Source organism: Pinus tabuliformis, chromosome 1_2, assembly GCF_031772625.1.
Source record: "Pinus tabuliformis cultivar Carrire ecotype Pingquan chromosome 1_2, CPIR1, whole genome shotgun sequence".
In the NCBI taxonomy this organism is placed as follows: domain Eukaryota; kingdom Viridiplantae; phylum Streptophyta; class Pinopsida; order Pinales; family Pinaceae; genus Pinus; species Pinus tabuliformis.
Genome location: NC_142298.1, coordinates 506521561 through 506665739, shown reverse-complemented (window position 1 = coordinate 506665739; position 144179 = coordinate 506521561). Strand labels below are relative to the sequence as shown.

The following is a 144179-nucleotide window of genomic DNA, read 5'->3' as shown; positions in this document are numbered from 1 at the left end:
GTTGCTTTTTTTATTTCTAGAAAAGCATCCCATGCATGCAAATTATATTTGTTGGGTCCCAGAGGGAACCAGTTAACCTGAAGGCACATACAACAGCCTGCAAGACTGAGAGAGGGATTTGTGCAGTTTCTGAGCTGAGCTAGGATGGTTGTCCCAGAGGGATTGCGCAATTTCTGTGGTCAGAAGGTGAATGTTGCCCAGAATTGCGCAATTTATGGGCTCAGTTGCAGTGTTGGGCTAGATTGTGTAGTTTTCTCAAGTAAGCTTGTCTGACTATTCTACGCAATTTTGGAGCTCAACAGGTTGCCCAGCATATTTGCACAATTTCTAGAGGGAAGGTTGGTTCCCCTCCAGAATTGCGCAATTTTATGATAAAGGTGCTCAACCATAAATTATCTTAAGTCCGGAAGGGCATCCTGTGAAGGGAGTGAATCAAACTTACATGCACAGGTTGGCAAGACATTGAAAAATAAATGAAGCTTATGTACCTGACAGTGCAAGACATGTTGCTAAGGATGGTTGGCAGGGAGGCTCCAAAACGAATCTAAGGCAAAATTTTGGAGGGTGGTTGTAGCCAATACAACACTTGGCGACACACTGGTAGAACTCCAGCTCTCTAAATGGACGTTTTTTGTGAAAAATAAGTCTAACACCTCTGGCAGTATTGTTCAGTTCTTTTTTCATCTTGGCTTCCACACTTGCTTGATTGTAAGATGTAGCATCTTCCACCCTCTTGGTCGGTCAACACAAATTCCAAGCCAATCCAGCACAGTTGTTTCGATTGGGGATGAGGGGTGTATTGGTGCACAAGTGATATGCTCATCAAAGTTTTAGTTTCATATCTAGTGTTACTCCACTACCAGTAGGCCTAGATAGTACCTTGATGGAGTCACGCAGAAACAAAAGAATTGCTCCGCTTCCAGCGAGCCTGTTCAATACCCCATCGGAGTTACTTGCATCACCTCTCTTCACACGAAGCCTTTCTCTTCTTTCGCCTTATTCATTTTTCATTTTTTGAAATTTTTCACATCTTCATTTTTTCATTTTCATTTTCATAATTGTGCATAGCACTTATTCATTTCAAAGGCTGAATAGGGATCCCTACTTATTGAGAGCAGAAGAGGTTGTTCCTTCAAAGAAGTAGTTTATATATACCTATGACGTGCTTGTTAAATTTTTCCCCCTCACCTTACTCTACTTGACTTAGCTGAAAAGGATTAACCAAAAAACAACCGGCTAGAGTAGGTGATACTATTTAGCGCACAAACGTTGTGTTTTCACCAAGCTTCACTACAAACAACACGTATTTTCCATTGATGTATCATGGACTAAAGACAACAAGTTCTTCACACAGAGGCAGGATGACAGATAACCAAGTATTGATAACTACACAAGTCCTCTTGTACTTTACCCAGCTTGTTTCAAGTGTCGCACACGGTCCATGCAAAACTATCCTACGAACATAAACAAGCAAACAACGACAAAACAAAGCAAAAGCAAAAGTAAATGCATAAGAAAAGAGAGCAAGAAAACAAGCAGGAAAACAATTAAACATGAAATGTAAGAAGCAAGCATGCATGCAAACAAACAAACAACAAGCAAACACTACTCCTGCTCCTAAGCTAACGGTGCATAGGTCTGCTTATGTAAAGTGATACTTCCAATGCAGCCACCAGTGCATTGGTCGACCCATGTTGGTGAAGGTGTGGTTCGTAAATAGCACAACAGTGCAAACCAGCAAACATAGAAGATATAACAATGAAGACAAACACACTTCAGGTTTAAGTGTGTCCACAGGAGAGAAGTGAGTGACATGCACCCTGTGGACTTGCCATGGTACTATTTTATACTACGTGTAGATGTTAAGTGTATGAATTCTCTTGACTGTGACATACAATCAAATGTGAGAAAGGTAGACCACTTACGTTGGGCAAGTTCTTGTTGTGTAATATTCCTCCAATGCAAGAACGATGGGATCATGTAATTCGAGTGGAGGAAGTGAAATTTGTGTGTGAGATTGATATTCAATGAATACAGATGAGTGATGAGGAGCCTTGGGTGATGAGGAGCCTTGGGTGTTTGAACAATTTCCTAATCGGAAGTGAAACCAATCTCAGGACAGCGAGGGCCTGACATAACCATCACCTCGGGTTGAAGTGCCTCGACAGTCTGCAGGGTTTTGACTTCGTCGATAGATAGATCATCATAGACCAGTGTCTTAGATAGATTAACAACGATTGAATCAACATCGTGATTAGATGAAGAAGTAGAGAGATCACAACAACCAAGCTCTAAAATTTAGGATGTTTGTTGGCATCCTCATGATTTGATGAATCACACAGAGGGGTAGATGAGAAGAAAGAATGTTCACCCTCTGTGTTTCCAGAAAAAATAGATGAAGAATCAAGTGGACGTTCAATGAATGATTTGTTCTCTCCGTTTTCAAACAATGGATTGACATCTGGTGTGTTTTGTGACTAATCAAAAATAGGTGCATCCGTAGACAGAGATAGACCTGCGAAATCAGGGATGGCAGAATCACCAAGGGTGTTAGGGAAAAAGGGAGGAGGCGCGTGCAGAAGGGAATCGTCCTTTGTCGCAGGTTGATGCTCAGGCTTCCATCCATACTCCTCATGAATGACAGCGCAGGTTTGTTGTACAACGTCAACTCCATCGATAGCTTGATCTTCATTCACAACAAGTGTAGAGTCCGGAATGGAAGAACACAAGTCAGTGCAATCTGAAGGATCAATAGAACATGATGACGGAGGTTGAGGTAAGACATGCATGTGAAAACCCATGGTCTTCACAACCAAATTTGCACGAAAATTTAGAGAAGTGATGTTGGGAGGATGTGGCAATTGAACGGATGTGTGTGCATGTTCTCCCACATCACTCTGTGATGGTGGAGCTGTTTGATGAGGGGACGGCAGACAGTTACTTGTGACAGTGACCATGTTCGTCTGTGATCGTGTAGATCCATCACCAATATATGTTGAGCAGGGTTTGAGCTTGAACTTCTTCTTGGGATTAACAGATTCGGTAAGACAATATTCAAATTTGTCCATGAGATACTGGAATTTCTTCTGACTTTTCGAAACTTAAAACTGCAATACATGGAAGTAGTCCCAAAAATCCATAGGCGATTCTTTCTGGGTCTTTCGTTGTTTTAACAGTTTTTTGTCAAGAGGTTCTGGATCAAAATGATGGAAAGTAGATTCAATGAGATCACAGAACTGCTCAAGTGAGTGCATGCTGTCAAGTGGCAGACTCCAGCACCATCGTTGTGGGGATTCGTGAAGTGTGTATGCAAGCAGCACACTGGCCTCTTTTGCATAGAACTCATCTGCAAGGAATGCATAGAAGTCTTCTAAGTACTCAGGCCATGCTACTTCACCTTCACCATCATACGTGAAATCAGACAAGAGATCAGAAAACTCCCTCGTGATGTCGAGAGGTTCGGCATGCGAAAAGCATCGTGGAGGGACGAGTCTGATAGTATCCATGATAGATGTACAAAGATTCAAAATAGGTTGTAAGGGCTTATCTTGTCATCTTTCCCTCTTTCTAGCACCAAAATGTTGACAGTGTTGGACCCGCCAACTTGTCAGGGGATCTCCCCGGTAAGAAGTCCCAACTAGACCTCACACCATTTGGTGTAGGAGTCCCAGCAGTGGGTCGTACAGTATCGCCTTGACCATAGTTGCGTTCAGAGGTAAGTAATATGTCCTTGCTGGTAGCAAGGGTGTGACATGCGCAGCAAGCCAAGGAAGGTGCATGAATGGTTCTGACACACAGAAGGTGGAATGAATGCAACCCTTGGAAACCTGTATAAACACACAGCTTGGAATGGAACACACGAGAAAAGATGCATCACAAAATGGAAGGAAGGTGAACCAACAATCCAAAGTGATGGTTAAACCAACAACACATCTCAGTAAGATTCATACATACATATACATAAAGAGTCTATACATACATGTGTAAGCAAACAGATACATATATCATTAGAGTAACCAAGTTAACTGAAATACAATAACAACATATGCATGAAACATGTTGGCTCTGTTATATTAAGAAGTGAAAGTTCCAATCATACAGTATGACCATGACCAACCACTAGTCTTAATAACGGAACGTTACAGTCACTGCCACCTGCTCCTCCAAAGATATGTACTAGCTCTGCACTCTGGAGAAGCCACGGTTCGTTAAAATATAATCCAATATTTCTCTAAGATACTCCTATTGGAAGCTTGGTTGACCAAAATCCTCTACAATGAGTTATGAAGTGCTATAAATAGCAAAGGGTGGGGTGACCCTTGACATTCCCCTTTGTGACTCTTCACCTACCCTCATGACTCTTCAACTACTACATGACTATTACATTCAACTATCAACACTTGGACTTTCACTTTATAAGATGTTACATACAATCTACACATGTACCCGTGTGAGACAAAATAGGCTTGACAAATCCTTGCAGCTATCACTAACACTCGAACAGTTGTGGTAAGACCAACTCTTTGACATCCTTGCGATGATCGACGATGACAAATTGATGCCAAGTTTGGTCGTCTATGATGGCTTCCGTGCACTCAATGGTGACATCCTGCTGAAAGTGAACTCTTGCCTCCGTTGCATCCAGGTACACGGATATGGTTCCTCTGTTCAACTCGTATGATAACATGTGCATCATTGTCTTGAGTGCAGCTAGACCAGCAACATACTGATGCATAGTGTCTGTGCTAATCTCCAAGTGTGTGTTGGTGACCGTGCACATCAACTTGTTGAGATAAATGTTCAACTCCAATCGGACTTGCTTCTTGTCTTCACCTCAATGACTCAGTGTGCCAAATGGGTGGGATCGCATGCGTGCGCACAATGACATCCATGCTCCTAAACGCCCTTGCATGCAACCAACAGCACTGCTCACCCTGTTTGCTCCATGCCAGCTACTGGATGGGTCCATACCCTATATGGGTGTAGTTTCATTAGTCTGTGCTTGTTGCGCCTCTTGTTGTACTTGTTCCTGCTGCAATTCCTTCTTTTGTTTGTGTAGCTCTTGTTCTTCCTTGAGTTTCCGCTTCAACACCTATAACTCCTTCATTGTTTCTCTCTTTGCCTTCACGTGATCCTCTTTTCACTTCGTCGCCTCATAGCCTCAATCTCCAAAGTTTCTTTCATCGCGAGTGGATCTACTTTGAACTTGCAGCTATGTTCCGCCTTTATGATGTCAACAACCTTCCTCTTACATTTGTCACACGCAGGTCTGCTACCTTCTACTACTGCTGATGGTGCTGCTCGTTGTGATGTCATTGTCATTTCATCTTGATATCTTTTTCCATGAACAACTTGATGTCTTCATAGATAGGAAAGTTCATAGACACTTGATCAACTGCATCCCCAGATATGCTTTCAATGGTGTCCTTTGACTCTAATCTCATGGAAGCCATTTTATCTGTGTTGTTGAGAGGCAGATGAACACATGTGATACCTAGAGACATTGCAACACTCATGGAAAGCAATATGTCAATTGAAAACCAAAACAAACTGGAGGACTGACATGCAACATACCTATGCGACTGTCTGTGAAGATTGCACAATTTTCACCGGGAGGCTAGGAAACTGACTGCCAAAACCGCACAAGGCATAGTCCAGGCTATCAGGAGGTTGACTGACTACTGGAATTGTGCAATGCACAGTCCAGCCTGGCCTACTAAGGACTGAAACTGCGTAATGTATAATTTCAATCAACAGTGACATGCAAAACCAACAAACTGCGTTGCGCAATTTCTGGGGCCAACAAGGCATTGCCTCCCGGGATTGTGCAATGCAAGCCTGGAGGTCAGTGTTGGGATAGACTTGCACAATTTCTGGAGGGAAGGAAGATCCTTCACTTCTAGAAATGTGCAATGCTAGCTGGGCAAGGCAAGGTTCAAGCCAAGGCAGCCCACACCCGCCGACGGGCGATTGAAAACATGGAAAGTCTGAATGCATGGTGAGATTGAGTGTAAACAAGAGTGAATGATCGTGCATGCAAAAAATAAGTGCAGGATTCATAAGACGTGAAAGCATCCATGTGTGTGAAGCAGGTTGTCGCAATGGCGACCATTAGTGAAAAAATAGTGTCATGCATGCGACAGCAGTGAGATGCAAACGAAAATTGAAATGATGTTTCTACAAGCTAACATACATTAAATTGACAGCAAGCATTCATTGAAATCAAGCAGATATCACTTACATGAAGCGAAACACAAAAAGTGACAGAAACGCAGCACAAGACATGAAAAGCATACCTACCTTGAAACAGCTAAGCTGAAAGTTTCAAAGACTCACGGATGTGATGTGGGATGTCATAGTTGTAAGATCGATGTGAGGAATGAGCTTTGCTACATCCGGTTCATATTTTTTTATAAGATCAAGGTTATGACGTACATGCCACAAATCTAGGAAAAAGCAACACTTGGCGAGAGGTTTCTAAAATGATCTTTGCATGTAACCTCCAGCTGCTAAAAATAGATCCCTATATCTAGGGATGCCTTTTGCATGTTTCCTTTTCTATTTCAGGGAAAGCAACCCATGCATGCAAATCAGGTTTGCTGGGTCCTGGAGGGAACCAGTCAACTTGAAGGCACATGCAAAAACCTGCAAGACTGAGAGAGCGATTTGTGCATTTTCTAAGATGAGCTGGGTTGGCTGTCCCAAAGGGATTGCGTAATTTCTGGGGTCAGCAGGTGACTGCTACCCAGAATTGCACAATTTCTCAGCTGAGCTGCAGTTTTGGGCTAGATTGCGCAGTTTTCTCAAGGAATCTTGTCTGACTATTCTGCACAATTTTGGAGCTCAGCAAGTTTCCCAGTAGATTTGTGCAATTTCTTAAGGGAAGGTTGGTTCCCCTCCAAAATTGCACAATTTTTTGAGGGAGCTTCTCAACCAGCAATTAGCTTAAGTTCGGAATGGAAACCTGTGAAGGGAATGAAGAAAACTAACATGCACAGGCTAGCAAGACACTGGAAAACAAATGAAGCTTATGTACCTGACAGTGCAAGACATTGAAAAACAAATGAAGCTTATGTACCTAACAGTGCAAGACATTGAAAAACAAATGAAGCTTATGTACCTAACAGTGCAATACATGTTGCTAAGTATGGTTGGCAGGGAGGCTCCAAAACGAAGATAAGGCAAAATTTTGGAGAGTAGTTGTAGCCACTACAACAAGTCCTTAGGAGCAGGCCAAATTTCGGAACCTTGAAACTAGGGAAGTAAGCTGAATCTCAGAACTTCAGAAGGTCAAAATATCGGGACCTTGGAGGGTCAGAATATCAACACCTCGAATGGTCGGAATATCGAGTTGTCGAAAGATCGAAATATCAAGAACCCAGAGGTTCGGAACCTCGGAACTTCAAAATCTCGTAACTCCTCTATAATTTCACTTTGAGAAATTTCTGAAACCAAGGAGCTTTTAATGTTGTTTGCATTTGGTCGTGGAGCCAAAAGAACCAAGGACCCTTTCTGTCTCCTTGGACAGGACACATGGAAGCAGTTGATTGGCCCTTAGGAGTTGACAATAGCAGATGACATCAACATGACATGGTCATACGAAGGACATGTGGTTGTCAGATTCAGCATTATTGAGTGGTCTAATGGGAAAAATCCCAGTGGCACGTGTCAGCACTAAGGAGACACCACGTGGGGTTGATGACAAGAGCATGATGTCACCCTGGAAGGAAATTTCAAAGGTTGGAGATTTCGTAACTCCTCTATAATTTCATTTTGTAAAAGCTTTGATACCAGGGAACTTCCAATGTTGTTGGCGATTGGTCATGGATCCCAAAGAACCAAGGGCGTAGAGAAAGAACACAAGGAGATAGGCCCCCGGCAAGATCTTGAAGAGCTTAGCACCTAAGTGTTATGTCGTCGGTCATAGCACCCGGTTCTATGGTGGAAAAACAATAATAGGGCAAAGCAAAAGGGGATAAAGGCCAAACTCAAAATCTCGTGATCTTGTAATATCCTGGAACAAATTTACCTTAATAAAGTTACGAGATGTGGGGCTCCGAGATTGCAGCACAGGGCTATTTGAATGAGTCAACAATTAAGAGTAAATGTGCGTAGAAGAGTTGGTTGCTGGAATAAATAGAAATTGTCAAGGTCGATGAGTCAAGAGCGATGAGGACAATGATATTTAGAGAAGAGTGTTGGGTTTATCTTGACTTGAAATAAGCTACCTCTAATCTCCTGTGCATACTTCATGAATTAAATGAAGAACAGAGCCTTGGGGACTGGAGGTTTGATCATGGTTTAGAGAAGTCATGCTGAAATACATTTCAAGCTCTATGAGCAATTAATAAGAATGGAGGAAACTCCTGGGAGTACAAACTAACAGAGATTTAATTCTTAGGGGAACAAAACATGTGATTGCAGAAGAGACAATTGGGGGAATATAGTATTATGTGTGAGTTGAAGAGTGTGGAGTGGTGTGTGCGAAAGTTGTGCAAATGGCCCGAGTGTTAAAATTAAGAATAGTTTTGCAAAGCGTTGTGATGAGAGTTGGAGTAACAAGGAGCACAGTTCAGAGGAGATCTCCGGTGTTAAAGGGAAGAGGGTGGTATTGCATTGAATCAGATTTGTATTTCTATGTATATGTATTTTCCTCTATTTTAAGTTTAAAAATTGTATGAAAGGTAGAACAGTGGCTAGAGCAGGTGGTGGCTTGCATTCATAACAGGTTGGTGCCTCTTGGAAAGTAGGGGCTTGCTATCTTAATGGGGTCGGTGCCTCTTGTGAGGGGGTGCTCAGAAAAAAATAAAATAAAATAAAAAAATTGATGTAATAAAGTAGGTGCTTAATTCGCATCATAAAACAAATAGATTGGTGGTTTTTTCCCTGTTGGTTTCCATGAAAAAAAAAATAATAATAATAATAAATAAATAAATAATTAAAAATTAAAAATAAATAAATAAATAAATTTGTTTCAATATGTGTATCATTCTCTTGTGATGGGTTGTATGTACATGTGAATGCCTTGTCTTGGTGTTCATTTGTATTGTATATGAATTCTCTCACAAGTAACTGACAGTAGAGGAAATAATTAAAGACTTATTCTTAAAAGTTTTGAGAACCTCATTATTATTGATTCACCCCCCCTCTCAGTGCCTCCTTATTCTAACAGAAGCCATTGTAGATTGAGACATAAAATATTGAATACTTACATGTCAAGTGAAGATGCTCCTTTGATGATGATATCCTCAACTAGTTGCCTTCTTGATGATGTTGACTTCCACTATTTTGTTATTGATAATTGAAGATGCCTCCTTGATGATGATTGCTTCCTTGATGATGTCTTCCTTCTTCAAAGATGACAATTCTTACTTTTCAAGAGAGAGATATTGTCTTGTTTCCTTGATTCCTTTTATGGTGGAGTGCTCTTTCTTGCTTCCTTTGGATGTAGTGTAGAATGTGTAATTTTCCCATGGATTCTTCAAGAGTGTAGAGTCATTTTATTTTTGAGTGGAGGTAGGATCTTGAGGTCTTATTTTTATTCAAAGTGTTGTTCCTTATAGATGATATGATTTTTGTGATGAGATGGATAGTCCTCCTTGATGCTTATTATCTGTCCTTGTACTCGACCCTTATGTATCCTTCTTCAATTTCAAGTTTCCTTTCCTTTTTGTTGGCACCTTACCTATGATACCATGTTGATAAATCTAGGAGCAACTAGATTAGGGTGATTTCTCTTACTTTGATAATTTCTTGTGATGTTCTTTTACTTATCTTAATGTAATTGTAACTAAATTCTTATTTCACTTTCTTATTATCGTGTTCTTATCATCAAAAAGCTACCAAAATATGAAGATCAATGAGATAAGAGGACACAAAATTTAGGCTGCTAACCAGGGCCAAAACCTCTCCTCTTGAGAGGAAAACCTACAAGAATTATTCTCTTCTTATAGATTATTGAATGACAAATTCCAAGGCCTAATACCCTTGTCAAAGACTCCTCCAAGACCAAGTCAAACCTCTTCTTAATGATCTTGCTTCTCACTAAGCTCTGCATAAGAACCAACTTTCTGTTCAAGCATATGTTCTAACTATCACAGTAAATGCTTCAACATGACTGCTTCTCTGCTGGCTACTTCTCCCTTCAAACAATGTTAGATAAAGCTTTATTTATTACATCACAGAATTGCTCTTCAAACTGCATTGTGTACCTGATTAATTCATCACAGGTCTAAGTCTCTCACAGGGTAACACGATTAACAGAGATTCTCATCCTTCGAATGCCTCTTGTCATGTTGGTCCTTAGGCCCTTTTCTGTTCTACTAGACCCCTACGGTTGCCTCTGATTCTTCCAGCTTTTTCAACAACCTTCAACTTTCTTTGTTCTCTGTTTTTGTATGTTCCTGATGCCTTTGACTGTCGGTTTCCTCTTTTCACTGGCTCTTCGGCTTCCTCCTTGGTCGTTGTAGTTTCCTCTGCGCTTGCTTGATCCTTCGGCTTCCCTCCTCGATTGCTACAATTTCCTCTACCTATTCGAATTAACCAACGCTTCACAGACACGTTAACTCAGAAGAGAAGGCCAAATTACACAAGAAATGATGCTTATTAAACAATATCAGAGAGATCCATTTTTTTCTTTAGTAATGTTCATACACAGGGCTTTACTGTTTATGGAGAGACTGTACCAATTAGGAGGCCCCACATGCCACGTCACCATTGCAATTGCAATCGCCATCGTTCAGGCCCACTGAACTATCGGAACCTTTATTTATGCATTTTGGCCTTCAAAACCCCAGGCAATACAATTATTTGAAATACCCAGGAATACATGAAAAACCTGACCGAATGCTTAAGGCCGAACTTAAAATGCATTACGCTCGCATCTATAACTTCATCAGGTCCAATGTGTAATTGCGATTGGATAATTGTAGCACTGTCCCTTTAAGACTTGCAATGGATAACTTCCGACATGGCAGACGCGATATAGCATTAAGTCAAATTATAATGTTGCATCGAGTCTGCAACATATATCGCAATCGGCGCTTTCAAGGGTGACAGCCCTTTTTGTATTGCGATATGCGAGTTCCAATGGGTGGATGCGATATAACAATAGAGCCTTTCATAATGTTGCAGCGGGTCCGCAACGTATCGCAGTTATACAATATATATGTACAATATATATATATATATATATATATATATATATATATATATATATATATGTTGCAATTTGCAAGTTTTAATGCGGAAAGGCTTAGAGCCAGAGTATATTGAATACACTGAAAAGCATGCCTCAGAACACTTATATATATATATATATATATATATATATATCGCACATGTATATCGCAGTCGGGGGTTTCGGGTAGTGGCACATAGTAGAACCCGTTGATTATAACTTCTTCGATATATATATACTTTCCGCCTCCGATAGTGTGTGTGTATATATATATTACTGCTCCGCCTCTGCTCTTTGTACTCTTTCGCTCTTCTCTATTGCTCCTTCGATAGTTCTTCTTTGGCATATATATTGCTCCTCCGATAGTTCTTCTTTGGCATATATATGGCTCCTCCTATAGCTCTGATAGCTCTATTTATGCTCCTCCGATAGCTCTATTTATGCTCCTATGATATGTTAACTCCTCTTTTGATGACTTCTTCCTCTCGGTTCTTCTTGGGCATGTATTACATGCGATGCTCCTCCGATGTGGCTCCTCTTGCTCCAATGTCTTCCTTTGGCTTTGCAATGTCTTTTAATGACCTTCTCTGATACCTTCATACTTTGATGGCTTCTGTCTTTTCTGATATGCCTCTCTTGCTTTGATATTCTGCAATACTCTTAAGCATAAGTGATAGCTTTGATATGCCTCCTTTGTTAACTCCTTCGTTAACAGACTCTTACTCATGGCTTGGCTTTCTTGATGGCCTTGCTCTTGTTTCTTCATGGATCTTCTCTGCTTCCCCTTGGCTTCATATCATCATCTAGTATCTAGAAAATTTCCATATTGACATCAATGACAACCTAGGTCAACAATAATGCTTTCAAGGTTTCCTCCAATATTGCTCCAAGTGTAGACAAAAATGTCTGCTCTATATCAGCTCTGCTCATATCTTCACAACTAATCTGCTCCAACACAGTCTTCAAAAGTTCTTTAATGAGGTTTCTGCAATGTTGGCTAAAAGGTCTTCAAAACTCTACTCCAAAGCGTTCTCCATGGTCTACTTCAAGAGTTATCCAAAGGGTGTTGGAATCATGATTTCCGTTAGACAAAAAACCGCAGTTGTTAGCCAATGATCGCATCGCCAAAGATAAGGATCCACGAGAGGCAGTTAGTCCATGTCAAGAAACAAACGGGGAGCGTTGGTTTATAAAATGTCTAATAATGTCCCCCCCAATGCGAGATTGGTGTGTATCTAACTGGTGACCTACGCTCTGATACCACTTTTTTGGAATCACGATTTCCATTAGACCAAAACCTGCAGGTATTAGTTAATGATTGCAATGCCAGAGATAAGGATCCATGAGAGGTGGTTAGTCCATGTCACGAAACACACAAGGAGATTTGGTTTATCCAATGTCCAACAAAGGGGTGCTACAAGTATACTTCAAGAATAACTAAGATATGCTTTACATAAGCTCCAAGGAATGTTAGGATACTTCCAAGGTTTGCTCCATATTGTCTTCAAAATATGTGCCAGAATGTCATCTAAATCTGTCGTAAAATCGCTCTCAACAAAATGTTAACAATAGAGAAAAAAAGTTGTTATAGGAGGATTTCTTCAAGCATGCACAAGAGGGTTCCCAAGCCTATTCTAAGTCCCTTCAAAGTTGCTTCAATTTTTCCCACAAGAAGGAGGCTTCAAAACAATTTTAGATCTGATGCAAGAACTATTACAAATTGTTAATTTTTAGATTGTTCTATGTTGTATCAATTACTTTATCCCAATTCCAAACTTCAATTAGAAATATTTCCAATTGCAATTAGTCTTTCCATTCACCAACAGTAATTGAAGATATACCAATATATGCAATGACAAAGAAGACAATAAGCACATCAAAAGGAGACACCATATTTGGTCAAAGTCCAGGGAAAAACCCCACTAGGGGGAAAACCCTATGAAATTCTTCTTTTATTAGATTGTCATAAAATATTAATCAGAGAGTACAATAAGCCCAATACAATATGATCAGCAATACAATCCAACAACTTTAGAAACCAGTTTGCATTGGCAGAATATATCAGAGACAACTTGATTCAAACTTCAGAAAACTTTGAATGATGGTCAACTATAGTCAAACCCTTGGATGCTCCCTTCATGTTAGTGTGTGTGCATGTGTATCTCCCTGGTCATTACCTTGGCTATAGCATGCATGCGTCCGTGGACGAAATTTTCCAGTGTTGTCCGTGCGTCCAAAACAAAAACCCTAATTTTGTGCGAACTTCAAATCTGTGACTTCAAACCCTTGTACAACCTTTTCCTTTGCCAATGTGTCGAACCAAATCATATAGAAGAGAAGAATATGCTTGATATGATGATGTCCAAATGAGCTTCTAGGTCACTTTTATTTATAGGCTTATAGGGGTGTCCAACAATGTCCATTTGATGTTGAGGTCGACCTGTCCAAGTGTGCATGAGAGTGGAGCTGACCTAATCCAATATCCATGAGTGGGTGCAAAAAATCAAAAACAAATTGCTGCTTGTCTGAACGAGGTCATCATCTCCATCCAATGAGTAGTCCAAAGTGGCATTTGGTTGTAGTTGCATATTTTTAACACTCCCTCTCAACTACCTGTAAAACTTGTCCATCGGTCAATATGCCATCTTATCATCATGTTGACAAATATGCTCAACTTTATTTGTTGAAACATTCTCGAACCTAAAGAAGAAGAATCATGGGGAGAAAAATATACCACCCTCTATCCATCGAGCTACAACCCGAAATCTCTATTAGCGGGATACTACCTGAAATATATGTCAACGGGCTACTACCCAGAAATATTTTTCATCGAGCTACTCCTCGAAAATCTCTGTCATCGGGCGACTACCCATCAATCTCATGGGGGGAGATACTACTTCGATCCCATATCGAGCAATAGGTGATGTAGGGGAGCTACTACTCAACCCATCCTATTTCCTATCGATCTTCCCAACAATGACCCTTAAGATTCATGTGGTAGAACACCTGCATCATAATCCTAACTTGGGCAAGATACCCAACTTACAAAAGGTAAGGATCTCACACCCCCAAGCCTCCTCACTCGTTGGCTAGATGGGGAGGGATAATCCCAACAAGCCCAGTTATGATTCCAACTAGGGTATACTCTGCAAAGACCAAGCTACTACTCCAACCCTATGGGTAACAGATAGGGGTGATACCCTATTGTCCAGATTTCCCTCAACCCCAGGAGCCCTCTATCTCAATTCCTCACCCTGGGAGCTCAGACAGGGGGGAAGAGTATGGCTCAGTGTCCTTGATCATTTGTTCCCCTTTTCAGGAGGGGTCACATCCATCAGTCGAAGCTGCTCTCTGAAGACCAAGAACTTCCCTTTCAGAAAAGCCTTGGTAAGAATATTTGTGATTTTCTCACTTGTCGATATGTGATGGAGTCGAACATCTCCTCTCTGTACCATATCATGAATGAATTGGTATCATATCTATATGTGCTTGGACTTGTCGTGGAACACGGGATTCTCTACTAGACGAATCCCACTCTTGTTTTCACAATATATCACAGTAGTGTGTAGGACCTGCTCAAATAGCTCTCAAAAGAGCTTCCTCAACCAAATTGATTTGCAACTAGCCATGCTAGTGGAAATATACTCTACCTCAGCAGTACTCAATGCTACATGCTTCTGCTTCCTTCTCATCCAAGATATCGTGGCAGATCCAAGACTAAAAAAATCTTAACGTACTCTTTATGTTGATAACATTTCCCGCCTAATCAGCATCATTGTATCCATGAAGTCAGACATCTCTGGCAGAGTATCTTAGACCAAGTGTAATCGTCCCCTGCAAATATCTCAAAATGTGTTTGGCAGTGGTCCAATGTGCATGGAGAGGCTCGGTCATTAATTGACTCAATGTGTTCACTGCATAGCATATGTTCGTACGGGTGTTCACAAGGAACATTAGAGCCCCAATCAACTATCTATAGTCAGATGGATTCACCAAATTGGGTCCTGCAACTTCTCCACATAAATTTTTGAAGTTCATTTCCATCGGTGTGGGTAGGGACTTGCATTCTATCATTCCAAATCTTTCCAATAGATTCACAGCGTATTTTCCTTGTGAAAGGAAAATCTCACCAGGCCTTTGCCATACCTCAAGGCCTAGCAAATAATGCATGAGTCCAAGGTCCTTCATCTCGAATTTAGAGGATAGCTCCCTGTTACACTCGATCAACAGAGGCTCACTACCTGTCAAGAATATATCGTCAACATATAAAACCAAAATCAACGGCATACCTTGGACTACCTTGAATTAGAGGTTGGGATCAGCGTTGCTTCTTATGAATCCCAGCTTCATCAAATAACTATCTATGCGGGCGTACCATGCTCTTGGGGCTTGCTTCAAACCATACAATGCCTTCTTCAATCTACAAATGTGTGTCTTTCGATCTTCTACTTCAAATCCTTGTGGTTGTTCAACGTATACTTCTTCTTGTAGCATTCCATGGAGGAATGTGGTCTTTATGTCCATCTGATGAAGGGTCCATCCTTGACTTGCGACAAGGGAAACTATCAAACGAATGGTTGTATATCGAGCCACAGGTGCAAATATATCATCATAATCTTCTCCCTCTTTCTAGGAGAATCCTCGAGCCACAAACCTCGCCTTGTATTTTTCAATGCTTCCATCAATTCCATGTTTGATCTTAAATATCCACTTCAAAGTTATCACAGATTTCTCTTTCGGTCTCGGCACAACATCCCATACATCATTCTTCATAATAGATTCATATTCCTCGACCATAGCATCTTTCCAAACTTGTTCTTTTATGGCTTCTTCGAATGTGGAAGGTTTGACTTGAATCATAGTGCTCATGGCTGCAACATATCCCTAGTACCTGCATGGCTTCTTCCTTTCTCTAAATGATCTTTGAACAGGCACATGACTATCAGCATCCTGAAGAGTGTCACAGAGCCAAAGTGGTCTCTTCCTAGTAGGAGGATTACTAGGAGGAGAATTTAAGGGATCCATGGGCTCCATGGGATCATCAAGAATACCAGTCTCAGATTTGGGCATGGACGGGCCATCTAAGATATCCATATAACTATTCTTCTCAGGAGGAGGATGAGGAGGAAGATCTCGTGCTTTTCCAAGAGCGGAATCTTCATTGAATGTAACATCCCTTCTAATTTCGACCTTCCTTTGCCTAGGAATATATATTCTAAATGCTTTGGAATTTTCACAATACCCAACAAACGTAAATTTTCTTCCTATAGCTTCCAATTTTTTCCTTTTGTCCTTCGGCACATGGAAATATACGGGACATCCAAATATGTGCAGATGACTAATATCGGGCTTCACACCTGCAAACACTTCTTCGGGAGTTTTGTTTTTCAAAGCTTGATGAGGCACCCTATTTTGAACATATATGGAAACATGTGAAGCTTCGACCCAAAGAAATTTAGGCAACTTTTTATCATGGAGCATCCCTCGAGTGGATTCTACTATAAACCTGTTATTCCTTTCAGCTAAACCATTTTGTTCGGGAGTATATGGCACAATTGTTTCCTTCTTGACACCTTCCTTTTTGTACAAGTCAATGAATTCATTTGACATGTATTCTCCACCATTATCAGACCTGAATATTTTGATCTTCTTCCATGTTTGATTTTCAACCAATGCTTTGAAATCCTTAAATGTTTCGAAGGCTTCAAATAGTATATACATGCCTTCCTTGAAAATTCATCAATGAATGTGATGTAGTAAAGATATCCACTAATAGAGTGCACAGGTATCAGTCCACATATGTCGAAATGAATGAGATGGAGGATGTCAATGGTCTTGTTTTCACTAGAGGGGAATGGTCCCCTTGTCATTTTTCCACTAGCACATCCTGGACATACTCCATCATGTTGAGCTTGAACCTTTGGAATCCCTGAGACCAAGTTCTCCAATTTTGGAAGAGCATCATAATGAAGATGAGCCAACCTTTGGTGCCATAATTCGCTTAGATGATTTGTATTATGAACCAATGTTAGTAGTGGTCTTCCAGTGACCCTGTAGAGTCCTTCATATCTTGTTCCAAAAGTGAATTCATTTCTCATAAGTGATCTAACAAGCCAAGTAAGAACATTTTCTTTAATGAAAGAAACCCTCATCCCTTTTTCCTCTAAAGCAGATATTGATACCAAATTCTTCTTTAACCCAAGCACATACATTACATCATGTAGTACAATAGATTCCCCAGAATTCAAATGAAATTTGACGGATCCAAAACCTTTAACGAGATGAGTGGAGTTGTCTCCAAGAATGATTTTCAAATTTGACTCCCTCTCTACCAAATTAGAGAGAACTTCCTTGTAACCAGAGAAGTGATGAGTGGCCCCACTATCAACCAACCAACTATCCCACGAATCCGGAGGAGATGAACTAGTAAGAGTAGAAATAAGAATATATTCAGATTGATTCGCAACATTACTTTAATACTTGTGGAATTTTGACTCCTTTTGTGGATGGCAATCTTCTTCATGGTCACTTGGAGCATCTTTTCTTCTTCTATCATTTCTTCCATTGTGGTCATTCCTTTGGTCATCTCTCCTTCTTTGATCATTGAACCTGTTGTTGTTTCTTCTAGTATTATAACGTGGTCCATTGTTCTTCTCAGGGAAATCTCGAGCATAGTGCACTTTCTTATGACAATTGTAGCATTCAACGTTCACATATTCCTTTCTTCCACCAGAATTTCGAGGAGGCTTTCTTTAATTTCACAGACCTCCTTTCCCTTTCTTCTTCTTCTTTTCATGAGCGACGTATGTAGCAGGTTCTCCTTATTCATTCTTTTGAATCCTTCCTCTTGCTATCATCATTGACTCTTCTTGACTAAGCTTTCCAACAATTTCATCAAATGAAGGGATGACACTTGTGTTGCTTATAGTAGTGATGAATGTTTCCAAAATAGGATGGAGACCTCTTAGAGTCACAACCACCAGTTCCCTGTCAAGCATAGCTTCTCCAACTCTTTGCAATTGATCTCTAATACGAGAGATCCTCATTATGTAGAATTGTATGGACTCTTCTTTGTTCATCTTGGTGTCTTTTAGTTGATCTTTCAAGGTGAGGATTCCATTCAAATTGTTGACCTCATACATGTTAGCTACCTTATCATACATGTCTTTAGACCTTCTCAAGTTTCCAACATATGCAAGTAGATTATCTTGTAATCCATTAGCTATAATTTGTTTTGCTTTCAACTCACCTTTATTGTGCTTGTTCTTGGCAACAGAGAATGCATTCTCCATAGGCTCAGGTATCTTTCGTTAAATGTATTCCAAAACATCATTGTTATCAACTATGTTCTCCAACCTAACTTTCCATGCAACAAAATTAGATGAGTCACCCAACTTCTCATCACTCTTGAAGTAGGAAGTCATCTTGACTTTGAATAGATCGGTTCTTTCAACTTTCCAAAGATGAGTGCTTCAAGGCTTGTCTCCTTTTGGGCTTGTCCTTCACCTTAGCTCTGATACCATGTTAATTTTCAGATTTTTCTATGTTGTATCAATTACTTTAGCCCAATTCCAAACATCAATTAGTAATATTTCCAATTACAATTAGTCTTTACATTCATCAACAGTAATTGAAGATAGAAAAATATATGCAATGACAAAGAAGACAATCAGCACATCAAAAAGAGACACTAGATTTAGTCAAAGACCAGGGAAAAACCCCACTAAGGGGAAAACCCTTTGAAATTCTTATTTTATTAGATTGTCATAAAATGTTCAGTAGAGAGTATAATGAGCCCAATACAATATGATCAACAATACAACCCAACAACTTCATAAACTAGTTTACAGTGGCAGAATATATCAGAGACAACTTGATTCAGACTTCAGACAACTTCAGAAAACTTTGGATGATGGTCAACTGTAGTCAAACCCTTGGACACTCCCTTTAGGTTAACGTGTGTGCGTATGTAGCTCCATGGACACTACCTTGGCCTTAGCATGTGTGTGTCTGTCAATGAAATTTCCCAGTGTTGTGCGTGCATTCGAAACAGAAACCATAATTTTGTGCAAACTTCAAATCTGTGACTTTAGACCCTTGTATGACCTTTTCCTTCGCCAATGTGTCGAACCAAATCAAATAGAAGAGAAGAAGATGCTTGATGTGATGATGTCCAAATGAGATTCTAGGTCACTTGTATTTATAGGCTTCTAGGGGTGTCCAACAATGTCCATTTGATGTTGAGGCCAACCTGTCCAAGTGTGCATGAGAGTGAAGCCGACCTGATCCAATATCCATGAGTGGGTGCACAAAATCAAAAACCAACTTCTGCTTGTCCGAACGAGGTGATCTTTAGGTCAATTTTGGTCCTCTTGAAAAGAAGAACTCAATGCCATTATCATGTCCATCAAATGAGTATTCCAAAGTGTAATTTGACCGCAATTTCATATTTTTAACACAAATCCGCCCTCAATATTTCTCTAAATTTTGTACTAAACAAAGCACATAACCTAATCTACTTCTCTCAAAATTTATATCAAAAATATTACAAAGAGCCTACAATCTGAGCTATAAGTATTCCAAAGTTTGAGCTTCGGACCAAGGATTACAGGAGGCCAAAACTTTTGCTTTAGGATGATTGATACTTTTGCTCTAAGAGGTTCCAAGAGGTAGCAAAAATTTTGTATTGCGGCACAAGCCAACTCCAATAGGTAAACAATGATTCAACAAAAAACTCAGGCCTGAGCTTTTATCTTCTTTTCTTTGGCCCTATCCACAGAGCTGGGACCATAGGAATCTCGGTCTTGTACATAGAGAATTCACTACAAGGAATACACCTCAAGTTTTCGTTCTTTTGACATAGATAAACTTTAGAACTTCGCTCCTTTGTCACTAATTTGTATGCCTCACATCTGAGCCATGTATTTTCGATGGGTTCCACATAGATTTATCATAGATCAAGTTTTTTCATAGAGGATATACTTTGTCCTTTTTGCATAAAAATATTTAGTTGAGTTCCTTCCTTACATCTGAGTATTTCTTCTTGACTTCTTACTTGGACACTTCTTGATCTTCATCAATATCGAATTCTTCTTGTACTTGCTCAATTGAATTTCTTGCCAAAATGGAGTACACATGGTTTTTATCTATACAATATTGATCCTATGAATCGACATGTCTCTTGAGAGGAGCCGACCTATGCATTTTGTTTAGAGTTGACTTATAGGTTGATTTGATAAAATTAAACATAACTATTTAATTTTAATTTATAAGAGAATTTTATTGATGTGGATTTCAAGGTTATACTTGCTTGTGCTCTAAAAGTGATTGATAATTTTGCACATTCAACTTTAGGGCAGTTTTGTCACATTCTGGCAGTAGTTGAGAGACTACAAAGCAGGAGATGAGTACCAATTCACAGGTTTACAAGGTGCAGTTCATCAATTACCTAAAGTTCGTAGGTCAATCCCAGTTGTGGCAAAGAGGTTATCTTATATTTATGCTCAGATCTGAGTTGGTCCACGTTCAATGTATCTTACCACATTTGAATGAGAACTTCATAGGGAGTTGCATTCATGGAGGGAAGGTTAACAGAAATAACACAAAAAGAGAGTGCATTATCACTAGTAGTATTCAGAGATAGGTACACTTATCAATACCTATTTTTCATTTAAACTCCAACAGAAAGCACAATGAATTAGTCCTTGAAATAATTATGCCTGGCCTGTGACATTGCTTGCGACACTCATGATACCCTTAACAAATACTTGACATCAATGAAAAATATTGTCCAACATCTCTCACCTTTGAACCCTCCCTAAAGGAATTATAGGTAGAAGTGGTGTTAAGAGTATTTATATTGAAAAAAATAATTACAAATGGTATTTAAAATATAGTTTCTTTCAAGAAAAAATCAAAATTGTAACTATGTGCTTGCTTCGATGAATGTGTATCCATATTCATGTTAGGTTTCTTTGACCCATGCTTTTGTAGAACTAGAAACACTTCAGAAAATATTTTTGTGCAGATTTAATGGCAATAAAGTTATCCATAGTTTTAGTGGGAGCATCTATTCCACCTTTAAAGAGAAAGAAAGTATGGGTATTATGGCCACCCAAATATAAGCTAATAATTTTATGCCAACTAGAACATTTGACAAGGAGGACATAAATGCATGTTGTGTTCCTACATTACCACATGGGCTCCCCATAACTGAAGGATCTAGAAAAACTTTAATATTCAAACAAGAACCTCGATTGCCAAAAGCATCTCAAAGGCTTGGGAGGCCATTGAAGACCTTGCACTTAATGTTGTGGACATTTGGATTATGAGAACAAATATTTGATCCAGGATGATGGAATCCATTCTCTGCACGTTGAGATGAAAAGTGAGTAGCTAAAAGGTTAAATATTGCTACTGCTACAATATTACTTGGTTTGCATGCATTGAAGGATAATCTACAGTTTTGGTCATATGAATGTGAATTGGAAATTCTAGGGTTTGTTAACCCTAGCAGACAAAATAAGACTTGAATGATAAAACTCTAGGGTCTGTGAACAAACCACAGGATTATAAGTTTCCGCTGAAAGAAGAAACCCTAGCCTTTCCAAGAAAGGAATGATATCATGATGATGATGTGGATGAGGATGATAAAGGTGTTAGATGGATGCAAGAAGATCAAGAGGGAGTTCACATTCAAAAGATAAGTATTTTATATCTCTCCTTTGATTATTATTGTTATTGTTCTTACTATTAACAATGTAAACTTTGAAACGAGAACTGATATTGTTACCCGTTTCGTAGAGATAGCAAAAAAGTGACCTGATTTTGAAAATGGGTGATGCAGAACACACATGTTTTTTTAGAGCATAGTTTTTGGCACTTTAATTTTTTTTTTATGTACATTGCATTTTAGAATGGTAGTGATTTTCATGCTGATTTTAAAAAGTGGCAATTCTGCATCAGACCCTTTTTTTAAAAGACCTATTTTTTTATTTTAAATTTTCTAATGTATGAAATGTAAATAATTATTTTGTAACTTTAATAATTTTTGAAGTGGTCGTTTTCTTCATATTTTCTTGTTTTTATTTGTTGGACACCTAATCCTAAAGGGTTAGCGTGGAAGTTGAATGGACAAAGCAGTCCAAGAGACCTTGGGATCTGAATCCCAAGAGTCACCTATTGTACTATAAATGTACATCTTTTGTTAATAAAAAATGTACTCACTGATTTATCTTTCACATTCTTGTGCTGTCCATGTCTGTTTAACATGGTATCAGAGCCACTTGTTTTTCTGTGGCCTGTTATGTGCTGCTCTGTCCTGCGCCTCTCTGTCCTGACTGTGTGAACGTTTCACTCTCTGCGCATCCTGACTGTGAACGTTTGCTGCGCTCTCTGACTGCCAGAGATTGCGCCTCTGTCCATAACTGCACCCTAACGCCTGTCTCAGGCCTGCTGGACTGCCATTGTCTCATTATAATTTCTGAGAAACGCATCTGGTATCAGCGTTTCTTCCCAGAGGCCGTTTTTCTCATAATCTATGATCACCTCCTTCCATATGACAGCGTTGTTAATCAGTCCCTCCGTGAATTAGCTTCAACTGCTCTTTCTTGGAACACTACGCCCTCATTGCAGTATGGCTATCTTTTGTACAGAGTTATGGTACCCGTGACCCCGGTAATGTGGCCCTCCAACCACCAACTCTGTTCAGCGATCAATGCGCACACTGGTGCTCCACCTATGTTTATTGGGTCTTCCCTTTGATTGTTGAGTTGTTGGTAATACAACCGAGATTGGAGCTTCAAGCGATAAATCCTCTGATGCGACGATCCAACGCTCACAAACCACAGAAACGGTTAACGTGGGAAAGCCTGAGAATTGATGTTTTATGGCTGTGCAGGGACTGCGAAAACAAAGTAGACAAGTGCCCGGTTTGCCACATTAAACGGTTTTGTTTTTGTCATGATGGGTCGTGCGTTGCAGATTCGTTGTCTTTTCAGTTTGTAAATTGCGAGAGGAATAGGAAGAGTTTGTTTGATAACAGTTAAGAGAGAGGGAGGTTTTAATTCAAATCGCTCTCTGCTAAGTTGAAGAAACTGCTGTCTCTCTTCGTGTTGGGTTGTCTGTTTGCTTGAAATAATCCATAATCTGATACAGTGGGCACTTCGAAGCACGGGTTCGTCCAGTCCCCGAAGTTGTGAATTTCATGAAGTCTGCTCCTGCATTTTCTAATGTAATCCGGCCTCACCGCAGTGTTTCTCAGGTACTTGTTCACGGACCTGCTGTGTAGCACTTAGTTTGTGACTTCACTAATCTGCACAGAAGCTTGGTAGCTGCGTAACCTAGAGTTTTTTCATCGGCCGAGCGTTGCGAAGACCAGATTGGATTGGAAGTCCCAGCAGCATGGTGCTCAGGAGGGAGTGTTGACCATCATTTCCGTTCCGTTGCCAGACCTCCGACCTCTAACACAAAGAATATGGTCTAAGCATGAAATTCCTTTTGGCCCAATGTGAGCAACTTTGTTGTCAAAATGGCCACACTAATAGATGAAGAAGATGAGTATATATTTCCAGAGAATTAACGCAAGCAGACGGACTTTATACTCCTTGCAGTTATCCAGCGAATCGACAGTTAGAACCATTCATCTCGAGATCCGATGGTATCCGACGGCTCATGGCCCAATGGTGTTTAACGACTAGTCTGATTTGAAAGAACAATTATTACAAACTACCGTTTAACAGATGTACGTCTAAAATTCAAGTCGACATAACTTCCTCTCCATTCCAGAAACTACCAAAGAGACGGCATGCTTGGCAAGCTCTCCAGGAAGGGCGAGCCTTACAGCGGTTTGAATCTACCGGGAGGTAATGGTAGGCTTCTTCTCAGCGGGAGCCTTCTCTGCAACAGGCTTCTTCTCAGTTGACTTCTTCTCTGTCTTGGGAGCCATTGCTCGACTTCAATTCACACGCATATAGAACTGCTTTTATCACAAGAAAACCGGTGCATAAACTTGCGGATGGACATCTCAAATTCGAGTTATCCTTTCGTCATGTAATATAATTCAAATATAGGCTATTTGTTTCTTCTTGTGTATAAAGGGAAGGAATATTGTAAACAGCGTTTAGTTTTTCTATATTTCTCATTTCGAGGCCTTAATGTCTGTTCCATTCAAATACGGCCTCTATTAGATTTGTTGTTGAGTTATAGAAAGGGCATAGAGGCTATACTACTAAGTGAGATAGTGCTCTCTGAATAATCGAAAACTTGGGGGCAGAACCAACCCTTGTTGGCGCCTAGTTTGAGTGATGCGAAATCACCGAGAGAGCATTTCTTTATTGATTGACGGTTATTTCAGGAGGGGTGGTCCAACGGGTGAATGACAACCAATTGCGGGTTTTGATAGGTACACAACGAGGCACACTGGTTCCAGCACTAATGGTCGTGGCAACTATGTACACAACAGGACTTGCTGCTCTGTTGTAAGCTGTGTTTCAACGGGGGTCAAAGTATTCATATATTCAAGTCTTGTCTCGTGGAATAAAAATAGCAGAAAGTTGGAAGCGTGAAAGCATGTTTAATGAGTTCTCCAAAGCGATAAATTCATGGAGCGTGGAGGTTGGATTATCATAGGTATCTCAGATTTCTTCAAAGAGGCTTAGTGCAGTGAAACGTGAGCGGTGTAGCTGCCGAAAATTTGTAAGTTGAAATGAAACTGTAGGAGTTCAAACTCAGCGGAGGACCAGAAGAGGGTGTTTATTATAAGGTAATATTCACAAAATGCAAAATACAGATAGAAGGTTACAGTTTTGAGCATTCAACAAGCAAAAAGAGGTTATAGTTATCGCAGTTATAGTCCATTTGGTGTGCAAACTTGCAAATTCTCATTTAATCAACCAGTTTTGTGTAAACTATCAGTTGGAGAAAATGGCTAGATTTGATGATGTATTAGAGTTACTGAATACACTAATACATTCCACTATTGGTGGGAAGGTAAATGTTAGCAAAGACACTCTTTGTGACATTCAGACATACTTATATAATGCACAGGAAAAGATTGATTTTTTACAGCTTGAATCTCAGCTTCAGCAAGAAGAATTAAAACAAAGGAGTCATCATTCTGAACCTGTTTTTGTTCAGAACAGTAAAATAGACTCCCATAAGCAGCAAGTTCATTTAGATCCAGAAACCAATAAAGCAGCAGCTGTACATGCAGATGCAGAAACTCAGTCTGCACTTGCCAAGCCCATCATCAGACCTTGGGAACAGCTTGTCCACAACAAGCACAGAACTGGTCTTGGATATGACAAGGACTTGTCCTTTCATATTCCAGACTATGCCAAGCCCATTCAGTTTCAGAGTGCTGGATTCATTTATGACAGTTCAGCTTCAGCTGTTCCAGATTCTGCCCCTCTTCCACAGCAACAACAACAACAAAAACAACAGAGCGTGAAATGCCAACACTGTGACCGAGTTGGCCATCTGAAAGATCACTGTTTTGATCTTCATCCATGTGAGCACTGTCATAAAACCAGCCATTCTTCACACAGATGCTTCAAAAACAAACGTCCTGCAAGAACAAAGATTCATCTTGGATGGATCGCTTCTTGGCAATGGGCATCAACAGCCAAGAAGATATTCCAAACACATGTCAGAACTTGTTCCAGAGTATTGAACAGTCTTGCAGTTGAGTTTTCTCCATCTTCTCACCTTGTATCTGACAGGGGGGGAAATGATGATCATCTACAAGCTTCAAAGTCACATCAAGCGAGCCTGAGCCACAACCTGCCACACCAGTTTCAGAGTTGCAGCCAGAGACAAAGATGCCTGTGAACACAGATTGAGAACACTTCCTCTAGCAGAAGACTCCAGCTTCTTGCCAGTTTTGGAAGAGTTCAGGAATTGCATTAAGCATTCCAGAGTTGTTGGTCATCCTTAAACCATCACAGATTGAGAACACTTCCTCTAGCAAAAAACTACAGTTTCTTGCCAGTTTTGGAAGAGTTCCGGGAACTGCACTAAGCGTTCCAGTGTTGGTGGTCATCCTTAAACCACCGCCCTTTTTATACCAACATTTCATAGAGCACATTCAGCCTAGTGCTGCCATGCATTCTTTGCACATTTTGTATTACAGCTCTCTTCTTGGACTCATACATAACCCTTCGGATTAAGGGGGGGAATGTTGGACACCTAATCCTAAAGGGTTAGCGTGGAAGTTGAATGGACAAAGCAGTCCAAGAGACCTTGGGATCTGAATCCCAAGAGTCACCTATTGTACTATAAATGTACATCTTTTGTTAATAAAAAATGTACTCACTGATTTATCTTTCACATTCTTGTGCTGTCCATGTCTGTTTAACATTATTTTAATTTTATTTTTTTGTAGTGAGGTTTTTATTGTTTTACATTTTTAAATTAAAAGGTCGATATTTTGAATTTTCGATATTCTACATATTTATACATCTTTAATTAATTTTTCAATCCACATGAAATAATTGTTTCTAAAAAACAATATTTTTTAACATTGGACATAAAAATACCCATTGTTAACATAAATATAACTAAAAACTACACGTTTTGATAATTTTTTGCTAGAATTGACATGTCAAAATCACAATTTTTATACAAAAATTTTAACTAAAAATGGTTAAATAATACTTTTTTTTTAATGAACTTTATGTCCAAAAAAAAAAAATAATCACTTTTTTTTAAATAATGATTAACTTAAAAATTAATGCGAAAATCACATATTACAAATATTAAACGCATAACAATATCAGTGCCCGTAATCGAAATCGAATAACCACAGCCCGACTGCCCACGGGGGTGGCTATCCGATTTTCAGAATCGGATAGCCACCGCCCGACCACCCCCACGAGCGACCGAGCGGTGGCCATCTGATTCTGAGAATCAGATAGCCATCGCCCAGCCACCCCCATGGGCAACCGAGCAATGGCTATTTGATTGCGAGAATTGGATAGCCACCACCATAGGCATCCGGGCGAAGCTATTCGATTCCAAGAATCAGATAGCCACCCACAGGGGCAGTCGAGCGATGGCTATTCGATTCCGAGAATCAAATAACCACTCCCACCGGCGGTCTGGTGGTGGCTATCCGATTCTCGGAATCAGATAACCAACCCCTGACTGCCCTTGAGGTGGATATCTGATTCTCAGAATTGGATAGCCACCGCTCGGCTGCCCCCACGAGCGGCCAAGCGGTGGCTATCCAATCCTGAGAATCAGATAACTACCACCCGGCCACCCCCACAGGCGGTTGAGTGGTGGCTATCTTATTCTCGCTATCCGATTCCGAGAATCGGATAGCCACTGCCCAACCACCCGTGGGGGTGGCCGGGAAGTGGCTATTCAATTCTTAGAATCGAATAGTCACTGCCCGGCCGCCCGTGGGAGCGATGGCTGATAAATTTAAAATAAAAATAAATAAATAAATAAATAATTGTTAAATGTGTTTATTGTGTGTGTGTGTGTGTGTATATATATATATATATATATATTAAATGCTTTTTTTAATTTTATATATATTTGTAAAATATATATATTTTAAATATTTTAAATGTTATTTTAAAAAATATCAAAAATATATTTAATTTTTTTTAATTTTAATGTGTTTTTGAAAATGATGTTTAATTTGAAAATATGTATTTTTTTTAAATTTTAATTGTTTTTCAGGTTTTTATTTTATTTTTAGTTTCAGCATATTTTTGTTTTTAAGAGTTTTTTGAAAATGTTTTTAATCCTAATTTTTGTAGTTTTTTAATTTTTTTAGTTTTCTTTTTGTTATTTTTCTATTTTTTTTAATCTAGTTGGTTTTTAATTTTATTTTATTTTTTTAGTTTTTCTTAATGCTTTTTAAAATTTCATATTTTTACTTAATTTTGTAGGGTGGTTTTTTTTCTTCTTTTTTTTTCTTTTTTTTTTTTTTTTTTTTCCCCTCCTTCTTCTTCCAAATTTTTTTTATGGTTTACCACATTAAAAAAAATGTTATTTTTTTGAAAATATGTTTTTCTTATTATTTATTTCTTTATGTTTTTCTTTAAACTTTTTAAATTTTTTAATTCTTATATTTTATAGGTTAATTTTGTTTTTTCTTTACATTTTTTTTTGTTTTTAATATATATTTTTATTTACGTTTTGATATATTTTTTTGTGTTCTTTCATTGTTTTTATTTTTAATTTTATGTTTTCATTATTTTTTTTGAAATTTTAATGTCTTTAGGAGTCATAACAAAATCTTTTACACCATTATTTTAAAATGTTGAAAATTTACCCAAAAAAAAAGTGTTATTCGAGCATCAACACTTTTCATTTTAAGGGTGTTTTTTGCACAATTTTTGCACATAAAAATTCGGTTTTATTGGCATTTTTTTAAAATGTTGAAAACTAACCCTAAAAAAAAAAATTCATCCTTCCATTATTAGCACTTTTCATTTTCACGCTGGTTTTTGCACAATTTTTGCACAAAAAATTTTGTTCTCACTGTCATTTTTAAAACATGTTCAAAATTGACCCTAAAAAAAACCATCGTTCTAGTATACACACTTTTCGTTTTTAGCACTGTTTTTCATGTTTTTTCGGGGTTTTTTGGGCAGAGTTCTCGTTTTGAATTTATAGTTCCTGTTTCAAAGTTTACATTATTTATTGATTAGTCTCTTATCTTTGTATAATTTCTTGGTTGTAATTGTTCTTTGATGACCTCCTAGTGAGGATTGTAGGTACATATTGAAGGTTGTCAAGGCTCTAGCAGCAGATGGAAGTAGTGGAAGAACGAAGCAAAGTGTGTGATAAGAGGACTTTACCATAATCGTGATTTTTATTGAGAGCTATTAAACCAAATGAGATATGAGCTCAAAGGGAGATGGAAAACCAGAAAGTTTGAAGTGCACTTGGATTATGCCTAAGGGAATTCAGTGGTAACTTCCGAATGGATCTTTAAGATCAATCATGTAACAGTTGATAGCATAGACAAATACAAAGCAAGAATTAATAATAAAATGTTATCCCAATAAGAGGGAGAGATTCACAACAAAATGTGTACTCCACTTGTAAGGTACACTTATGTTATAATTATACCATTGCTTTGAAATTGCACCAGGTGGATGCAAAGAATGTTTCACTCAAAGAAGAAAAATAAGTGTGCATGAAGCTACCTCATGAAGCATGCAGGGTTGATTATAGTTTGATCACTCATTTGCATATCGATGATCTAAGAAAATAGGTTTTGAGATAGCAGAAATGGCTTACATGATTTTGAGACAGTATAAGGTTGGGCATCAATCAGATTGGTGGCATTTAGGTTTATGCTCAGGGGGAAAAGTCAACAATGATAGCAGTTACAACATTACAGTATTGTAATCACAAAGCAAAGAAAGTGCAGGTCATTTAGCGAGTGGATTGGACGTACTACTACTTGAGTTGCTAACAAATACATTTATACATTTATACGACGAGAAGTATTGGTCATAGTTGTGAAGCTAGGGTTGTAGATGCAGAAGTTAAAGTACTAAAATGGCATTGACAACTAGGGTTTTATGATTGAAGATAAAAAGTCGTTGTCCTTATAACAACTTTGTGCCACTACTACAGAACGACCAAAGCCAGCAAATTATTTGACAATTATTTATTTTATTAAGCACAAGGGGATCAAATCTAAAAATTGTGAAATGTGGTCCGCCAGATGATTAGGGTGATTGGGTGGTGCAAGGAAGGAGAGTAGAGTCTCCTTCAAGTTGGAGCCTGAGAACACTTCAAGGCAAGAGGGTTGTGTTAGGGCAGGCTGAAGCCTGCATAAAGCATTGGAGCGTCCATCCTGTTGCAGCCGGTAAAAAGAGTGTTGGAGCATCCTTCAGGTTGGAGCCTGTAAACCAGGGCATTGGAGCATCCTACAAGTTGGAGCCTGTAAATTAGGGGGTTGGAGCCTCCTTCAATTGGAGCAAAAAACTTGATGTAAATATTTTGAAGACAAATATTAAGAAGCATTGAGTGGCTTCTGTCCCAAAGGGGTTTCAACCTAAAAATCTTTGTCTAATGTCTCTATTTTTATGCATTATTGAAAGGTGTTGATGAATGTTTATGTTTATTTGATGCTAATAAAAATTAATGCTTTGTGAAGTTAAAAATATACTAATTGATAAGAAATATTGATTCACCCCCCTCTCAATATTTCCAACAATTGGAATCAGAGTTGGTTCCTTCAGTGGCAGCTTAACAGCTGGAAGGCAGATCTCATAGTGCAGAGATGGGAAAATCAAAAAGGCAAGCTGCTAAACATCCAAAGGAATAAAAGAAATTCCCTGGTATTGAAACAGTTTCAGAACCTATTATAGATGATGAAGAGAAATAGTTTGGTCCAACTCCTCTATTTAATGAATCAAATTTTGCATTTCGGAAAGCTAAAATAGAAGCCTACTTGCAATCTCATGGATATGGCGTACGACACTATGTTGTCTCTGGAGACATATCTACTGACAAATCTAGAAGGTACAGTACAAAAGCCATGAATCTAATCCTTAATACTCTGTCGAACATTGTAAAAGAAAAAGTTGGTCAATGCTCAGCAACTAAACATCTTTGGGAGAAACTTCAAGATCTCTATGAAGGTCAAAAACATATAGGTCAAGATAAAAATGTTGATAATCGTGTGTATCCTCATATCAAAGTATCTAACAATGATGATGAAGAGGAAGCAGAAGAGGACATGGAAACAAAATTAATTAATGCCTTCAAAGAACGGAAATCTCTGAGAAGGAAAACCGCATACTTAAATTGTTCAAAAGTTCCTATTTTGGACTTCCTATTTTGTTTCTGAAGAAGCAAAGTCAAGAATTAATTTTGTTTTTGAAAAAGCAAATCACTGAATTTTCTTTGGAGATCCTTACCATTGGGTTTTCCTCGTCAAGTCGATTCCAATTATATGTAGCACACCCCGAGAATCTTCACGGTTTATAAGATATTCTTGTTTGAAGTTGAAGCCCCCAACTTGTGGGAAAAAATCTCAAAAGAATGATGATGTGGCAACTCTTCTTTGGCCAACTCAAATACTCAAGTAATGTGGCTCTTCTCTGGCAATTAAAATAATGGCAAAAGGTTACTTTTGAGGGTTCTCCAATTTATTTTAAAAATTAAAGGGTTTTTGGAGTTTCAAACATAATTGAAATTCAAAAAAAAAACGAACAAAAAAATCAAAAAAGGGTTTTCCCTCCGATACATTTGAATTTCAAGAGTCAATCCCCCTCGAAAGTAGGAAAAATAGGAATTCATTTACATCTTTTGAAACCCATTCAAAAACTATTTAAAGGCATATGATGTCACATCCTAACGCAGGCATTCAATGCATATTCTTGAGTGATCTACGCTCTCAAAAATTTCGGCCCTATGGAGTATTGTTACATCTGACGAGACGGAGATTGAAAATGTGTGTTTTTGGTATATGGGATTCATTACTTTCTCTTCCAAAAGCGTTTCGTTTTAGGATTCAAAATTCTGGGCATAAGTGTCACGGCTGAGGAAAGATTGCAGAGGTAATCTTTAGCCCTCCATCTAGAAGACCGAAGTTTGTGGCATGAAAATCTTGATTCTATATGATAAAAGGGCTAAACAGTTGCGCTCATCATATCAAAACCCAATGACAACGTTTCAAGATTTTATTGTGGAACATATTCTTCTAAACATCTTGAAGCAGCTTACTCTACAGTTTGGCCCACTCTAGTGCAACATTCTATGCATAAAGATTTGATCATTTACTCCTCAGCACAACGAAGAATCTATAGAAGTGTTCCGTGAGAAACTTCAATGCAACCTTCTTCACTAATCTCTGCAGGTCACTTATCTGAACAATTTTGGCATTGCAATCTATCATTAAAATTTCGACAGTGCTCTGTAGTGGAGGAAGCCTCATCTCTTAAATTTACGGCTTATCCTAAAGCAGTCACAGTTGTATCTCTCTACGAATTCTGTGTATGAAGACCAACGAAGACGTGTTTAGTTTGACATAGAGCTATCTATCAAAAACCGAGGGGTGTTTTGAAGTGATAAATTTGTCCAAATCTCTGCGGTCAAATCAAAATCATCAGAGACTAGTCTTCATGTATTGCGGCCTGATCTTATGAAGTAAATCTTCTAAAGCGCAGTGGTATTTGCTTCTGAGTAAGGAGTTTTGAGTCGTTGCTATCACTTCTAGGTCTGCATACCAAGTGAAGAAATAATTCTGAGTGTGACAGCAATAACATCCACGACGATCCTTTCGAGCATATATATGTATGAATTCATACCTATTGTTGAGTTGACTGTGATTTGACGAGAATGAAGAACTTTGTGACATCATTTTTTGAACCTGCATTGGAGTGAATTTGTTGTTGGCGCCAGCATTATTTTAAGAATCCCTAAGAACTTTGATCTATACCCATAACGTGATATGTAGCTAGCGCTGCAAACAAATCATGTCGCATTAATCGAGTGCATTATGCTTATTCTCATATGGATGATCTGCATATGACCACATGACTCTGGCTCTATGTGACATGGCGTAGAATGAAGTTGAACGTATTTATCTAATAGATACATGGAGATTAGAAAGTGTTCCAATATATTTAGGTTTGGACAAATATAATTTGATGACATAAGAATCATTATAGAACGTGTTTTGGCACGTATTGGCTATTGGCCCCAAGTGTCATTAAGTAAATAATTTTTATTTTTATTTATGGTTTCATTTTGTCAAATAGTCAACTTCTTGTCGGTGGGCATTAGCACAAGCATCATCATTTGAGGCAAAAAAAAAAAAAAAAAGGAGTGACATTTTGTAGAATGCTTAATATAACATTATGTCTCAAATTGAGAACCAGCAAAAATACTAAGATAAGAGCTCAAAAACAAATCTTGTAAAAGTGGTTGATGATAGTGTTTGCTAAATGTGGCGGTGATGTTATAGGGTTGAATATAATTTGATTACTCACTTGTATATTAGGGTTTGAGACAACATAAAAGGCTTGCATGATTTTGAGATAGTATAAGGTTGGGTATCGATCAGATTGGTGGCATTTAGGGTTATGCTCACGGGCAAAAGTCAACAGCGATAGCAGTTGCAACATTATAATATTGTGATCACGGAGCAGATAAAGTGTAGGTCATTTCGTCAATGGATTAGATGTACTATTGCTTGAGTTGCTAACAAATATATATATATATATACGACAAGCAGTATTGGTCACCAGTGTGAAGCTAGAGTTATAGCTACAAAAGTTAAAGTACTACATTGGCATTAATAGCTACACTTTGATTGGTGAACATAAGAAGTTGTTGTTCTGGTAACAACTTTGTGTCATTACTACAAAATGACCAAAGGCAACAAATTATTTGACAAATATTTATTTTATTAAGCACAGGAGGATCCAGTCTGAAAATTGTGAAACGTGGTCCGTCGATTGATCAAGGTGGTTGGGTGGTGCAAGGCATGAGAGTGGAGTCTCCTTCATGTTAAAGCGTGAGAACACTTCAAGGTGACAAAGTAATAGGGCAAGTTGAAGTTTGCACAGTGTGTTGGAGCATTCGTCTTATTGCAATTGGTAAATAAGGTGTTGGAGCATCCTTCAAGTTGGAATCTGTAAACCAAGGCATTAAAGTGTCCCCCCGGTTGCAGTTGGTAAACAAGATGTTAGAGTGTCCTACAAGTTGGAGTCTATAAATCAGGGGGTTGGAGCCTCCTTCAGTTAGAACTGAAAACTTGATGTGAATCTTTCAAAAACAAACATTAAGTGTTTTGTGTTTTTTGTCCAGAAGGGGTTCCCACCTTAAAATATTTGTGTCCATTGACTCTATTATGCATTGTTGAATTGTGTTTATAAATGTTTATGTTTATCTAATTATAATAACAATTAATGCTTTGTGAAGTTACAAATATATTAATTGATAAGAAATATTGATTCACCCCCCTATCAATATTTCCAACACATCATAGGTTTGCTTCAATTTGGGTTTTGTTATGATTATGAGAAGGAAGCAGACATCTATCGCACTAGTATTACAAAGGCCTCATATATTGCAACTAGATTATCAAAATGAGAAGCAGCTATGGCATCAAAGATTACTTGCAAGAATGTGCAAGTAATGACCATGATGACAAGTCGAAGTACAGTGAGATCTAGTACCAAGATATGGTACAGAAGGAAGCAGAGTGGCTTCAATTTTATTCTACATTATAGCATATTGTTGGCAAAGCCATTGTCCTCAACTAAAGTATGTATATATACTTCAAGGACAAGCTTGGACTTGTTGAGAATGCCTCTCCCATTGGGAATGAATGTCTCTGAGATAGCATCATGGGCTGACATTCTTCTTGTGTCAGATATATTGACCAGAATTAGGAAAAATGGTCCAACAAAGGACAATCATTATTCTTATGTCAAGTATATTGACCAAAATTAGGAAGAATGGTCTTAAAAGCCCAAAATTACTCTAATAAAGCATAGCCCTCCAACATCAAAATCATTAGCATAAAGCCCAGAATTACTCAAATAGAGTGTGGCCTTTGGGGATTCACCATGTGCCAAATATCGGCCAAAATGATGATGATCCAAGACTACCCTGCATAACAAGTGTCAAACCAAAATTATGATGACTAGTTGGTGTTAATAATGGGCCATGTGTCAGGAATACTGACTAGAATTATGGTGAGAATACACCATGTGTCGGAGGTACTGACCAAAATTATTATTGATCTACAATGTGTCAGAAGTACTTATCAAAATTATGGTTGCTTCTTGGTGTTGTTGATTTATTGTGTGTCAAAGTTATTTTACCAGAATTATGGTAATTGATTGATGCTATCATTAATAATTATACCATGTGTTACAATTATTAACCAAAATTATGGTAACTTATTTTACCATGTGTCACAATTGTTGACCTAATTATGGTGCGTGAACTTGTTATAATATTTTCTTAGAGAAATCTGTCAACATGAGAAAATTTGGATAGTAATTATGAATACCTCACTAGCTAAGAGGGAGTGTTGAATTTTTGTAACTATGGTCGGTCTTCATAATTATCATTTTTGTATTTTGTAAAGCATATTCTTCATGCTATGGTTAAAAGACAATTATTAAAGACGTGTTCTTCACATCCTTTGTCAAAAAAAAACTGAGAATTTTAAAAAAAATATTTTTGGCTCCAAAATGAATCATGTCGACCTCTTCCTAGTCAAGTTGGCTCCTTCAAATGCTCAAGTCAACCCCTTCAAGTAATGAATTCGACCCATCTTTTAGAGACACCCATTCATATGGATGATCCACTATATATGAGGCATTTAACCTCCTTCCAAGGCCAATTCGGATTTCTGTTCATAGTGATTTCGGATCTCTTAATGAAGAGAGTAAGATGGGTTTGTGACAAGCATAAGAAGCTTTGAGGTATGCATAAGAAGCTATAAGGTAGGCATACAAAGCTCTAAGGCAAGCATTGCAAGACAAGTTGCAGTCTGAGGCATGACAAGTTGTAGGACGAGTTGCAGGACTAAACCAAATTTGTTTGAGGCATGACGAGTTGCAGGACCGAGTTTATGGATGAAAAAGGAGGCCAAAATTATGCCCTAGCTAAGCAGACCAAAGATATTTTCTTAGGCAAGTTGTTGGACTTCACTAAGAGAGTTGGACCAAGTTTGACCTAGTTAGATTGTTGGACAGTTTGACCTAGCATATGATAGATGTATCTCTGTTGAACTTGATGATTTCTCTAAGATAAAAGTTGTTGTGTTATTCTCCATGTGGGTTTTCTTAGGGTAAATGCTTTGTGTTTCACGCGTGGTTCTCTTTATGATTCTACTGTCATTCTTATTATTTTGTTGATGATCTTCTATGTAATTACTTAATGATTAATGTGAATGCAAGTAAATTTTAAATAAATGTCATTAGAAGTAATTATTAGTTAAGAAGAACCCTTAAAATCAACAAGTTCTTCTACTCCATTATGGAACAAGACAATCAAAAAATGAATGGAATTCTTTTTCCTCATAGTTGCATGATTATAACATAGCTAGATAGCCAACTAAGGGTTGTGTTTAACACCAACACTCAACTAGAGTTACAATTTTGACCCTTCTAAAGTATTCTTTATAGTGCTCATGTGGCTGGCCCCTTTTCGATAAGTAATGGGGGTAAGCATAGTATCTTCTTGAAATTATGGTTAGCAATCATGATATGTCAACTTTCGAGAGGCATAACTTGTGCATACAAAATTTGATCGACGTCTTTCTTGTATCATTGGAAAGGTCTGAGTGTAGAGTAGTGTCACAAGATCCAACATTTACGCTAGAAAGTTTTAACTACAAAAGACATCATTTAAGGCCTCCTAATGGCCCCGAAAAATTTTAGACCTTAATTCTCTAAATAGAATCTCACTAATAAAATTGCACATATAAGATGATTCCTCCAATTTTTTCACTCTAAAAGCATCAAGATAGATGACAAACAATATAAAGATCTTCCTCGAATGAGTTGACATTATCCCCAATTTCATGAAAACTTTCCTAGTTTATAGTTATTACTCATGTTGACTTTAGTTCATAAAGGGGTTAAAGGAATTCCAGTAATAAAAGGTTTTAGGATTGAGTTAAGAGCCAATGGTTTTGACTACTATCTTATAGATTGTAATCTTATAATAGAATTTATAATTTATAGCGCACTATTTCCTTTTGATCCCAAGTTAGGGGGGCAAGGTCACATTTCAAAAAGTGGTTATATGGTGGCTAAATCAAAGGACTTAGTGTGCATATAGAATATACTCAATGTTTCTGAAACCCTACCATTTTACAATGATTTTCCAAGCCTACACAAAAGACTAGCACTCAGGCTCCTAAAAATACAAAGATTTTTAGATATTCATGCCTCCATCCCTTGCCTCATCTCCCTCAATTCAATCCATTCATTCTACAAAAGTTTTTCTACATCGAACTAAGAAGGCAACTCACGGCAGCATTATATTGTTTCAACAAAGATAACTACAATTATTCGTACATTGCTTCTGAGGCAATCCAAGTGCATGTATCTGAAAAGGATGAATTGCTTGTAGTTGCTATGCATGAATACATAGTAAGTTCATGAGGAAATTTAGAAGCTTTGACTGGCAAGATTTGCTTAACAAACTGCAAAACCTAATATTATTGTCTCAGCAAAACCACCCAAGTTATAAATTCATGTAGTGTGCAAAATCAAGAATTGGTCCAACTATTTGGAATGAGAATCCCCTATTAAAATGTTTGATTACAAACAAAACACAAACATGAACAAAACCTGAATGTTGTCTTTCAATACAAAAAAAAATCATAAATGAGATTCATAGAATTTTAAAACAATAATGGCATCACTAACAAACCCACCAACCAAGCAGAATTTTGTGCCCAATATTGTCATTACATATGTCCCACTAACTCACCTCATTCCCACACCTTAGACTTGCACACTTTCAATATGAAGTCTTTAAATATTAAACATAGGAACAAATGATAAGCTCATGCACTCATTCAAAATATGCGGTATACTTCCAACATAAAATCCTTATAAAAGACTAAATTTAACTAGGAATTGTCAAGGAGGGTTTCTCAGATTTCTCAGATTGATGAATGTGAGGTATTGTTAATACCCCTAACAAGGTTCGATTCCTCCAAGTGACATGACTGCTGCTCACATGGTTTGATTCCTCCAAGTAACATGATTACTCCTCGCACTTCATAGACCAGCAAAACCATACAAAGGGGCAATGTTTGACAGAAGTTGCCATGACCATTTAGTCAACCCCGATAGTCATATGCCATAATTATGACATGGCATCCACCTCTTGATAGGTGGTCATTGCTCAGCAATTAAAGTATTAATAAAGCATCCTCTAGAGTTTTGATTCCTCCAAGTGACACAATTACCCCTCACCTAGAGTTTTGATTCCTCCAAGTGACACAATTACCCCTCACCTAGAGTTTTGATTCCTCCAAGTGACATGATTACCCCTCACATGGTTTGATTCCTCCAAGTGACACAATTACTCCTCACATGTCATAGACCATCACAGCCCTACAAGGAGGGAATGTTCAGCAGAAGTCGCCATGGCCATTAAGTCAACCCCGATGATCACATGCCATGTTTATGACCTCACATCCCACCTCTCAATAGGAGGTCAGTGCTCAGCAAAATGTATTAATAGAGCATCGTCTAGAGTCTAAATTACTAAAAATGCCATTAGTAGTTTCTTCACTTTCACAAGGTGTTATTTTTAATGAATGCCTCGTAAGTGAGACTTGGATGAAAGGGGATTGGTAATCATAACATAGGGTGGCACCCTGAAATTGCTGGTCCTTTGTTCATCTATGAAATACGTGAATTACCATAAAACAAAACTACATATTCCCATCTCTATCGTCCAGTGTGCTAATGTCTAGGACACAATCTACCACTGCTCACTTTAAACCCATTTCCCTGCACTTTCAATCTGGACTTGGCATGCTCAAACAAAGTTTATAGTAGACAAATAGTTCGAAAATACTGGCATCAAACATCAAGGCAATGAGGCAATATTTCAACAAATGCATGGTCAAGCAAATTATCTCCAACATAGCCTGCCAACCTGGTTCTGGATGGAGCCATCGTTTGAACTTGAAATTCATCTATCAACTCGAGTCCAATCTACTGCCAAATATGAGTTCCAATTTCATTGCAAAAACATAGACTGGTCAACTAGCTCAGCCTTGGGGGAACAAAAAAATAATGCTAAATGTCCTAGGAAGCATCTTGTCCTCATGCATAACTCGTAGGAAGCATCTTCTCCTCAAGCATGGAGGAACCAAAAACTAATGCCAAACTCCAACAGTTTGAAGCATAATCTGTAGAGAAAAAGGACACAGGAGCAGTCCAGTGATAACAGTTGGTGTCAGAAACAGCAACTACTTAACGTTGACAAAAGATTACATATGAAACAGGCCACACTTTAGTTGTTCTGGCATGAAAAAGCAAACTCCAATCATATGCCCCATATATAGGCCGTTTGTAATTTGATCTCCTTTAAACCCTCTTTCTTTCATTCTAATTTGTGTGGAAATACACAAAATTTGCCAAACAACTGCTCCTATAGTATATCTTCATGATAAAGATGGAGCCCAAGGCCAAAACGAGAACATGCACGGCGAAATGCCATTGCTTCTGCTTTTTGAACAGGGTCTCCAAAACCTGTGTCATCTGTGGAAGCGGACCCAGTTGCTTCACGATGAATCTGTGAAAATATTTAAAACAGAGCTAACAGATCAGAGCTGTTTGACATAACCTTCAAATGAAACTCCAAATATGGAAATTAATAGAATGCCTTCAAATAATGATTATGGAAACAATCAACATATTATATTTCTGGCATTAGAGAAATCATCTAGTCAGGATGCAAACACACATGCATCCTTCTAAATCATATATAAAGATAACAATTGTAGCATTTTGCGTTTGTTTGACAAGATTCCTGATAAATGAACACATGTGCATTACTGACAAAAATAAATGCTGTTTTCATAATTACCTCAGCATCGACACCATAGATGGTTACACGATAGACAACTGATACAGACTTGCCATCATTCGAGTAGGTGATGCTGCGAACCTCTCCAGACCATTCTATAAAAACAGTTACAGATGTTATTAGACTCTAGCATAGCCTTCTGCAACAACTATCAGAAGACGACAGACTAATCTCTGAAAATAATTAGCAATAATTGAAAATACTATCTAAAATGCTGTGCTATATTGGACAAAGAACATAATCAATTATCATTGTTTTGTTTCTCAGAGCACACTCCAAAGTTCTGAGAGTGGAATGGTATCCCAAAATTGCCTTAATCACAAATGTTTAGAGTATGAGTACCTAGTAATCAAAGGGTATAGGTCTTCCCCACCCATGTATCACAATCTCCCTCTGGCATACCCCAAAGGCAGAAATAAATCACCACCAATTTTTCAGCAATCATAGATCATTAATACTTGGTAAGAAAACTTTTGGTAAGAGACAGTATTGTTAGGCAGAAACAAAGCATGCAGCAGAAATGGGACATTGGAGCATGGAGACAGAGACACATCCCAGAGAATCGACCCCAAGAACTCCTGTGTGAAGCTCAAAGCATTCAACTACTCTAACTAGTGTTGGAAGATGTAACCAGGTTCGGTCTTCACTAATGTATTTGAGTCATCATGTAATAAAGAAAAGAATTTATTATTATTATTATGACTTATTAAAGCATGGGTTTCATGCTTGGGTCATCATGTTTTAGGTAAAAGTCCCCACTGAGAACTTCTAGGATTTATTCCAAGTCAATAGAGTCGTTGTACTTTTAAAGAGACCCTTCTTGGGCTTTTGAATCATGTAAAAAAGTTAAGTATTGAGTCAAATATGAATTATGTTGTCTCCACACCAAGTCGGCCTCAAAGGAGGCTATTTGACCTCACCAAAGGGCTATAAATGAAGCCATTCGAATTCCATTTGAAGCACTCTCTCTCACAAGCAAGTTCGATCTCTCTTGAAGCCAAAAGAAGTGCGAAATAGAAGGAGGAGAAGGAAGTGCGAGTTTGGTCTAGGAGAAGGAGAAAGGGAAAATCGAACCTTTGGTGCAACTATCTCTCTCTCTCTCTCGTGCCCTAGTTTGGAAGATCGAAGTTCTCTTATTGATGTCATAGCCAGTTGTTGTATGATGTTGTAACCAGTTGTCGTGTTGATGCCATAGCCAGTTGTCGTGTGATGTTGTCACCTCAAGAAGTTGTATTGGGCCAAGATCGAAGGTTCTAAGTAAAGATCGAAGTCTTTCAGTGAAGATTGAAGTCTCTAAGGCAAGGTTGAAGTTGTTGGGTCGAAGAAAGTGTTGTCGCTACTATTGCCACTGTTAGGTCAACAAGGATCATATGCAAGTAAGGAAGAACGCTAATTTGGTGTGGAGGAAAGTTTGTGTCAAGGTCAAGAGTTTTGGAATATCTCTGGAAAACTATTGAAGGAAGAATTACTGACAAGTTTTTTCCCTAGAGAGGGGTTTTGCCCTGGCTATGAGCCTACATCTAGTGTTCATTGTTTTATGTGTTATTGCTTTGGTAATTGCTTGTTGAACTAAAAGAAAGAAGATATAAAGAAAAGTGATAACAAATCAAGAACATCACAAGTAATTATAGAGAATAAGAAAATATTTTGTCTTTCTGATTTTCTAACATGGTAGCAAAGCTTTGGTGAAAAAAGAAAGAAAAGCGCAGTCTCAGGCACTTGATCAAGGAACCATTCAAAAGGATTATCTCATGGAAAGAGTCTACTATATTCAAGGAAGATGTCTAACACAATCAAGGAAGAAAACAAACTTGAAGGAGCCTCAAATTACAGATCTTGAAAAAGAGGATTGACCTCATCCTTGAAAAGAACAAAGTACTTGACTTGGTCAAAGGAAAAGTTAAGAAGCCTACAGATGACTCCAGTGATGCTGACAAAGTAAAATTCAAAGAATTAGAATTAGTGGCCATGATTCTAATGGTAGAAGGAATAAAGGACAATCTCATCCCATTTAGGGCCAACATCAATCATGCTCAGGAAATGTATGAAGCCTTGTCAAAGTTATAAACTATTAAGAACATTGGTCAAGTGGCAAGCTTGAAGAATGAACTAAGGACCACAAAGATGACTAAAGAAGATACAGTTGCCTCCTTTGTGAAGATAGCAAGAATCAGAGATGATACTTTGGCCATTGATGAAATTGTTCCAGACAAAGAACTCATGATCATTGCTTTATTAAGATTGCCACCTACTTGGGGTTCATTTGTTGCAGGTCTTAACAGTTGGAAGGAAGTTCCCACATTTGAAGAACCATGGACTGCCTGCAGTCAGGATGAGTTGATGATCTCATTAGTTGCCAATTCTAAAGATGTTTCAAATGCATACATTGCTCAACATAAAGGAAAGAAATCAAAAGGACCAAGTAAGAAAGTTGACATGTCCAAGGTAGATTGATTGTCCCGACAATCCAAGAAGCAAGAAGAGAGAAAGAGATCAAGCCAATGTTGTTGAAAAGGAAGACCTAAAGAAAGCCAAACCCGAAGAATCTGACATAAGGGACTTACACTACTAAGTCCTTTGCTTGTAGCCTTAGATATCTTATTTTATATTTTTTATGTTTTAGAATTTATAGGTTTTTAACATGTTTTTGGAAAAAGACATTTTTTTGTTTTTGTAAGTTTATAGGTATCCCTCAAGCTTTGGAGGGAGCCCCCAACAACTCCCAAAGATAAGTATCTCATTTCCTTTCAGTTTTTTGTTTCATGTACTCATTTAGTTTTGATTATATTAAATAATAATCACCTTTTTCCCTCTATTGTCTTGATTAGGAAGACATTTGCTATATCATCAAGGATTATGGAAGAAAGCCGCCCAAGATAAGGTTTGTCAAGAAACAAAGGTATGCCTAAAACTACAAAACATCGACTTCTTTATAATGTTTATTCTTTTGACAATATATTACTAACATTGTTGTGTCTAGCTATATTAAATCATATTGATTCTTGTTTTAGGTGATTCATCACTTCCTCATTTCGTGCCTCTCCTACTTGTATGGGCGGCCAGATTTAGAGTTTTACTATTTCATTTTATCTCCTCAGGAGCTTTATTTTGCTTTCTTTGTTGTTTTGTTGTGTTGGGTATGGGTATCCTCTACAGTCCTGTTTTCTGCAGACTGGTTTGGGGTTTACATACCCATTACTTGTTGCCCAGTCTGTGGGCTTTACTGGAATACTTCTTTTGAAGTATTGTTATTGTACGTGGCTCTGACCACACTTCTGCATATGTGTTTAGCATCTACAACATGTAATTTTCTGAAATAAATGGAAATTACGGATTTTCTCCTCAGAAAAAAAAAAAAAAAAAAAAAAAGGTGATTCATCACTTGATAAATCTACCCCACTCCTATTCTTAATTGATTATATAGAACCTTAGACAAATTCCCTGGAAAACCCTAACCTAAGGGTATGCTAATTTGAATGTTTGAAACCCTAGCCTACTTAGGGTTATTGAAAAATGTTATTTGAAGTTCCGTTGACGATGTCATGTTTAGGATTTTGGTATGTTCAGGAAAACCTAACTTGTTAGGGTTGAATGATAAAGTCTAAAATCCTGAAGCTGTGGAATATTGGTAATCTTAGGTTTGCTATATTCCTATATTGAAACCCTAACTCATTAAGGTTTGGTGGAATGTGCAAGAAAGACCCTTATAATGTCTTAGAAATGATTTCCTTGGTATGCATGTGCTTGTTTGATCAAACCCTAGTTTAATCAAGTTTGTTGTATGTCTAACTCTTATTAATCTTTGTGAAGTTGGGTTTGACTAACACATGATATAAAATGCCAATGCATGATGATGAAGTCCTAGATGTATGAGTTAACCTATTTGTTGGTGGTCATAAATCCTAGGGTTTGGAACTAAAACCTAGTCAAAGTTTGTCTTTCTAGGATGATAGTATTTATGAAATTCTAGGGTTTTGGAGTTAAACCTTAGTAGAAGTAAAAATCTCTAATGATTTGAGATTTGTGTAAGATTGATGAAATTTGAGTTTTAATCGGAATTGATGTTTGATTGAAAAATCTAGGGTTTGCAACTAACCCTAGTGGAAGTTAGTCATGTTAATAAGTTGTGATTAGTTTTGATTGATTCTTTTGTATGAAATCTAGGATTTGTATGAATTGTTTCTAGGAAGAAACATTGAAACCCTAGATATAATGAAAGTTGTTATGAAGTAGTCTAGGGCTTATGGCAAAGTCCTTAGCAAGATGTTGAAGAGTATGTGTCTCTTGTTTAAGTTTGGGTATCTGATATATGTAAGGTTGAAATGCTTCCGTAATTCTGATATGGCTAGCTTCATGCTTCTATAGTTTTGGTTGTACTTGTTATCTAAGTTGTGCATGCACACAATCTTCAAAATGGTGAAGATGTTCGTTGATATGATAAGCACAATGTGGATGATGATTGCTCTAATGAAATGATTGGAAGTCTCAAAAGATTCTCCGATGTCGAAGTAAAGTAGTTGATCCCCCTAGATTAAGAGGCTGCCTGGGATGCTCCCTTGTTAAGAGGGAGGGCATAGCATAGTTTTGATTGGAGAATGAAGTTTGAAGGATATGTTGTTGTATGTGAAGTTGAAAAATTCAGTTGATAGGCCTACCGTGTTGAGAAGCAACATCAAGAAAACCCTGAAGGTTTGTGTTTATTTATGAATATGTGAAAATATATTATTGATTGGGGTTGTGTTTATATCTCTCGAAGGTTTTGAAAGCATGTTGGTTACCGATCAATTTGATCAGGATAAATTTGTTGTCACTGATCTGCTGGATCAAGGAGAGGCTTTGTGAGTCAAGCATTGCTTGGGAGAACATCTGGCTGGCACTTTGTGTTGATGTCTAGGTCTCGAAGTTGGAAAGGTGGTGTTGATTATAGAGCTCTGTTTTTGGATACACACCTGGATCTTTGGGTTGGTGGTTAGCAAGTAAGCATGATGGTACCTAGAGAGGTTGAAAGCTTGAGTCTATCATAGTCCCACCTGGATGCATTAAACTGGTCTGGAATCTAGTTTGTGGCATTGTGGTGCCTAAACTATTGAGAGACCAATGGATAGATTTCCCTGGTCAAGAATCTAGTCCATGGCATTGCAGTGCCTAAAGTTCTTCATGGTTCATATAGTTGAGATCTTCCTTGTACTTGTATATGATGAATACCTCCCTAGTTAAGAGGGAGTGTTGGAAAATGTAACTAGGGCCGGTCTTCATTAATGTATTTGAGTCACCATGTAATAAAAAAAAAAAAGAATTTTTATTATTATTATTATGACTTATTAAAGCATGGGTTTCATGTTTGGGTCATCATGTTTTAGGTCAAAGTCCCCATTGAAGACTTCTAGGATTTATTCTATGTCAATAGAGTCATTCTACTTTTAAAGAGACCCTTCTTGGCCTTTTGAGTCATGTAAAAAGGTTAAGTATCGAGTCAAATATGAATTATGTTATCTCCACACCAAGGCGGCCTTAAGATGATCAAGTCAGCCTCAAAGGAGGTTATTCGACCTCACCAAAGGGCTATAAATGAAGCCATTCGAATTCCATTTGAAGCACTCTCTCTCAAAAGCAAGTTTGATCTCTTGAAGCCAGAAGAAGTGCGAAATAGAAGGAGGAGAAGGAAGTGCGAGTTTGGTCTAGGAAAAGGAGAAAGGGAAAATCGAACCTTTGGTGCAACTATGTAATGAATAAAATATATATAAATAATGTAAAATAATGTAAATAATAATAAGCATAAATAATTATTAGTTAATTAGTAATTAGGTTGAAGAGGCATGTCTAAATGAGACATGACTCTTCATGAAGAGACACTTGCCTAATATATAAGCAAGCCTCTTGTTCTCATTGTAAATCATTCATTCAATCATTCTTATTCATTTTTATTTAATATAATATTTGTATCCTCATGGATATCTTGATATTCCAAGTCTTTTGGAGTAATTAATTTATAGAAGGAACTTTGTTCGCTTCATTTGGTATTAGAGCAGTCGATCCTCTGGCTGCTCCACCGTTGCACAGAGTTGTGTTCTTCGATCCAGGTCTTTGACCGTCAAATTCATCAACATTGTTGTCATTGAAGCATTTCGCTGCAAGAATTTGGAGATTCTCCATTCCACCATGAGGCCTTTGGCCATTAAAAAAAAGAGAAGAGAAAAAAAAAGGTTTTATATTAAAAAATATATATATATATATATATATATATATATATTTAAAAAAAGAAAGAAAGAAAAAAAAGAGTCAACATAAAGAGAATATTAATAAATAAAAAAATCAATATATATTGGAAGATAAATAATAAAGAAGAAAAAAAAAAAATATATATATATATCATACTTAAAAGAAAAACAGAAACAAAACAACAAAAATCAAAACCTTACCTTGTCGTTATCGCATCCAATAATTGTCGAGCATCCTACTGCGACCGCCGCCGGAAATTGATACCTTGCTAGACCGTTGCTACTGTCAGAGCGAGTCGACTACGTTAGCAGAAACATCCGCAGTAGCTAACATCCAATCGGGTCAAAGTCCATCCAACAACCGTCGGAGCTCCATTGCAAAGTCGCAGTGTTTCCCTTTACCTTCCGTTGCTGCCTCAGGAAATTATATTCCAGCCACTCGCTGGCTCATAAGGATAGCTTCTCGACACTCACTGGCTAAGAAAGATAGATTCTGTCCCTCCATTGATCCACATTGTTTGTCCGCATCGCTTCTGCCTTCCTATCCGAGTCATTCTACCACCTCAAAATCATTCCATCGTTCCAACAGCCTTTGTTGCTGCCGATTCATTCTAATCGATTCATCACGTCGTTCCAACCTGTAGGTTGACCGTCATTGTAGGTTGGCTGAACCACTAACAAATTACAACAACGTATTTAGCCGCAAGATGTATTTATAATCTTGGGGGCCGTAGAATTAATATAAATTAATATATATACTACATAATTATATTGTGTAGTTATATATATTTAATTTATTAAAAAAAAATATTAAGAGGAAATTATTAGAGTCAAGGTTATTTAAAAAAAAAGGAAAATATTTGGAAATATATATATATATAAAAGGTATTTAATAAAAATAAATAAATAAATACGTAAGTAACATTAATTAATTAAAATAATATATTTTAATTAATTAATTTAAAACAAAAAAAAAAAAAAATTATATAAAAAAACTGGAAGATTAAAATATATATATATATAAAGGTGAATTCCGAGATTCAAAGAAGTAACAAAGCTTTGAAGTTTTATAAAGAGAATTCCTTTAAAAAAGAAAAACGAAAAAATCCCAAGTTCATCTTAACAAAGTAAAAATGGAGTCAACAGTTAACGATAAAGAAATTGAGTGTAGTTCAGAAATGAAAGAAGGAAGATTTTCTAAAACCTTTAGTAAATGTTTTGATACACTATTTAAAATGAAAGGATCACTCGCAGGAAGAGATATCATAATCTCTATCAGTCCTGCTGATTAAAAAAAAAAAAAAAGTAATTATGTTAGTCCTAAATGTGCTAACCAATTGGTGATTCCTGAATCAAATATAGTTGAAACAAACATTTTTGGCGAATATGACAAACAATATGACATAAGCAATCTACACCCAAGTATTGGAGATTACACTTTTACTTCGCAATTCACCGTAAAAACCTTATTTCTTAACGATAGTGACATTGTTTTGGAATCACCCTGGATGGAAACTCTAGGATTTGTCATCTTAAATACAAAGAAGAAGTTTTTAACATTTTCTTACAAGAAGAAGAAAATAGCGCTCCAAGATTTTACACTAAAACCAAATTCAGTAACACCATAAGATATCTCAGATATTTCAAAAGTAATGTCTCAAGAAAGTAAAAAAGTATTACAAAATATGCAAAGTGAAATTGACAAAATCACTGTTGACAAAAATGAAGAAATTTCTCGATTTAAAAACCATAGCGAAAAATTACTGACACAAATTAAGAAACTTAAGAAGGATAAGAAGTTATTAGAAAACAAGGTACAACAATTTATCGAGAAGGAAGCATCAAACGTAGGAATTCAAGTTGATGACAAAACCAAAAATACCGATTCAGTGAATGTCACAACTCAAGAAGAAGACAAGCAAGTTGAAAAAAAGACGCGCTTGGATGTTGCAGTTCAGACAATGAACTTCCCAAGAGAATGTTCCGTAATGAACTCAACAACATCATCCCCTGAAATAAATCAAAAAATTTACACACACCTAATAAGGGAAAGTAAAGTCCCATATCGACATCTGAATCATGAGAGTAGACAACTCAACCATGCTACGTATCGGGACCATTCAGACCAGAAACAACAAATTAATATTTCAGAGAATAATGACGTAAAATCGATCTCGTCTTATGCTGACAAGTCGTTACAAAATTCCAATGATCAGAATACTATACAGAAGATTAATCTGGGATGGTCTGATCCCTTCTCAGTGCGACAATTTTGTTTGTCACTTAGAAGATCATATCAGCTTGTATCGACAAGGATGACTGTTCCGAGACAGAAAGACTTTCGAAGCCGAAAAAGAAATCAAGCCTTTTTCATCGACAAGCTTTGAGGACAAAGCTTTTTGAGAAAGGAGGCAATGTAACGAATAAAATATATATAAATAATGTAAAATAATCTAAATGATAATAAGCATAAATATTTATTAGTTAATTAGTAATTAGGTTGAAGAGGCATGTCTAAATGAGACATGACTCTTCATGAAGAGACACTTGCCTAATATATAAGCAAGCCTCTCGTTCTCATTGTAAATCATTCATTCAATCATTCTTATTCATTTTTATTTAATATAATATTTGTATCCTCATGGATATCTTGATATTCCAAGTCTTTTGGAGTAATTAATTTATAGAAGGAGCTTTGTTCGCTTCAAACTATCTCTCTCTCTCATGCCCTAGTTTGGAAGATTGAAGTTCTCTTATTGATGTCGTAGCTAATTTTCGTATGATGTCGTAACCAGTTGTCGTGTTGATGCCATAGCTAGTTGTCATGTGATGTTGTCAACTCAAGAAGTTGTATTGGGCCAAGATCGAAGATTCTAAGTAAAGATCGAAGTCTTTCAGTGAAGATTGAAGTCTCTAAAGCAAGGCCAAAGTTGATGGGTCGAAGAAAGTGTTGTTGTTGTTGTTGCTAATGCTAGGTCAAGAAGGATCATCTACAAGTAAGGAAGAAGGTTGACTTGGTGTGGAGAAAAGTTTCTGTCAAAGTCAAGAGTCTTGGAATATCTCTGGAAAGCTATTGAAGGAAGAATTACTGACTGGGTTTTCCCCTAGATAGGGGTTTGACCTGGCTGTGAGCCTACATCTTGTGCCCATTGTTTTATGTCTTATTGCTTTGGTAATTGCTTGATGAACTAAAAGAAAGAAGATATAAAGAAAACGTAATAACAAATCAAGAACATCACAAGTAATTATCAAGAATAAGAAAATCTTCCTGCCTTTCTGATTTTCTAACAACTAGCCCACCAACCTACCAAGAGTTGTAAACCATAGTGAATTGCTAATATAATGCTTACAAAATAGGCCAAATAAAGACAAAAAATTATAAACACAACACAAGTGCCGAATGTACAAGTGCAGCAGGTGTCGGATGTAGAGTGAGTACAGATATCATCATCTATGCCAAGTATAGTTGGAGGTTATTGATATGATACATGTCATGATGATGGTACAAGATGACTGAGATGATGCAGCTAGATGATGTCACTAGATAATGCAGATGGATGAAACCCTAGCACTAGGGTTTGGTTTCCTAGACGATGGACACACCCCCGCGAATGTTGACGATTTTGATTATGCATATCAGTTAGTTTGTCTTGGAGACTCATCATTAGATTCTCCTCATCATGCCGATTCTGGTGGTATGTGGAGTGTCCCGTGGGCATTCACAGATTGGGAGAAAATCTCAATCAACGTTAGTCACCCCATTTCATGGTCAATACTCCCAAGGGCTATTGATGTGGCGTTTCAAATTAATTAAGGCAACAATCAAATAATTTGGCATTTATTATTTGCTAAGTTAGGAAGGAAGTCATTAAATTTCATTTAATATAGTCAAAACAATTTTTCGAGGCAAACACCAAAAGCAAAATTTGCCATGGTCCAAAAAGCAAATCTAATGGCCCATAATGTTGGAAAATCAAGAGACTTGCAGATTATAGATGATTTTCCTTAACTTGATAATTATTTGTGATATTTGTTGGCCTTTTATTATTTATTATATCTTGTTCATCAAGCAATTACCAAAACAATGAAGATCACAATGAGACAAAGTACACAAGATATAGGCTCCAAGCAAGGGAAAAACCCCTCCAAAGGGAAAACCTAGAAAGAAAGCTTCTCTTCTTATAGAATCTTCTTACAATGAGACTTCCAAGACCCAAAGACCAAAGCCCAAAATCCTCCCAAGCACCAAGTCAACCTACCAACAAGATCCTCTTTAAGGAAACTTCAAAACTTTGACCTTGTAGCTTCACATCTAGAATTTCGGCCCTGCAACCTCACTTCAAAATTTCAACCCTGCAACTTCACAGCGTCACATAAACCCTAGCAGCTTCACATGTGTGGACAAAAAAAGATGATCTCCAAGAGATTTCGACTTCTTCTTTTCTTTGTCCTCCTTGCTTTTTCTCCTTCTTCATTATTGCAGATCGAACTAGAGATGAGATTGTCACTCAAATGAGTTGAGCTCCTTTTATTTATAGCCTTCTTGAGGGGTTGAATAGACCTCCTTTAGGCCGACTTCATCTTGATTGGGCCGACTTAGTCTTGGAGAATAAATGGCTTTTCTCAACTCCAAACTAATATTTTTCTTTGTTATAAGAGTCCAAATGGGACTATAATACATGACACAAATTCTTCTTTGTCCCAGAAAGACCTATAAGCACGAAGAACATGCTTTTGACCTAGACTTGATCATGAAACCCATGCTTTGAATAAAAATAAAAATATTTTTCTTTCCTTTTCTTTCTTTATATTATGAAGACTGAACCAAGTTACAATTTCCAACACTCCCTCGTAACTAGGGAGGTATTCATAATCCCATCATGAAGTACAAGGAATCTCAATCTAGAATCATTCTCATAAGAAGAGTCGAACTGATAATCCATCTGTTAAGCATATATATCATAACCAGCACTGTCATTGAAGGCCTTAACTACACAAGCTCAACTTCACTCGAGAGCATTATTCTAGGAGGCTTTACGTGAGCTGCCACACTACCTCTAAGGCACATAACCCATCCATATGTTCACCAGGTATGTCTTTTTAGGATTATTCTTATCTTGGATTTCCAATCCTGAATCCTCAAAGAATATCGGTCCTCTTTGACTACTCTTATCTTTGATGCCCTCCTCAATCCTCAAAGAGCATCGGTATACAACTTCTTTCCTGAATTCTTTAATCCATAAGAAGTTCCAATCTCATATGCTTATCCAACCCTCTAGAGTCCATTATTTTCTTATGGCCTTCACTAAGGCATACGCCTATTATTCATGGTCTAATGCATGACACATAAAGATAAGAACTATCTAACATCACTCCCTCTCAATTAGGGAAGAGATATCTACCAAACCAAGCTTGTCTATAAAATACTTAAGCTTCTTGTTTGGTAAAGCTTTAGTCAGAGTATTTGCTACCTATTCATCTGTGGGTAAATAATGCAGCTCCACAACCCCATCTCATACTAGGCTTCTGATGTAGTGGTACTTATTATTTGTATGCTTTGTCCTAGCATGAAACATCAGGGCTTTTGTCAATCTCATGTAGCTTTCATTGTCACAATGTATGCATGTAGGGCTAAGTGGTCCTTCAAATAAATCTAATAATAACTTCCTGAGCCAAACAACTTCTTGACAAACTTCATTTGCAACAACATACTCAGCTTCAACACTAAAAGCAATTGTATCTTGCTTTTTGCTCATCCATGAGACCATGGAAGATCCTAAGCTAAAGCATCCCCTTGTTGTGCTTTTTCCATCTATCTCACTGCCACCCCAATCAGAATTTGTATATCCCATGAGTTGAATTGTTATACTGAAGACAATGACGTATGGTTCCATGCAAATATCTTAGGATATGTTTGGCTGCAATCTAATGATCATGTTTTGGCTCCATCTGGAACTGACTGAGGGCATTTACTGCAAAAAAATGTCAGGTCTAGTGTTTACCAGAATCCAGATACATCAAGGACCTAATCAACGGTCTATAGCAAGTTGAATCCACCAGACTAGAATCTGAACTTCTCAACTTCCTCATATTGGTAATCATGGGAGTCATCATAGGCTTGTTGTCCATCATGCCAAAATTTTGTAGAATCTTGATCACGTATTTTCCTTGACCAAGATATATCTCACTTGGCTTCTACCAAACTTCTAGTACTAAGTAATAAAGCATAATCCCCAAATCCTTCATATCCTTCATATCAAACTTGGCTGCTAATTGCTTCTTGCATTCCTGAATTCGATGTTTAAACCTTGTAACAAGTAGATCATCCACATACAATAGTATGATGACTGGTTCATCCCAGACCACCCTAATGTAGAGGTTAGGATCTGCAAAACTCTTGACAAAACCAAGTCTCAATAGATATGCATCCATTCTTGCATACCAAGCTCTAAGTGCTTGCTTTAAGCCATATAAAGCTTTCTTTAGTCTGCAGGCATGAGTCTCCCTCTGATTTATTTCAAATCCTTGAGGTTGCTCATGGTAAACCTCTTCATCAATAGTTCATTCTAAAAAGTTGTCTTAACATCCATTGGATGGACGTTCCATCCCATTGTAGCAGCCAAAGAGATAAGAGATTTGATTGTTGTATATCTAGTTGTAGTAGCAAAAGTTTCTTCATAATCAATACCTTCTTTCTGTGAGAAGCCCCTTGCCACAAACCTTGCCTTGTATTTATCAATGCTCCTGTCTACAACATGCTTTATTTTATCTATCCATTTTGAAGTGATTATCGATTTGTCACTTGGTCTAGGAACAATTTCCCATATATCATTCTTCATAATTGACTGGTATTCTTCCTACATCGCATTCCCCCACTCTTGATATTTAGCTTCATTTTCATAGGAGGAAAGTTCAACTTTAATGAGCTTCGTCATATATGTTGCATATCCAGAATACCTCTTAGGTCATATAAATTCCAGTGTATTGATTAGGCCTTCTACTTGTCTAGGGCAACGACATTGGATCTTCTCGTTGACAAGTCATTTTGACTTTAACGTATTATACTCTCCCTCTGTTGAACATTTGATATTGATAATAAGATGAATTCTTCAAGGGTTTTTCCCATATTGGGGTTTTTCCTTGGCTTGAGCCATATGATTGTGTCCTCTTGTCTTGGCTTGTCTTTTGCCTTTGTTGCATATGTTCTTTCTTCAATTTCTGTCAATATGATAATGATTCTAGTGATTACTAATGAATTATGAGTGGGCTAATATCAAATATTGAAGTATATCTCATAAGCAAAGAACATGTTAATCTAAAATTAACATGGTATCAGAGCCAAGAGAGGTCAAGCCCAAGCAAGAGTAGGATCAATCTCTGAAAGGTTTGTTGATAATTCTGTGTGGTCTCCTTCCTCATCAAGATCAGTCATATCACTCGCCCTAGCAAGGAAAAAATATCACATCTGTTCGAGGCTTCAGAGACCAAGCTCCTTGTTAAATTCTAGAAAGTCTTGGATATTATTAAAGGAAAACGAAGGCTTTTGAGTGCCATACAAACCCTGACCTAAAATATCGAAGGGTTGATTCAAGAAGCCCTCACAAGGCCGAGTTTATTGTTCAAAAAAGCAGTCTTGGGCTCCTAATACAAAAACATTTTAGAAGGTTTGATTTGAAAAGGCCTTGAGGTTCAACTTGATCCTCCGATGATGGCAGCATAATCTGGAATCCACAATACTTCGTTGTCTCTACGATTCTCGATCTCAACAATTCAATATGTTCTATCAATCAACTAGAACTCTGTTGGATTGAACCTATATACATAGTTCTTATATGCACTAGCTATTGCAGTACCTTCGTCTTTGGCATCTTGGATAAGGGGTGAAGTACCTTAAGGATCTTCATTCTTGAAGAACAATTACAAGAACTTGGCATCCCATTACACGCCTTCGATCATGAAGTACAAAAGAGGATGTGATGGCAAAGATTTCTAGTCATAGATGGGGATGTGCATTTTGATCACAATAACTCAATCTATGATAGAACCTTACCACCTGGTGGGTGAATCTATATCCGAGTCTCTGGAGGAATGCAAAGAAAAAGATTGGATCAATTAAGAAATATTTTCTACTATCAATGTGGCTTTAGCAGCTACTGTACAAGACATCACCATTATTTTTATCTCCGTGGCAATAGATAGGCTGGACCAAGAAAAGGAGATGGTTGCAGTGCTCTTGTCCTTTCTCTATGCTGATGTGATTGAACCTGAGCAGTAGTTGATGACAGACTTCCTCCAACCTTTCCAACCATATCGTCAAAACCTACTCCAGGTGGATCAAAGGGAGTAGAAGTATTTCAGAAATCTGGGAAAAGTTGTGTGTCAGCTCCTCTTCATGCAAAAATGGTCGAATGGATTGATAACTCCTCTTGCCCAATGATTATTTCAAGAAGGTTGTCCATGTCAAAGGTCATAAGGACTAATAACTGGTTGCAGATGACTCGATGGGCAAGGTTTCTTTTCCAATATTCAGAGGGAGCTATGATTCAAAGGGAGTTGATTTCTTCCTTAGCCTAAAGGTCTGGTAATATGGGGAAGTTGTTGATCCAGATTCAAACATCTTGTGGGTGGTCTGAGGTACACTATTGAAAATTGTTGAGTGACAGTATAAAGAATGGTAAGGTGCTATAATTCACCTCATTTCATGGATGAAAGACTGAAGTCAGAGAGCTCTGTTGAGGCTGAACGTATAAAACAGTAAACATGGCTTACTATGAAGCCATTTGAGGTAGCTCTTTAGTGAGCAATTTTAGCACACCTTCATTGTATATTATAGAGTGGGGTTCATTCCTTTTAAGATTCCCATGTTCCACGACCACTTCGAGCATTTTGGCTTCGGGTACCACTTTATTTGGGATATGGTATAGTTGGGACCAATCAAGCTCCATCATTTCAAGATGGATGTACAGGTTACCATCATCTTCGCTAAGCCTCTTCGTAAGTTTATCTTCCTTCAAAAATAGGTTGGGAGTCGTGGAAAGATCCTGCTATGAGGATCGTAATTGAGCACTGAGCTCTAGGAGCTCTTGGGGGCTTGAGGTACTTCTTGAGCTAGGAGCGACCATAGGGTGAGTGGTTCACCTTCCCCTATAGGTGTGCGATGTACAGGGTTAGTGGTTCACCTTCTCATATGACAGAGGACATGTGCGTGGGGTGAGTGGTTCACTTTCCCATACGATTGATAACACGTGTGTAGGGTGAGTGGTTCACCTTCCCCTACTATTGATGACATAGATAGTATGAGTAGTTCACCTTCTCCTATGGCATATGAGCAAGATGAGTGGTTCACCTTCTCATGCGGGTACCCAGTGAAAGATGCATATAAGCATCTGCTTCTTGTCACATATGGACATGCCGATGGCACGTGGTTCATCATCTCCCCACGTGTAGGATGCTCATTCCCTACAATCAATGGTTGACATGTCGGTGGGATTTCATCCTTTCCCCACCTGTAGGTTCCTTCCTACAATTGTTTGTTGGCATGCATGTAGGACGTGGTTCATCCTTTCCCTGCTACCAATGCTTTACATGCGCATAGGATGTGGTTTATCCTTTCCCTACGATGGTTGTGATGTGAGTGTAGGATGTGGTTCATCCTTTCCCTACATGTGGTTGTGGGCAGGATGTGATTTATTCTTTCCTTGCTATTGCTACAATATCATCCTACCCATGTAGTTTGGGACACATGGGAAGTACCTCTCATCTGGCCAATGAGTTGGGAAAAGTGGATAGGGACCATAGCACTACCGATGGATGCATCGTGTACTGTCGTACTCCCTATGTCTAGGATGAATGATGTTTCTTCAACTTGATCACTTGGGATCAAGTCCGATTGGAGTTTACCCCTTGGTTATGTGGACTGACTTTTGTCAGTGGAGAGTGGCAAGGTCTTGTGACTCACTCTTGATCAATTCTTCTTCATTATCTATATCAATGTACAGCAGAGTTGAGACGAGATGCAAAGATGATTCATGATGACAAGATGGCATGATAATAAATGGATTGGCATGTGGAATTCTCCCTAGTTGAGAGTGAGTATTAAAATTGGCAACTAGGGCCAAATTCCATTTTGAGCAAATCTTTTGAAGAAGATAATTATGGCATTGAATTCCTCTTTTCGAGAGGACTAAAATCGAACTAAAGATCACTGAATTTGGATAAGGAAAATATTTATTTATTCAAAAAAGATCTACAAGCCATGACCTTATCAAGGCAGGAAAATTGAAAATTTGAAATTCGAATTTGCCTCCAAGTGTCAAGGTCAGCCTCACCTCCATAAGGACAAATCGTCATGTCTATTTGTATATATATAGGCATCCTCCCACCTCATTTGCATCATCCAAAAGGTCTCCAATGTATGTCTGAGGCAGTCGTGCTCAAGGAGGATGAAGGATTGTCCTGTTTTTGGGTTCTTCTTCTGCAACTAGGCCGAGATGCTTCACATAGGGTAGTCATTGATCTTAAGGAGAAATTTGGTCTCTTTTGTATGGGCAAATTCATCATTGCAAGTCTCATTTCAATAGCTGAAAGGTGGGCCAAATTTGAGGACTGGCTTGTGGAGAATAAGAGGCAGAATCTCCCACCAAAGTAAGGTCGCATTTCAGATCCATTGCTTCAGAAAGGGGTCGCAAGCATTCACCCTCATAAAGAGGCAAAGATACATGTCTAGGGTTTTGTCCAACCAACGAAGGGTACCATCATGTTGACCAAAGTAAGCCGCAGTTGAGATGAAGGGTTTTTGGAACAGTTAAGTAGGACAACAGCGTTTTACAAGAAGCCCTAACCAGATCTCGCTTCAGGAAGGTACCATCTGATCTCTGTGACAAAATGCATAAATTTCAGCCTATTGATTAGGCCTTCTACTTGTGTAGGGTAGTGACATTGGATCTCCTCGTTGACAAGTCATTTTGACTTTAATGTATTGTACTCTCCCTTTGCTAAACATTTGATATTGATAATAAAAAGAATTGTTCAAGGGTTTTCCCCCTCTTAGGGATTTTCCTTGGCTTGAGCCTCATGATTGTGTCCTCTTGTCTTGGCTTGTCTTCTGCCTTTGTTGCATATGTTCTTTCTTCAATTTCTGTCAATATGATAATGATTCTAGTGATTACAAATGAATTATGAATGGGCTAATATGGAATATTGAAGTATCTCTCATAAGCAAAGAACATGTTAATCTAAAACTAACAAATATAACCACGTTTTCCTTGAGAAAACATCAACAAAGGTCACATAATATTGATGTCCACCAAGAGATTTCACTGCCATAGGACCACATACATCCTAGTGTAAGAGATCTAAAAATTCCTTAGATCTGGTATCACTTTTTGCAAATGGCTTTTTCACGTTCTTGCCTAGAGCACAACCCTTACATGTCCCTTCATGTTCTTCCTTCAATTCAGGGATGCCATTGACCATTTGATTTAGAGATGGAAAAATCTTGTAATGAAGGTGTCCATACCTTCTATGCCATAGTTCGAAAGGGCTCACATCTAAGTGAACTAGGGCTTGAGATAGAGGTGTAAAAAGTCTATATAATGTTCCCTCACAAATCCCAATTACCCTAGCATTATCAATACTAGAGACCTCACCCCAGACCAAAAACTTGCCATCAACAAAATCCATTCTATCACCCTTAACCTCTAGACAAGAAATAGAAAGTAAATTTTCTTCAAACTTAGAACATATAGAATATTGTTGAGGTGAATAAGCTCTAACAAAGCAGATCCATCCCTTTCACTAAATAGCTCTACCTGTATCCAAGCTCGATCGAATGAGAGGAGGTACCTTTTGACAAAGTCTACAGTTGACTACATTAACCTATAATATGTCTAGAAGCACCACTATCAATAACCCATACTTTCTCGTCCTTGAAAGTCCCGGACAAAGCGGAAAATAAACTTCCATCCATCACTTCTTTTGCTAGCTTAGAGATGATCTATAATATGTAACCCTTGATGGATACAGCGAGATTCCCAAGAAACTTGAAACCCTTCTTCAAAACCCTTGCATACCGCCAACTAAGATAGGATCTTCAATCTCGTTGCACCTTAGCTCTGATCCCATGTTGGAAAATGAAGAGACTTGTAAATTATAAATGATTTTCCTTAACTTGATAATTACTTGTGATATTTGTTAGCCTTTTATTATTTATTATATCTCGTTCATCAAGCAATTACCAAAACAATGATCACAACGAGACAAAGTACACAAGATATAGGCTCCAAGCCAAGGAAAAACCCCTCCAAGGATAAAACCCAAAAAAAATCTTCTTACAATGAGACTTCCAAGACCCAAAGACCAAAGCCCAAAATCATCCCAAGCACCAAGTCAACCCACCAGCGAGATCTTCTTTAAGGCAGCTTCAAAACTTCGGCCCTATGACTTCACTTCAAAATTTCAGCCCTGCAACTTCGCAATTTCACAGAAACCCTAGCAGCTTCACACGTGTGCACAAAAAAAGATGATCTCCAAGAGATTTCGACGACTTCTTTTCTTTATCATCCTTGCTCTTTCTCCTTCTTTGTTATTGCAGATCGAACTTGCGATGAGATAGTCACTCAAATGAGTCGAGCTCCTTCTATTTATAGCCTTCTTGAGGAGTCGAATAGCTCTCCTTTAGGCTAACTTCTTCTCAACTGGGCTAACTTGATCTTGGAGAATAAAATGGCTTTTCTTGACTCAAAATAAATATTTTTCTTTGTTACAAAGAATCCAAATGGGACTATAATACATGACACAAATTCTTCTTTGTCCTAGAAAGACCTATAAGCATGAATAACATGCTTTTGACCTAGACTTGAGCATGAAAACCGTTCTTTAAATAAAAATAAAATTATTTTTCTTTCTTTTTCTTTATTTATACAAAATATGTAAGGTCATGTTTACAAAAGGTCATTATGAAGACTGAATCTAGTTACAATTTCTAACACTCCCTCTTAACTAGGGAGGTATTCATAATCCCATCATGAAGTACAAGGAATCTCAATCTAAAATCATTCTCATAAGAAGAGTCGGATTGATAAGCCATCTTTCAAGCATCTATATCATAACCAAGATTGTCATTAAAGGCCTTAAATTTTAAAGTTCAACTTCATTCGAGTGCATTATGCTGGGAGGCTTTACGTGAGCTACCCCATCCGGATGTTCACTAGGTACGTCCTTTTAGGACTATTCTTATCTTGGATTTCCAATCTTGAATCCTCAAAGAATATTAGTCCTCTTCAACTACTCTTATCTTGGATGCCTTACCTCATCCTCAAAGAGCATCGATATACAACTTCTTTCCTAGATTCTTTAATCCATAAGAAGCTCCAATCTCAGATGGTTATCCATTCCTCCGAACTCCATTCTTTCCTTATGGCCTTCACTAAGACTTATGGCTATTAGTCCTGGTCTAGTGCATGACACATAAAGATAAGAACTATCCAACATCACTCCCTCTCAATTAGGGAAGAGATGTCTACCAAACCAAGCTTTTCTCTCTCAAATACTCAAGACTCGTGTTTGTTTGACGCTTTAGTCAAAATATCTGCTACCTGTTCATTTGTAGGTGGATAATGCAGCTCCACAACCCCATCTCATACCAAGCTTTTGATGTAGTGGTACTTATTATTTATATGCTTCGTCCTAGCATGAAACATTGGGTCTTTAGTCAATCTTATGCAGCTTCCATTGTCATAATGTATGCGTATAGGGCTAAGCGATCCTTCAAATAAATCTGATAATAACTTCCTGAGCCAAACAACTTCCCAACAAACTTCACTTGCAACAACATACTCAGCGTCAACACTACTCAAAGCTATTGTATCATGCTTTCTACTCATCCATGAGACCATGCAAGATCCTAAGTTGAACCATCCACCTATTGTGCTTCTTCCATATGTCTCATTCCCACCCCAATCAAAATCTGAATATCCCATGAGTTGAATCCCATTACTATTATACCGAAGGCAGTGATGTATGGTTCCACGCAAATATCTTAGGATATGTTTGGTTGCAATCCAATGATCATGTTTTGGCTCCATATGAAACAAAATGAGAACATTAATTGCAAAACAAATGTCAGGTCTAGTATTTACCAGATACATGAAGGACCCAATCAATTGCTTGTAGCAAGTTGGATCCACCGAGCTAGAATTTGAACTCCTCAACTTCTTCAGATTGGTAATCATAAGAGTCTTCATAGGCTTGTTGTCCATCATGCCAATTTTTTGTAGAATCTTGATCACATATTTTCCTTAACCAAGATATATTTCACCTTGCTTCTACCAAACTTCTAGTCCCAAGTAATAATGCATAATCCTCGGATCCTTCATATCAAACTCAACCACTAGTTGCTTCTTGCATCCCTGGATTCGATGTTCTACACGTGTAACAAGTAGATCATCCACATACAATAGGATGATGATTGGTTCATCTTGGACCACCCCGATGTAGAGGTTACGATCTATAGAACCCTTGGCAAAACCAAGTGTAAATAGATATGCATCCATTCTTGCATACCAAGATCTAAGTGCTTGCTTTAATCCATATAGAGCTTTCTTCAATCTACAGATATGAGACATGAGTCTCCCTCTAATTTATTTCAAATCCTTGAGGTTGCTCAATGTAAACCTCTTCATCAATAGTCCATTCAAAAAAGTTGTCTTAACATCCATTTGATGGATGTTCCATCCCACTGTAGCAACCAAAGAGATAAGAGATTTGATTGTTGTATATCTAGTTGTAGGAGCAAAATTTTCTTCGTAATCAATACCTTCTTTCTGTGAGAAGTCCCTTGCTACAAACCTTGCCTTGTATTTGTCAATGCTCCCATTTGCGGCATGCTTTATTTTATATATCCATTTTGAAGTGACTATCGATTTTCACTTGGTCTAGGAACAATTTCCCAGACATCATTCTTCGTAATTGACTAGTATTTTTCCTACATCGCATTCCTCCCTTCTTGACGTTTAGTTGGACTTTCATAGGAGGAAGATTCAGCTTCTATGCGCTTCGTCATATATGCTGCATATCAAGAATACCTCTTGGGTCTTCTACTTTCTCTTATTGTTCCTTTTGTTGTATGTCCTTTTGCTTCTTGTACAGTTGTCCTCAACCAAGAAGGTCTCTTACGGATTACAGGAACAACAACTTGTTGAACAAGCTCACTAGGTCCTTCAACATCTTCTTGATTTGATGCAGAATCTTGATCATCGTTGTCCCTAGAGATATCCTCAAAAATGGTTACCTCTTCTTCATTAAAATCAACTGGAACAACTTTTGATTTCTTATAAGCCACATTTTCATCAAAGATGACATCTCGGCTTACTTCAATACGACAATCCTCTTTAATGTAGAATATGTATGGTTTAGATGAAGCATTATGCCCAACAAAGAAGCCCTTTAAACTGGTAGGATCCAACTTCTTCCTTTTGTCCTTTGGTATATGCATATAAACAGGGCATCCAAATATTCGAAGATCATCCACACTTCGCTTCTTTCCTATAAATGCTTCTTTCGGTGTTAGCTTGTTGGGAATCTTGTGAGGACTTTGGTTCTGCAAGTAGACATTTGTTACACACTTCTCCCCATAAGGATTGAGGGAGATCTTGATCATGTAGCATGTCTCTAACTCATTCTTCAATTGTTTTGTTCTTCCTTTCAGCCTTGTTGATATTCTAGTGTAGCTAGGACTAGAATAGTTTTCACAATTGATAACTACTTCTATTGATGCAATCAATTCCTTCTTTATACTTTAATCAACATTTAGTTATACATGAAAAACTTCAACCATTCAAATCTTCAACAAGAGCAATAAATAGCGATCACAGTAGATAATAAACAAGAGACACCAAGATTAGGCTCACAGCCAAGGAAAAACCCACAAGGGGAAAACCCAAAATTCTTTCCTTATGAGAAATACCAGTCATGGTATGTCAATGTAGTGAGAAAGATCAACTTTAAATTCCCTATAATAGACTGCTCAATAAGGCTGAAGTTAGGGCCTATAATCACTGTAATAAAAGGTTGAAATGAAGTCCTTAAGCCACCAAAATAAACTCAACAAACAATCACAAAACTCTGCCCAAAAACTCTCAGTAAACACAATTCAACATCACAAAAGAGTGAAGTTACAGTCAACGAAAAATCAAGGTCCTTCTAAAGTCTTCAGCCTCCAAAATGAACAAAACATAAGTCAATTTGATGCCCAAGTCAATTGTAATCAATGAGCCCTGAAGAGATAGACAATATAGCGAAAACAAAATCCTTCTTCTGAATTTCGCATGTGTGGATAAGCTCTAAAGTAGATGACCGAACTTGTGTGATTGTGATGACAAATGAGGGCTAGCGAGCACTTATATATAGGCGTCTTATGTGGGATAACTAGCCATAATGCAACCGACAAGTAGGTGTTTTTGGAGCCGACTTGTAGGTGTCCACAAATTGATTTCTTCTTTAAGTTTGCAATGAAAAATGTCGACCATAGCTACATTATTTTTCAGCACTCCCTCTTAGCTAAGGAGGTAATTTTTTGTTCTCTCTCAAGATCAACCTTCCTGACCAATTCATAGGTCTCACAACTCACAACCCAAGGAACAAAACGCAATCCAAGTTTCTCTCTCTCAAATTCATCATAAGTAAAGATGCATAACATCCATCTCAAAGCATCTCCCCAACCATGAGGTCTCATGGCACACAGCCTAAGGGAGGAACCAACAAAGCATCTCTCGGACCACAAGGTCTCACGACACACAGCCTACAGGAAGAATCATTAATACATCTCTCGAACAACAATGTCTCACGGCACACAACCTACAGGAAAAAGTCTCACAGGGCACAACCTACAGGAGGAATCATCAATACATCTCTGAGACAACAATGTCTCACTACACACAGCCTACAGGAGGAATACATCTCCCGAACTACAATGTCTCACGACACATAGCCTACAAGAGGAATCATCAATACATCTCTAGAACAACAATGTCTCACGGCACACAGCCTACAGGAGGAATCCATCTCCCAAACCACAATGTCTCACAGCACAGCCTACGAGAGATTGTCTAGATGTAATCAGTGCTCCCTCTCACTCAGAGAGGGGTTCTTAACAACTCCAAGTTGTTCTCTAAAATAGCCAAACTTCATCCGGGACAACAACTTTCTCAATACATCAGAAACTTTCTCATGAGTAGGAACATATTCGAGCTTCACATCTACTCTCTGAACAATATTCTAGATGTAGTGATATTTTATTTCAATGTGCTTTGATCTGTCATGGAACACTGCATTCTCAAATAGCTTTACACAACTTTGATCATCACAATAGATAGTAGTTGGCTCCAACATTTGAACTAGAAATCAGAGAACAATTTTTTAAACCATATAGCCTCGCAGCAAGCAGCATTAGCAACAATCTATTTAGCTCTAGTTGTGCTCAGAGCAATAGAGGTTTGTTTTCTGCTAGACCATGAAACCATAGCGGAGCCCAGGCTAAAACAATATCCAAAGGTTCTCTTTCTATCATTAGAGCTACCAGCCCAATCAACATCAGTGAAACCATACAGTTGCCATTCAACATTAGAAGCATACATCAGAGAATACTAAATGGTACCTTGCAAGTACCTCAATATGTGTTTTACCTGCAACCAAGTGTACACGGCGGGGCTCCACCAAGAATTGGCTCAATGTATTCATTGTATAACAAATATCAGGCCTGATGTTCACAAGATAATTCAAAGATCCAATCAATTTGCGATACATAATAAGATCAAACAACTTTGAGTTATTGTCCCGGATTTTCTTCAAGTTTGTAACCATACGAGTGTTCATGCACTTGCAATCCATCATGCCAAATCTCTGAAGAATCAAAACAATGTACTTGCCTTAGCCCACAAAGATCCCATCCGGTTTTTGCCATATTTCCAATCCCAAATAATAATGCATGAGGCCAAGATCCTTCATCTCAAATTCGGAAACCAGGTTCCTTTTGCACTGAACAACCAATACTTTGGCTCTTTGTTAGAAACAAATCGTCTACATACAACAGCAATATCAGGGGTTCACCTTTAACAACCTTGAAATATAGATTTGGATCAGCAACATTGGTCTTGAATCCAAGACTCCACATATATCATCAATGTGGGAGTACCATGCACCAGCAGCCTGCTTCAGGCTATACAGGGCATTCTTCAACTTACAAACATTTGTATCTCTGTTATGGACCTCAAACCCTTAAGGTTGTTCAATATAGACTTCTTCTTCAATGACCCCATTCTAGAAAAGTTGTTCTGAGATCCATTTGATGCAATTTCCAACCTGCAATAGATGCAAGAGAAATAACAGATCTAATAGATGCATACCTTGCAATGGGAGCAAAGGTGTCTTCATAATCTTCTCCCTCTTTCTCGGAGAATCCACGAGCCACAAATCTAGCCTTGTATTTTTCCACACTTCCATCAGCAACATGTTTTATCTTGTAGATCCATTTTGAAGACACAACAGACTTTCCTTCAGGTCTAGGCATGATCTCCCAAACATTGTTCTTCAATATAGATTGATATTCTTCAATCATTGCTTCTTTCCATACTTGCTCTTCAATAGCTTCTTCATAGGAGGATGGATCAAACTCAATGATCTTCCTCATCAAGGTTTTATAACCAGAGTACTTTTTAGGCTTCTTTCTTTCCCTAAAAGTCCCACGAGCAGTAGCATGACTGTTAAAATTGGCAATTAGGGCCAAATTCCATTTTGAACAACTCATTTGATGGAGATGATGATTAAATTGAATTCCTCTTTTCGAGAGGACCAAAATTGACCTAATGATCATCAAATTTGGATAAGCATAAATGTGTTTTTGAATTTATGCCCACACGTGCAAATTCTCAAGGTCAGCGACATCATCATGTAGGCTCATGAAATCCAAGAGACATGTCACTTCACCCTCAACGACTTGTATAAATATAAGAGACCTCAAACCTCATTTGGCATCATCTCATCACACACAATCTTCTCTCCTTCTCTGATTGGTTCATACAACTTATTGGGCATATCTTTTCTCTCACACGTGTGGCAAGAAGGACGAATTTCAAGGAAATTACAAGGCCGAATTTTAGAATTTTGTTGCAAGTTTGACCAGCGTTAACCAAATGCTTTGACCAACAATTTGACTATGATTTTTGGGTCAAAAATTCGATTTTGGAGAGTTCTTCTATTGGCACAAAAACCAAGGTATTTTGGGCACACTGATCGAGGCTGACTGCAAATTTGAAGTGCAAAATTTGACCAAGTTTGACCATTCATGTCAAGACTATTTTGGACTGACTCTGACCACTTCAAAAGGTCGAGTTTCACTGCCTTTGACCGAGCTCCAAAGAGGATTGTGTGTTGCTGATTTGACAAACGTTGACTTTCTGGTTAGGGTTGTTGACTACTCTAGAAAATCTCAAATTTGACAAGGTTATTATGACTATGATTTGGCAAGTCAATCTTGACTTATGTACTCTCTCTCTGTTGAACATTTGATATAATAATAAGAAGAATTGATCAAAGGGTTTTCCCCATCTTGGGGTTTTTCCCTGCCATCCACCAAATCTGGTTTTTCCCCATCGTGTTCTATCTACAGTTACTATCAATATGATTTATGGTTAATGTGATCGCTATTGGAAAACTAATTTGGAAATTGTCATTGTGTTGCTTAAAGGACAATGAAGTAAATTGTGCTAAGCATAGAACATACCATTGTTAACTAAAATTAACATGGTATAAGAGCCTAGGTGAAGACAAAGCCCAAGCAAGAGAGAGAAAAGCAATCACTAAGAGAGATCTGTTGGACAAGGAAAAGTCTCAATGTCTTCTTCATCTTACTTCAAGACTGAGGATAAGCTCAATGACAAATTTGACTATCATGCATGGAAGATGACTTTGGATTTGACTTTGTAGGAGTATGAAGTATTGGACTATGTGCAGGGAAAAGTGGTGCAGCCTCCTTCAAATGCATCAGCTGTTGATAAGACAAAGTATAGAAAAGGTCAAGTTAAAGCAAAGAAAATTTTGATTAACTCCATTCAAAAGCATTTGGTTGCCTATGTTTCAGATTTGGGAACTTCTAAGGAAATATATCATAAGCTAGTTGGGATGTTTAAAGTGAACAATGCAAATCAAATCCTCTTTCTCATAAATAAGTTGAAGGATATTGAAATGAATAAAGGGGAGTTTATTAAATCCTACTTCATGAGAATAACTCAAATCAAGAATGACTTGCTATCTATTGGAGAAGTTATTTCTAACAGGGAGCTCTCTCTCATTGCTCTTGGAGGTCTTCCAAGACCATGGGATGTGTTTGTCACCACCATTCTCAACAATGATAAGATACCTAGTTTTAATGAGTTATTGGCTAGAAGCACTCAAGAGGAGACTAGGATGATGGAGAGAGACAAGCCTTCAAATGGAAATGAACCTATTGCTTTCTCCACTCATGCAAAAAGGAAGAATAATGTTGGTCCAAGGAGACAAGGTCAACGATCCAAGAAGGGATTCAAAGAAGGAAGAAAAGGAAGATGCTACAATTGCTACAGGTTTGGCCACTATGCTAGAGAGTGTCCTCACAAGAAAAATTTTCCTAGGGATGGTGACAAGAACAACAACAGCAATTTCAAAAGAAATGGCAATCAAAGGAATAGCAGGTTCAACAACAACAATTTGAAAAGAAATGGCAATCAAAGGAACAACAGGTTCAACAACAAAGGAAAGAGGGGTGCCCCCGCTACTCGAAATGCAAATGGTCGACCTCCCAAAAGGACGAGAAATACCAGGTATGATGAAAGTAATGTTGTAGAAAAACAAGATGAATTCTATCTTATTTCTGCTCTATCTACTGCCTTTTCTCCGGATATGTTGGATCATTGGTTGATTGATAGTGGAGCCTCAAGGCACTTCACTGGATACAAAGAGGCTCTCTCAAATTTGGTCGAAAAGAAGACTAATCTAAAGGTCATACTTGGAGATACTACCACCTACCCTGTGAAAGGGATAGGTACTCTCACTCTTCACTTGAATCAAGGTCAAACAATTTATCTACATGAAGTATTGTATGTACTCGCTTTGAACAAGAACCTAGTGTCTATTTTTGCGATTGAAGACAAAGGCTTCAAGTACCATTCATTGATGGAAAGGTACGTATTTGGCAAAGAAACCCTAAAGATGCATTTACTATTGGATTTTTGTATCAAGTTGGAGGAAATCCTTTGGGAGCTTTGGCGAGTGATACTTCTCTACAATGTGAATTATGGCACCAGAGATTTTCCCACCCACATTACAAAGCCTTACCTAGGGTAAGGAAGATGGTCACAGGTACGGTCGAGTTTAACATGAATCATGAAGGTGTTTGTCAGAGTTGCGCAACTGAGAAACATACAAAGAGACCATTCCCTTCTAGTGAGAGCAACACAATTGATATTCTTCAATTGGTTCATTCTGACTTGTCTGGTATGTTACCCATAACATCATTGGGAGGATACTCATATTATGCAATCTTTGTGGATGACTACTCTCGTAAAACATGGATCGGTTTCTTGAAGAGGAAGGATGAGGTATTCAAATGGTTTCATTCTTTCAAAGCATTGGTGGAAAATCAAACAGGGAAGAAGATCAAGATATTGAAGACCAACAGTGGAACCAGAGGCCTCAGGGCCCAGGGAACCCGAGGTCGATTCCCAGATTCGACCCTCGGTGCCTAGGGTCCCCTGGTCCTGGGCTTGGGTGGGGCCCGGGGGTGCCAAGGTGCCCTCGCGCAAGCCCACAGCCCAGGGTCCCTAGGCGCCCAAGGCCAAGGTTCATTTCGAGAATCACCCAAGGTCAATTCCAGGAATCCCTAGGGTATCGCCCAGGGTCAATTCCAAGTATTGCCTAGGGTATTGATTTTGGGAATCGCCCAAGGTCAATTCTAGGAATCATCCAGGGTCAATTCCGACAATCATCCATGGTTTCTTTCAGATATCGCCTATGGTCGGTTTCGGGAATCGCCCACAGTCAGTTTCGGGAATCGCCCAGGGTCGGTTCCGGGAATCTCCTAAGGTCAGTTCCGGGAACCGCCCTTGGGCACCCAAGGCCAGGGTCGATTCCAGGGATTGCCCAAGGTCAATTCCGGGAATTGCCCAAGGTCGATTCTTTGAATCGCCCAAGGTCGATTTCGGGAAGCACCCAGTGTACCTTCCAAGGTCGATTCCCATCCCAGGGTAAGGGTCGACTCTGGGCCCAGGGTTGATTCTGAGAATCACCCCTAATAAGCACCCAGGGCCAAGGTCAATTCTAGGAATCACCCAGGGTCGATTCCGAGAATCACCCCTAGGCACTTACGGCCAGGGTCGATTTCGAGAATCACCTAGGGTATCGCCAAATGTCGATTCCGAGAATAACATAGTGTATCACCCAGGGTCGATTCCAGGAATCGCCCCTAGGAGCCTAGGGTATCGCTCAGGGTCAATTCCAAGAATCACCCAAGGTCAATTTCAGGTATCGCCTAGGATATATAGATTATGGGAATCGTTAGGGTCTACTCCCAGAATCGCCCAAGGTCGATTCCGAGAATCACCTGGGTTCAATTCTTGGTATCGCCTGAGGTAGATTCCGGGAATTGCCCTTGGGCACCCAAGGCCAGGGTCAATTCCAGGAAGCGCCCAGGGTCGATTCTGGACCAAGGACCAAGGTCAATTCCAGGAATCGCCCAAGGTTGATTCCGAGAATCACCCAGGGTCGGTTTCAGAAATCTTCCCTGAGCGCCCAAGGCCAGGGTCGATTCTGGCAATTAACCCTGGGCGCCCGGGGCCGATTCTGGCAATCACCCAGAGTCGATTCCGAGAATCGCCCCTAAGTGCCTATGACCAGGATCGATTCTGGGATTCGACTAGGGCCAGTTTCGAGAATTACCTAGGGTCAATTTCGAGAATCACCTATGGCGCCTCGGGCCAAGATCAATTCTGGGAATCACTATGGTTCAATTTCAGGAATCGCCCAGGGTCCTTGGACCATAGGGTTGGGCGAGGGAGCCTTGCCTGCCCCCACCTAGCCCTGCAGCCTAAAGGCCCTAGGTCATGAGCCTAGGCGAGGGCGTGCAAGGCTCCCCCACCCAAGCCCGCAACACAGGTGCTTTAGGCGCTCAAGGTCGATTCCAGAAATCGCCTCTAGGTGCCCAGGGCCAAGGTCAATTCTGGGAATTGCCCAAGGTCAATTCCAAGAATTTCCTAGGGACAATTCCGAGAATTTCCTAGGGACAATTCTGTGAATCGCCTAGAGTCGATTCCGGGAATCGCCCATGGTCGTTTCTGGGAATCGCCCCTGGGCGGCCAGGGCTAGGGTTGATTCCGAGAATCACCCAGGGCCAGAATTCGCCCAAGGTCGATTTTGGGAATCGCCCAGGTCAATTATGGGAATGGCCAAGGGTCGATTACAAGAATTGTCCGTGGTTGCCCACGACTAGGGTTGATTCCAAGAATCGCACTTGAGCGCCCAAGGCCGATTCCGATAATCGCCCCTAAGCACCCAAGGTCGATTCCGAGAATCACCCTTGGGGGTTCAAGGACGATTCTAGGATCACCACTTGGCGCACAGGGCTAGGGTTGATTCTAGGAATCGCCAGGGTTGATTATGCTAATCGCTTAGGGTTACTTCCAGGAATCGCCCAAGGTCGATTCTGTGAAGAAATTTTAACCCTCACTCTGGTTATCAGTTTTCCTTATCATTCCATGTATTTAGTTTTAATTCCAAGCATGATAAAAATTCTAAAATCTGGAAATGACAATAATTTTCTGAAAACACAAATTTAGAGATTTCACAACTGTTGAAATTGCAGAAATAAAACACAGCAAAATTATGACAGCCACACAGAAAATAACACAGTGATTTTTGCTCAATGTGACACTAGAAAAACCCCCTACAACTCTTGAGAAAAACTAGTTTGAGAGCTTTTCTTTATTTCTGAAAATGCTTTTACAGAGAAACTGAAATACACAGTAAAAGTTCCAGCAACCACAAATTACAACTTATCTCGATGTTCGTGCTTGAACTCCACCTCGAAAATTGTGCCAACCAGCAAATAGCCAAAACATAAATTTTTACAGCAATAAAACAACATTAAATGTTGTACAGCTAGCCTTGAAAAACATGCCCAAAACTTGATGTTCCTCTTCCTCGATTAATGTGCCTTTTTCCTACTCTACAATTTTTTCTTGGGATGCATGCCAATAAATGTTGCTGCCCAGATTTGCCGAAATGTCTTCTTGTTGCTCTCCCTCACTTCCTCACTACTCAGAAATTTTCTCCTTGCTCTCTCTTCTCTTTCTCTCAAATGCTCATGAAAGAATGAATGATCTTTTCCTCCTCTTTCTCCTTTTATTCTCTAAATGACCTTTTGGGTTACCCTAAGATCTAATGGCTGAGATTCATTTAGATCTAGGGATGACAATAAATGTGCATTTAATTCTCACTTTCTATGTTTTTAACTCACCCACTTCAATAAAGACCCGCTTTTCCATAGTCACTTTTTCACTTTCTAATTCTTCATTGAGTTTAATAAAGTCACCTTTAAATTAGAATGTAACTTTACCACTTATAAAGTCACTTTTAAATTAGAATGTAACTTTACCACTTATAAAGTCGCTTTTAATTTAAATTGACTTTACCACTTATAAAGTCACTTTAGAAGAAAATTACAAATAAATTTGGACACTTTTCCCTAGGCCAAAGATCAAAGCCTTAAGGAACCACTTGTCCTCTAGTACCGAAATTTTAACATTCTGGAAATCGCTTAGGGTCACTTCCAAGAATCGCCCAAGGTGGATTCTAGGAATCACCCAAGGTCGATTTCAGGAATTGTCCCTAGGCGCCTTGGGTCATGGTCGATTCCGGAAATCGCCCAGGGTCGATTCCGGGAATCGCCTAGGGTCAATTCCGAGAATCGCCTAGGGCCAATTCCAGGAATCGCCCCTAGGTGCCCAAGGCCGATTCTAGGAATTGCCTAGGGTAGATTTCGAGAATCGCCCCTAGGTGCCTAAGATCGATTCTGGGAATCGTCTAGGGTAGATTTAGGGAATCGCGCAAGGTCGATTCCAGAAATCGCCCAGGGTCGATTGCGAGAATCGCCCGAGGTCGATTCCGAGAATCACGCAAGGTCGATTCCGGAAATCGCCAGGGTCGATTGCGAGAATCGACCGAGGTCGATTCCAAGAATCGCCCAAGGTCAATTCCGAGAATCGCCCGAGGTCGATTCTGAGAATATCCCAGGGTCGATTCCGAGAATCGCCCGAGGTTGATTCTGAGAATATCCCAGGGTCGATTCCAAATATTGCCCAAGGTCGATTCCGAGAATCGTGCCTGGGCACCTAGGGCCAGAGTCAATTTTGCAAATCGCCTAGTGTCGATTCTGGGAATTGCTCAGGGTTGAATCTGGGAATCGCGCTTTGGCGCCTAGGCCCAAGGTCGATTCCTGGAATCGAACCTGGGCCCCCGCAAGCCCGCCCAGGCTCACGGTCGCGAGTCCCTGGGTGCCTAGGGTCGATTTGGGGTGCCTAGGGTCGATTCACAAAAAGAACGGGCTTTGACTTGTACTCTTGTTCCCTTATCTCATCTTGAGGGTTAATCTTGGATCCTAGTCTAGTGGGATCTCTTATATGAGCTATTAGCTTTAGAAGTGGGATCCTAGTCCAGTGGGAAACCCTAATTTTGGTTGTGTGGTCCCGCTTCCTGACACCATATATCTCACCCCCCTTTGCTCATTACAAGCCTTTTTCCACAATTTTCCATCTAGGTCCACACTTGTCCATTGGGTCCACAAGGTGTTAGCCACCCCCTCCCCTTGTCCACACCTTGCGTCAGGGCTAGAACAATGCCCTGAAGGCTGATGCGGCTAAAAAGAAAGATAAAAGCATAACATGGCCACATACAGCAAGAAATGTACCACAAGATGAAAAATGATGGTCAGTACAAAAGAATTTAGCACGTGAGAAAAAGCCAAACATGAGCTCTACCCCCTATCATTATGGCCATCACCCTGGTTCCTAAGGAACCCATGATTGTCCCAACCCTTGGTGGGCGATGAACTGCCCCACCTTAAGGGGGTATTCACTACTACATCTTACACATCATGCTCTCATCCCCTTGAGCCCTGAGCAGTAAAAAGAAGAAAAATCAATAAAAGGCAAAAGGCATATGAAGAAGGGTGGAAAAACAAAGGTCAGGGTAACTCATGTACCATGATTGCTCCCTCCTACATTCATACACCCAAGGTGTGGGCCTCCTTTATCATAGCTACCCTTGAACCATGGCATGTGGCCTAGAGCCTCCCCTCCTGCCCCAATCTATTCCACCATTATTTCACATCACACCTGCCATATGATGGATGTAACATGGACCTACCATTCCCTTAGAGGATGAAACCACCTAATAGGGCCCTTTATTAACCTCTCTTGCTAAGGAAGGTAATACCTACAGATGTTCAAAGCCCATTTGAAAGGGCATGCCACTTTGAAGTGTCCACTTTTGCCCTTGATTAGCTAGCTTATTTACTCAATTGCACTAATGATTAATTGTATTGGAAGGTGAGGAGACGTATTGGATCTTGTACAAGATTGCAAGGGGGTCTTCATCTTGGACTTGGCCTCCCTATATGGGATCCAAGCCCTCCAAAGGTTTATAATGCCACTTCTAGGTTAAGCGTTGAAAGCCATGGACTAATAGTTTACATTGTTAGAATTAGATTTTGCTAAGAAGATGTCTCTCCATCTAAAATAGGTAGCCCAGTGCTTTGAACTAGAGGGGTTGGGTTACATGTTGTTCTAAAGTAGACTAACCCAAGGCCCAAGTCAACAACTCCATAGGGGTCTCCTAGTCAAGTGTTGAACCACCTCCAAAGATCGAATTAATCCAAAAATTGAAATGGCGTTTCTCTCTACCTACCTCTTTGTAACCATATTCACTTGGAGCACCATGAAGAAAGTTTTGAACCTTTGAGCAGTGTCAGGATGTTTAGGCGGCCAAAGCATGTAAGACATAATCTTGAGTGTTACTCCCAAGCATTTCTAATCCAAATACAAGAAAAATTAGAAAATAAATTCTCAAACTCCTTAAACAAGCAATGGAGTCGACTACATATCTCATGACACCACAACAATTGGAAAATAACATGTTTCACTATCTCTATCTATTGGCTATGAAAGAGCTAGCCTTATCTGTCCTAGTGTAAAATCTAATGCTCAACTTCCACATGAAGTTGATGAGAATCCACTTCAAACTAGCACAATGACATCCTATGCTCATGTACCTATTGTCAAAGCATGTACAAGGGGGAAATCATGAGGCCGTCCCATAGGTACATGAAATGGTTTGCATAAAGTCCATTTTGCGCCTTAACACACTAGTAACAATAATCCAACTTACCAAGATATACCACTTATTAATATTCTCCTAGATAATTCCACTCATTTCCATTTTATTAAGCAAGAGGTCACGAACAGCATCGAAAGAGTACCTGAACAAGGGAAGGCAACCTGTCGATGTGCTAACTGACAGTTTTAAAAAGCATACCTCCAAGAACCAACATCGTAATCTCCTCAAGGGCGTGGACAAAGCAATGGCCTCCTAAGATGAGTAGGCAAAATATGGAGATGAGTGCATGCTAGAAACTAAGTCAACAAATCTCCAAAGACAACGAAGCAACTCAACTAATCTAAAGATTATCTCAATCTAATAGGGGTGTGCTACAATCTATGTGTGGATAATCAACACAAGCCATCCTCTTACATCCAATAACGGGACAAAGCAAGAAAGTCTAAAATTTGTATATACGATCCTAATCAAACTCAACTCCTCTAGGCCCCCATATCAACAAACCATATAAAATTGTAGGTTTAACGATGGTCTCCATGAGATCCAATTTGGGCAAGACGATAGAGGAGTTACGTTGGAAACATTATCTCTCTAGAAGGGAAATGAATCCACATGCCTTGTTAACCCAAGGTTACCTCAATCCAAACTCGAGCCCTGAGAATTGATTCTCAAATAGGCACATGCAATGGTAATATCAACATCTTCTTATTCAATTTGAGAGGAAAAATTGAGAGGATCTGGTTACCCACAACCAGTGGGTGACCCCTATAAGAGAACTTTTCTCCGAGATTTGTCTTCATCCGACAGCTAACAGCCCCTTGCAGTCGCCTGACAGCTCGATGTGCTACTATTCTCCGCCACCTAAGCCAGTCATTATTTGCCCTCACTCATTTGTCATGATTGTATGTTTTAAGGTGGGCCTTCCAACCCAAAAGGTCTAATTTTTCATTATGTAATTGGGTGTTTATGCTTGCTTTTCCTGGGCACAATTGGGCATGGATTAGTGGGGGGATTCAGCGAAAAGAACGAGCTTTGACTTGTACTCTTGTTCCCTTATCTCATCTTGAGGGTTAATCTTGGATCCTAGTCTAGTGGGATCTCTTATATGAGCTATTAGCTTTAGAAGTGGCACTAAAAGGGAAACCCTAATTTTGGTTATGTGGTCCCGTTTCCTGACACCATATATCTCACCCCCTTTTGCTCATTACAAGCCTTTTTCCACAATTTTCCATCTGGGTCCACACTTGTCCATTGGGTCCACAAGGTGTTAGCCACCCCCTCCCCTTGTCCACACCTTGCGTCAGGGCTAGAACAATGCCCTGAAGGTTAATGCGGCTAAAAAGAAAGATAAAAGCATAATATGGCCACATACAACAAGAAATGTACCACAAGATGCAAAATGATGGTCAGTACAAAAGAATCTAGCACGTGGGAAAAAGCCAAACATGAGCTCTACCCCCTATCATTATGGCCATCACCTTGGTTCCTAAGGAACCCATGATTGTCCCAACCCCTGGTGGGCGATGAACTACCCCACCTTAAGGGGGTATTCACTATTAAATCTTACACATCATCATCTCATACCCTTGAGCCTTGAGCAGTAAAAAGAAGAAAAATCAATAAAAGGCAAAAGGCATATGAAGAAGGGTAGAAAAACAAAGGTCAGGGTAACTCATGTACCATGATTGCTCCCTCCTACATGCATACACCCAAGGTGTGGGCCCCCTTTATCATAGCTACCCTTGAACCATGGCATGTGGCCTAGAGCCTCCCCTCCTGCCCCCACTCTATTCCACCATTATTTCACATCACACCTGCCATATGATGGATGTACCATGGACCTGCCATTCCCTTAGAGGATGAAACCACCTAATAGGGCCCTTTATTAACCTCTCTTGCTAAGGAAGGTAATACCTACACATGTTCAAAGCCCATTTGGAAGGACATGCCACTATGAAGGATTAGCAAGCTTATTTACTCAATTGCACTAATGATTAATTGTATTGGAAGGTGAGGAGACGCATTGGATCTTGTACAAGATTGCAAGGCGTCTTCATCTTGGACTTGGCCTCCCTATATGAGATACAAGCCCTCCAGAGGTTTATAATGCCACTTCTAGGTTAAGCGTTGAGAGCCATGGGCCTCCAACCTTGCAGAGCATTGATTGCCACACCATGGGCTTCTTCAACACCAACACATTGCTTGTTTGTGCCCCAGTTATTCAAAGATGATGTTGCACTTAGACCACGAAACCCAATCGGCTACACATTGCACCCAACACTTGGCAGTTGATCCAAGGCCCAGATGAGGTTTTGTCTCTTCCAGGGAGACATGGGAGGGCATGTGTCATCTTCTAGCCCTCATTAATGGAGTATCGACTTGTTATTGAGCCACCTAGAGACCCATGAGACCATATTTTGTGCCCCATAGCCACTTGGGAGCACTACATGATGTTTTAATTGGAAATCAAGGGGTCACCACCTTGATCATCATTTATGGAGCCCTCCTCTTCATCATGGCATTTTGAGGACTCATTCAAACCTTCCAACAGCCCTCTTACAGTTATTTTATCATTTTGGATAGCTTTGGATGGCTTATCTTTCACTTCATCAGTTATTTGTTGGGCTTGTCACCAAAGACATGTTATTTTGTACATTAAAACATTATTAGGGGCTAGATTAGGCTAAATCGAACTTAAGGACTCATATAAATAAGAGAGCCCTCATTTTGTATTGGATGATCATCACATTCTTGGATTATATCTTCTTGAGAATTTCGTGTATCTTCTGGGTTGTTTATTGGAGATTCCTTGATGCATTTCGATGTTTTTGAACATAAAATTTATGTCTATCTTCAAGTTATCTTCTTGCTCTTTGGTTCAATATACCTCTTGTCATCTTGTAAGTGCTAAAATTCATTGAAAATCTCTTCTAATGTCTAATGTGTCGAATTGTTGCAATTGATGGAATGTTCTTGTGCCCTAATTTTTGTTGAATATCATTGAAAAGTTCCTTTGATTGGCAATTGTACATGTTACTCATTGTATGGCAAGTAGATGAATGTTCCTAGTGGATTGGAATTAAGTTTTCTTCCATGAAAAGCCATAGAACTTGGATAGGTAAATGTTGAAAGTTGTATGCTAGGGCATCATTTTTCAACCTCCTTGAAGACAATTTCGGCCAAAGTTTCGAAGCACATAGACTCCATAGCCCAAGAGTAAGGCACTAATCCAAGGAAAATCGGTGATCACCTTAATTTTTCCACTCTTTCACCCTCCAAACTTTTTCGGCTCTTTCCCTAGACGACCTGTTAGGGCTTGATGTGAATTCCACTATAGAGGAGCCCTTGCTAAACCACTTGGGCTGCCTTTTGCGTTGATGTCTCCTCTAGCTCTCCTACAAATTTGTGACAATTCCCATAGTCGAATTGTGAGAAAACTCAAATCCTAGCTGCAATCCTGAAAATCACCTTGAACATCTTGGTGAAGGGTCCTCTTGAGGATTTGTGGACACAAAACTCGAAGGAAATTAATCATTTCAACCCTTTCATTGTCCTAACTTGATCTAGCGTGCACCTAGGAGGCTTTTCTCCCATGATAAAGTCATAAACCCTAGATCTTGTATGGACCCAATCTAGGTCTCTCAAATAGCAAAATCCCACTTGAAGGTATATAATTATATTATGAAGCTTCTTGATAGGTCCTTATCATCTTTGGAGCTTTGACCTTAGGTCTCCTAGTCATCATTGGATATCATTAACCCTAGGTCTAGGTCTCCTCATAGGCCTTTCTTAGAGAGCCTTTTCCTTCTCTTGAAGCGTTGAGCCTTTATTTGAGCATCTCCTTTAACGGGCCTTGGAAATCACATCATACCCAATCATTGATTTTATCATTAATAGTGATTTCCCTCATACCGAGACTCCTCCCATCGGTGAAAGTCCATAAAGAGCACTGGACACTTTGAGGTGACAGTGGGTTTTTGTCCCATTGTTGTCATTTGGTCTAGTAGTTGTCCCTTAGGCACCCCTCTTAGGGCCCCTACTAGATTGTGTGGCAACAAAGCCTTTTCAAGAAATTGAAGATTATAGCCTTCGTTTTCCCAAGGTTGACTATCAACTATTGGAGCTTGCAAAATCTAAAAAGACCAACCTATTATTTCTATAGACCTTGAAGTGTGTAGGCTAAAAGGAGCACATCACTAACTAAAAGGAAATTAGGACATATTAGAGGAGATAATGGTCACTTGGCTAAATGTGCTAGTGCAAGAATGATCCTAGCTTGTTTATGTAGATCCCATTGATGATGGGCAAGAGAAGGCACCCCTACTTCACCCCATCAGTGCTCTTGATGAAGGTTAACAACCCATGCAGTGTACAAAGTTGACCAAGGACAACATCATAAAGGCAAATAGTAGCAACAATGAAAATCATGCCTTTCAGCATTTGGAACATAGCCTCCTTCAAAATCGAGTTAAAGGATTTTTGAAAGTCTATGGAGCAACAAAAGACTTTCATATAGTGTCTCACCTCCTCGAATAACGACTGTAGAGTGAGGAAATGATCCATAATCTAATACACTAATCTAAATTGTGGATGTCCACCACCTTAAAATCTCTCCTCTCATGCTCCTCAAATAGTTGCAAATGAAAGCTAGTGGCATAGAGCTTCAAGAATGCATGTACCACCATAGGCCTCTTGTACTTGTTCACATCCACACTAGAATTTGATTTATTTGGAAAGTCTATGAAGCAACAAAAGGCTTTCGTAAAGCAATGTCCCACCTCCTTGAATAATGATTCTAGGATGATGATATGAACCATGATCTAATACACTAATCTAAATTATGCACATCCCCTATCCCAAAGATTTGTCCTCTCAAATTCCTCAAATGGCTACAAAAGAAGGCTAGCGTCGCAAAGCCTCCAGAACGCATGCCCCACCATAATCCTCTTATAATTATTTGGATCCACTCTAGAACCTCATTTATGAATCAAGTGGATGGTATCGTTAGACCAAGCTAGCGTAAAGCCTAAGCATACAACATGTGACGTACAAATAAGTGTGTGATGTATGAAAAGCTCTATTTGAAACCCATCCTCATATACGATCATGCTAATGTTCATCTCCTAGATTGTTTGCTTGTGTGTGCAGTAGAACATGTGGCAATAGCATGGGTGAGAAATAACAAAGCAGGGGACTAAACAAGAACATCACTAAGGGCAACAGTGCATATGAACATGGACTAAAGATGAAGAACAATAGGTAAGATGGAGTGACAAAGAAAAATGGTGCACCAAAAAGCTTTGGAGGAGTGCTAAAGTAAGGCACACAATTCACAACTCCTCAATTATGAAGAGGCATTTCTTGCGATAAAAGGGGTTGATATGATTTCTATATTAGAAGCTCAAAGGTGGGGTTGTGAAAGGAGTAACAAAGATCCTTATGATAGTTTTGCATTCGTCTCTAAACCACTTGTTCATGGGATTGGAATTATAGGAGCAAGAGGGGAAGTTGGTGATGTGAGGGTAAGATCTAAGGGTTGCTTCTCAATGTTCCAAGTAAAGACAGTTTTGCTTGGAGAAGGCTCACTCACGGGAAAAGAAACTAGTATGGGTCAAAGGTAACTTGTCAAGGCAAGCAATGTAGACATCCTGCCCTTCCTCCCCCCAGTCCTCAAAAAATATGACAATATGGCGAGGATCTAGGAAAAAGGGAGTTAAGGTATGGAGGCTCAGTGCGAAGGAAAAAGGAAAGGGGGGCGTGGTTGATAATGGGCATCTAGGTAACAAAGCATTGGTGGGCATAATGAAGCATATCCTAGTTCACTAAGATGTAGTCTATTACAATAGCTTCACCAGCATGGCAAAAACACATGAAAGTGTTAGAGTCAAGGAAGTGGAGGATACCAATCAATATCAACAATATTGGGATTTTCCAATATGCAAGAGGTGTTTGTTGTGGGCTACGAGGGATCCCATGGCATCATCTAATAACCTATGCAAATCAATTTAGGTTGGCAAGATATCCTTAGGGTAAACGCATCCCCTAACTTCTCATGTGTTTATTTTTCAAGTATCATCTAAGCTTCTAATTGCTTCTTATGATTTTGTTCTTAATTTAATCTTTACTTGCATATCTATTCAACATAAAGCAATTACACAGAGGATATCAACAATAAAACAAAATTCCAATAGGATCATGAAGAGACAGTCAAACAAGAACACAAGAGTTTACCCTGGGAAAACCCACATGGGGGAAAAACTCAACAACCTTTTCCTTGGAGAAATTCGTTAATTCAACAAGAGACACACCTAGATCATCTAGTCAAACTTGGTCCACTGCCTCCTAGTCAAGACATGAGTCTGATTTGAGTAGGTCTGCTAGGGCCAAACTTTAGCCTACTTCTGCACCCAATAAACTTCGTCCTACAACCCCAGTTCACTCAGAAACTCGGCCTTATGATGCCTCAAAATTTCGATCTATCACAGAGAACAATTTTGGTCTGCCACAGAGATAATTCCAATCTGCCTCAGCTTGGACTGCCTTAGAATCATCTTCTTTGCATGTCTCAGATTTAACCTTTCAATCTACCTCAAACTTGTCTTTTTTTTTGCCTTAGGAGGCCTGAATTACTTGCTTGACGAGGAGGTCGAGTGGCACATATATATAGACATCATGTTATTCAAATGGGTGCCTCTTTGTTGGGGCTGACTTGGCTTCTTGGAGCCAAAAATTCAAATTTTCTCTTTTTAAGAACCGACATGAAGAACATGTCATCTATTTTTCTCTTTTGTCAAGGTCATGAAGAACATGCTTTTTTTATTATTTCATATACATCAATAGCTAAAACTATAACTATGAAGTCCAACCATAGGTACAAAATTCAACATCGTGTAGGGAAAACTATCAAGTCCTAATACAAAGATCAAAGTTCCCTAGAATTATGACCTCCCTGAGCACAAAATGTTAGATATGTCAACATATAGGTCTTGGGAAGAGTCCCTATCTAAATCACTATGGAGGGAAAATGCTAATGAGGTAGGTGGGAATTATTAGACCACAAAATAAATATCCAAAGTTATGGGAGATACATCACCAACCTAAACCCACATGAATCAAGTGAACACTACGAGGCTATTACAGCAACTTTTCCCTGAAGGAAAACTCGATAAGTACAAGCTACACCACTCAATTCCAAAACAAATCTCGAATTGTGGGCCTCCTATCTCTGGGTCGATAAGTAGTGGTATCATAGATATTCCAAGAAAGTCCTAAAAAGCCTTGTGTGCATCTCAATCATGAAGAGCATATTAAGGGTCTAAATGCACCTATTAATTGCTCCTAGGTAAGACCAAAATCACTTGTTGCAATTTCAACAGTCAATAGTAGTCCTCAAAACCCCATGCTTCCCTCCACAAACTCATCATTTAAATCCAAGTTGGGACCACCCAACAAGGGGTGGGGAGGCAACCTTGAATCACTAAATTGAGATCATTAATAACTATCATTTACTTGCTTAGTGTGCCATTGCTACCTCTCTCAAGGCCTTTTAAGTTTTGCCAACTAGAAATGTGTGAGATTAACATCCAAGAAGATCTTGTGAATAAGCAAGAATCGTCTCCACATGTCCTAGCATGCCCCCATCCTATCCCAAAATGTTTGGAATATAAGGAAGAGAGTGGAATCAATACCATACCATGTGATCTCAAGATAACACTAAGAACATCCAAGATGTCTCAAAGGAAACAAGTTCCTACCTCCATCACATACCCCAAACACAAGGGCATAATGAGCCCTCTAAGCTCTAGGCTCAATTCGGGAGCTCATTGAATATGCTCCTCGTTGAGTTTTGATGGAGATAAGGATGTGGGATCGAGGAAAGAGATAGTAGGTAGGGAGAGGGATGCAACAGAGAGGGGATCCAAATTGGAGCGAATGCGAAAGGAGAGCCATAACAAGGGAATCATGTGTATATCAAGGCCAAGATGAGGGGAGCAAGATTGAGGAGAAGGGTAGTATATTATAAAGAAGTTTGTAATTGCTTATTAAGGAAATTTATACAGCAGAGAAGAAGTCAAGTTTTTAACATAGGTTTAATGCCCATAGCCCCAAATGAATGCTAGTTGTTATAAAACATTATTGAGCTACCTCTACCATTTATTTTCAATTGATATGCACATAACCATAAGCAAGCACACAAAAAAAATTATACACAATTTACACAGTTATTTTTGGTCCACTAACCCTCGAAAAACCCACGGGGGGAAACCAATTCTAAGGAGGATTTTTAAATGCTTATTAAGGAAATTTATACAACAAAGAAGAAATCAAACTTATCTTCATTTTAGTTTGAAGATGTCATTGGCAAGTTACAAGGAAATTCGAGCCCTCATATAGTCATAAACACAGATCTGATTTGCCTCGAATTTATAGCTTAAAGCCACCCAACTATGCATAGAATTTCATGCTAGGTATAGCAGAAATTAACCTAGAATTTTCGTGCCACTATTTGACCAAAAACACCTTGGGATTCTCACTGTAAATGGCTCAGAAACTAAGGTTCTAGACTGACAAAAAATTATCATAATGTAGAGGGCTTTGACTTGCCCGCCCTTCCACAAACTTCAACTGAGAATCACACTCAACAAATCTCCCAAAAACAACACTGAGAATCGGCTATTATCTCAGCCTCCTACCCCTGAAATTCCAACTGGTAACTCTCCTTAAATCTCGGCTTGATTCCTCCTTGAATCTCGGTTTGGTTACACCTTAACTCTTGGCCTCGTTACTCCATAAGTCTCGACCTGCTTTCTCCTTAAGTCTCGGCCTAGAACACTCAGAAACTCGGCCTGAAACCTCTGCCTGAGAATCTCGAGATTCGTGCCTGTCACTTACCTGAAATTTAAAGCTTGTCTCTTGGTTGTAGTTGCTTCTCCTTCTCTACAATTTTCTCCTCCCACCTTGCTCCTACTCAAGCTCCTCCTCTGCCTCCTACGCTCTCCTCAAATCCCATGAGAAGAATGAATTGAATAATCTTTTGCCTTTTCCTTTTTGTTTTCTCTTTTTGAAGAGAAACCTAGGCCTAGAGATCTAATCGCTAAGATTAAATCTCAGCTCATTAGATCAAGGGTAGAGATCATTTCCCTCTCTTAACCCCTTTTCTCATGTTTCCCCCCTTACTTAAAGAACTCCTAGTCACTTTAACATGTTTTGTACCTTGTGCACTTTTTCTCTCATAAAGTCACTTTTAAAACATAAAATTTTATGTCACAGGGTTCACTAAACCCAAACCTTGAGGTTCTGATGACGAACCTCAAAAAAATTGTTAAGGTTCGTTCAAATTCTTGTAGGTTTGAATGATTTTTCATGCAGGTTCATGGTTCAGTTGTGTAAGTTTGACTTATTTTTCAGTTTAAATACGTGTAAGATTTGGATTACCCACAAAATGTCTCACAAGTGACAAGACTGCTTGGGACATGTCATGCGAGTTCGCTTTGAAATACACTAGTTTTAAACTCGCGACATGGTTTAGTTGTGAAGGTTCGGATTACCCATGGGCCAACATGCTGCATACAGAGGCCTTTAACTCACGAGTGGGTAGACTACCAAGCCCACCCTCCTTCAGTTAAATGGATTATTTCGACGCAAGACATACTTGCTTAATAAACAAATCCTTTTGTTCCTTCCCATGACCAGCATTATCCCTTCGTCGAAACCAGAGGTAGCGATGCAAGGATGGCGGCTTTGAAACCAATTCAACATCCTATGAATTGAAGGCCCTATTTGAATGAGATTTCCCACCTCGTAATTACCTAGATCCCATCCCCTTCCTAAATCTTGATCGATACGAAGCCAAACGAAAGGTTTAAAATTCAAATCACACATTACCCGTCTAAAATCATAGATAGGTTATGGGTTACCAAGAGAATGGGTAAACTATCATATACAAATAATAAATTAATATATTTTAAATTATATATAATTAAAAGAATTAAAGTTAATATTATTATTTGTTAATCTTACATATATTATAAATTAAGAAATCTTATATATTATAAATTAATATAACTTATAAAAATCATAAATATACTACTATTATATTAAGTTTATATATATATATGTGTGTGTGTGTGTGTGGACAAACCTAATGGCGAACCTTATCCAAACCTCATCGCTAATACGAATTTGAACCCAAACCATGTGACATAGAAAGTCACTTTAACAATAAAAGTTATTTTGTACTTTTTCACCCTAAAGTCACATTTAGAACATATAGTGACTTTATTATAAAGTACCTAGTACATGAACCACCTCATAAGGTGACTTTACCCCATGACATTAATATAACTCATAACGTCACATGACAAAAAGATTATTAAAGTGTTTTCCTAGGCAAAAAGGCCAATGCACTAGGAAACACTTCCTTGGTACCATTTTCTCAACACTCCCTCTTACTGAGGAAGTTGTTTCCCACCACTCCAACTTTATCTCTGAAGTGGATATGCTCACCCCTTGGTACCATCCTATCACCCACTACTCTCGCCACATCACCACCCAACCTCTTTGGTGGTCTACTCTCCCTCACTAACTCATGTGCTTCCTTCAAGGTACCATAAAGCCTTCTCAGCTTCCTCCTCCCTAAAGAAGTCTCCTACACAAGTGTGGGAGCCTCATCTCCATCCCTTGACACTTGTGGCCCTGATGAAGATGCCCCTATGACTTGTAGTGATATGGAACTCTAAGATCCTGCACTTGGCGATACGGGGCCCTGTGAACCTGTCACCCCCGAAGTAATGATCCTCCTGATTCTGGTGTACCACCTAAAGATCCTGATACTTGTAGTGCACTCCCTTTCCCAAGAGGTCGTTTCTCTACACGATCATCCTCCAGTGACCTCACGATCTTGGTAGGCTAAAACATGAACCTATAAAGTCTCTCATCACGAACACCTATCACTCTAGCAAATGACATGCTAGATCCCACAGGATACATCAACACCTGTCCATCCCAAAACACCACAACATATCCCATGTCCTCAATACAGGAAACTGATATCAGGTTCCTCCTCAGCCCCAGTACATAAAGGACCTCCATCACTCTCAAACAGGGCAATGACTCCTGTTATCACTCCAGAAAACTCTCTGAGGTTGTAAATCAGAGATGCCTGGTAACATATAATCTTCAATATTGTTCTCTGAACTATTGGAATGAAAGATGGTTTGGATCAAGTCAGATAACCATTCCAACTCTATTCACACTCAAGACATGCATGAACACCCCCAACAACACAAGGCTTTAGACTGCTAATGCTCAATAGTTTGTAGATTAATGGATAGATGGAGAACACTGACTATGCCGGCAGATAGCATACATGGACCTATATGAATGGCTAGCTACAGGCAGTAAAAGAACTCACTGACTATACTAGCAGATGCACATATAATCACACATATAAATGGCTAGCCATAGGCAGCAAAGAAGCTTGCAAATCTAGTATATCAAAGCAGAGATAAGATGACAGTTATCTGGCCTTAAACACACAGAAAACCTGAACAAATTGTTCAAGTGCAAGCATAGAACAGAAGAGAAATGGACATTAAACATGTAGCAGCAAAAGAAGCTTGTATTACTAAAGACTGCAGATAAGAAACTTGAGAAAACAGGGGAGGAATAATCTCCAAAAGTTGAACCCTTGTTACATTTAGTTTTCTGTCCTTTATAAGCCCTTTACAATGCTCTTGAGCTCTCTAGAAGGCTCGGAGTCTTAGACTTGTCTGATCTGTCCCATAACCGTTTGATTCCCTTAATAGGCAGGCATGGCTTGGAGGTTTTCCTCTTCTGACAGAGGAATAACCATATTCAGATGCTTAGGGCGGCCTGTTGTGATGATTAGGAACTCCCTCGTGCCAAAGATGCCCCATTATGTTTGTCAGGATGACTGCTGTGATGGCCAGACTGTTAATGCTTCGTGATTTGATTTGATTTGGGCTGAGGCGTGTAGCGGCCCTTCTCCTTCCCTTTCCAGGCTCTGTTTGCCGGCCGTTGTCCCTCCGCCGAATCCTTTTTCTGGTATGTAACATAACTGCACGATTCCTTTAAGGATGGCTCGCCGCCTGAACCTGCAATGGAGTGGCTATTGTTCCTATGAAATCCCTGCACCGGTCCCTTTCAGACAATAGCTGTGAATGTTTCTTTTCTGTTATTGTGTCTGTTCGGGTCATAAACAGCGAAACGCTGCAATATTGCTAGATCCCGCCCATTTCTGCTTCTTTCGGACTTCAAAAAATATATATTTCACCTCCCGGACCCTTTCGGGTCCGGGCTTCATCGCTATCGGCGCTCGCTGAAAGCCTCCTTTGTATTTCATTATGTAACGAAAATGCGCCAAATACATTGAAAAAGGCTTGCGCGCGGACTTGAAATTTTATAGAAATCTTTTTAAATGCCATCGGGTCCGACCCATCGGGTCGCACGCATGCCTTATATAAAATCCCCGCCCCTTGGTTTTGCCGATAGCGAAAAGCTGATGCAACGTGAGCCGTTGATCTGTGCACGCAAATCAACGGTCCTCAATTAAGCGCTGATCTCCCTTGCCTCTGACCTTTTGAAAGCGCCGATTGCGATGCGCCGATGCGACCATCGGCGATCGCTGATCGGCAGTGTCCCATGTTTGTAAGTCCTCCTCTGTGACCCGCCGATCCAATCATCGGCGATCGCTGATCGGCGGTGTCCCACGTCGCTGCCACTGCCCGCCTGCGCCGATTGCAAAATGCCGATGCGATCTGGACCGTTGATCGGCCAGATCAAACGGCTATCGCGCATTTGGTCCTTTAAGCCTGCTATTTGGGTTTTTGCATGGTTTTGAAGTGTTTTTTACCTCCCGATAGTGTATTTCCGCCCTCCCAAGGGCTTTCCTCTTGCGATAGTTCTGATCGGTAGAAGGCCTTAAGAGGATTTTGAACACTTCCATGTATGCTTTGAACCCGTTTTAAGCACCACCAAGCGGATCAAGCCTGTCTCTAACCATAGGGAATCCTCGCTGTATAGCAGAGCTAACAACTCCCTCGGAAAGGATACAATCCCCACTCCTACCACTCTGACCCTGGTGTCATCTCCAAGCACCACCTCCAAGTCTACACCCTCTATAAGACTCGTAAAGTGCTCCCTCACTCCAGTCATATGACAAGATACTCCATTGTTTATAAGCCAAACACTCATGGATATAATACTAGTGGCTAAGCTCACCACCAACACAAACTTTGAATCAAACCTAAAGGTGAACTCCACCTCTGCAGATGTTGCCACATCTTTCTTCACCCCTTTCTTCTCGAGACACTAAGAAGCATAGTGACACATATTCCCATAAGCAAAGAATCTCACTTTGCTCATGTCCCTCTCGAACTCATGTTCTCCCTTCTGTTGCTTCGCTCCACTAGAAGACCCCTTCTTGGCCTTTTTCTTGCCCTTAGTTGCAAGGGCAACATTCTCCTCCTCATCTCCCCCACCACTCTAGCTGTCACTATTGGCAGTCCTCTTAGTCTCCTCCTAGATGAAATCCTCCCACATCCTCCTCTAGTCTAGAAAATGCTCTCTAGCCACAATGCCATGTATGAATCCATCCCATTGTTGGGTGAAACCACCTAGTGCAATCTTAACCAACTAGTCCTCAGGTATAACCTCACCCACAGCTACGAACTCATCCTTCACCTGTGAGATCTTGGTGAGGTATGAGGTCACATTGTCAGACTTGGTCATCTTGGTGTTTCTTAGATTTTGCCTCAAAACCATCTCTTTGTTCTCATGGAACTCTAGTGTAATGTGACTAGGGACTCCCACATCTCATAGGCAAATTTCTTCCCGATCACATGAGGGAATAGGTGGTCTCTGATGGCATCGAGAATGATTTTATTCGCTTTTACATTCTTCTTGTTGAACTCACTCAACTGAGCAAGATTTGTAGGAGGTTACACGACATTCTCCACAATGTCCCATTACTTCATCTCCTCAAACAAAAGCATCATCCTCTCCTTCCAGGGGCCAAAAGTTTTTGCCCCTACCAATCTATTCTCCACCCTTATACCAGTAGCCATGACTCTCCAACCAACACTAAATCTAAGATTTATAAAACCCCAAAACTGCCTCCCTCTCAGCAACTAATATATGGGTATCTGAAGGTAGTTTTGGTTCACTATTTACTAACTTGTAGCAGATGGTAGCTTATTGATTTTTCTTATCAGCTGAAGGTTTTCCTTAGATCTGGAGCTTCCTTTCCCAAATCTAGAGCTTCCCAAGCTCTCATACCATGTAGAAAAATTTAAGTGTTGGTAGCCCTTCCCAGCTTCAAGCTTTTAGCATAGCATAGATATAATGCCCATAGAGTGCTAGCTATTATAAAACTTTTATAGCTAATTTATTTGAAACACTATTGAGCTACCTCTACCATTTCTTATCAGCGAATATGCACGTAAACATAAGCAAGCACACATAGAAATTTATACACAGTTTACACAATTATTTTTGGTTTAATGACCCTGGAAAAACCCACAAGGGGAAAACCAATTATAAGGAGGGTTTTTAATTGCATCTTAAGGAAATTTATACAATAGAGAAGAAGTCATACTTGTCTCCCTTTTAGTTTGAAGATGTCACTACCAAGTTACAAGGAAGATGTCTCTATCCTGAAGCCACCCAACTATGCATAGAATTTTGTGCCAAGGACAACAGAAATTAACCCAAAATTTGTGCCATTGTTTGACAAAAAAAACCTTGGGATTCTCACTATAAATGGCTCAAAAACTTGGGTTCAAGGCTAAGAAAAAAATATCATAATACAGAGGGCTTTGACTTGCCCTTACCTCCACGAGCTTCAGCTGAGAATCACAGTCAGCCAACCTCCCAAAAACAGTGCTGAGAATCAGCGATTATCTCAGCCTCCTACCCCTGAAATTTGGACTGGTGACTCAACTTAAATTTCAGCTTGGTTCCTCCTTGAATCTTAACCTACTTCCTCCTTAAATCTCAGCCTGGTTCCTCCTTAAGTCTCAACCTACTTTCTCCTTAAGTCTCAACCTAGAACACTCAGAAACTCAGCCTGAAACCTCTGCTTGAGAATCTCGAGATTCGAGCCAATCACTTAGCTGAAATTTCGGGCTTGTCTCCTAGGTGTAGTTGCTTCTCCTTTGCAATTTTGTCCTCCCTCCTTGCTCCTACTCGAGCTCCTCCTCTGCCTCCTACGCTCTCCTCATATCCCATGAGAAGAATGAATTGAATAATCTTTTGCCTTTTTCTTTTTGTTTTCTCTTAGTGAAGAGAAACCTAACCTTAGAGATCTAATGGTTGAGATTAAATCTCAGCTCATTAGATCAAGGGTGGAGATCATTCCCTCTCTTGACTCCTTTTCTCATGTTGTCCCCCTCACTTAAAAAACTCTTAGTCACTTTAACATGTTTTGTACCTTGTGCACTTTTTCTCTCATAAAGTCACTTTTAAAACATAAAAATCACTTTAATAATAAAAGTCACTTTGTACTTTTTCTCCCTAAAGTCACATTTAAAACATAAAGTGACTTTATTATAAAGTACTTAGTACATGTACCACCTCATAAAGTGACTTTACCCCATGACATTAATATAACTCATAATGTCACATGACAAAAAGGTTATTAAAGTGTTTTCCTAGGAAAAAAGGCCAATGCACTAGGAAACACTTCCTTGGTACCATTTTTCTCAACAATACATTAATAGCAAGCATATTATTACATTTATCTAGGTGAAATCCACTTCATACATACATTTTCACTACACTTCATTGTTTTTCCCAGGTAAATTCAGTATCATGTCACATTCTTACCTTTTTACCTATTGATCTTTTCGCAGAATAGGGAGGTATTCCTGCATGCCAAAGAGGTCTCCAAGTCAGCCTAAGAATTTTTAAAATTAAAATTTTTGGAGTGCAAGTCGACCCATCCAAGTGAAGGGGTGTGTCCCTTGGCTTGTTTTAGCACATTCGACAAGTATAAATACAAGATGTGACATTTCATTTTTATCATCAATCAAGCAAGTTTCTTCTTCATTTCTAAGGTCTCTTGGACAACCGCATGTGATGAGAAGAGGATGAATTCAATGTTTGACTTGTTCTCTTTCTATTTGACCGAGTTGTTCTCTTTCTATTTGACCGAGTTTGACCAATGTTGATCAAGCTACAAGAGGCTTGTGTTTGACCAATTTGACCACAGTAAACTGCAAATTGACCGTAGTTGACCACAAGAGCTACAAGGCCAAATTTGACCAAAGTTTAATGGTTTGACTTATTTTGACCTGTGTTCTCTGGTCATTGATTTTGACCAAGTTTGATTGGTATTTTTTGACTTGGACATTAGCACAAATTTCTAGACGATTTGGTTTTGTTAACCTTGTTAAAGAATATTTTTTCCTAAAAGCCCTAATATAAAAGTTGATGGGTTTTCTCCCAAGGTTGGGTTTGCGAAGGTAAAATTATTGTCTCTATTGTGCATTGTTGTCTTTCTATAATTTTTATTTTTTCTGCTACTTTTATTGTTGAGATTTTCTATGTATAATTGTGCAATAATATTAGTGGCATTAGATCAATTGTTTGAAGATCATCAAGTAGTAATTATCAAATCAGAAAATTGGTTTCTACTACCCATCTTATAGAAAATTCAACATGGTATCAAAGCCTTCTTGTTGAAAGAGTAACCATTAAGTCAACATAAGAGACAAGTGTTTCGCAACTTAACTAGATCTTTTGATCTCTTATGGCACCAAGTCTCAGAGTTGAAGACAAGTTAGATGGTACCATCAACTTCAAATCTTGGAAGACTAGGATACTCCTTATCTTGGAAGAGAATGAGCTTCAAGATCATGTGGAGAAAGTCATTCTAGAGCTAGAGGGAACTGAAGAGAAAACCAGGTATAAGAAGAATGAAGCCAAGGCCAAGGCCAAGAGAATCCTAGTAGATTCCATAAAAGACCACTTGATTCCTCATGTCGTTGCATTGAAGACTACCAAGGAAGTATATGATGCTCTAATAGGATTGTATGAGAGCAGCAACACCAGTAGGAAGGTAAACTTGAAAAATCATCTTCATAATGTCATGATAACTAGATCAAATTCAGTTGTCTCATACCTTATGAGAGTCTCCCAAATCATAGATGAGCTTGTAGCCATTGGAGATACCATTGATGATACAAAGCTTTTACAGTGAATCTTAATGGATTTCCCTCATGAGAGCCATTTATTCAAACAATTTGTGCACGAAGAAAAATACCCAAGTTTGATAAGTTATGGACTGATTGTGTCCTAAGAAGAAAAGTAAGGAAAAGCAGCATGCATCAACAGACAATGTTAATGATGATGATGATGAACATCCACCTCAAAAGAAGTTAAATGAATTATTTCTTTAGGATGTACTTCTAATAATGTTTGTGGAGAAAGTCATTCTAGAGCCAGAGGGAACTAAAGAGAAAACCAGATATAAGAAAAGCGAAGCCAAGGCCAAGGCCAAGAGAATCCTAGTAGATCCCATAAAAGACCACCTGATTCCTCATGTTATTGCATTGAAGACTACCAAGGAAGTATATGATGCTCTAATAGGATTGTATGAGAGCAGCAACACCAGTAAGAAGGTAAACTTGAAAAATCATCTTCGTAATGTCATGATAACTAGATCAAATTCAGTTGTCTCATACCTTATGAGAGTCTCCCAAATCATAGATGAGCTTGTAGCCATTGGAGATACCATTGATGATACAAAGCTTGTTACAGTGAATCTCAATGGATTTCCCTCATGGGAGCCATTTATTCAAACAATTTGTGCACGAGAAAAAATACTCCAAGTTTGATAAGTTATGGACTGATTGTGTCCTAAGAAGAAAAGTAAGGAAAAGCAGCATGCATTAGCAGCCAATGTTAATGATGATGATGAGCATCCACCTCAAAAGAAGTTAAATTAATTATTTCTTTAGGATCTACTTCTAGTAATGTTTGTGAACAGTTGCGCCTCTAGGCACATGACAAGTTTTCGAATTTTGTCAACAAGGGAGTTGACAATCCTCAACAGTTTCTTCCTTAATCAAGAGATAAAGTACTTCATATTTTCTCCTTGATTATTACTATTATTTTTAATTTTTGGTCAACCTCTTGTCCTTAAATTGTTGTTTGGTCCAATGTTTTAAAACTCCGACTCGGCCGAGGGTCAACTCCGACTCCGACTCCGACTCAGTCGAGGGTCAACTCCGACTCCGACTCGGTATCAACTCGGCCGGCTCGATTTCAGTGACTCGGTCGTTGTAAAAAATACATTAAATATTTATTTTTTATAAAAACACATAATTTTAAAGATTTTCATTCATGTTTCCAAACACACAGCATTAGAATATAGATAGAAGACAACATATGATCAAAGTAGGCTCATGAATATATCCATTATATCAAAATGGCACCCAGTGCACTGTCCAATACATACACGATGATGATATAGAGATCAAAACAAAAACACATAACCAAGGAGGCTATAAATGGACTCTACAACAAAAGTCTGTGACCAGTATTACTGGCTACTGCTAGAGTTGCCAACATCATCTGGCTCAGTGTTACTTGGGAGCAGGAGCGAAAGTGGGGAGCGAGAGCGAAAACGGGAGCGAGAGCGACATTTTCAGAAGCTCCTGGTTTGGAAGCGAATCCCGGAGGAGTTCGACAACCAATGTCACTAACATCAAGGTACATAGAGGGATTGGTGCTCTTGATTAAATACGACTTCCATACCCTAATACATGACAAAATTCAATGGAAACATTGCAATCCTCCAATCCTGAAATCCTGAAAAAACGAATAATTCTGCTGGATTTTGAATGAAATCTAAAATTCTACTTTCTCCATATGAAATCCAATGAGGCCGGAACCACTCTCAAACATCCTGAGTCATTTCATGGTAATGTTAAAAATTTAAGTAAAAGGATGAAAATGAAGATCAAGGAGAATGTCACTTTTACTTTAAGAATTTAACATTACCATGAAATTTGAATAGCATATCAATACTAGGAGAGGGGAATGGACCCCAAATAGCACTTAACCAATTTAGAAAACACCTTGGAGTCCCCAACAATCAGCGAAATGTTAAAAAGTTAAAAAAAAAATTAGAAAAATCGTTGTTTTTTGGGTGACTGGCCGGATTTAATGACTCGGCCGAGTAGATGCGGAAACGGCCGGGTTGACCGAGTCATGCAATAACTCGGCCGAGTCAGTGATGACTCGGCCTCCCGAACTGGTTTTTCTGCCGAGTCATAAAATTCTTCAATGACTCGGATCAACTCGGCTGTTTCGGATTCGATTCGGCCGAATTTTAAAACAGTGGTTTGGTTATAACTTTTTTCTTCCATGGCCTCCTGAGTGGAGTTTTACGGAAAGGAAGAATTATGGAAATTACCAAGCCCATGATTCATGGAGCAAATGGCAACAGCGAGAAGTACTAAGTGAGGTTTGTGACAAGAGGGTCCTCCTCGAGAGAGGGAGTGGACTACGAGAAGAATTTTTGCTCCTCTTGCTTAATGGTCAAATTCTTGGACTCAAGCATAGACTTAGCAAGAGTGAATTATGTTCGAGAGAAAGGATTGTACAGATTGTTAGAACATCTAGAACCATTCCAAATGACTAGAAGAGCTTCCAATACAGAGTTAGCAGACAATCAAGTAGAATGGAAGGAGTAGCCTTCCAAAAGGATGTCATGAATTTGTCAAATGCTCAAAGACAAGAGGTCTCTAGGAGTTGTGTGCCTTCTATGAAGGGACCATGTTAGACAGAAGAGTATGGTTCAATGACAGAGGGAGCAGCAATGACAAAAGGACTTGCTTACATGACCAAGGGAGCAACCTAGATGGATTTTCTTCAATGTCAGAGGGAGTTGGCCTTAGAGATTGAGATGAAGGATCTTGGCCTAATGCATTATTTCTTGGGACTAGAGGTGTGGAAATGATCGAATGAGATATTCCTCGGACAAAGGAAGTACATTGTCCAGATTTTGAGGAGATTTTGTATCAAAGAATGCAAGTCCATGAATACACCTATGGAGACCAATTTGAAGAAGCTAAGTGATTCCACTTTAGATTCAGAATTGGTGGATCCCACAATGTACAAGCAGTTGATTGGATCCTTGATGCACCTAGTTAACACCAGATTGAATATTTGCTTTGCAGTCAACACCCTGAACCAAATTTATGGTTGAGCCAAGTCATATACAATGGGTTGCAACGAAGCATGTGTTCAGGAACCTATGTGGTATAGTTGGATATGGTTTGAGATATGCCTCGTGGTGAAGTGAGGTTGCAAGGATATACATATTCATATTGGGCTAGGAGTATGGAGGACAAAAAGAGAACCTCTCAGTGTTGCTTCAGCCTGGGATTAGCTATGATATCCTAGTTTAGCAGGAAGCAGACTTTTGTCACACTCAATACAGCGAAGGCAGAGTATATTGCAACCAATGTTGCAAGTCAAGAAGCAGTGTGGCTTCGAAAGCTACTTGCAGGGCTATTTGATCAGTTCAAAGTACAATAAGGCCAAATATCACTTCATCCGAGACATGGTGCAGAAGGGAGCAAGTTAGCTCTAGTACATATCCACAAACGTGCAAATTGTGGACATTCTAACCACACTTCTATCTAGAGTGAAGTTGTATACTTCAAAGACAAGCTTGGTGTGATACAGAATGTCTCCCTCGTTGAGAGGGAGTGTTTATGTCTTTGCAAGATCGGGTAGACCATCTCCTGAGAAGCCAGAACAACTTGGTTGGGTCATGATGATTTGACCAAGGCAGATGGATACATTCACCTAAGAAGCCAAAAGGACATGGCAAGGTCATTTGACCAAAGAGTGAATGGCCCTAAGCAATTGCAGAAATGGACTCTCCTGAGAAGACAAAAGGACTTGACTGGGACATGTTAATTTAACCAAAGGAGATAGATGAAAAAATCATCTAAGAAACCATAAAGGACTTTGGTTGGGCCATGCTAATTTGGTCAGGGGTGAATGGTCCAAGGGAAGACTTTCTCTTAAGAAGCCCAGACAGAATTGGTTGGGTTATGTTGATTTTGACTAGACGAGATTGATATATTTACCTAAGAATCCATGAAGGGCTTTGGCTAGGCCATGTTGATTTGGCCAGGGGCAAATGGCCCAAGATGCTCACATTCCTTACTCCCTGATGGAGTGATCTATAGATGTGCATGCATCAACATAGCAAGCTCATGAACTTTTCTAAAGGAAGGAGAAATTTAAGCAAAGGAGAAATTTGTTTGCAGCTAAGGAGAATTCCTCCCTCACTAAGAGGGAGTGTTGAATTTTTTGTAGCATCATGAGGTATTCTCACATGCCAACGAGGTCTCCAATTCGGCCTACCAAAGGAAAAAAAAAAAAATGGAGTGCAAGGTGGCCCAAGGAATCAAGTCAGCCCAGCCAAGTGAAGGGGTGTGTCCTTTGGGTTATTTTAGCCATTCAACGAGTATAAATACATGTGACATTTCATTTTTATCATCAATTAAGCAAGTTTCTTCTTCATTTTTGAGGTCTCTTGGACAACTACATGTGAGGAGAAAAGGAGGAAGAATTGATTGTTTTTTACCAAGTTGTTTCTCTCTTTGTTTGACCGAGTTTGACCAAGGTTGACCCAGCGACAAGAGGGTCGAGTTTGACCATAGCCAACCACAAGTTGACTATAGTTGATTGCAAGCTAAAGAATAACCTAATTGACTGCAACTGACCACAAGAGTTTCCAATCAAAGTTTGACCAATTTGACTACAATCAACCATAGATTGATTACAAGAGCCACAAGGCTGAATTTGACCAAAGCTTACTGGTTTGACTAGTTTTGACCAATGTTATCTTGTTGACTAGTATCTTTTTGACTTGGACATTGACACAAATTTCTAGACAATTTGGATTCGTAAGCATTGCTGAAAAGTAGTTTCTCCTAAAACAAAAATTGATTGGTTTTCACCCAAGGTTGGGTTTCCCAATTTAAAATTATTGTCTTTATTGTGCATGGTTGTCTTTTTATGATTTGTATTGTTTCCGCTACATTTACTGTTTAGATTTTCTATGTATAATTGCTCAATGATATCAGTGGCATGAGATAAATTGTTTGAAGATCATTAGGTAGTAATTATCATATCAAAAAATTGGTTTCAATTGTGCATTTTGTAGAAAATTCAACATTACATTGGTAAAAAAGACTCACACATACATTTCACTTCATTCCACATCCTACAAGATGCATGGTATTTTTGGACCACAATTCCGTAAGTTATAAACCATATTGACCCCTCAATTCTCAAGTTTCCACTATTTCCAATGTTAACACACCAAACCAGTTCCATATATTTTGATTTAAATCCTAAACCTTGGGTTGAGTGTCTAAGTATTGCCCTATTAGTACTTTATTATTCTACATCTTCATTGAGGCCTTTTTCAAAAGTTTCACTCTATTGAATTTTTCTTAGGCCCTAGATCTGGTTTATGGCTAACCAAGCACACAAACACATTGAGAACCCCCAACTTACAAGCACTTTGCATAGGGGAAATCTACAACAACGAAATCAATAAAGTACACAAGTATATTGAGCCCAAAGCTCGTTTTTTTATTAGTCCATCAATAAAAGAATCATGGGGCTCCTGTACCAAGGATCATGGCCCTTCATAAAACCCTGATACAGCTAGTATACATAGTATACAATTGGGGCTTGCGATCTAATCCATCAGATATCGAATCTGCCCAACAAAAATACAAAGACCATTATGGACTTGTTGAAGGAAATTCTTCGTCTTCAGCGCTTTCTGCGCACTTTGTCCACTGCTCTTCTGGTTGTCCTTTGCATACAATATCACAAAGAAATTGCTCCTTTAAGATCTCTACATACACAATTGTCCTTCAAAGTCAATGCATAACCAGCTCTAGAACCACTTCAGCTACTCACAGTAAACTAATCCTTCAATTCACTATATATCAACCATCAAGATTATTGTTCAAACTTCAATTACTAAACAATCCTTTTGTTGCCTTATGTTGAGATAAGAGTCCAAGTTGTTGTTCAACTCAACGAGCTTGAATCTCCTTTTTCTAGGCCACAACTACCTTCTTCCTTCAACATACTATTGAACCAGACATATGGTATCACTGTGGTAGCCCTCCCTAGAATTCAACCAGCGTTACCTTAGGCTTTAAGGCTCTTTGACCAACTCAAAAAACCTATGGCCTCTCTGATTCGAACCCTAACAAACTTTTGAGGCACCTTCGTTCCCTGTTTAGGGTTGCGGCTAGGTCTATTGGAACTCGGCTCCCATGATCAAACTTACTGCGGCCCTTTCCGAGCTTATCTGTGCCCACAGCCAGGTCTCCATACCTTCAATTGCTCTATAAAACATAGAACTAGCCCTCTTGTGGTATATTGCAAACCTCGTCCATCCTCAGCATGGATCTGCTCTCGCTCCTATGTCTAGGGCCCTTCTTGCTACAAAACCTCTCTTCCATCATTGTGGCCGGCCATTAAAAGCCCTCCTACAATTTTCTATAGCCCTTGGTCTTGCTAGAAGTCCACTTGAAGCTCTGTCCAACATTCCTTGCCCTTATCCAAGATTCGACCTTCTCCTGCTTGACGAATTTGATGCTCATAGATAGATGAACCCTTAACTACGGCTGAGTCCCTCCAGATTTATACCAAAATAGTCCCCCAACTTCGGCTTGCCTGGCCTTCCTCACAGAACTCAACTCGGCCTCTTTTATAAGACATATCTTGGTTGCGGCTATCCTCTCAAGTTTGTGGCTTCTCCATGGGCAAAACTCGGCCCTCTTCTATGGCACTCCTTGCACACAAATGAGTCTTTCCACTTGTGTGTCTAGGTCACTCCCTTTGGCCTCTATTTATATTTTTCTTTTGGTTCATTTAGGAAACCTCTAGATATTTAGGGTTTTGGCCACTCAACCCATCAGAATAAATGATTAGTTTCTTCGGGTTTCAAACCCACTTCTTTGGGTCCAAAACCCCAATTTTGGGTAAATTGCCCAACCAACTACTTTTGGTGGGTATCCTTCTTAGAAATAACTTCTAAGCTACTCAAAATTCTAACACACTCAATAATTTGTCACTAGGGGTTATAACTTAAAAGTCTATGTGGTACACATACGACCAGGCACTCCCCCTTTGGCACATATATTTAGACAAAACAAAACAAAAAAGCTAGTTCACCCTGACCTCAACCTAGCCTTGTTCACACATGCTAAGTCATTCATGCTTCATGCTTATCTTTTAGCATGTGATTTGAGGAGTTAGTTGAACCTTAAGTTGATTAAGGAGGAATTACTCATGCACCCTAGTGTTTTGTCACGCCACCTCATCCACTTTATCCATACATGCACACAACCCTAGGCAGTGCGCTCCACTATGGAGACTTATTCATTCCTTGCATAACCTTGTTCACACCTTGCACACATGTGAAGTGACTAGAAACAGTTTGGCATGGCCAAATGGTGCCCACTTGCACATATTTTGAGGAGATGTCATGAATTTGATGAAGACATATTTCAGATCAGAAATCAATACTGAAAATAAGTGATGAGAACAATATTATGGCTGGCAAATCAACAACAGTGCATGGGAAAAAAAAAAGATGCAAGGGGAAGGACAATCATACAATCCTCCAGAGCTGGTGTGCAGGGAAAATTCTGCAATAATGTAACTGAAAATGACTCAAATTTGACTCCAGTAGTAGATTGATAATGCAACACGTGGACTGTAAACAGTTGTGAATTGTGATAGTGTGCTAAGTCCAGATAAGATGTGTTTTTTTCTAGGACAGGCTATGCAATATGACCATCATGGAAGCCAGTCAGATAAATCATAGAAAGGTCATATTAATTAGTAGAGCTCTTTTGTAGTGCACTCTATAATAAAATTACAATGTGATATACTCATGTCCTAGTGTAATGTTAAGTACAAGGTATTTTACTTAATTAGGTGACCAGGTGTTTTGGGAGTTATGTAACACACAACTTATTTCTCCCATTTCATAAATAGGGCAATCCAGTAAGCTCTTTACCTATTGCAATAATATATCATCCTAAGTACATTTTCTTTCACTTTTATGTTTATTATCTGCCTTCTGTATTTGCATGAATCTCTAACATACTTCACCCTTGCAATTCCCATTTCTGGGAACATGCTTGCTGTCATTTCCAGTTTCATATTTCTGCTACACTTGGGACACAAGAAGAAATGTGTTTCTTAATACTAAATTCAGGTTTTAGGAATTATTGATCTCCTCTAGTAATCTTAACATAGAAAATAAAAAAGAATATATATATATATATATATATATATATATATTTAGAGAGAGAGAGAGAGAGAGAAATAGAGAGAGAGCTCCTTTCTTAAGAGAACAGTAAGCTCTTGCTGACATGCTTCTACTCAATGCTTTTTTTCAATCACTAAAAGAGCGTCTATGCAGATGGGCGTAGACCACTTAAATTCTCTTTCAAGGATAATGCACAATATCATTCTTCTAGGCCAATTTTTTATTCACAGATTCCATGGTGACTGTGAATCATCATCATATCAAAATATAAATGACAAAACTATTAAGTAAAAAGAAAAAACAATGTAAAACTCAAAGAGAAAAGTTGTAGCTAAAAGGCAATCCCATGAGAATATTAAGAAATGTTAGATCATTAGCATTATAAGCCATACAAAGAGACACAAACCTGGAGCATGCAAATTCATAATCCTATTTACAACGTGCCTGCAATAACAAAAGCATGTTTGTTAGCAATCCATACTTCAGACTATATGGAGGGTGAAATAATTACTTTGATGTCTAAATGCCCTAAAACAAATTACAGCTCAACATATATATCAAACCTTGGTCCAATGACATTTCCATATTCATTCAACTTCTAGAACAACTCTTTGTGCTCAAAATTCCTTAGTGTAAAATGAATTTTCATGATACTCCAAGAATTTACGTTTCACTTCCAAATATCACAATGTATATGTGATGGATACTAAAACTATATGATAAATTGAAATATGTTATTTGGCATTGCTTTTGTATAGCCATAACGAGGATAAGACTAGAAAACAATGTCTACTTCAAGTAGAATTTGTTGTCTCCAAGTTATTCTAAAGGATGTTCCGTTTAATATACATCATATTGTAATTTTCTTATATATTTGTTCCTAACAAATGACAAGCAATTCCCAAGATTATTCAGGAGAGAGATTTGCATGCTTGTAAAAAATAAGGGATCGATTTGGACAGGATAAGAATTGGATGTGGTTTCAACATTTTACTTCACATTCAGCCATAGTCACAACCTATCACTCACAGCTATTGCTGGCTTTTAAAGCTTTCCCCAAACTTTGGCACTTGCTGCAATTCAATCATGAGTTTCTTCTACCCATAAATTCAAAACTAAAATAGTTCTAAAACAGAGCTAAATTCAAACTAGGTTGCAATACATTAATAGTAAGAATGAGTTTCGATTTGAGGTCGTTATTAATATTTTCAATTTGAGTTTCTCACAGATTTGTGGTTTCTGTTACATCCTGGATTCACTACACTACCTCAAACTTTTCACCAGAAGTGACTCATCATATGAACATATTATTTGTACTATCGTTTCATGATCAACCAAAAGTGTGACTATCTTTGTGCTCATGTATTGCATTAGACCATGCCTAGATACCTATGTAGAAGTGTATGACCTAGGTGGTATCTACAAACCCATCGCAGTTGGTCATGGCCCATTCTCTGTCCCCATTTCAAGATAGTCCTTGGTCTTATAGCTTAGCTGACTATCTCTTGGTGGCATTAAATTAACACCATGAAGATCATTTATGACCTAGGTAGGTAAGAAAGTGTCTTGCGATGCATCTGTTAGGACAAGTGATCTAGGGAAACCTCTAAGCTCTCTTACCTTTTTCTATGTAAAGCTGTTGCTCATGTGTAAGGGTTGTCACACCTATGGAAGCACACTTATCTTATGCCTAAGCATGGACCCCCATCTGATGTATTTATCACACTTTGGCCATGGACTCTTGGAGATAGATCTACAGTTATTCATGTAGTTTCATGTTTCTTAAGGCACTTTCATAGATGTCAAGGCAATAGATGAATTTCAAAAGCATTGGTTACATCTTCCAAGGCATTTTGGGACAATTTCTACATGCACAAGTCACCTTTTGACATGCCACGTCCTAGATCCTTGAGGATGTTGAAAAATCAATGCTTGTAGGAATTAGGGTTCTGATTCCTCTTCTTGATAATTACTTGTGAAATATGTTGGCCTCTTTTACTTCTTTATTATATTATGTTTAATCAAGCAATTACCAAAATTAAATGTATGTGAAGATCACAAGAACAATGGACACAAGATGTAGGCCGACAGCCAAGGAAAAACCCCTAGAAGGGGAAAACCCAGTTAGAACTCTTCCTTCAGTAGTTTCAAAAACAAGATGAGACAATCCAAGACTCTTTTGACCTAGACACAGACTTCCTCCAATCACCAAGTCATCCCTTCCTTCTTCTTCAAGTGATAGCATCCCAACAACAACTTCGACCTTCCAGCAGCAAAATTTCAGCCCACCAACAGAACTTCGACCTGCAGTAGATTTCAAAATTTCGGCCCCAGTAAATGCCCAGTAACTTCGCATGTGTGACAGATAAATAGCCCAGAAAATTAGATTGGATCTTCCCCAGCAAACTTCATCCTTCTCTAGCTATTTCACACTTTTTTTGCCTCTCTTGCTTGTATATCGAACTTGTTGAATAAATGTCTCAAATGGATCAAACTGCTTCTTTATATATACCCTTTCTATGGCTTGAATTACCCTAATGTAGGCCGACTTCATAGGGACAGGGTCAACTTGGTGTGGAGGTGTCAAATGACCTGTTTGACTCAAAAATAATTAATTTTACATGATACAGAAGCTCAAGAAGGGTCTAATAAAAATGCCAATGACTCTATTGACTCAATATAAAACCTAGAAGCCTACAATGGAGGCTTTGCCCTAAAAATGATCACCCAACCATGAAACCCATGCTTTAATAAGTTATTTTATTAATAATAAAATTTCTTTTGACAAATATATTACAATATACAATTATGAAGACTGAACCTAATTACATTCTTCAACAAAGCACTCTCCTCCATGAATATTGAGGCTCCTTCACTCTTGATTTGAGGGCCCACCCCTTTGGCAGACTAGTCTACTAACCATTTTAGCATGTGTAGGCTCTTTTTGACATGGAGCTCTATGACTTGTGGATTTCACTTGCATGATATGAGGATATTCTTTAACCTTGGAGACTTCACATTTGGACAATGGAGCTTTCTTAGAGCAATCATCCTCTCTTTTGAACTTCTTTTGCTATACAAAAGTTGTTGTCCATTGGTTTGAGGGTAGAGGTTGGCATATTTGGAGACTGTTCTTCATTGAAGGAGCACCTTACCATGATTTGAGGATCTTGTTGATTGTGTAACTTGGGAGGTATTCCCACAACCCCTGGGGTAGTGGGTTTGTGAGGAGTCGACCTACAAAAGTGGCTTATGGGAAGAATACCTAAGCAGTGGGTTTTGTACCCAAAGTTGTGGGCACGAAACCAACTTAAGAAAATGATAGTTTACTCATAGAGAGCATGTGAGGCACCCTTGAAGGGCTAAGGGGCACCTAAAGTTTTGATGATGTGGCGAAAGAACCAATGAGAATATTTTATCTCTTATGATAGTTAGGCTTTGGCAAGAAAACTCAAGTTGACTTGGGCTAAAGGTCACAACCCTTGGTGAAGGTTGACACCACCATAGAATATTATAAGAAGGGATGAATGAGGAGTTCGTTGGAGCATCCAAGTAGCACATCTCTCATGTGAATCCGCCCAAGAAGGAAGTGTGAATACCTCAATTAGACACAAGCCCTTAAGGAGGACAAATATTGTAGCATGAAGGGTTTTCTCTTATCTGTTTAAAGTTCGAGCTTCTACTCAAGGAAGAGGATGGTTTCTTCTGTGATTCCGTGCCTCAAGTAAGGTCTGTTCTACTAATGGTTTTGAAGTCACTTTCTGCGATTTGTGCCCTCGTATAGGGTTGCTTCACTGTATGGACAATCACCTAAGTTCTACCTTAAAAGTCTGTCCCAAGCACTGATAAAGCTACCTTGATTCATGTGCTTGTTGAAGAGGGCCAAGACCATAAGGAAGGTGTCATGAAGTTTGTCTTCCTATTGTAATGAGGGCAGCATATCTCTAAGATCAAGGGAGCTGGTTCAGTGTTGATTTCGAGTAGCACCGGATGTGCTCTAACCACAAAATTTGGTGGAGAGGTTGGGGCACATGAGATCTCCAATACCCAGAAACAATTTAAGCAGATTCTAAACAGTTCAAGAGATATTAAAATAATTAATATTTTTAATGGAGTCCCTAAGTCTAAACTTAGGGAAATTAAAATATTAATGTGGATTAATATGAAATTGTGTTAGAATGGTCTAAAAGACATGCATCAAGCCAGATCTAATCTTAGCTGTTGATTAGGGACTTAATCTCAGTCGTTGATATGTCAAAGAGAAAAGTATAAGAGGAGGCTTGAGGGTCAGAGTACACCACAGTGATCAGTCATTCTATTATCTATAGCAGGGTTTGCTAAGAGAGATAGAATCAGTGATCGAAGTTGCAGCTGAGGGGCATTGAGTACAGAGAGACGGAGAGGCAGAGATAGCGTTGGGAGAGCAGCACAGTAGCCAGGGAAAGTGACGCAATAGCAGCCAGAGCTCACGCAGGGCCACGTAGAGGTAGCTGGGAGCTGCACAGAGCTTCAGAGAGGCCAATGTTGCTGACGCAGAGGGCCAGAAGGCTGACGCAAGGCCTCCTAAGGCTGACGCAGACCCATCCGGGGTGACGCAAGGCCAGCGCTGGGCAGAGAGGGGCTAACGCAGTCCAGAAAGGCAGACGCTGGGGTTTCTAGGGTAGATTGGAGCTGAGGAGCTGCCAAAAGGTGTTTCCGAGGTTCCAACCAAGATATTTGTCTCAAACTAAGAGGTATTACTGCCAAGGAAATTCTCTGTTGGGTAAGCCGGATTTGGCACCCAAATTGTACTCTGATATTGCTTAATAAGAAAACCCTCAAATAGCTGCACTGGTTTTCCCACATTGGGTTTTTCTGAGGACATTGGTCCAAAAATAACGGTGTCATTTGGTGTGATTGTTTTTGTTTCCTTTAGTTGTTGATCTGTAATATGTTGAGCATGCAATGGTGTTTATTTTCAGTATTTACATTGTAAATAACTTGTTAAGTAACGAAACAAGTAGGTAGGAATAAATCAGATAAAGTGCATGGAGGGTTTCTAACTGGTAGACTTAGAAACTTCAACATGGTATCAGAGCGTGATTGCAGATCACAGGAGGACTGAGGACATCAGCTGAGCGGAGCAATAGCAGCAGAAAACAGTTGTCTCGAGGTGACAGAAGTTGTTTCTAGCAGAGCAGCAAGGGAAGGGTGACGCAGTGCCTTCGTCATCAAGGGTGAGCTAGGAAGCGGCAGCGTAGAGGTTGAGGAAGGCAAAGGGAGCCTCATGCAGAGCCACGCAGAAGCTAGGAGGGCTGACATAGCTGGCTGAGGAGGGCGGGTTGCTGGTGTCGAGATTGCGCAGAGCCTAGAAGCTCAAACCTTCAGGTTGCTGGGGTTTAGAAGGCTGTGGGAACATTGCAGAGTGGAGCTGGTGAGGTACTGTAGTCAGAACAGTACCTGACAGGGCAAGGCCAAGAGGAGGGAGTTGCTATTGAGGGTTTCTAGCCGAGAAACCCGGATCAGTGGTGCGGTTGCACAGACGATCAAAGTAGGAGGCATCTCGACATCGACAGAAGGATTTTCAGGAGGGAAATCGAGACTCAAAGGGAGTCAAATCAAGAACTTCTAGGAGGGAAATAGAAGAGCATCATGGCACTACACGGAGTAAGAGACTAGGACAGACTAGACGGAGTGTCAAACTTCGCAGTCTGGAAGGCCAAAATCTTATTCGTACTTGACAAAAATCGTGTCAAGAACTTTTCCTTGAAGGTTATAGCTATCCCAGTCGACCCCAATGATAACGACAAGTACGAGGAGGCAATGGCGAGGGCCAAGAGCATCATCCTTGACAAGGTCAAGGACCATGTAGTACCACACATTGTCGAGAAGGAAACGGCATATGAGATGTGGGAGGCCCTAAAGAAATTGTACCAGCATACTTTTGTGCAGAGAAGAATGTTACTAGAGAATCAGTTGAGGTCATATCAGATGAAGAAGGGAGAACCGATTGACACCTTCCTCGGAGGACTGAATGAGATCTGAGATCAGTTGACTGCTATAGAAGCCACGCCGGATCAGGAATTGATGGTGAGGACAGCCCTGAATGCAATCTCAGAAGACTGGGAGGTATTTGTCCAGAGTATACTAGGTAGAGGGACACTTCCACCTTGGGATGAGATGTGGGCTGCTCTTCGCCAAGAAGAGATCAAACGGCAGTCGAAGACGGGTAGCAGCAGCAAGGGGATCAAAGTCAAGTAGGAGGAGGAAGATGTTGCCCTAGCATCTAAGGGAAAGCAAGAAAAGCGGAAGAAGAAGGATCTCTCTAAGATCAAGTGTTTCCACTGTGGGGAGCTAGGTCATTATGCGACCCACTGTCCAAGGAAGAAGAGTAAGGGAGAGTCTTTCGAGACAAAGGCAGCGCCAGTAAGGGCAGAGAAGGAAGTGTTGACAGACGATGACTGTGCCATGAGTGCACACACACCACTTGAGTGAAAGTGGGGAGACATCGAGCTGTAGTCAGGCGGACTACAAGCGATGAGGGGCAGGATCCTCGAGGTACCCAGCCTCTTAGATTAGACCTTGCTACGAGAGACTCGAAGAGGAGTAACAGGACTGGGTGAGTCGGGTAGAGACGGATGCGGATGGAGTGGCAGTGAGAGCTACAGTGCAGTAGTCCCGAGACAGCGCGAGGCTAGCAAAGTTGCAACAGTGCGAGAGGCACGGGAGTGTTGCACTAGTGCAAGATGGCACAGAGAGGTGTGTAACGGTGTGAGATGCAGGGAGTTGTTACAGCAACACAAAGGTCAAAGAGGGAGCACTTGTCAGCGACAGAGGGAGCTTCAACATCAAGAGGGTCTCTAGCCCAACAGAGAGGTCAGAGTTGGGAGATCAGTTACTTACTTCTCAACAACTGAGTTGCAGTGCAGCAATGGGCAGCACGATGCAACATGATGAGAGGAGGTGCAGTGCGGATGCAGTGCTGGGAGAAAGGACCAACAATAGCACGAATGCAGAGGGAGTTGTCATACAGATGCAACAATGGCAGTGGAAAAACCATGGGCAGCAGTACAGGATACAGCAATGCAAAGGATGGTGGGCAGCAGACCTAGCATCAGCACAAGGACCGATGTCAGATGATTAAGGTGATACTCAGTGACAAGTATTACTAGAGCACACTCCTCGCTAAGAGGGAGTGTTGATTTGGGGTAGCATCGGATGTGCTCTAGCCACGAAATTTGGTGGGGAGGTTGGGGCACATGAGATCTCCAATACCCAGAAATGGTTTGGGCAGATTCTAAACAATTCAGGAGATGTTAAAATAATTAATATTTTTAATGGAGTCCCTAAGTCTAAACTTAGGAAAATTAAAATATTAATGTGGATTGATATGAAACTGTGTTAGAATGGTCCAAAAGACATGGATCAAACCAGATCTAATCTTAGCCGTTGATTAGGGACTTAATCTCGGTCGTTGATATGTCAACGAGAAAAGTATAAGAGGAGGCTTGAGGGTCACTTAGAGAGTACACCAGAGTGATCAGTCATTCTATTCTCTAGAGCGGGGTTTGCTAAAAGAGATAGAATCAGTGATCGGAGTTACAGCTGAGGGGCATTGACTACAGAGTGATCGGAGTTACAGCTGAGGGGCATTGACTACAGAGAGACAGAGAGGCAAAGTTAGTGCTGGGAGAGCAGCACATTAGCCAGGGAAAGTGACGCAATAACAGCTAGAGCTCACGCAGGGCCACGTAGAGGTAGTCAGGAGCTGCGCAAAGCTTCAGAGAGGCTAGCGTTGCTGACACAAAGGGCCAGAAGGCTGACGCAGGGCCTCCTAAGGCTGACGCAGACCCATTTGGGGTGACATAGGGCCAGCGTTGGGCAAAGAGGGGCTGACGCAGTCCAGAAAGGCAGACGCTGAGGTTTCTAGGGCAAATTGGAGCTGAGGAGCTGCCGAAAGGTGTTTCCGGGGTTTCAACCAGGATATTTGTCTCAAACTAAGAGGTATTACTGCCAAGGAAATTCTCTGTTGGGTAAGTCAGATTTGGCACCCAGATTGTACTCTGATATTGCTTAATAAGAAAACCCTCAAATAGTTGCATTGGTTTTCCCACATTGGGTTTTTCCAAGGACGTTGGTCCAAAAATAACGATGTCATTTGGTGTGATTGTATCTGTTTCCTTCAGTTGTTGATCTGTAATATGTTGACCATGCACTAGTGTTTATTTTCAGTATTTACATTGTAAATAACTTGTTAAGTAACGGAACAAGTAGGCAGGAATAAATTAGATAAAGTGCATGGAGGGTTTCTAACTGGAAGACTTAGAAACTTCAACATTCAGGAGTCTAGAAAGGGTCAAAGTTTGTCACCAAGTCTGGAAAGTGGTGCATATTAGGGTTGATGTGCAAGAGTTGTCATAAAGTGAAGTGTTAAGGTCAAATTCATGGAAGAAAAGTGCTAAAGTGGACAAGCAAGGAGGTTTGTCCTACATGGAGTTTAGGACAACATTTTGTCAAGCCCTAATTATAGCAGATTTGAAAGTGCAAACTTGTTGTTACACGGGTTGTGTATGATGCCCTAGATCAACTATCTTTTGTGTTGTAAAGTGGTTGTAAGTGGGTTGTGCCAAGAGCCCTAGATCAGTCAATTTGTTGGACAGTGTGAGGGCAGAATTATGTTACCTAAGTATAGTGATAGAGGGCAGTTTTATCATTGTTGTGTGGGCTGGTAGTTTGTGCCCTAAGTTCAGTCATCTAGGGGACAACTAGAGGACTGATAAGAGGGTTGGCTTAGAAGACCTTATGACAGTCAGCTTTGAGGCAACAAAGTGACTGTGTGAACTTTGAAGGTAGATGAAGAAGCCCTAAGTTGAATGACAACGGAGCAGACTTGTCACTGTGTAAGTGGGTAGCTTGAAAGACCCTAAGAGCAGAGATAGTGGAGCAGCCTTGTCTATGCTAGAGAGCAGTTTGGTGAAGTCTCTAAGCGCAGGCCATCTTGGTGGACCAAGAGGGTTGCTAGAGGTCATATCAGTGAGCCTAAGATCAATCACCTTTGGATCAGCTAAGGGATTGATAGTGGCAAATTGAGCGGCTGAAGATGCAAGCATTATGAAGTTGCAGAAGTCTTGTGAACAGTAGAAGAGGAGGCAAAGGATCTGCCAAAAGTGTTCAAGGTACGTAGACCAAAAGGGCTGAGTAGAGTGCTCCTTCAGCAAGTCAAATGTACTTTGTTTAGGGTAGATTGGTAGTCATAAGTTGTTGACTCCAAGACCTAGTTGTCCTTGTATCACGGCTAATTGTAAGGGCCATGATCCCTCGTACAGGAGCCCTATGTTTGTTAAATTAAAGTTTGTAATATAACAAGTTTTGGGTTAAAAATGATCTTGTACACCGAGTTGATTCACTGTTGTATGTTTTCCGCTATGCAAAGTGCTAGTGTTGCGGTATTTCAGTGTGTTTATGATCGTGATTCTAGACATAGACCTGATTCTGAAGTGCCAAGGAAAAATCAACAAATCTCCCCTTACACATGGGAGAGACATTGAGCCTATTTAGACCTCGATCAAAATCTTTTAAGTTTTAGTTTAACAACTTCCTCTCTTGGAGGGTTTAGTGTACATGCGACACATATTTGTTGTACCTTGACTTAGTCTCCTTTACTTTGTGGATGACAAGTCAATTTTGTAATTCTCCTATGCTAGACTAGGGGATATCAAAAATAACAAACAATTAAAAGGTTATAGAAGCCTCCTCTACAAATAGACACACTCCTCTCATTCCAAATTGTTGTTGTTGTTGGCTACATCTTTGAAAATACAATTTTGTCGAAGATCTACCTATTGAGGTTTTGGTGGCAATTCTTGGATCTTTTCTCTCTTGGCTTACATTTGGTACGTTAAATATTTGTTGTGATAGATCAAGACTACTACAAGATTTCAACATCAAACCATTTAAGGGGTAGGTCTACCACTTGGATGAAAGAAATTGTAAGGTTTCATCCCTTCCTTCTTTTGTTTAAAAAAAAAAAATCTAACAAAACAAATCAAAAAAAAAATCATAAATTTGGATTTTTTCATAGTCTAGTGCAACATTAATGGTTTATTACATTTCCTAGACTAGTTGATTATGGGTGTGTTCTTCATTTCATACCTTGAAACACTAAAAAGGAAAATTATCCCTATATTTTTGTGCTTCAAGGTTTATCTAATGTGTTTTGGGGTTGATTTTAAAGATTTATAAAACTGGAAATTACATAGCATCAATAAAAATCAGGCTTGAGAAAACACTAAAGCTAGGGCTTTGCACTTGAAGGTTCATTTCTTTATACCTAGCTTCAATTTCATGACAAGAATATTTCTATAAGTTTATCTTACATTTCTAGTGGTGAAATTCATCTCCATTTTGTTTAATATTGCCTATCATTAATTTAAAGATGGTTTTCTTGAATTCTATTGCTAGCATTGGATAGCCCTAGTGGGATTCACCACTTTATTTTCAAGTTCTTGTTTAATACATTGTCATGTATACTTCGAATTTCATTCTAACATCTTTTGGAAAATTATTTGTTGCATATCACAATCCCTAGCAAAATCTTCGAAGACATCTTGCACTTAAATGGAATATCCCTCTCTCTCTCTTGGATGGTCCTTTCTTCGCTCTAAATCTGGAATTCTGCATTATTTCATCATAAAAACATATTTCGAAGTGTTGGATAGCCTTAAGCTATCCCTTATTTCAGCATATGGTTGAATGGCACACAAAGCACATGCTGCACTATTAATTTATGCTATCCCATTTCTATCCCAAGTGCTCTAAAGTAGCTTAAACCGGTTCATGTTCATGTAGCCTCTACTAAGTTTTATTTGCTGGTGTGATAATCATATAAATGCAAACCTTAAGTGGTATTTACTGTACATATTTATACCAGATTTGGCACACATATCCACTAACTCCTCAACCTTCTCTCTCAGGTGGATAATTGTGGTATATGCATTATTGATCTTCAATAGTTATCTTAAGACATTTGTCATTTACTCAATTGTTGCAATCCTTATATTTTACATCGATATAAATATTATGGATTAACTGAAATAAATCATAAGTTTGCGTGGTCTTAAATCACTTAAAGGCATCTCCTTAATCTTTAGTTATTGGTAGATAGGGATACCCCCTTTGGCCTTTGGAGCTGGCCTAACGTGAAAGCAATATTGTATTGAGGTGACAGTGGTGTAATTCCCATCTTGTTGCTCCAAGCTACTACTTATGGTTGGACCTTCCACTAGTGTTGTTGTAAATGTAGCAAGTAAAGGTATTATGGCCTCTACCTTAGCCAAAAAGACCACAAGTTTGTATTTCTCTTAGCATGAGTGCAAGTTCATGAGGTATACTTCAATTAGGATGAGTTTATTCCCAGTTTACTGGAATGATCATCAAGATAGCATGCGTAGAGTTAGAGCTTCAATTAAGTGGTGTCTTCACCAGTTTGACTACAGAATGAGGTGGCAATTACAAGTTTAATTAGAGCGAGTTAGTCTTTAGTGTTGATTGAAAGAAGAATGAGTTAAGACTCCAAGTGTTGACTGGAGAGAGAACCAGTTGAACTCTCAGTTAACTCACTATCAGAACTCGACTTCTCAAATTGAACTGCGCCTTCCATGCATGCTCGAATTAGATCTATAAGGACGAAGGCACAAGATATCACAAGTTTCTAAGATCGTCTTTTATTGTGGAGTGCACAGAATTGGGAGCGTGTGTCCTAAGAAATAGGAGATCACAAGTGTGTAGGGATTTAGGTGATTTTGCGCAGAATTGAGAGTTTGTGTCCGAAGAAATAGGAGATCACAAGTGCGAAAGGAAATACGGATTTGCGCTAAAGACTAGCAGCTCCCTTGTGTGCTAGGAAATAGGGCAAGTGCACAAGGAAATAGGGCTCCAGTCTGTAAGGAAATAGGATTTGGGATCAAGCAAGAGGCAGGCTAAGTCAAGGCTTCAACAGGGGAACAATTGCATGCTAGAGGGTTGAGATCAAGTAGTGATCAAGGCAAGTTGAGATCAATTGTATCAACTGAGATTCGTGAGAAGCAGAACACTTTCTCAAAGACAAATTGCTTTGTAATAGATACAATTGTCAAGAACAATCAATAAAATACCACATCAAAGAAAGCACATTTTCCCTTTTGGGTTTCCTGGGTAAACAAGTGTGTCAATTTGTGTGATTATTTTTTTATCTCTCGATTATTTTTCATTGCTTATAAATTATTAAGGAACACTGTATCTTGGTGAAAGAAAATTTGGTTTCAACTTTTAGCTACCTTTTCTTCAATAATTCATCTAAGTAGTTGCAGAGTTTCATGGAAAATTAACATGGTATCAGAGCAGAGATCAGCATAAAGACTAGCACCAAATTGATCAATCGATGAAGAGCGTGGATTAGGCAAAGGCTAGAGTTTTGAAGAGCAGTATCTTTGGATAGCAGTATGGTGTTCGAAGGACTAAGAGAAAATCATAGTTTAGAGGGAGCCTCGAACTTCTGCTCATGGAAGGAACAGATCTCAGTGGTGTTGGACGATAATGAGATGTTAGAATTTGTGGCGAATCAAAAAAAATCTACCTAAGGATGCCCAAAATTTGATCCAGCATAACAAGAATGACACCAAGATGACGAGGATCATTCTTGAGGGGGTCAGAGATCATATTATCCCTCATCTCCATGGGAAGTAGACAACATATGAGATGCGGAAAGCCATATTAGATTTGTACCAAGGTTCCAGTGACGCCAGAAAGTTTGCTCTAAAGGACAAGCTAAGAAATATCTGAATGAGAAAAGGAGAGCCCATCAGTACGTATCTTTCCAAGTTCACCCAGGTTCAAGATAAGCTAGCTTGAGTGGGCACTATTGTAGCAGGCAGTGACCTTGTGAGTCTTGCACTTCTGGGACTTCATAAGTCTTGGGAGAATTTCCAAGATGCAATCAATGGCAAAGAGAATCTTCACGGCTTGGAAAGGTTGTGGTTAGACTGCATTCAAGAGGAAATCAAGAGAGGGACGAGAGTTGGGAGATCAACTATGAGAGAGGACGAGGAAAAGAAGAGCCAAGGAGAGGCCAAGTCCAGTCAAAAGGACGAGAAGAAGAAGAAGGATTTGAGCAAGATCAAGTGCTTCCGTTGCCATGAGTTCATGCACTATGCCACTAAGTGTCCTAATCGGAAGGAGGAGTTCAGTAAGGATCATGTGGCTGCATTAACTGTGGTAGAAGTGTTTTCTTCTCAATTCGAGAAAGATTTCCCATTGATAGCTTGCATGGCAAGCTCAGTAGGCAACAGTGTATGGTACATAGATTCAAGAGCATACTTCCACATGACCAAGAACAAGGAAAATTTTAGCCACCTAGAGGAGAGCGACATGCAGTTTCACATTGAGCTAGGAGACGATCGAAAGTATGTGACTAGGGAAGTTGGTACTGTCAGTTTTGAGAGGGAGTCAAGTAGCTCTCTTCATCTCAGGGATGTCCTCTATGTTCTAAGACTAAAGAAGAATCTTGTTTTTGTTGCTACCCTAGAGGACAAGGGTTATGATGTCATCTTCAGCAGACCTAAGGCTTACCTTAAGAACTTAGCTTTTGAATGTATGAAGCAGATAGGTGTTAGGATGAAGAATTTGTACCTGTTACAGGTTGAGACAAGCGCAGCCTTGAGCAGCAAGGCAAGAAGTGCAAGGATTAGAGACGTGAGGTTTGAGGAGAGCAGAGCCCTGAGGGAGTCCTTAGAGAGAGACTAGGTTAAAATACCTGACGAGGAGCTACTCAATCCCAAGCAGAAGCCTCTGCCAGTATCACAAATTGAGTGTCAATCAAGTGGCAAGAGGATCGCACAACAGGATGACCAAGAGTCAGCATGTTGTCAACCACTCAATCAGTGACTCCTAGCATAGGGAGGAGGAGAGCCAAGTGGGCCGATCTGGAGGCCCAAAATCAAGTTGATACTCCTAGCTCTATGGCCAGGCAGAGAAAGCACCCACAGAGGTACACCGAGTATATGGCACTGATGACCAAGTTGATAGACTCAGAACCTTCTTATTATGAGGAGGCGGCCTCTCGGCAGGTTTGGCAGGATGCCATGGTGGAGAAATATTCCTCCATCATGAAGAACGATGTCTAGGAGACTATGCCACGTCCAGAGGGAAAATCAGTAGTAGACTCACGATGGGTGTACAACGTGAAGCATAGAGCAGATGGAAATATGGAGAAGTACAAGGCAAGGGCCTTGAATGCAGGAACAATGTCAATTGCTGAGAGGGAGCAGATGAAAAAGAAGTGTGATTCTTCAAGTACCACCAAGAGCCTCAGCTAGTATGGTGTGACATTGTTAGATGCTCAAGATAGGGATCCTAGGAGCATGGTTGGAAGGAACAGATCTTCAAATCAAATTCCATAGCAAGAAGTAGGTAAGTCTTCTAGCATAGAGGGAGCAGCTACAACAGCAAATAACATGGTAGTGTTGGAGACAGATGTAGGTGGATGAGTTTCTTCCAAAAGCACCTTCCTTGCTAAGAGGGAGTGTTGAAAATGTAGCGAGTAAAGGTCTTCTGGCTTATGCCTTTACCAGAAAGACCACGAGTTTTTCTTTCTCTCAGCATGAGGTGAGCTCATGAGTTAGACTTTAGTTAGGATGAGTTTATTTCTAATGTACCATAATAATCATCAATATGGCATGTGTTAGCTTCAGTTAAGTGGAGCCTTCATTAGTTTGACTACTGAACGAGGTGGCAACTACAACTTCACTTAGAGCAAGTTAATCTTCAGTACTCCAAGTGTCGATTGGAGAGAGAATCAGTTGAACTCTCAGTTAACTCGCTATCAAAACTCAACTTCTAAAATTGAACTGAGCCTTCCTTGCACGCTCAAATTAGGTCTATAAAAAGGAGGATGAAGGCACAACAAATCACAAGTTTGTGAGATCATCTTTGATTGTGGAGTGCGCAGAATTAAGAGCTTGTGTCCTAAGAAATAGGAGATCACAAGTGCACAAGGATTTAGGAGATTATGTGCAAAATTGAGAGCTTTTGTCCTAAGAAATAGGAGATCACAAGTCCACAATGAAATAGGGATTTGTGCTAAAGAATAGGAGATCCCTTATGCACTAGGAAATAAGGGAAGTGCGCAAGGAAATAAGGGCTCCAATGCGCAAGGAAGTAGGAGTTGTGATCAAGCAAGAGGCAAGGCAAGTCAAGGTTTCGACAAGGAAACAATTGCATGCTAGAGGGCTGAGATCAAGCAGTGATCAAGGCAAGCCGAGATCAATTGTATCAGCTAAGGTTAGTGAGAACAAGCATAACACTTTCTCATAGACAGATTGCTTTGTAATAGATCCAGTTGGTCAAGAACAATCAACAAAATACCAGAACAAAGAAAGCACATTTTCCCTTTTAGGTTTCCTGGATAAACAAGCGCGTCAATTTGTGTGATTGTGTCTTTATCTCTCGATTATTTTCCGTTGCTTATAAATTGTTAAGGAACTTTGTATCTTGGTAAAAGTAAATTTGGTTTCAGTTTTTAGGTGTCGTGTTTTCAGTAATTCATCTAAGTAGTTGCAAAGTTTCACGGAAAATTAACAAGCGTGCTAATTTAAGTGGCAAGATTTTTGGCACCACTACTATGGAGAAATTCCATCATTTCGAGTCAATCTTGTTATGGTTAGACCATGGCCAATCCCTTCGAGTTCATTCTGAATTCTTTTTGTCCTTGATAGGAATGGAGGTCCTTTAACGAGTTTATATGTGGACTCGTGGTTTTTTAAGGAGCCTTCCTTTTTTAGGGGTGATCACTGGTGTAGGGCCAATCCAACCCATGTCAAGTGCACCTATGCCTTTGCACATGGTTATGAGTCTATTGACTCTATAGGTGGCATTGGCTTTGGTGTCATATCCCTCAAATGTTTCTCAAGTATAGCAATGTCACAATGAGCGACATTTTCACACTTCCCAAGGCAAAGTGGTGATGAAAGTCAAAAGTCAACAATGTCCCAAATCACAGAGCGTGATGAAAGGAGGACATGTCATGTGGAATTTTCCCATTTGGATGAGGCATTTTCAAGTTATGATAGATTAAAGGTAGTCAACAAGGGTGCACAGTTTTCTAGGGGCATAACAACTAGAGTGTTGCATCATTTTGGACATGCGTTATGTTCAAAGTTATCTATTCGCCGAGAGAAACAAAACCCATGTCTCAAAAAATAAAAAATAAATAAATCAATCAATCAAAATAAATAAATAAATCAATCAAAAAATTATCCTCAATGGCATTTGAGATCCAAGATTTGACCAAGTTTTCAAGGCTTTGACCAAATCTATGTGGCAACATCTTGAACCTTTTTGGTGATTCAACATATGATGTGGCACTAGGTGGGAAAAAGCAACAAAATAGTGTGAAATGTTTGGGCAAGTGAACCAGGCATTAGAGATCTTGATGAGGTGGAAAATTGACTTGGAAATACATAAAAAAAGCAAAGCCAATTAAAAAATAATTGTTGAAAAGATCAATATAGTTGTTGTAGGCTATTATTTCCAAGATGACGAGGATGAGGATCAAAAAATAGTTGTTATAAATCAATGTTGCGAACATCGCGATTGGGATTAAATAAGTGAGGGTCCGAAATCAAATTAATAAAACAAACAAACAAAAAAAATTGGTAAAATCAGGAAAAAATCAATAAAAATCGGCAAAAAAAAATATTCATTTTTTCAATTTTTTAATATCTAAAGCATCCACAACATAAAATAAATTCATTGACACATAAATATGAAAAAAGAACTAATATATAAGATGTGTAATATCATTTCTAGTGCTACATCACACATAACAGTGAATCATGTCATGAATACTAAGTCCTGAGTCCCAACTCGGCCTCAAAATATCAACAAAAAATATAATAATGTATCTCATATCATGAGTGATAATGTCATATACAATGAAATGAACCAAATAACTCATACTACTGATTTCCTTTGCCCCTCTTGCAAGAAAATGCAACAGCTTTCCCTCTAGATGTAGATAGCGGTGGAGCTAGCAGTGGGCTCTGATGTGCTCTAGAAGCTGAAGAACTAGGAGCTATAGGAGGTAGACCACGTTCTCTATTGGTGACAAGGGTAGGTGGTGTCAGCTCCTCCTCCTGTTGCTCCTCCTCCTCCTCCTCCTCCTCCTATTGCGCCTCCTCCTCCTCTACCCCCTCCACTACCTCCTGCTCTAACCAATCAAGGGCTAACTCCATGATAGGCCTCTCGGCCTCAACCCTCCATGCAACAGTGGTGTCAATCCCATCCAATGAGATGGCCTCCACATCAAGTGTCCTCTCAAGTTGCCTCACCCACAATCGAAGATTGTATTAGACATAAACCATGTCATTAAGTCACTGGGACTCCAACCTATACAAGGACCATAAATTAATAAATTATAAATAATAAAATAATAATTATAAATAATTATTATTTAATGAATTCAAAAAATTAATTGGAAATTTGGAATATTTTAACCTGTTGCACTTCTTGGCGTGTATTTTTTCAAATACACTCCAATTGCGCTCTCAACCCGAGGAGCTACATGTTTGGTTGAGCACTTGAATGGCAAGCCTTCAGAGATTGGGTACTCTGCCACCATAGCTTCTCCACCATGCATCTACAACAAATAAGATAAACATAAGAAGAAAAAATGAAATTTGAAAGTTGAAGCAAAGTATGAACTTGAGGAGACAATGAAATTTGAAACAAACTAAAGCTTACCTAGCATTTTAGTCTTCCTATCCACAACAGCCATGTCAAAGGTAAATGTGTCACTTGCCATCCTTTATATCTCCATTTCTTTGCAAATTTTTGCACGTTCTGCTAGAAATGGCACCATCCTATGAACACGAGTGAATAATACATCCATGACCTCAGCATCAATTAAGAAACCACAAGAGCAAGCAAATGTGAGGTTCACGTAGATTCCTGCAGCATGAATGGGACGATGGAGTATATTGTTCCATCGCTCAATAGTCACTCTTCCCATAGGAGTTGTTGTTTCTCAAACCCCTCATCCTCCTTATCATCATGGTAGGTCTGAATGGATTCTTTAGCCTTATCCATGGCCTCATACAAGTAGCCCATTACAGGCTTGTCTCCATCAACTAATTGAAAAACCTTTACCAAAAGTTCAGTAATGTTACACACCTCCTACACTCCCGTCCAGATGTTTTTTTGGTATGAAACTAACTTGCATATGGCCTCTCCCTCTGGTTTGCGGCTAAATGCCAAAACACGCCACTCCTCTGAAAGAAGCATTCTCTTCACATCCCACATAGAATTCAAGAGGGATTGAAGAGATATGAAACTAGTGGCAAACCGTGTAATGGCAAGGTGCACCAACTCCTTGTTGTTGGTGAATGTTCTCATCAAATAAAGCACAGATGCATGATTATATAGAAATTTTGTAATGTTTTTTGATGACTCAACAATATCCTTGACAAAAGGAGTTTTTCCTATGTCCTCCAACATCAAATCAATGCAGTGTGCAGCACAAAGTGTCCAAAATAAAGTAGGATGCCTCTCCATAAGCATCTTGCCAACAGCAACATAATTTGCAGCATTGTCCATTATGACTTGGACAACATGTTGTGGACCCACCTCCTGAATGAACACATCCAACAAATCACATAATAATCGTGCATTTTTTATATGTGCAGATGCATCAACAGATTTCATAAACATTGTCCCCTTGGGACAATTAAGCAAGAAGTTAATAAGGTTTCTACCCTTTTGATCAGTCCAACCATATGACATCATAGTGCATCTTTTGTGTGCCCATGATGCCCTAAACTCCTCCAATCTCTTAATGTAGACAACCTTTTCATTTTGAAGAATGTGCCCTCTAAAGTCATCATAAGAAGGGACTTTGTAGCCTGGGCCAACAATAGCAATGGCATCAACCGCACGCTGGAGAAATGGATTGTTCTTTGCAACGCTAAAAGGAATATCACTCCAAAGAATAAACTTGTCGACTTTTTTTTTCTCATTTTTTTAATAACTGAAGAGATAAATGGTTTTGAACCAGGTAAGAACAAAAAATGATGAGGTAGCTACAGGATTGGCTGTAGATGTTGATGGTGAAGTAGAACCAGTACCAATCTCATGTTCACTTCCCAATCCTGATACTCTACTCCCTGCTAGTTGACTCTTCACAGCTGACTTGGACAATTTAGTTTGCTCTATTTCTTCTGATGATCTGACAACGCTTCGGATGATTTCTAGATTTGTATTTGTGCAAGGCCCTACCTCATGTCCAAGAACTTGTGCAAAGTGATACTTCAATCTGTATACCCCGCCGCCCCCGCCCCCGCCCCCGGTCATATGATGCTCACATAACTTGCAAGTCAAATTTGGTCTGTCAAACCCTCCATCAGGTTCACCAAATTCCCACAGAGGGTCCAATTTCCTTGGCATGTTTGTAACTTTGTTGGACTCTTGAGTTTTAATGTAATATAAAGTTTGAAGTTTGAAGTTGAACCTAGGGCACAAGAAGAATTGCAAGTCAAAAAAAAAAAAATTACATACAACATATTGGATTTTTTACAACAACAAAAATCCTCAACTCGATGCAACAATAATGGCAAAAATTACACATTCAAACCCAAGAAAAAATGATGGAAAAACACTAGGGCACAAGAAGAAATTAAACAAATAAATATAACAATCAGGTTTTTGCATTTTTTACCAAAATAAACCCTCTCCACTATATGCAACAAAAATGAACAACAAAATTAAAATTAAACAAAAAAAAAAAAACAATCAAATCCAAACAAAAATCATGGAAAATAAATAGGTGATAGAAACCCAAGGAAAAAATAAATAAATAAATAAATATGGCCAAAGTTGATGCCCATACCTGAAAACCCCACTTTGTTGAGAAAACTTGATCGGAACTTGAATTTTTTTGCTTGGGATGCTAAATTCCTTCACTTTTCTCCTCTCTTGCCCTTGTAGATGAGTTCTCCTCCTCCTCCTTAGCTCTCACTCATGCCCTTTGTCTAAAAAAAATGAGAAAAAAAACCCAAAAATCGCTTTTCTAAGTTGTTCCACGCCCCCATAATTTTTATGGGTCGGATCACGATTTTTCCATAAAAATCGCAATTTTCTAGCGATTTTTTGAAAATAAAAAAAATCGGTGATTAAATCATTCGAGCGAAAAAAATCGCAATGTTCGCAACACTGTTATAAATCATGAATTTATTGTATTTTTATTACAAAAAAAAATTATTACCAAGTCTCAAACATGTGGATGACTAATTAATATTATTTTCTAATGGGAGTTATACTAGTTGTTATCTAGTTGTTGAAAATAGTTTATCGAAGGTCGACCTTTCCTCTAGGCTCTCCTCTACTAATTGTTGTTGACAATGAAATTATTTATGCTACACAATAAGAAACCAAATTATGCAAAATACTCTCTCTTGTGTATTAGATTGATTTCTCTATGCTTTCTTTTCTTAGCTTTAACCATTGATTTATGCTTAATAGACTAACTTGCAAGTATATGTTTGGTTATCACAATATTGTTGCAATGATCCATTGAAGGATAGATGATCACATGGAAGAGGATATTCTCATCTCACCCTTAGTTCCCACCAAGAAAATACAAATCTAAATGTTGGACAAGCCCTCTAGGGGGAATCTTCAACTAGATTTGTGGGATATTGGTGGCATTGTTGCTATAGCAATTGGGGCATCTCGAAGGAATATATCCTTCTAATGGGAACAAATCTTTTGCAAGTTATTCTAGACTAGTTTGTGTGGGATAGTTTCACCCCCAACTCCTCATTCATTAGTGTCCTCAAGGAGAAGCCAAAAAAAAGGGTTGTAATTGCAAATCCAAAAACAAAGTTAAAACCTCACCTTCTAAACCATTTATTTATAAAAAGTCTAAAACAATTTCCTTTCAATTTTACTATATATTTTAATTTACTAGCTTGCTGAAATTTTCATATTTTTCTAGCTAGTAAACCCTCAGAGAAAAAGTGCGCAATTCGGATCCAAACTAAAAGAATAGACATATCTAATTTTTTGAACTTTATTTGTCATATTTTAGAGAGTACATCTAACTTTTCATGTGTAGATCTACAATTACAAATTGCTACTATAAATTTCCAAATTGTAGATTTTACCAAAAAAGTATTCAACAAGGCTCTATATATAGAATTTGATCTTAATTTTGTCTTGCATTAGCTCAAATCCATTTTATTGATTTGTATCTTAATGTGTAGCTTAGAATTGTTTATTTCAACCCTTATAATTACTATTATAGGCTAAAATAATTTTAAGGATTATTTACCCAAGGAGTTTTGACCCCAAGACCTCTAAAACAAAAAAATCATTTTTTGTGCAAGTCCAAGACTTAAAGTTGGCCTTAGTTGACCATACTCTGGTATTTGAGCTTTCCCACCCTTAGATCTAACATTTGAAAGTGTTTCGACACTTTTGGATGGATTATCAAGGGGCTTACTTGCTAATTTTTGCAATTTCTATAGAATATTCAAACCTACTATGTTGATTTTTTTTTAGCATCGGGAGATATGCCCACATGCCTAGGTCAACCTAGAAGAATTATGAAGAAAGAAGTAAAATAAAATTTATTTTTGGAGTATCACGTAAGCTCAAGAAGTCAAGTCGCCCCAGCGTATGAAAGGGTGTGTCCCTTGGGTTAATTTACGCCCATTTGACAAGTGTATATATATAGAGATGATGTGACATCTCATTTTCACCACCAAGTGAGTTTTCTTCCTCATCATTAAGGCCTCTTGGACAATCACATGTGTGGAGAAAAAGAGGACAAGTTGATTGTTTGACCGAGTTGTTTCTCTCTGTTTGATCGATTTTGACCCAAATTGACTGAATTGTTTTGGCTAGAGTTTGACCAGAGTTGAACAAGCTACAAGAGGGCCACGCATGCACAAGAATTTGACCACAATTGACTGTAATTGACCACAAGAGCCATAAGGCCAAGGTTTGACCACAGGACAATTATTTGACCAATTTTGACTTATGAGCATTGTGGTTGGTTTGACCAGTGTTAATTTGTTGCTACTTTGACCAAGCTTTGATTGGTATTTGGATTAGTACTTGGCACAAATTTCAAGACAAATTATTGATTTGTAAACCTTGCTGAAGAATAATTTCTCCTAAGAAAAGTTGTTGGGTTTTCTCCTCAGGTTAGGTTTCCCAGTGTAAAAATATTGTCTCTATTGTGCATGGTTGTCTTTCTCTGAACTTTATTGTTTTCGCTACATTTATTGTTGATATTTTCTGAAGTGTAATTCCTCAATGATATCAGTGAGAATACTATGTGAAAAAATCATTAGGAAGTAATTATCTGGAAAAAAAAATGTATTCTACTATGCATCTTGTAGAAATTCAACATGGTATCAAAGCTTTGTTGAAAGAGCAGCGATTGAAGTCGGCCTAAGAAACAAGTGTTCAGCAACTTGACTGGATTATTTGATCTCTTGCCAAATGATGCCTAGCCTCAGAAAGGAAGACAATTTGAAGAGTGTTACCAATCTTCAGAAGGAAGTTATTCTAGAACGAAAGGAAATTGAGGAGAAAGTTTTTGTTTCTGCTCTTTCTTACGCCATTACCAATAACAATGATATATGGTTAATGGAAAATGGTGCTTCTAGGCACAACTGATTTTCGAGGTGCTCTCACATATTTGATAAAAAGGGATTCAACATTACAAGTAGAACTTGGGGACAATGCCAAGTATGAAGTGAAAGGAGTTAGGTCAACCTCATTTCAGCTAGAGTCTGAAGATTCTCTACACATAAGAGATGTTTTGTATGTACTAGGATTGATGAAGAATTTGTTCTGTATCTCAGCACTGGAAAATAGAGGTTATCGAGTTGCATTTATGAATGGTCAAGTTCTTATATCGCCTAAGGGCTCAAGCATGGACTCAACAGAAGTAATTGTGTTGAAAACTTGACTAAACTAAGGAGGGGGGGGGGGGGGGTGAATCAGTTTAGTATATACATGGACATTAATTTTCTTTTCAATAATATCATTAACTGATACATAACATGAGCAACTTAACAAATAATAACCAGCATATGAATATGTGATCAGCAAGTAATAAGCAAACCAAACCAGATACATGAACACATAATAACAGCACACATTGACACTAGATATATGTGGAAACCCATAAAGGGAGAAAACCACAGTTTTATTATTATTGTGATGCAAAGGCAAGCTCCTACTCCTTATTACATCTGATTTTTTGTAGGCCCCAACCTACAAGAGGTTGCTACCTCCATTTTCTGCAAGTTGCAATATGTAAGGAAGCTCCAACTCCCATATGTTTTTGTAGGCTACAACCCACAGGAGGCTTCTACCTCAACCAGCTCCAACTGGATATTTATCAAGCTTCAACTTGAAAGGAGACTACCATCCCCTTATGCAAACACGAAATAACAATGTACTGGTTTACCTAGTCATAAACTTTACATATCTCCATCTTCATTTCTACATCTTCTTCCCTTCAAATCTGCTTCACATCAACTTCATAAGTGCCAGGTAACTAATGCATAATAGTTCAATCAGCTCCCCCACATTCATCCATTCTCTAACATCACTTATGCCTTCCAAAATCACATATTTTATAGAGATAGTTTTTTGGTTGTTCATATCCCACATATGAATATGAAGTGAATAGGCTTGACTATTTGCCTTCCACTCATTCGTTTCCAAACTCTTCATATCTTGGATATTAGAACAAAAATAAATAATTCATCCAATATTAATTTTAGCCACATGTAATCATTAAATGAATCAACCTAATGCCAACATCAAATACCAATCTTTCTCATTAATGCATCACAGCAATCTTTGCCTTTGCCTTAGAGTCTTGTCTTTGCATCACTACAATTAAGCTTGATGAATAGTTTTACATCACAACAAATTCTTTATTATAGTAACATCTGCAACATTATCAAAAAATTTGATGTATCACAACTCTTCCTCCTTCTCTTGTTGCTTGTTGCTCCTAGCATTGTTGCTCCTTTGCCATCCCTGACAATATTGCCAACAAATTGGTGTTCGAGAGGGAGGTCTATACAAACTGATAGGATGACCAGCCCAAGCATTGGTACATGATAGTATGAGTTTATGTGAGTTATGGTATCGAAGATTTGCTCATCTGCATTACAGGGCTTTACCTGCATTGAGGCAAATGGTTACAAGTCTTCTAGAGCTCCAAGTAAAACATGATGGCATTTGCAAGGGTTTGTACACTTGGCAAGAATGTCAAGGGATCGTTTTTGAGCCCTGATAATAGGTCCAAGACTCCAAGGGGATCTTCGATCTAGTGCATTCAGATATATGTGGACCAATGACAACATCATCCTTGGGTGGCTACTTGTACTACGAAACGTTCATTGATGATTTCTCTCAAAAGACATGGATCTACTTTATGAAGACCAAGGATGAGGTTTTCAACAAGTTTCAATTGTTCCAAGCTCAAGTGGAGAACTTAATAGGAAGGAAGATCAAAGTTTCGAGGTCAGACAATGGTGAGGAGTATACTTCCAAGGACTTCAATGATTTCTGCAAGGAAGCAAGGATCAAGAGTGAGTAGTAATTCCTTACAACCCTCAATAGAATGGAGTTGCAAAAAAGGAAGAACAAGACTATTGTGGAAGCGATGAAGGTGATGATTCATGATCAGGATCTACCCATGTTCTTGGGGGCAAAGGAAGGAAACGCAGTTGTTTGTGTTCAGAACCAGAGACCTCACTAGATATTGGAGAACAAGACTCTTACATAGGGATTCACAGGAGTGAAGCCAGAGGTTACTGATTTGAAGATCTTTGGTTGTCTAATATATGTTCATGTGCCCAAGGAGAAGAGGAAGAAGCTAGAACCTTCTGAAAAGAAGGGCACTTTTGCGGAATACAGTGAGACCTCGAAGGTCTACAGGATATATATTCCAGGACAACGCCAAATTAAGGTTAGTCAGGATGTTATCTTTTATGAGGAGATAGCCTTCAAGAAGTCTAGGGAGTCCCACATGGAGATTGATAATGAAAAGCAAGAGGCTCTAAAGGATGTTAGTACATGTCCTTCTATTCCAGTGGTTCATCCTTCAAATGATCAAGAGTCAATAGAACTAGCAAAAAAAGTGGACCTGCCAAGAGATGTTACAGGAACCAAGAAGAGGCTAGTGTGACTTCGTGACACTACAGGATGCAAAGAGGAATGAAGCTCCCCATGATAATTTCAAGGAGAGCAGAGGACCACAAAGGTACTCGGGTTTTATGGCATTTATAAGCCATATCATTGATTTTGAGCCTTCAAGTTAGAAGGCAATAGGTCAACAAGTGTGGAAGGATGCATGATGGAGGAATCCCAATCCATCATGAAGAATGATGTATGGGAGATAGTTCCAAGACCAGAAGGGAAGTCGGTGGTGACTTCCAAGTGGATCTATAGGATCAAACATGCAAAAAATGACAAGATCAATAAGTACAAAGCGAGGTTTGTTGCAAGAGGATTCTCCCAAAAAGGAGTGAACTATGAGGAGACATTTGCTCCAATCACCAGGTACATTTCTATTAGAACTATTGTTTCTCTTGCTTTTGTTATGGGTCGAAAGATACATCAGATGGATGAAAAGAACGCATTCCTCAATGGTGTATTTGAGGAGGACGTGTACATAGAGCAAGCTCAGGGCTTCGAGGCATATGGGTGTTGATTTTTGATAGCTTGGGAGGTACTCCAAGCTCTAGGGTTATGGGTTTGGCAGTTGGAGCACCACAATAGGGCATTGTGGGCTTCGAACCCATGGTGTGGGCTATGCACCCGAACTTTTGGGTGTGAATCCATGAGGCCCACTAGACATGTGATGGATGGAGATGATAGCGGATGACAAGACAAATTCAACGCATCGAGAATCATCGAATTCCGAGTTGTCTATGTGGAGATATGAATTTTTGTAGCTAATGTTGGGTTTTTGGACATACAAGTCATGTAAGCTTGAGATGGATGTGTCGAAAAGTCATGTCTCTTGGAGCCCTCACATTTGTGTATAAATTGAGGTGAGTTGAGATCATTTTAAAGCATCCAAGTGCAACAATTCTAAGGAGAAACATCACCTGTGGTAGTCATAGCACAAGAAGTAGAGGGTCAAGGAGCATAAGGGTTGAGTTGAGGTTTGTTTTGTGGGTTTGATAGCACTGAGGTGCAACAGAGGCTAGACGAGCAAGTTCTGGGCTATTTGGTGCTAGTTTAAGGGTGGATCCTCCATGTTTTAATAGTCTGCAGTCCCTGTAGGCATAATAGAGGCATCGCAGGCCTGATCTAGGATTGTTGGAGGGGCCTTAAGGCCTATTCCCTAGTGCAGAAACAGAGGAACAGGCAACGTGGGAGGCAACAAGGAATAGGAGACAAGCAGAGTAGGAAAAGATGATTGTTGGAGGGGTTAGAGAGGGTTGACGTGGAGCTACAGGAAGCCCTAACCAAATTGACAACCTACACCAATTACACTATAGCTCAGAGTATAGGTATATTGATGGTTTCGTGTTGAATTGTTGCTAGGAAGAGGTCTAAGTGTGGACAGATCAGGTAGCCTGTGGAAGCCAAAGAGGAGGGGCAGACTTGGTGGTTATATGCCCTAACCAGTGGGCAAATTCTATAATGAAGTATTGGGCATCTTTGGACTAATGGAGGGCAATGTGTAGATATCCAAAGTAGCCCTTGAACAGCAGTCATAAAGAGAGGTTGACAACTAACGGTGGGTGAAGTTGTTGGAGCCTAACATGCAACACTTTGATCCACAAAAGAGGCTGCTAAGAAGGCAAATTGATGCTCAGGTATTGGCCAGCATACAGGAGCAGATTGGATGAGCCAAAGTTCATTGTAGCTGAAATAACTTGCAACAGCGGTAGCAGGTAACCCTCATGGAGTCTCTATGTGTTGTTCCTTGATGGACTAAGGGGCAACTAGAGAGCAAATCGAAAGCGAAGGACCATCAGGACGAGATACGACATAGAGGTTGTGATTATGCACTAGAGCAACGAGATTGTCATTGTATCTTGCATTCTTGTACTTGTGGTATATGTTGATAATATAACGAAGTTCGGTTAAATATATTGTTGTTATTGTTCTTATTGTGCATGTGATTGATTTACTGCATTATATTGTTTCACTGTGCAAAGTAGTTTGTTGAGATCTTGATTTGGTAGCGTCAGAGATTTAAGATTACAAATTTAAGAGACTGCTTTGACGAGGATCGCTCGAACTAGCCGTTGGAAGATTTATCTTTAAATAGAAGGTCATTCGTCAATCAATTCATCCGACCTTTGAGTCCTGTGCTTAGCAAAAAGCTCTTATGTAATATTTTTCTTGGATAATAAAGAAAGACTTTGGGGTTAAGTTTGTTGATGTTACCCTTCATGGGAATGTTGTAAGATGTGTTGTTTTCATGCATAAATGTTTCTAAATCCATTGATTGTAGCTTCTAAAGAGTGACTTGAGTACAGATATCTTGCTCAGTTGTTGGGGTTTGAATAATAATCTAAATTTTGAACGTAATAGCAGGTATCTCTATTTGTCTGAGTTTTATTATTATTTTCTCGCTCTATTTTTAATGGTTGGATTGGGTTTTGCAAGGAAATCTTGATGTTAGATCCTCGAGCATTAAGAGAAGTTTTCAATTGGACCAACCAACTCCCGATCCGTGTTTTCTGAGGAGCCCAGTAAAATTAATCACGGGCTTATCATAAGAATTTTTTTATTCGTAATGCACGAAGGGTTTCGAGCTAGCACCTCCTTAAAATTTAAAAATTTAATTTCTATGTGAGAAATTGATAGATATCACTGTTGAGAGCCTTAAACTATCAGAGCTAAGAGCGGATTTAAACTCATACTCCTCAGATCTGATAGATCTACCATTCTTGTACATAGATCTGTAAATTATTTTTGGTTTTCTGACTTGGATTTTTCTGGGCTTTAGTTTTTTTATCATTGTACATATCGTTTGGGTGTTTCTTGTTGTCGTGCAGCTATAGTAAGGTGGAAGTTAGTGTAGAGTCCAGATCTAGGCCCTAAAGGGTAAGATTTGGATCTTTGGGGTTTACCAACATAAATTTGCAGGGATTTTATTCAATTTTGTTACAGTCCAAGGATTTAAAATTTTTTAGATTTGGAAACTTTCATGAGGGTTTCAAGGCTAAATTTGAAACATAAAAAATACATTGACGTGGAATTCGATTTTCCAGGTTTATTTTGGGTTTCTTTACGCTACCGTAGGCTACCTAGAAATGCTCCCTAAGTTCTTTTTATTCTTCTTATTGCAAATATTTTGAAATTTTTTTAGGAAGGCCCACAGCCTTTTGCTACTGCATGCATTCTCCATTAAAACTGTAAAAAACCCTCATTTCATCGAGCCTCGACATTAACCCCTGTTCCTGCAAATATGTGTCCTCCTCTCGCTGCCTATCTACTCCACTTAATCTCCCTTCCACGCAGTCCTACTCTCTCGGCCCTCATAACCTTCTCGCCTTTCTCTCTGCCCATCTCCCCTCAAACGCCACAATCTGCAGCTCCAGTCTTGGAGATAGCAGCTACAGAACCGTGTAGTTCTCTTCGACCCCTGTCCGTTGTCTCTCGTTGTTGCGTCCAACTATTTTCCTCTCCATCCGTAAATTCAGACCTCCTTGCTCGATCTGCACCCTCCATCCAACATTGCATCTCCATGCTCTTAGTTTCCATAGTTGCCCGTCACTTCTCTCCTTTCCGCCATCGAACCTGCAGACACACATAACAATTAAAAACATTTCGATTTTTTTTATTACTTTTGTAGGTTTTAGTTATGGTTAGTTTTCGACTTTTTTCGAATTTTTTTTATTACTTTTGTAGGTTTTAGTTAGGGTTAGCTTTCGACTTTTCTTTATTCTCATTTGTATTATTTTTCTTTATTCTCATTTGTATTATTTTTCTTTATTCTCATTTGTATTTTAGTTTAAAATTCCTTTTTTTTGTTTGTTTGTTTGGGTTGTTGTTTGTCGATTTGTTTTTATTTTTTGATTTGATTTTTGTTTTACTTTTTTTATTTTTATTTTAACTTATGATTTTTATCCTCATTCAAAAAACATTAAAAAACCTAAAAAATCTAAAAATCTAAAACATTAAAAAAAATCTAAAAAAATTAAAAATCTAAAACATTGAAAAAACTAAAAACATTAAAAACATTAAAAATTTAAAAACCTAAAAAATTAAAAAATTAAAAAGTCTAAAGTTTAAAAAATCTTCAATTTTGTGACTTGAGATTACTAAAGAATTAAATTAAAACAGAATTTGCACTAATACAATCAAAATTTTAATGTGGCCCATGGCCCATTAAAATTTCAATTTATTAACCCTTTTAATTTACTTTTGTCACATTAAAAATTTAATCTCTTCATTTTACCACATTAAATTAATTTCCTAAGGAATAATTAAATTGTTCATCTAAATTTCCTTGGTGTCCTTTCGTGGTAAGTGATTTCTCTATTAGCAAGTGTGATTAATGTTTTAAAAAATTATATTGCCTATTGGAAAAAAATTCTTGATTTGAATTATTAATGAAAATTATTCTAAATCTGGAATATCCTGCATGTTAAAGTTTTGAGCATTCATACTTAATTGTTTACAATCGTGGCTTTGCTACATTACAAATCGCTTTGGGTAACTTGTTTTTATTTAGTCTTCGGTTAATTGAATATAAAGGCACTGGTCTATAATCATTTCTATTTTTGCAGTTGTGTCTTAGTTGTATTAGTGTTTAATCTATTCATCTCAGTTACCCAGGACTCATTTACATTCGTCAAATTATCCATCTTTAAATCTCCTAGAGCATGTGTTTCACAGGCTATCCTCATTCATTCACCTTAAGGACTATTCCCCCATTGACTTGCCTAGGAGAGCATCTAAACGGAGTGAGTAAAGATTAGAGTGACAACCCTTACTCTGAGCGTTGCCGCGTGCCTAGGCACTTTGTGCGACAACACCATCCTCCAAATTATCGTCCTCTGGGTGGTTGTCCCAAATTTTATATGTTGGATCCTCATAAGCTCGATCACAGTAATGACTCGACAACCTCAGGTCGTAGTGCACATAAACCAAGTTTCTGCCCAGTTTTCATTAAGTCTGTTTCTTCTCACATTATGTATAATTTTATAAAGTTGTAGGTGTTCCAACACCTCTCTGCAAAAGAAGTATTTACAACTTGTGAGAAAACTTTTCTACCAATTTTGGAAAAATTCCCTGGCCGCCATATGCTTCCCACCATGGGAGAGCATCAAATCTGTCTCTATCTTCCATTGCATGGAAGGAACCAAACAAACCAGTGCAACTGAAGTATCTGCCTAATTCAAGACGCGGATTAGCACATTCCTCCCTGTCAGGTATCAACTTGTTTAATGCTTGCAAATATCCTGTAGATACCTCTTCATCTATATGGGGTTTGACCCTAACCCCACCCCTAGGTGCAGGTTGGCCCAACCAAGATGCAGAGTAGTATTTTGGCGTAAGAATATACGCCAAGGCATGTAATGGAACATTAAGTTTATTCCATCGTATACACACATAATTGTGAATCACTATATACAAGTTGGGATCATCTTTCTGAACAATATCTTTTATTTACCCCAACATGGTATCCATCTGCTCATACACCTCTGCAATCACTGGTTTATCTGTATCTGCAAAACGAATCATGTGATAAATGAGCTTGGTGAATTCCAATACTTGCCTCACACGTGCCCAAAACTGACCATCAAGAGTGGTCTCCTCCACCTGTTCAAAACCTTGCTTGTCAGCTGCATTTGTAGCTCTTTCCTTTAATACCTGCCAGTGTGGACTTGATACCATGCTAGCCAATGACTCTCTTACCTTCAAAAGGCGCCTAAAGGTGAGGTAATAGTTAGCAAATCTAGTCTTCGCAATCTTCAACAGCTCCAATCTTGAGTGACTTCGGAAAAGGCCATGGGTATTGCTATGATTTGTAATAAATTTTATAATTTATTTGCCTCTCTTGTACAAATCACCAATCCATTTGTATTGTTGGTTTTTGTTCTTAATAATATCATGCATCAAAAGGTTCATTGTGTGAACCAAACACCCAGACAAAAATATGTTGGAGTATTTATCCTCAGTAATTGCTCCTGTTGCCTTACAATTAGGAGCATTATCAGTGATGACTTGGATGACATTTTATGGCCCAATACGTTCAATTGTTTCAAGTAATGGTTCTGCAATTTTGATGCCGGTCTTGAACTTGTCTGAGTAATCATATGCTGAAATAAAGATGGCACCACTAACAAACACAACAAGAACACTTATCAATGGCTTGCCTTTTACATTTGTTTATCCATCAGATACAATGGACACCCCATGCTCAATCCAAGAATTTGTCATTCTACTCAAAGAATGTGATAATTTTGCTTTTTCATGATCAAGTCCAACGATTCTAGCCTTGTCATACCCAGGGCTCTTGTATCCTTTAGGGGCATCATTTATGGCAGAAACCATTTCATGCCAATAAGGTGAGTGAAGAACATTTCATGGTATCCCACATGCATAGAGAAACCAATAAATTTTTTAATCCACATCATTCCTACACCCTCCATCAAGGAAATCTGATATGGTTCTATGCCTTAAAGAGATGTTTGGTGACCCTGTGCCTCCATATCCACTGCTATGGGAGGATGCTGAAGGAGTTCTTTGTGCATGTGATTGTGAGCTTGGTTCAAAGAAACCCTTTGATCTTTTAGATTTGTATTGGGATTCTTCCTCTTCCCTTATGTATTTGGCTCTCTGCTGCTAACACACCTGTACAACTTTTGATTCCTATTCGTTTATCTCCATCCCATAGCCTTTTCTAGCAAAGGTGCTTTCTGGCACGGGTATATGAACCTGTGTAATTATTGTTGCAATGGGGGCAGTGAAATTTAGTGGTTCCACCCCCTTTCCCTACTTCAAGCCTAGTAACATATTTCCACAATGGGGTTTGGTCTTGTTTAGTTTTTTGAGCTGAATCATGTTCACTCTCCTCCAGCTCCTCCTCACCAAGGTACTCCTCTCCGGGGTTTTCATCAAATCCACTATAACCCACTTCTTCATCCCCTTCTTCATTTTCAACCCTCCTTTTTCTACTCTCCAACACCATAATAACCAAAAAAAGAACCAAGAAAAAGAAAATGCCAAGCAATATAACCATGATGTTTGAAATTTGAAGTTTTGAATCTACAAAAAAATGGAATGGGAATGGGAATGGGAAATAGAGAAAAAAATTATTTATTTATTTAGCAATGAACATAAAAAAAATTGCTAGATTAGAGTGTAGATCCTACCTCTTTGGCCTCCAATCTCCCCTTGCAAACTCTTCAAACTCCTCCAAGCTCCTCTCCTTGCTTCAAACTCTCTCTTGCTCTCCAAACTCTCTTGCTCTCTCTCCAAACTCTCTTTCTTTCTCTCACTTAGGATGAAGTGAATAATGGGAGGGGAGAGGGTTTATTTATTCCTGCCCTCCCCTTCCCTCTCTCCCTTTTTCCCTCCCCTTCCCTCTCTCCCTTTTTCCCTCCGCTTCCCTCTCTCCACACCATCGTCGCTGCTCTCTTGGTCGCGCGGGCGTCGCTCTCCGTCGGTCGAGAGCAATTTTTCCAACTGGGGAGCGGTCGAGAGCGAGCGCTCCCCTACCGCTCCCCGGTTGGAAAAATCGCTCCCGAAGCAATGGGAGCGACGCTCCCTCCTTCGATCCCAAAAAAACTACCCCCGACCGGAGCGCAAATTGGGAGCGGGATCAAGGGGGGGCACTCCCCCACAACCCTGATGAAGATACACTTATGTCACTAACCCTTGATGAGTGTTTAATGATAGGATGATGACTTGTTATAATATATGTATCAGAGCCTGATGTAGTTTGTGAACTAACAATTTGTTGTAGCATGACAATATTATGATAAGCAAGTTGATTGTGATGATTGAAAATGCTTCTCATTCAGAGGGAGAAACACTTCATAAAATTTTATCACCTATCATTATTTGAAAAGATGACCCTTGACTGCTGAAGGATTCTGGTCATAAATAACCATCTGAAGTTGTTGAAGAAGTTTTGGCAAGTTCTGATCTGAGCAGAGAAGGGTTCTCCTAGTCTAAGCCCCAACCGCATAGAAGAAAGCTTAAGAGTGTGGTTATAGGCCTCACAACCGCACAGAAGAACACCTATGGGTGCAATTGTGCCTGTAGGTCACAAAATATGAAGTCTTATGCACGAGATCAAGAGTACACCAAGAGTATGACAGACCTACAAACATGGAGCAGATGATGGAAGAGTTCTAAGAGCAGGGAAGTTTCTAAGAAAGCATTCCATGGTTTGAAACAAGCTCCCTGAACCTAGCATGTTCACATAGACAGTTACTTGGTGAAGCCTACTTCCAGTTCTAATCCAAACCTCAAAAATTGGTCCAAGATATGCCTTTGATTTTGGTTTTATAAGATGATGATCTATTCTTGATGGGTTGTGAGCCTCTGATGATCAAGCATAAGAGGGAGTTGATCACTGAGTTCGAGATAAAAGATCTTCCGAAGATATCAATCTGCATGGATACATCACTGATTGGAAGACCACATTGAGTACATTGTTGCTAGCATGGCTAGCTATAGGGTAGTTTGATTAAGGAAGCTCCTTAGAGAGCTATTTGGGTAGGTTCTAGAGATGACAGTGATATATTGCAAAGAATCTCGTATGTAGCTGGGTCAAAGATATCTTCATAGATTGAGACAGTGTTGATGTATGAGACAAGCTTAGGCTTGTGGTTACTGCCTCCGTGAGAGGGAGGATGAATAAGGTATCCTTTGTATGACATATTTTTTTTCTAACATAATGTTTGATTTTGATGTCCTGCATGAACAAGAAAACAAAGCACTGTTACTCTTGGTGATGTTTGAGGCAACTCTTTAGTGAATTGGTTAAGTTGGTACCAGATGTGTACACATTCATATGTTTTTGATCTACAGAGAGCAACATGGATTGATGGATGCGACCCTCATGAGTAAGGGTCTAGGCTGATCGAGGACACTAAGCCAGCTCTTCTCCCCAGTCTGAGCTCCCAAGGTGAGGAATTGAGATGTAGGGCTCCTGGGGTTGAGGGATCTTTGGACAATAGGGCATCACCCCTATCTGTTACCCATAAGGTCGGAGATGTTGCTCCCCTATCTTGGTCTATGCAAAGTATACCCCAGTGGGCATTTGTCTTTCCCAACCATCTAGCCAATAGGTGTTGGTTGCTTGAATTAGGTGTGATCCTTACTATTTATAGTAAGTGGCATCTCACTAAAGCTAAAGATGCAGGTGTTCTACCACTAACTCTTAAAGGTCATGTTGGGAAGATCAACAGAGTTTCTCGAGTTGTAGCATTGGCTCCTCGCTGGCAGAGTTTCCCGAGTTGTAGCATTGGCTCCCCACTAGCAGAGTTTCCTGGGTTTTAGCATTGGCTCCCCACTGGCAGAGTTTCTCGGGTTGTAACATTGGCTCCCCACTAGTAAAGTTTCTTGGGCCGTAGCATTGGCTCCCCGCTGGCAAAGTTTCCCCAATCGTAGCATTAGCTCCCAGTTGGCAATGATCCCAGGTGGTAGCAATGGCTCCCCGATGGATAGAGGGTGGTAGATTGAGCTCCCCTCTGATGTCAAATTCTTCTTCTTTTAGATTTGAGAATGTTCAACATATGAGTGAAGACAAGTAAGAGATAAGCAGGGATAAGCAAAGATGAACCAAGATGAGCAGTGATGACATTTGATGACAAGATACTTGAGATGGAACATACTATGTGCTGAAGAATCTAGGGCAGTTAGAGTTAGAGTGATTCTTCTTAGCATGATAACAATTTGTGAAGTGCTTTTACAATTTATCTTAGCTTGATCTCCTTCTTATTATTAGTGTGTGTGTTTGCTTCATCAAACTGCTACCAACACAAAGAGACAAGAACACAATATGTTGGCTTTCTGTCAGGGCCAAAACCTCTCCCTCTTGGAGAGGAAAACCCACACACAATTCTTCTTATAGAGATTCCAATTGACAAATACCAAGACCTTGACACTTGACCTACTAGGCCACTCCAAGACCAAGACATCAATCCTCTTCTTACCGTAGAGATCATCATCATAGTACCACAGAAGTTCTTGTAGTTGCACCATTGCTTGTACTTCCACCTAGATCATTGTTTCATCACCATATCAACGAGGTCTTTTATACTTGCATGTGGGTTGCTCTGAGATAGTGATCATGACCGAGACCATCATTGCTACTTCACCTTGATCTTGACTGTGTCTAGAATGTTGGAATGAGGTCACTAGTAAAGTATGTCGAGACTGTAGTGACACCTAGAGAGTAGGCCGAGACAAAGAGTGTTACTTTAGGACCCTTCCATTCACAAGTATGCCAACACTGTTATGCTGCTATGGTGATGACTGTAAGACTGTAAGGAGGCCGAACATATAGTGGACTGATTTCCGAAATACATATTGTCACAGCGCTTCAAAACATTACAGGTATCCAAGATTCCTTATTGCAATCATCCCTGAGACATTTGAGATCCTGTACTTCCTGCACCTATCTGAAGTTCAAAGAGAATCTAAACTTTTGTGTTTCCTACGGTGACTTTAGCCGCCTATTTATAGTGGTTAGGTCTCTGTAAATAAGCCGACATGTCACCTTGAATTGTTGTCTCTTTATTAAGCCAACATGACTATCTTCTACCTCACTCTGCTTGCAGACATCTTTACGAATGTCTTGGAGGATTGTGCTTGGTCTTGGAGGGCTGCTCTAGGTTTGTATACATTTTACAAAGGCTCATGAAGAGTTCCTTATTCATGACTTTGACTCTTTGACCTTAATTATAAATCCTAAGGCTCTCAATGGTTTCTTGTTTTACAAAAATCCTAATGTCATGAAAACTGAACCTAGTTACATTTTCTTCAACACTCCCTCTTAACTAGGGAGGTATTCATGATGGTACTTGGTCATTCTTAATCTGAAGAATTTCTCATAAGAAAAATCAGATTGGTAATCCCATCTATATAGCATCATATCAATCAGCATTGTCATAGTGCAAGGCCTTGACTAACAGCTCCATCTCTCTACGATACCATGAGCTACAATGCTGGCAAGACGAATGATTTATAGACACCTTCATCATTGTCTCTCAAGGTTCATACCCACCCAAGTGTTCACTGAGTATGACCTTTCAGGACTATTCTTATCTTGGGTTCCCAACCCTCAAAAAATATCGGTCCTCTTGCCTACTCTTATCTTGGATGCCCTACACATCCTCAAAGAGTATTTGATGCCAGATAATTACCCAACCCTCCATTCTTTCTTCCTAGGTGAAGACAAGAATGATGTGTCTATCATGTGTCTACATTTCCATTCATGGCCTTCATCTAGACTTATGGTTGTTAGTCATGGTCTAGTGCATGACACATGAAATAGAAAAACACAATTGTCACTCCTTTGTAATCAGGGGTGATTTAATTCAAACTCCCTCTTGATCAAGGACCTATCAGAGCTCCCTCTTAGCTAGGGACTCTTCTATATATCAACAACTTCTTCTTCGTGGGTCCTTCAATTGCTTGATCAACTTCTCTCCTTAATGTCATGAAATTTAGTTGAGCTTCTTCCTTGTAGGGCATTAGCCATCCATCACTTTCCTTCTTGGTTCGTTATGTCATTCCTTTCTTCATGGAAAGTGGCCTTCTTGATACATATCTAGAACCTTTGTCATATGGCTACTTCTTCCTTATCATGTTTCTTTCAGGAATTTCCATCCACCACATGAATGCTAGTTGTACTTGTACTTACAACTCTTGTGCCAGTAGCCCTGCATGAACTCATCCAGATATTATTCAAGAAATCAAAACATAACATCAAATCAAATTGTACCTTTTGAGATGGCTCTTCATCATGACATCTTCCTATAGGTATCAACATCATGCATGCATGTTGACACATCTCCCAAAGATATCCATTTTCAAGGGTCTTCATCTTTTTCAGCCTTTCATCGGAGTCTTCATATCTTTCCAAGAGATTTCCTAGTCAAATCTTCTTGGTATTTTTGGATGTAGATTGCCTTCATCATGGTTGCTTATCTCACGATCTCTTCCTTCCTCACATATTCCATTTCCAGGAGCTTTTAATCAGAGTTTCTTAGTCAACTACCTCATACTTCATATGAGGACATATTTTGTTGATTTCATCTAGCGTGACTTATGCCTTCCTGCATTCTTTCAGAGGAGAAGATCCTTTTTCTCTTAATCATGCTTCTCAAGATAGAAGTAATGATCAATGTTACCTGCAACCATATGACATTATAATATTAAATACAAGCATACATACCTCATTTTACCTTTAGGTCATCTAGGCTTCTTCCAACAGCTTCCTTGATTGAAAAGATCTCCAATCCCTTGATCTGCTTCATGTCATCACACCATCATCCCATGAATTCCATAAGTTGGAGTTCCTGATGAAACACTTGCTTCCTCTCTAGATTAGTGAACCCTCTGATGAGGATTCCATCAAAGAACCTTGAGGATCTTGCATATCCCCATCTGGCAGATGTTTCCTTTTTGCCTTGATGTATGATGAGCCTTGTCCTAGATGACATTTGTCTTTCCTTCAATGTTCAATGAGATTCCCAAGAGCTATATCCTTCATGTTTGACTGCCATGGATTTTGTCCCTCATGATCCCTGTGGAGATGTTATGAGCTCTTGTTTCTAATGCTTCCATGATGCCATGATGCATCTTATTATCATTGTCATATCTTATAACACAAGATCTAGGAGCTTATGATAGGACCTTTTTGTGAGGGATATTATCTTACTCATAGGAGAGATTTGTTACTCCCTCTTTCCTTGGCCCTTTTCTTCAGCTTCCTCCATCTTTCAGTGATATGAGCTTCCAAAATCTTTCTATAGCATTGAATCTTAACTATACTTATTTTGTCTTGCTTGAGGACCAACCTTGCCTTCCTTTTCTGCACATGGTTGAGTTCTTTTAACCTTCAATATTTTTGCCATCAACTTGTCCTTCTCTATCTTGCATAGAGACTACAAGTTGTTGAATGAGGTAACCTTCTTGTTCATGGATATTTGTTACCTTGCCAGTGCATCAATGATGGTTGTCTTCATTCCTAGATCTTATATATAAGACATTGTGAAGATATCCTACATTCTTTGATGCCTTTTTACTTTCATGTAGATCAAATTTCATTTGACCTTCTTTATTGCACCTTAAGAGAATGAGTTTATCATCTACATCACTTTGATGTCTCCAATTTTGCTATGTGAGGGAATCTTTCATAAATATCCCTTTTCATAAATTCAGAGGAGACCTTTTGATGACTTCAGCTACTTAGAGGACCATGTCTATCCTCCTTCTTCATGCAAGGAATCTTGATAACCCATCCAATTCATAGATATCCTTGCAATCATGAAGTCATTTAACCAAACTTGAATATAAAATGAAAAGATACTTACTTGTCATGTGAAGATGAAATCTTCACCTTGATGCTTTTTTGAATGATCTCCTTCAATGAGATTCTTGCTTGAGCTACCTGGTACAACAAAGTTCCAGAACCTTTCTTGAGACTTCCTTGCATTGTTCAGCACCAAGCACTACTGCCTTTTATGATATGTTGAGATTATTTGATTCCTTGACTGTGAGGGTATGGAATCGAAATCAAGAATTTTGAGAGCATTGTCATGATGTCCACCTGAGATGTGGCATTGTGTTCTCCTTTTGAAGTGATATTGTTGTAATGTATGTTGTGACTGTATATCTTCGTAACCTTGCTGCAATGCTCCTTGCTAGAGTAGAACCTTGCTTGAGTTGACTAGCATGAGCAAAGATCTTTGTGGCCTTCGAGCATTGTTCAATACCAATCATCAAAACTGCTTAAGTCATTAAGATTGTTGTGGTATGACATGGGTTGTAATGACACCCAAATTTTGAGGCTAGCACCGAGACTGTACTGTGTTTTCCTTTTGTTGTAGTGTAGATTAGGACTGCTTCTTGGATTTTCGACCTTCTCCAAGATGATAATCTTTTACTATGAGTTATCTTGCTTTGTAGTCATATTGATAAGGTTCTTGGTGACCTTTTATGATGGTGATTGTGGAGAAAAGGTTATTTTCTGATGTAGACTGCTTGTTGTAGACTTGATCCTTTATTCTTGACAAAACCCTTAACCTTACTTTGATGCCCTTCTTGAGGACTAATCCTTGTATGTCTCTTTTGTTGCCCTTCCTTTGAATTCTACACCTGCCCTTCCTTTGACTTCTACACCTTAGCTCTGATACCATGTTGAAGAATCTAGGGCAATTAGAGTTAGAGTGATTCTTCTTAGCATGATAACAATTTGTGAAGTGCTTTTACAATTTATCTTAGCTTGATCTTCTTCTTATTATTAGTGTGTTTGCTTCATCAAACTGCTACCAAAACAAAGAGACAAGAACACAAGATGTTGGCTTTCTGCCAGGGCCAAAACCTCTCCCTCTTGGAGAGGAAAACCCGCACACAATTCTTCTTATAGAGATTCCAATTGACGAATACCAAGACCTTGACCCTTGACCTACTAGGCCACTCCAAGACCAAGACATCAATCCTCTTCTTACTGTAGAGATCATCATCATCATTATTGTTGCTTCACTGAGATCATCATCATAGTACCACAAAGGTTCTTGTAGTTGCACCATTGCTTGTACTTCCACCTAGATCATTGTTTCATCACCATATCAACGAGGTCTTTTATACTTGCATGTGAGCTGCTCCGAGATAGTGATCATGACCGAGACCATCATTGCTACTTCACCTTGATCTTGACTGTGTCTAGAATGTTGGAATGAGATCACTGGTAAGTATGTCGAGACTGTAGTGACACCTAGAGAGTAGGCCGAGACAAAGAGTGTTACTTTAGGACCCTTCCATTCACAAGTATGTCGAGACTGTTATGCTGCTATGGTGATGACTGTGAGATTGTAAGGAGGCCGAAAATATGGTGGACTGACTTCCGAAATACATACTGTAACAGCCCTTCAAAACATTGCAGGTATCTGAGATTCCTTACTGCAATCATCCCTGAGACATCCGAGATCCTATACCTCCTGTACTTCCTGCACCTATTCGAAGTCCAGATAGAATCCGAAATTGTGTTTCCTATGGTGACTTTAGCCGCCTATTTATAGTGGTTAGGTCTCTGTAAATAAGTCGACATGTCACCTTGAATTGTTGTCTCTTTATTTAGCCGACATGATATTTATGTAAACTTTTAGGCCGACATGACTGTCTTCTACCTCGCTTTGCTTGCAGACTTCTTTGCGCTTGTCTTGAAGGATTGTGCTTGGTCTTGGAGGGTTGCCCTAGGCTTGTATACATTTTACATAGGCTCATGAAGAGTTCCTTATTCATGACTTTGACTCTTTGACCTTAATTATAAATCCCAAGGCTCTCAATGGGAGCCATCTATAAAATAAACCTCTTGCTCATGAAACTCATGCAGCAAGGAAAATAAATTTTCTTTCTTGTTTTACACAAATCATAATGTCATGAAAACCGAAACCAAGTTACATTTTCTTCAACACTATGATGACAGGATTGGAATTTCTCCCTACCTAAGAGCGAGTGTTAATTTTTGGTAGCTCAGTGACAAATTCCAATCATAGGACTAGATTCCTCTTTTCAAGAGGACCAATTTTGACTATTAGAGCACTCAATTTGGATAAGGAAAAGCGTATTTTTGAATTAAAGCCCACATGTGCACATTTGATCAGGTCGACCCTAAAGCAAATTGGACACTTTTGGAAACCTATAAATACAAGTGACTTCAACCTCATTTGGATAATCATCGTGAAGCATTCTTCTATTCTCTTCTTTGGTTTTGGCTCACATAAGTCTGAGACAATTCATGGAGATTGGCTTGCTCAGGTCCAAAATTGCAGGGTCTGAAGCTCGCACGTGTTCTAGGGTTTTGAGTCTCAGTCGCGAGCATGCTATAGGGAAATTTCGGTTGTAACTGCAGGCATGCAGGCCTATGCATGCGGTTGAAGGGTTTCAATCGCACGTACGACACTCACTCCATGTGGTTGAGTCCTAGAATTTGAATTTTTAATTTGACCAAAGAGTTTTGGCAGTTGACCACAGACAATGACAATGAATCGCAAGCTTCTGAATCAAGGTCTTGACTATTGGCATTGTTAAGTTCATCGCATGACGTTGAGTTGATTTTGCTAGATAAGTTTATGGTTGAAGACATGGATCATGGTACTCTCTTTGCTGAATCATTCAATGATAATCTAATAAGAAGAAGAATTTGAAAGGTTTGTCGGCTATGTTGCATGAGTTTCTGGAACGTCGAAACGTTGGGAACTTGGGTACGGGTGTGGGGAACGGCTAGAGGTTTCCCCAAAACTTATAGGAAGCGACTAATCGGGAGCGGTAATATTAGATAATAAAAAAATAAAAGATATTTTTTTAATTATATAATTTATATAGTAATCAAATTAATATTGAATCAAAATATTCAAATATTAAAATCAATTTAAATATATAAATAATAAATATATCATCTCTCTTATATATAAATATATTCTTTGGGTGTCTCTCTCCCTGAGTCTCTCCCTTTTATATATATAAAATATTAAAATGTCAAGTTCATTATGACACATGACGAGTCTTTGAAACAATCTGGCTTAAAAATACAAAATAACAGTTTTACATATGTTTCTCTAGTTATTCTTAAGAGAAAAAAGTAAAGCAACTCTAATGTTTAAGCATTGACTGCCACATATAATATGCACACACAATCTTCTGCGATATATATACATAAACAACAAAAGAAATACTCATCAGCATGACATCCCAGATATTGCCCTTACATCGAGGTGCCACACGCTTCCTTAACCCATCAAGAGATTGCTCCAGTTTCTCAATTAAAGATATTGGTGTTAAGGATGTCTTTGGCCTTTCTTCCTGCAAAGATTTCAACTTAGGCTCATGTTTTGTGGGCAGTTCAGCGTATTTCTCTACAGAGTTTGTATTCCCCAACCCCAGGGAACGCTAAAACTCCAAAAAAAATAGTCTTCAAAGCTCCCAGAACTTTCCCAAGCTCCTATTGCAACTCCCACTGAAAAGGGAACATTCCCATACAGTTCCAAAGCTCCTGGGAGCATGGGAACCACTGGAACAGGTTTCCCAACTCTTGGGAGCAGTTCCCTTGTAACATAGGTTTTCGGCATAGTGGGTTTTGCCCTAGTCTCCAACCAATCCTAGTGTCTCTATGTGTGACTGTTTTTTTTTCTATTGTTTCTTTATGTTCCGTTGCATTGATAATAATATTGTTCTTTCTATGTAGTTGCATATATTGTTGAATAATATAATGATGTTATGGGGTGAATTTAATTTCTAAGAGAAGAAATGGAATTATCTAAAGCAAAGAACAATATAGCCCCAAGTAAAATGTAAAAAGACAACACCATAATTCAACCTTGGCATGAGCAATTTCACCCCCTTAACTACCCAAGACCGATATTGTTGAAAAAGTCAATATGGTTCATAGGCTGTTTTTCCTAAGTTAGTAACAAGTGCGTCTGTGTGTGACACTCGTGCGTTGGGCGAGTAGACTAGACAACAAGTTCTAAAGAAAGTGCATGAAGAATAAGTAGTTAAAATTAGTTCATGTTGACAAAAAGAGAACGAGATCATTTGCAAAATAAGAGCTGCAATCACGAATTCAGGAAAGAGGGTGTACTCTTGACAACCACAAATGCAGAGGCAAACTAAGCAACCGGCTCTATTCATGGGCTAGACCCAAATCTTGCTGTTAAAATTAAAATGTCTAGGTAACGTATTACGAGCTTTTTGGGAGACAATAAAACATAATGAACTTTCAATACTGGTTAGCAAGCCTCCTCGATAGTAGTTCAAAGTATGAAAATATACTGAAAGCTAAAATTATAGCTCAATGAAAGCTTGTTTGGCCAGTAGCTTGACGACGCTCTCCATCACCCAATATTGAAATGTGAGCATACGAGATAGCAGAACAGAGGTTGGCCAGACCAAAGATAAAAATCCAAGAAATTCCCAGAATGTGCAAATGGAATGCATGGTAGCTGGAAACCCTACTATTGGGGAAAAGGAGCCCCATAGAGGCAGAAAATATTCCCCGGGAACTTAAGTACATCCCATAAGGCAAACGCGAAACATTCAAGTGAAAATTAGAGAAACAGAAAAGCGGGGCCTTGGAACACGGACATACCATGGCACATATCTGTTAGTGAATCCCTCCTCGACTCTGATTTTGACCAATCTATCAGGAACTCTGCGGTTTAATTCGCGTAGAATATCTGCCAGCGGTCTGCTTATGGTCGAAGAAGGAATATCAAACGCTTCGGAATCAGCTTCCCCGGGGGCGTCGCTATGCTGCAGGCGCCTTGTGGCCCATGCAGGGGTAGTAGCAACAACTCTGCGAATTGACTCAAAACACGGCTGGGAAGAGCAAGAGCTTCGGAGGAGAGCTCGCGTCAACCAGGCCATCGTTTTTTTGTCTGCTTGTTCGAAAATCTCACACGTCTAATGCTTGTCCGAAAATCTCAGAGGGCTAACACTTGCTTAGTGCCTCGCTGGTATTTATGGGACAGTAAACCTAGTTACATTTTCCCACTTAAACCCAAAGCATTTTGAACAGAAAATCGAGTTCGGATCTTTTATTAAGCCGCCAAGAAATGGCGCCTTCGTACCCAAAGTTTAAAGAAAGTTAGCAAAGAATAAAAAGTACTTTCGAAATACTTTTTCCTGTCGAGAGAAATGGTGCTTTGGTACCTAAATTTAAGGAAGATTAGCAGTGGAGATTGATAATGAATAAAACTACCTGGAATCTTTTCATAATTACTAATTAAATTTGAAGGGTGTTTTTTCATAATTACTAATTAAATTTGAAGGGTGTTTTTTCATAATTACTCATTAAATTTGAAGGGTGTTTTTTCATAATTACTAATTAAATTTGAAGGGTTTTTTTAAATTGCTATATTTTTTTATTTTATATATTTAAAAATTACAAAATAATTATTTTTAATGGACAATAGCAAATTAAATATATCTAAAAACAATGATTAAATTTGAAGGGTTTCTTTTTATTTTAAATGGGTATATTTTTATTTGGTGTAGTTTAACTTAAAAACGAAATAGTCTTTTTTACCAAATTTACTTAAATCTGGTAAATACAATTTCAAAATTTTTTGTTATTTAAAATACATCTTTGAATGCATAAATAGATTGAGGGCAAGTTTTTAAAAATCTTCATGGGATTTTGATTAAAATTAACTAGATAAATGTAGTGAAAAAAAGTCATTTCATCTCTAAATTAGACTATGCCCTTTTATTTTATATAATTAAAAATTACAAAATAATTATATTTTAATTGATAATATCAAATTATATATTTAACCAAAAACAATGATTATTTTTAATGAAATATTATCATTCTATTTTTAATGATATTAAAATTTATTGAATCACAAAATCATTTGTAATTTTAATAAAAATTTAAATGTGATATTTTTATAGATTATAAATAAAAAAATAAGAATTACAAATATTAAATTATGTTTTTTTAAGGTGAGAGTATTTTAAATGATAATGTGAAGTTTTAGACATAATCAAGCTTTTTTATGGACACTTATATAAGTGAGTATTTGTTCTATATATCTATATGTTAAGTGAGCATTGCAACTTAGATTCATATCTTGACCATATCACAATCATGCTTGACCATGGAAATCATGTTTGTTATAGATCCCATTAGAAAAGAATAAATCATCTTGGACCTTGAGACCTTTGTTGAAAGGGATTATTTCTATCAACACAAAGTAAAAGCCATGAAAATAGGCTACATGCTTTATAGGCTCTAGAAACACACAAATATAGCATGTTGCAGCTATTGCTTATTATGTAGGCTAAGATGTCTAAAATTTGGAGATTCCTAAGGTAAATACAAACACAAAACTAAAGGAAAATTATCATTAAGACCGCCAAGTACATGGTTGTTATTAAAGGACATTGATTGCTGACTTTATTTCTCAAACCATACAAAAAAATATGTGTCAAAGTAGATGTTAAAGCATAATCCCTATTACGTAGATCCAAGAATAACATGAATTATGTTACCTTCTCCATATCTTACTTGAGAATCCCACTGAGGCACTAGAATGTTGCTCCAATCATTATGGTTACAAATGATATGTTTCATTATTCTTAGGCTTGTGATGAGTTATAAGAAGCATTCTAAAACCTTTGACAATTAAACTATTGTCATGTTGATACCAATGTTTCCAGAAACAATAAGGGTGTGATGGATAAAGAT

At 39.0% G+C, this 144179-nt stretch overlaps 1 protein-coding gene across 1 annotated transcript; it reads right to left on the bottom strand.

Annotated features, from left to right (window-relative positions):
• Positions 1-38863: 38863 nt before the first annotated feature.
• Positions 38864-142576, bottom strand: LOC149206559 (DNA repair RAD52-like protein 1, mitochondrial). The gene is made up of 4 exons (XM_089395475.1): positions 142077-142576; positions 99138-99175; positions 39740-39834; positions 38864-39445 (listed from the first exon to the last, which is right to left on the bottom strand). The coding sequence occupies exons 1-4, from the start codon at positions 142352-142354 to the stop codon at positions 39302-39304; spliced, it is 555 nt and encodes a 184-aa protein (XP_089251601.1). The 5' UTR covers positions 142355-142576; the 3' UTR covers positions 38864-39301.
• Between the last annotated feature and the right edge of the window lie 1603 nt (positions 142577-144179).

What these genes read in the sequence shown, in the direction of transcription:
- LOC149206559 (XM_089395475.1), bottom strand. Translation starts at nt 142,354, where the DNA reads ATGGCCTGGTTGACGCGAGCTCTCCTCCGAAGCTCTTGCTCTTCCCAG. An exon ending in TATGAATTTGCATGCTCCAG is followed by an intron (nt 39,835 to 99,137) that starts GTTTGTGTCTCT and finishes CTGTTTTTATAG; the next exon opens with AATGGTCTGGAGAGGTTCGC. An exon ending in TCTATGGTGTCGATGCTGAG is followed by an intron (nt 39,446 to 39,739) that starts GTAATTATGAAA and finishes ATATTTTCACAG; the next exon opens with ATTCATCGTGAAGCAACTGG.